Genomic DNA, 120,141 nt, shown 5'->3' with positions numbered 1-120,141 from the left:
AGAGGCTGAAGGCCCGACCACCGATGGTAGGGCGGTTGGGGCGGGGGATGTGGAGCAGACCGGAGCCAGAGGAACGGAGGGTACGGGCAGGTAGGTAGGGGGATAGTAGGTCGGAGAGGTAGGAGGGAGCGAGGCCGTGAATGGCCTTGTAGGTGAGGATGAGGATCTTGAATTCGATCCTCTGGGGGATGGGGAGCCAGTGGAGGCGAGCGAGGGTGGGAGTGATGTGGTCGCGGAGGGAGGTGGCGGGAAGGCCGGCGAGGAGAGAGTTCCCATAGTCCAGCCTTGAGGTGATAAAGGCGTGGACCAGGGTTTCAGCCGCGTGAGGGGTGAGGTAGTGCCGTAGTCTGGCGATGTTTCGGAGGTGATGGAAGGCGGTGCCAGTTGTGGTGCGGATGTGAGGGAGAAAGGACAGCTCAGGGTCGAACAGAACCCGAGGTTCCTGACTGGCTTTGAGAGGTGGAGAGTGCAGCCTTGGATGCTGATGCTGTCAGCGCCTGAGGTGCGGAGGCGCTGACGTGAGCCAATCAGGAGGGCCTCAGTTTTTCGCACGTTGAGCTGAAGAAAGTTGTCTCTCGTCCAGGACTCGATGTCGGACAGGCAGCTGTCAGGACATCGGTGGTCGTGGAGTTGAGGGTAGAGGAGGAAAGGTAGAGTTGGGTGTCATCCGCATACATGTGGAAGTTAACCCCATGTCTGCGGATGATGTCACCACAAGGGGAGCATATAGAGGGTGAAGAGGAGGGGACCGAGGACAGAGCCCTGAGGGACACCGCACGAGACAGTACGGGGGGTGGAGGAGAAGCCGTTTGTGGAGACAAAGTGAAGACGGTGGGAGAGGTACGACCTAAACCATTCAAGGACAGTGCCTTGAAGGTTGAGGTGGGAGGACAAGCGATGGAGGAGGATAGCGTGGTCGACCGTATCGAATGCTGCCGATAGGTCGAGGAGGACGAGGAGGCAGAGGGAGCCCTGGTCACAGATGGTCAGGATGTCATTGGTGACCTTGACCAGGGCAGTTTCTGTGCTATGGGCAGCACGGAAACCCGACTGAAGGGGTTCAAATAGTGAATGGGTGGAGAGGAAAGAGCGCAGCTGGGAGGCGACAACTCGTTCCAGGACCTTGGACAGGAAGGGGAGGTTGGAGATGGGCCGGTAGCTTGATAGCTGCGACGCATCAAGGGAGGGTTTTTTCAAGGTGGGAGTGATGGTGGCAGTTTTTAAGGGAATGGGAACAGAGCCAGAGGAGAGGGACAGGTTGACGATGTCTGTGATATGTGGGGCAAGGAGGTGGAGCTGGGAGATAAGGAGTGGAGTGGGGATGGGGTCAAGAGAGCAGGTGGTGGGTTTCAGGGACAGGATGAGGTTGGTGACAGAGGGTGGGGAAACGGGTACGAACGTGTGTAGGGGAGGATGGGTAGGAGTCGGAGTGTGGGAGGGAGGGGGTGGGGGGTGGGTGGAGGTTGGAGGGGAAGTGACCGCGGAGCGAATTCCCTTGATTTTGGATTCAAAGTGCCTGTCCCTGCCATCCAGTGCCTGACCCTGCCACTCAGTGCCTGTCCCTGCCCCTGCCACCCAGTGCCTGCCCCTGCCACCCAGTGCCTGCCCCTGCCACCCAGTGCCTGTCCCTGCCACCCAGTGCCTGTCCCTGCCACCGCCACCTAGTGCCTGTCCCTGCCACTGCCACCGCCACCCAGTGCCTGTCCCTGCCACCCAGTGCCTGTCCCTGCCACTGCCACCCAGTGCCTGTCCCTGCCCCCGCCACCCAGTGCCTGTCCCTGCCACCGCCACCCAGTGCCTGCCACTGCCACCCAGTGCCTGCCACTGCCACCCAGTGCCTGTCCCTGCCACCCAGTGCCTGTCCCTGCCACCGCCACCCAGTGCCTGCCACTGCCATGCAGTGCCTGCCCCTGCCACCCAGTGCCTGTCCCTGCCACCCAGTGCCTGTCCCTGCCACTGCCACCCAGTGCCTGTCCCTGCACCCGCCACCCAGTGCCTGTCCCTGCCACCGCCACCCAGTGCCTGCCACTGCCACCCAGTGCCTGCCACTGCCACCCAGTGCCTGTCCCTGCCACCCAGTGCCTGTCCCTGCCACCGCCACCCAGTGCCTGCCACTGCCATGCAGTGCCTGTTCCTGCCACCCAGGGCCTGCCATTGCCACCCAGGGCCCACCACCACCACCCAGTGCCTGTCCCTGTCACCCAGTGCCTGTCCCGGCCACCCAGTGCCTGTCCCTGCCACCGCCACCCAGAGCCTGTCCCTGCCACAGCCACCCAGTGCCTGCCACTGCCATCGTCACCCAGTGCCTGTCCCTGCCACCCAGTGCTTGCCCCTGCCACTCAGTGACTGTCCCTGCCACTGCCACTCAGTGCCTGTCTCTGCCACTGCATCCCAGTGCCTGTCACTGCCACTAACTACCAGTGCCTGCCACTGCCTCCCAGTGCCTGCCACTGCCTCCCAGTGCCTGTCCCTGCCACCACCACCCAGTGCCTGCCACTGCCACCGCCACCCAGTGCTTGTCCCTGCCACTCAGTGCCTGTCTCTGCCACTGCATCCCAGTGCCTGTCACTGCCACTAAAAACCAGTGCCTGTCACTGCCACTGCCTCCCAGCGTCTTCCACTGCCACCGCATCACTGCGCCTGTCGCTGTCACTGTCACTGCCTCACTGCGTCTGTCATTGCCACTGCCTCCCTGTGACGGTCACTGCCTTGCTGCGCCTGTCACTGCCACCACCTCCCTGCATCTGGCACTGACACCGCTGCCCTGCAACTGGAACTGACACTGCCTCGCTGTGACTGTCACTGGCACCCTGCGCCTATCACTGCTACTGTGCCTCACACGGTACTCTCGCTGAGACCTAACCAGTGTTCTATAAAGTTTCATCATAACTTCCTGACTCCCCTGTTTGTAAAGCCTAGTATCCCGTAAGCTTTTTTAACAGCTTTATCTGCCTGTCCTGCCACCTTCAAAGATTTACCTATATGAACCCCCAGGTCTCTCTGTTCCTTCACCTCCTTTATGATTGTACCATCAGCTTATATTGCCTCTCCTTATTCTTCCTCCAAAATGCATCGCTTCGCATTTCTCCACATTAAACGTCATCTGTCACGTGTCTGCCCATTTTACCAGTCTGCCTATGTCCATATTTGTCTAGTTTGCTACTGCCTCACTGTGCCTGTCACTACTACTGTCTCACTGTGCCTGTGACTGTCACTGCCTCACTGGGCCTGTCACTGTCACTGCTCCCGTCTCCCGCCCGACCCGCCCTACCATCAGTGGCCGGGTTTTCAGCCTCTCTGCCCCCACACTTTGGAACTACATCCCACGGTCCCTTCGCCTCGCTTCCTCCCTTCCCCCCTTCAAGGCCGGTCGCAAGACCCTTCTCTTCGATTGTGCCTTTGGTCGCCTTCCCACCTCTCTGCCTTCCCTCACCCCTACATCATCCCTCCCCCATGCTCGGGCCCCAACACCTGACTGTCCAGCGCTTTGGGACGTCCTCCCGACATGAAATGCATCACTTCGCATTTCTCCACATTAAACTTCATCTGCCCTTTTTACCAGTCTGTCTATGGCCATATTGATTGTCTAGTTTGCATACATTTTTACAGAATATCACCTTTTCAACTCGTAATTCCTCTGATTATTTTTGTGTTACATTAGTTTGTATTGTTCTTTTGCTGTAGGTGGAGTGCCATTTAAAGCATAGATCCATCTCCATTTTTAACTCCAGTATAAAAATGGACAAATGCTGCGTACCAAGTCTTCTGGTCTCATACCAGCATAGATAGGCATTGACTGGAATAAAAAATACCCTTCCAAAGGCCTATGCTCAATGTTGCTTAAGGTAGTGATCTTATAAAATGAAAAACTACTGTACTACAGTTTGCATCTTAATGATTGCAAAGAACTAATTGTTTCACCAGTTGTTTTAAATTAGAGTAGTTCAACATTCTGGCTGCCTGTGGCATGGGCCAGATTCCCTATTTCAGAAAAGCCCACAGGCTGCATAAGCAATATCTTGTTTCCCTTCCGAAAACAATAACAACAACAAGATTACATACATATAGCGCCTTTCACATCGGGAGGACATCCCAAGGCGCTGGACAGTGTACAGCATTTCAGACTCGAGCTGGGGTCAGAGGGGGAAGAAGGGAGGGGAAACGGGGTGGCCGATGGCATGGTCAAAGAGGCGGGACTTGAAGGAGGCTAAGGAGGGGGTGAGGCGGAATGATTGGGGGATGGAATTCCAGAGGTTGGGGGCAGAGTGGCTGACGGCTCTCCCGCCAATGGTGGGGCGGGTGGGTCGGGGGATGTGGAGCAGCCCAGAGCCGGCTGAGTGGTAAAACATAACATTTACACAACGCCTTGGCTTGACGCTGCGGCTTGGCACCTGAGCTGGGGGTGGGAGTCGAGGGAGGTCGGTTGGGGAGGGAAAAATATGAGTAAAAGCGTGGTTAAAGAATTAGGTCTTGATGTTCCTTGAATGAGGGGAGGGAGGGAGCAAATTGAGGGACTCCTGGAATGGAACTCCAGAGAGTGGAATCATAATGGTGATGGTGGGGCAGATGGGGTCGGGGACATGAAGCACAAAAACAGAAGTCGCTGGGAACACTCAGCAGGTCAGGCAGCATCTATGGAGAAAGGAAAGTGAGTTTCGAGTCCACGACCCTTCGTCAGAACTGACACTTAGGCAAGTTTCCTTGCTCTGCACACCTTTTACCGAGCAGTATGTAGGAACCTGGTTGTTCGTTGATTGTCGTATTGCTGTCTGGGTTAATAATCCCTCAAAAAAAATGTCACTGATTCCATAACTGTTTGTAGGACACTGCTGTATGTAATTGGCTACTGTGTTTCGCCCACAAAATACACAGTCAATTCACTTTATAATATATTCTGTAAAGCACGTTAAGACATCTCAATGATGTGGTAAGGTGCCATATCAAATGCAAGGATTATTACTATTATTATGTCATCAGGCTGTCAATATTCCCAGCCATGTTTATGTGCAATAGAAGCCTCTTTAGCCAGACACCGGTTAACCCCAGACACCGGGTAAATCAGACAAAAAGACTGGCCCCGATTCATTTGTATTACCCATTTTAATTAGGACAACAATCTGGTTAATCTGGACAAAATGCTGCACGTGCTCACTTGTGCCTTCTCTTTCTCGAGCGGCTCCAGGATGGAGATAGGAGGATTGAGACGTTTCGAAGACGTGATAAGGAGCTATATCAAATGCAAGGATTATTATTATTCAAATTACTACAACAACAACAAGATTCCATTTATTCCATTTACTAATTGACTAATTTACAGCAGATTCCAGCCATTCCCAAGCGACTCCTGGCTGTCAATCACCTGGGAGCTGCTCCTAATTGGTTCCCTTCTCGTCCGATGGCAACTACAACGGGAGGGAAGAAGTGCAGCCACCAGTCCTCTGTTGGGGGGAAGAGGTAAAGGAACTTCAGTTAGTCTCGTAATTGTGACAAAAAGTCCGGCCCCAGTTTGGTTTGGATACTCTTAAGCATGGCATGTGTCACACACCCGTCCATATATTCCTGGATTTCGAATCCATTTTGATTTGGTAAGCAGCTGCTCCGCATCTCCAACTGGTGGAACCATTGCTCAATTGGTAGGGATATGAGCCTGTCTATGGGCAGGACGATCGTGGCAATGCTCTTACCCATTTCATTCTGTGCTGTGTTGTTCACCAGGAAGCTCACAGGGAGTTGCTTGTACCCGCCTTCCACCTTGTGAGGGCTCAAACCTGTGCTTGTCGGATGTCAAATGACGAGCGACTGTCTATTTTTGGGGTTGGTGGAGGAGTGAGATAAGCAAGGACTGCTTGGCTCTAAAGTGGCATGTTTGGCGACAAAATGTTAGAATCAAGTCAACCCTGTGGTGGTTTCCTGAACCAGGCCAGTCCGCAGTATTCCAGGGCATTGCTGAGGAATGTCCAGCCAGCCTGGCTCATCGGCAGGACTTGGAGGGGCAAAGCACGAACAGGGATTCTTCCCACTCAGTTATTGTTAACCTGCAAGCCAGAGCCCCAGGGAGCAGGGTGGTCCTATCTTGCATGACAGTGGTTTTAGCTGGTTAAACTTCAGCAGTACCCCAATGCACACTCTGGGTCCCCAAGCTTGAGCTCTTGCCATCCTGTGCCCAATAGCCTCTGGATTTAGCTAAACAGGATGCATCCCTCCAGGTTCATTCTATTCCAGATACAATGCAGGTGGAATACATATTGGGAACGTTTAGTATGGTTTGGATACTCTTAAGCATGTGATGGGTTTCCACTGTGTCATTATAACCGGATGACCAAAAAACATTCTCCTGTCACAGCCATCGTCTTTACTGTATGTCTGCCAGCTTCTATATTACAATGTGTCGGCCTGGCAGTGATAGGACACTCATCTTTGGGTCAGAAGGATCAAACCCCAAATTGGGACTTCGAACATATTGTGCAGAGTGTTGAATTGCTTGGGGCATGGTGCATTGGTAGAGATGCGTCCTTCAGATGAGATGATAAACCGTCTGCCTCTTCAGATGGACATTAAAGATCCCATGGCACTACTCAAAAAGAGAAGGGAGTTTCTCCTGGTGCCCTGACCAACAATCCCCCAAATAAAATTGGTTACTCACTCCATGGCTGTTTGTGGGACATTGCTGCTTGCAAAATTGACACCGCGTTTTTCCCACAGAGACACTGCACTTCAAAGTAAATCCTGTGAGACGTCCTCTTGGTGTAACAAGCACTGTACCGAATGCAAGGATCATGTGGAGTCTTGTAGCTTTGTGGTTAGAGCACTCGACTCACAAGTGAGAGGTTGGATTCCAGGCAGGGCAAAACTTTTTTTTTCACATAGAATATATAATACAGAAACTGGGCATTTGGCCCAACTGGTCAATGCCAGTATTTATGCTCCACATGAGCCTCCTCCTGCCCTTCCTCAATTAAGCCTATCAGCATAACCTTCTCTTCCTTTCTCCCTCATGTACTATCTAGCTTCCCCTTAAATGCATCTATGCTACTCGCCTCAACTACACCTTGTGGTAGTTGAGGCATTCCTCAAAAAAAGTTCCACGTTCCCACCACAAACGTTTCTCCTGACTTTACCTATTTGATTTATTGGTGACTATTTTAGATTTATGGTCTTGGTTTTGGTCTTCCCCACAAGTGGAAACACCTTCTCTGTCTACCCCATCAAAACCTTTCATAATTTTAAAGACCTCTATCAGGTCACCCCTTAAACTTCTCTTTTCAAGAGAAGATTCCAAGCTTGTTCAGCCTTTCCTGATAGGTATAACCTTGCAGTTCCGGTATCAACCTTGTAAGTCTCCTCTGGCGCTACCCCCTTTTCTAATGAATTATTATATATATGCAATAGTGCCTCTGCTATCTCTTCCATAGATTCTTCCCTGGATGTTCCCCTACTCTTACTTCTCTTACTTCTCTTATCTCTTATCATTTCCCATTACTAAATTTCAGTTTGTAAATAAGGAATTTCCATTCTCACCCAATTCCTCTCACTCTGTCCTCACCTCACTCAGTTCCCACCTCGCTGTTGTGCTCTCTGCTCGAGTTTACTTAGTCAAGTTTACTTATTCCGCATACCTCCACACACTTACCTAGTAGGAAACTTTAAGAGAGGAGTAGATAATTATTTGGGGAGGACAAGTTTGCAGGGCTATGGGGAGGGAGCGGGGGAATTGGATTGATTTTGAAAGGTCTTTTAAAAGAGCCGGCACAGACCCAATGGGTCGAATGGCCTCCTTCTGTACTGCATAATTCTATGATTCAATGAAGTAGAAACCCGGTTGTTAGTCGATTGGCGGATTGCTTTTCTGGGGGTAATAATCCCTTCAAAACAATAGTAATAATGATAATAATTTGATCACTCAATCCACGACTGTTTGTGGCACTCTGCTGAGTGCAATTGGCTGCCACGTTTCATCCACAAAATATACAGTCAATTCACTCAATGTATTCCGTGAAGCACTTTGAGTCATCTTCTCTCCTGCGGGTCTGAACTCCTGAAGCTCCTCGGGCTCTCCCTTAGACTCTCTGAACCCGTGTGCAATTTAGGCATCAGCTTTCCTTTTTACCACATCCGTTCCCTGACCAGGACTACTTTTTTCCACCTCCGTACCTCAAAACTGACACAGCTCGTCCACGCCTTTGTCACTTTGCGGCTGGACTAACCCAACGCCCTCTTCGCTGGTCTCCCCAACTCCACCATCGCAAAATCCAATGAATTCAAAACTCTGCTGCCCAAATACTCACCCGCACGAAACGCCGCACCCCCATCACACCAGTCCTTGCCGGGCCCCACTGGCTCCCAGTCACCGAACAGAGTGACTTCAAGACCCTCTCCCTCGTTTTCAAATCAATTCACTCCCTCGCTGCCTATCGGATTTGCTGACCCCCCCCCCCACCGCCCCCCCTCACTTCAACCACCGTCAAGTCCCCGCCTGAAGACCGTTTTGTGATGGGAGTTCAGGGTCACCTCCCCCCTCCCCCCCCCCCCCGGCCCCCTGGGCTCGGGGTCAGACTCCGCGCCGTCATGCGCTGCAGGACGCCACCCCGCGTGGACGGGCCGTGTAACACACAAGTAGTTGCTACCCTGGAAGACGTGACAAGGAGCTCTGTCATCATCATTATTATCATTATTATTTTTATGATGGTGATGATGATGACAGCTCAGAGAGCCTCAGGCACAGGGCGGGAGGGGGGGGAGGGGGGGGGAGGTGCTGCCCGACGCTCCTCCCTCAACAGCTCCTCTCGGCCTCGTGCCCGCATGCGCACCGCCCTCCCCGCGCACGCGCATCTCGCACCCTCCCCCCCCCCCCTCCCCATCAGGCGCATGTGTGATTGGCGCCAACTGAAGACGTCACGAACAAAGGATTGTGGGGGGGGGGTTGCCGCTGCGGTGACGTCACCGCCCTCAGCGCCCTCCCCTCCCTCAATGAGTCCTCCGCATCCCTGGCCGCCAGCAACGCGAAAGCAAGTAAGTCAAGCGGGGCCTGCAGCCGCCCCCCGCCCCCCGCTCCCTCTCCCCTCCCCGCGGGCACTGGTGGGGTGTGCACGGAGCCCGGCCGCCGCGCGGTGCAGGGGCCGGGGCGCTGGGGGGGGCGGGCAGTGCGGCCACGGGTTGCCCCGGGTAACTCACTGGTGCTCGGGTCGCTGTGAGTGAGTGAGTGAGGCTCAGCCCGGAGAGAGAGAGAGAGAGAGCAGCCGAGCCGAGCCGAGATCAACTGCTCCCAACTTACAGGCAGCAGCAGCAGCAGCAGCCCGGGCCCACAGTTGACTGCTGCTGACACTTGTCTGTGTTTGCAGCTCCCACAGCCGCTCTGTGCCTGATGCCGGCAGGAGAGCCTCTGACTGCCTGTTCCTGGTGTGTGATCCTTTGTGTCAGACGGAAGGATCTGTGTTGGGTATTTGCTGCTGTTCACTATTCTGGCACGGATTGCCCCGAGTTTGTTAGACTTCCCATTGAGGCACATCATGTGCCATTGATGTCTGATCATTTTGGGATGCCTTACTGTGAGGTCTTCTTCATTTGAATGTGGACATCCGTCAAAAGTGTGTTTGGTGGTTGCCTTTCCCAAACAGCATTCCAATAAACTCGACTATTTCAGTCTATAATTATTCTGGAGCTGAAGATGTTTACACATATACTGTAGCAAAATCACGACACAGTTTTTCTCCTTTGAAGAGGTGCAGCGATTTCTAATTCCATTTTCCTTCATGGCAACCAATTTTGAGATTCAAGGTTTCCATGAGTTAGTGAGGAAACTAATTGTGTCTCGTGACAGTTTATATTAAGTCTGAATGCTTTACTAAGACAATATTCAATATTTATCTACTTTTTTGTTGCTCTTTGATGTTCATGCAAGGAATGTAAATGCGTTTCCTTTCAATTCCCATTGAGGTAATGTGTGAAATGTAACTTATTGAGAAATCTTATAGTCACAGTCCTTGCATTTTTTTTCTTGCTTTTTTTTTGATATAGCGCTTTTCACGTCTTCTAGACGTCCCAAAGCGCTTCACAGAATATACTGTAAAGTGAATTGACTGTATATTTGTGGGCGAACGCGGCAGCCAATTGCGCACAGCAATGTCCCACAAACAGTCGTAGATTGAAAATGACCAATTTATTATTGTTTGATCAATCCCATGGTCTCAAACCTTTTAACGTGTGTGAATTATGGTGTCTAACTTAAACAAGTATTGCACATTATACTGTGGTTACATCTGTGTCTTATGGTAAATTGTACCATGTTGCTAAGGAAAGTATGTGTCAGATGGTGTTCCTTTTGAATTGTGAGATCGTAATGAGCTAGAAACCAATGTAAATTTGATTTTTACATTTCAAAAATTTACAGCTTAGTGAGGTTTGATAATGTAGTTATAAAATTTTGACTATTGACATAAAATATTCACAATGGACAAATAAAATTTTGACTATTGTCTGAGAAGCTGATTTATACACTAGCTAACCAAGTATTTTAACAGTGAGTTCTTTTAGCTTTTACAACAAGTGATTTGGTTTGAAGCAAACTTTTAAGTGGATTTCTTGTCAGAGCCTACTTTTTTGTTTTGTATTTGGAATTGGATGTTGTAAACTATTTGTGTAACTCATATTTGTCAACACTGATTCCACCCCCTGCCCCCCACCCCCAAAAGCTGGGAGAGGTGGGGTTGAAAATACTTTGAGCTATGTGAGTTTCGGTTAAAAGTCTAAAACACAGAAGTATCTTACAGCTGCAGCTCATCTGCTCCAGTTCATGGAATGTACCCCTTTTCTAATACATTAAAATTATTACTTGTATGCTAAGACAACTGAAGGAACAACAGCAGTGCTACAAGCCTGTTGGAACCAGCTTTATATTAAGTCTTGAAATTGTTGTCTTGGCTATACTGAACCAGTAACATACCAGTATGTGACATAATGTGGAGTCTTGTAGCTCAGTGGTTAGAGCACTCATCTCGCAAGTGAGAGACCTGGGTTCGATTCCTGACAGGGTGAAACGTTGGGCAACTTTCCTTACTCCACACGCCTCTGTTTACCTAGCAGTAAGTAGGAACCTGGATGTTAGTCGATTGGCGGATTCCTTCAACAAAAATATTGTCACTGCTGTGTGCAATTAGCTGCCACGTTTCACCTTCAAAATATATAGTCAATTTACTTAACAGTATATTCTGTGAAGCGCTTTGAGACGTCTCGAAGATGTGATAAGGAGCTATATCAAATGCGAGGATTATATTACTTATATATAATAAAACTCCAAAGTGCCATTTCTCCTTTGGATGCTTCTTGTGTGCTGATATTCAAATCCTCTCTTGGTTTGCCTCCTTACTCCTCCGGATCTTTCTCCTCCTTTGAATACCTCACTCCACCATCTCATTTGCCTCTCCTTTAAGATCTTCATTGTCTGACAGCCCTCCCAAACCTTCCAGTGCCTTTCTTATTAAAATCTCTCCCCTTTCTTCTCTCAATACTTCCTCATCATGAGCAACTTTAACCTTCACTTTACCTCTCCTTTCCTTCCTCAACTTCATCCTTCCTATAATTTCCCTATGCAAATCCTTTCAACATTGTTATCATCCAGTGTTTCTTCATTTCTGACAAAGCTATTTAAAAACATTCCCCCACCTCTCATATTCCCTTCACTGAGCCTTCCACTATCTAAGCCTAAGCCTTCCACTATCTCCTTCTTCCCTTGGAGAAAACTACCTCCAAATACCAATGTGTCCTCCAAACACTTGGGTCTTTGCTTGTTTGACTTCAACACATTTATTGAGCTGTTCAACTAAACCCTTGCCCCTAATAAAATTTCAAACTGCTTCCCATCCCTGCAAATCCTTTAGAACAATATTCACAGCCATTCGATTAGGTCCAAAGTCTGTGTGTCAGAGAGCAACTGGCTCAGATCTAGCTGCACCCCAGCAAAAATTATTGTCTCTCCCTTTCCTCGGCTAAATCTCCTCCTAATCCAGAAGCATCCTGAAGGGCAATGATAACCTCAGGCTTATCTTCTTCACCTTCAGTTATCTTCTCTGCTCACATTATTTGCATCCTTACCTACCACGCCAAATGCAAGGAAATGATGGACTTCTTGGGATCCACAATTGACAATATCTGCTTAGCTGCTTCATCCTTTCCCTTTTCACTCTTCCCTCCTTCCAAGCCCTGCACCCTTCAGATCTTTGACCCTGTCTCCCCGTATCCATCTCCTTCCTCATTTCTCACATTAAATCCATCACCCTTGACCCAGTTTCCACACACCCTCTGCCCACCCAGCTGGCTATTTCCTTCCCTTTTGTTAGCTGACATTTTCAACGTCTCACTTTTAAAACTGCTGTTATTAACCCGCCCACACCCCATTTCTTAAAACAACTACGTGAATCCCCCCCAAACTTCCAGCTGTAACTCAATTGCCAAACTATCCTTCCCTCCAAAATGCTGGAAAGCATTGTTCTTTTTCCTATTCCACCAGTCCCTGTATGAGTCTCTCCAATTTGGCTGCTGTCCCCCCCGAAAGACGGTCTGAGCCACAAACAATGTTCCCTGTCTGTATGCCAGGGCTCCCTATGCTTCTTTGTTCTTGATTTTTCTGCCAGTTTCAACTGTTGAGGACTCTATCCTTATCCACCATCTTCCCAGAGCATCTACATGATGTGCATTCCTGGTTTCCCTCCAATTTATCCCAGTGTTTTCCCAATGGCTTATTGTCCTGCCCCCACATGGGTACATTCGGTGTTCCTAAGGGCTGTATTCTCAATTCTGTCCCTTGCATACAAACTGCTCCTTGATGACATTGTGTGCATGCATTTGATCTACTTCCATATGTACACAGATGACACCCATTCTGTCTCCACCTTGGATGCCAGGACAGATTACTTGTTCAACATCAGCTTTTTCCAACTAAACAGAACGAAAGCAGAGTGGGCAGGGTAGGCGGAAAAGAGGACTGCATGAAATCAGAGATAGGGTGGGTCAAGGCCATGGAGGCATCTGAAGGATAAGGACCTTAATGTGAAGCTGGTGAAAACAGTGATGATTGTGCAGGATGTGGGAGTGATTGTGAACTTTGGAGTTCTAGATAATCAGAAGGATTGGAGGGTAGAGTTGAGGTGACTGATGAACAAGACTTTGGAAATGTCAGGTTTGGACGTAACAAAGACATGGATGAGTGTTTCAGCTTGTTGGGAGTGAGGTTATGACCGAGACGGATTTTGCTGATTAGAGCTTGGATGAAAGGCTTAAAAAAGAGTTGACAAAAGAGAGTCAGACAAAGTACCAAGGTTCAGTGCATGTTTCCTGAGCTGGAGTGAGCGACATCTAATTCTTCTACAAGTAGTGTCAACAATTAATGTGTATTTTTACTTTTTCAGTGCGGCTGTTTTGGTTATATGTCAACTAAGACTGTATGTGTACTCTTAGTCAAGACAATGATTTGGAAAGGGACAAAGGGAGGGAGCTCCATTTTCTAGAGACATGTGAAGGTGAGGAGGTTTTGGAAAGTATCATCCTCTGAGCTCTATTTTAAAATTGCTTTGCCTCAACTCTCTCCAGTTCCTACTTTCTGGCATCTTCCACCCTCTGTCATCCCCCTTTTTTGGGGGGCTCGCATTCTGTCTTTAGGCATTTGTGTAGGTGCAAATTAGCAATAATGTGAAGCAAAAGTATGACATCTCATCTGATTTTTTTTATTTATAAGTATGTTTTTGTGACTGTTTGATGCTGTACATTTTTTTTCTATTTACTTTTCCTATTAATTTCCCAGTTTTTCCTACGCTGGAGTCTTTTTCCTCAGAACACTATGGTTCTGTGACATTCATTTTATGTGTTATTCGGTGGTCTTTGTTATATGTAACACAAGCAGAATAATCAAAATTAATCAGAATATTGTATACAAACTTTGATTTCCATATGTAGAGCATGCAAATTTAAAATAATATTTTTTTCTTATCTATTTTGAGGAATATCTTTGAAAGATAACTTATTTATGTTAATACATTGTACTTAAATACACCCAGAGTGTGAAATAATTAGTGTTAACAAATCAATTGTGTTTGTAATGAATAAGCAAATATGTATTAGGTATGAATTGCATTTTATATATTTCCTTAAAATCCATAATTTCTGCTCAAATAATGGATTCTATATGTAGAATTTTAAAACTTCTTATATAGATTAAGTTTTTCTTGAACCATAGTATTCAATCATAAAGACCAGAAGCTCAGAAGGTCATGGATTCGAATTGCAGTATGTGCTGAGATAGATAGTTGTGCTGAGTTAGTTGATCAGAGCCAGGGAACAATTGTTGATCTGAACCGGGGGAACAGTGCCAAAATTGGCTTCAGTGCTTCTAGACCTGGAAGGGGAAGAATCAGCCCGATTCTGATCCTGATCTTTGTCAAGGTACCCCTCCTGTTTCACAACTTCAGGTGAGAACATTATTGCTAATTTGCACCTACACAAATTGTTGTCGTTGTTGATTTGGCTATGATTGTCAAATCATTTTCTCCCATTGTCAAATAGTCTGCTAGCGCTCACCATTAGAGTCACACACAAAGAATGAGCAACCAACCACTTGAACGAAGTAATCCTAAGGGTGTTTGTGAAACTGCACTTGGCATGAATTAACCTCTTCAGGAGAGGCGGGGAGAAAATTTACAAAATAAATGAAATTGGAGCTCCAACATCTTGCATGCTGATCTTTGATGGTTTGATCTGATATATGGTTTAGTTTGTTGCTGGATTGACGTGTTACTGTGGTTGCGATACCAGATGTTGCGCCTAAATTTAATACTAATCACTCAGTATAATCTTTATATGTAAACTATGTGAAGGATGTAACTGATAGAATTGCTACAGATATTTGTTTCGGATGCAAATAGTGTCAAAAATTAATGTGTATTGCTACTTTTTCAATAAGGCATTTTTGGTTATATGTCAACTTAGACTCTATGTTCTTAGTCAAGACAGTAGTTTTGGAAAAAGACGAGGTATGGGAATTGTAAGCAGCTCCATATACTCTGAGTAACTGGCACCAACAATTCAAAATGCAAAATACTGCAGATGCTGGAAATCTGAAATAAAAACAGAAGTCGCTGGCAACACTCAGCAGGTCAGGCAGCATCTATGGAGAAAGGAAAGTGAGTCAATGTTTTGGGTCCATGGCCCTTCCTCAGAACTGGGGCATGTTGGGAGGGAGAGGCTTTTAAAGGCTAACAGAGAGGGGAGAGGCAGGGGGAGGAAGACCAGGGAGAAAATGGGGTAGAGGACAGGGGATGATGGGTTAAAGAGGTGTTAATAATACAAAACAAAGGGTGGGGGGGTGGAAATTGCAACAAAAAGATCAGAGAGAAAAGGTCTTCCTCGCTCTGCTTTGTCTTCCCAACATGCCCCAGTTCTGATGAAGAGTCGTGGACCCAAAATGTTGATACACCAACAATTCAGTTTGGTTTGTTCTGGAGTCTTGAGAAAGCTATTAGTGGTAGTAGTCATTCCATTTCCTTATATTTTTTGAATTTATTAAAATAAATCAAGCCCTACTTTGGTCAAATAGATTGTACATGTGGTCATTCAGAAATGAAAGCCATTTTTGCATCCTATTTGTGGGGGGCTGATCACCAGCAATGAAGTTGAGGTTCAATAGAGATAAATGGAAGAATTGATTTATTCATTTTAAGTCCTGTAAAGTCCTGTCTGTCTTGTGGTTCAGATGGTATTGAAGAGACACCTCCCACTACCATTTTTAAGAGAATTGGTTTTCCTCCCAGTTTTTTGGGTTATGCTTCTTCCTCATCCTAAAAATTTAAATTTAATTGGCACTCATCTCATTTCTATTTGTTGGATATTTCTGGTGCAAATTACCTGCCATGGTGGTGGCCTCGATAGCAATATTGGTTTAATTTCTAATTAATCTCATCTAAGCACTTTGAGACATATCTTTTACATAAAAGTTATTTATTATAGAAATGTATAGAAATAGAAACTTGCATCCCGACATGAAAGGCACTTTAAAATGTAATATTGTAATGTATAGCACGTTTCACATAGGATGAATGTTTCAAAATCCTTCAAAGTGTCGAGTAGGGAGGAGGGAAAGAATCCATAAGAACATAAGAATTAGGAGCAGGAGTAGGCCATTCGGCCCCTCGAGCCTGTGCCCCGTCATTCGATAAGATCATGGCTGATCTTCAGACCTAACTCTAATTACCTGCCCTATCCCCATATCCCCTAATCCCTCTATTTTTTAAAAATCTATCAGTCTCAGCCTTGAAGATGTTCAAGGACTGAGCATCTACAGCCTTCTGGGTGTAGTGAATTCCATAAATTCACTACCCTCTGAGTGAAGAAATGTTTCCTCAACTCTGTTCTAAAAGGCTGACCCTTAATTTTAAGACTGTGACCCCTGGTTATAGATTCTCCTACCAGGGGAAACAGACCCTCAGTGTCTACTTTATCAGCACTTTAAGAATCTTATATGTTTCAATAAGATCCCCCCTAATTCTTCTGTCCTCTAGAGGATATAGCCCTAGTTTATTCAGCCTATCCTCATAGGTCAGTCCCCTCATCCCAGGAACTAACCGAGTGAATCTACACTGCACCCCCTCTAGGGCAAGTATGTCCTTTTTTAAATAAGGACCAAAACTGCACACAATACTCCAGGTGCGGTCTCACCAAGGCCCTATACAGTTGCAGCAAGACTTCCCTACTCTTGTACTCTAAACCTTTTGCAATGAACGCTAACATGCCGTTCGCCTTCTTAGTTGCTTGCTGCACCTGCAAACTAACTTTTTGAGACTGGTGTACAAGGACACCCAAATCCCTCTGAACACTAACACTATCTAAGCTCTCCCCCTCTAGAAAATAATCTGTTTTTCTATTTTTTCTACCTAGATGAATAACTTCACACTTCCCCACATTAAATTCCATCTGCCACCTACTCGCCCACTCCCCAAGCCTATCTATATCCCATTGCAATCTTTTTGCATCATCCTCAGAGCTTACTCTCCCACCTAGTTTAGTGTCATCCATGAATTTAGATACGTTACATTCAATGTCCTCGTCTAGATCATTGATGTAAATTGTAAATAGCTGAGGCCCAAGCACTGATCCTTGTGGCATCCTGCCAATTTGAGAATGACCCGTTTATCCCTACTCTCTGTTTTCTACCCGTTAGCCACTCTTCAATCCATGCTAATTCAAGAGTGTTGTTTGGTCAAAGAGAAATCGGAGAGAGAGGAGCAAGGCGACAGAGTGGAATTATAAGAGGGGAGGCACAGGTGGGAGAAAGCTGGAAGAGAGGAGGCTGAATGGATTTGAAGCAGTTTAAGGATCTTGAAGTTGATCTGCTGGGGTACTGGTAACCAGTGTTGTTTGATATAGTGCCTTATCACGTCTTTGAGAAGTCTCAAAGCGCTTCACAGAATATACTGTAAAGTAAATTGACTGCATATTTTGTGGGCGAAACGGGTCAGCCAATTGCACACAGCAGTGTCCCACAAACAGTCAGTTGGATTGAAGTGACTAATTTTTTTTAAGGAATTATTACCCCCCGGAAAAACGATCTGCCAATCGACTAACAACCCTGTTCTTACTTACTGCTAGGTAAACAGAGGCTCGTGTAGTAAGGAAACTTGCCCAACATTTCATCGTGCCGGGAATCAAACCCAGGTCTCTCGCTTGTGAGGCGAGTGCTCTAACCACTGAGTTTAAAGTCTTCTGTCTGGGAGGTGAAAGTGCTCACAACTGAACTAGGCTGACACCTATACTTAAGTGAGATATGGGCATGATTGTTTTAAAGGGTTCATTTTTTATGATGAGCGGTGATGACAACAGTTTTGAAAGAAAGAGGTATAGTTCCAGATGATGGAAGAGGTTTATGGTATTAGCTGATGAGAGAAGGGGTAATTGGTTGTTAATTGTTGGAAACTAAAAAATATTTGCCAAATGTTGTCATTTTGTGAACAGTTTTGTCGTTGTTGTTTTGTAGTTTTTTTTCACAATTGGTGACCTAGTTTTACTCTTTGCTGCTGCAGTCATGTTTTTAATCTGATTCAGTCCAGTTGATTGCAATGGCTTAAAAACATTCCATCTTTTATATTAATCTTTATTCAAGCTTCTTCACTGTGGAACAGTTTCTCCTTCTGCAACCACACAGTCTCTTGTAGTGTCAGAACTGTATCATTCATCCCCTCTTTTTCTTATCTACATGTTCTCTCTTGGGTACATCGTCCACAGACGTGGGTCCACTTCCAGAATGATGTGGATAATCTCCATCTTTCTGCCTTTACCCTCAACAACAATAGCAACAACAAAATTACATTTATAGAGCGCCTTTCACGTCGGGAGGATGGCCCAAGGCACTGGATAGTCAGGGGTCAGGACCCAAGCATGGGGGAGGGGTGGGGTAGGGGTGAGGGAAGTCAGAGAGGTGGGAGGGCAATTGAAGGCACGATCGAAGAGGAGGGTCTTGAGATCAGCCTTGAAAAAGGCAGAGAGGAAGTGAGGTGAAGGGACTGTGGGATGGAGTTCCAGAGTGTGGCGGCAGAGAGGCTGAAAGTCCGGCCATCGATGGTAGGGCGGGAGACATGGAGCAGACTGGAGCCCACTGAACAGAGGGAGGGGGCAGATTGGTAGGGAGTCAGCAGGTCAGAGAGGTAGGAGGGGGCAAGGCCATAGATGGCCTTGAACGTGAGGACAAGGATCTTGAATTTGATCTTCTGAAGGATGGAGAGCCAGTGGAGTCAGGCGAGGGTGGGAGTGATGGGGTCATGGAGCCTGGTGCGCGAGAGTACACGAGGTGCAGAGTTTTGGATGATTTGCAAAGGGAAGAGTTGGGAAGGCCGATGAGGAGGGAGTTCTCGTAATCAAGTCTTGCTGTGACGAATGCATGGGTGAGGGTTTCGGTAGCCTGAGGGGTGAGGCAGTGGCGGAGTCTGGCAATGTTATGGAGGTGGTGGTAGGCAGTGCCAGTCATGGATTGGATGTGGGGGAGAAAGGACAGTTCAGGGCCAAACAAGACACCCAGGTTCCTGACTGGCTTAGTGAGGTTGAGGGTGCAGCCGTGGAGGCTGATGCTGCCAGCGCCTGAGGTGCGGAGGCGCTGGCGCGAGCCAATCAGGAGGAGAAAGTTGTCCCTCATCCAGGACGTGATGTCGGACAGGCAGTCAGTCAGGATGCCAGTAGTCCTGGAGTTGAGGATGGAGGCAGAGAGGTAAAGTTGGGTGTTATCCGCATACATGTGAAAATTTACCCCATGTCTGCGGATGGGGTCACCAAGTGGGAGCATATAGAGGGTGAAGAAGAGGGGACCAAGGACAGAGCCCTGAGGAACACCGCACGAGGCGGTGCGGGGGCTGGAGGAGAAGCCATTTGGAGAGATGAAGTGGAGGTGGTGTGAAAGGTAGGACCTGAACCAGTCAAGGACAGAACCTTGAAGGTTGAGGTGGGAAGAATCCCTCCTGTTCTGCGAAACTGCCTGGGGATGTTAATATTACTGTATGTGTTTTGACCTCCCTGGCTGCTCACTTCAACTCCCACTTCTCCATTAAATCTTTCATCCAGGTTTTGACCTAATATTATGTTTTTAAAAAAATCTCTTTATCTACACCCACCTTTGCCCCCTCCAAGCTCGCAATTACCAGCCTATTTCCAACCTGCCCTTCCACGCCAAAGCTCTGGAACGCATTGTCGCTAAACAACTCACCTCTCCCTCCTCAAGCCCCTCCATTCTGGTTTCCGTCCTGCCCACAGCACAGAGACAGCGCTTGTCAAGGTCACAAACAACATCCTCTCTCTCTTTGACTAGGGTTCCCTCTGCCTCCTTGTACTCCTGGACATCTCCGCCGTGTTCGACACAGTCGACCATGCCATCCTCCTCCACCACCTCAACTCACTCATCCACCTTGGTTGGACCACACTCGCCCGGTTCGAGTCCTACCTAACACACCTCCTTCACTTTGTCTCTTCAAATGGTTTCTCCTCCCCACTGCCTGGCCAGCTGTGGTATACCCCAGGTTTCCATCCTTGGCCCTCTTCTCTTCCTCATCTATATGCTCCCTCTTGGCTATGTCATCCGCAGACACAGATGACACACAAATCCACTTCTCAAGTTGCGACTCCAGCTCCGCCAATGTTCTCTCGGAAGGTCTGGTGGACATCAGGGCCTGCATGTTGATTAACTGTTGACAAGATGGAAGCCATACTCATTGGCTCCTGTCAACGTTTTTTATTCTGTGGCTCTGACATCCTCAACCTCTCCGGCCTCTCCCTCAGACTTACCAAGCTGGTGTGCAACCTAGGCATCAGGTTCGACCGACAATTGTCCTTCCTCAAATCCAGTCCCTGACCAGGACCGCCTTCCTTCACCTCGGCCACATTACCCGTGTCCTACCGTACCTTACCTCAGACAGCCAATGTGTTCTCATCCATGCGTTCGTCACTTCCTGACTCGACTTTTCAAATGCTCCCTTTGTCGATCTCCCCAGCTCCATCATGCACAGGATCCAGCTGATCCAAAACTCTGCTACCCGCATATTCACCCGTACTAAACGTCGTACACCCATCACACCAGTTCTAGCCAGGGTCCACTGGCTCCCTATCGCCGAACAGATTGATTTTGAGATCCTCACACTCGTTTTCGCTTCATGCCCCGGCACCTCCCTACTTCTCCGACCTGCTTACCCCCTAATCCACAACCCGCTGCCTCCGCTCGACTGGCTCCCGTCTTCTGCATGTCCCTCGTGCTCTCCGTCCCACAATTGGTGGCCGCGCTTTCAGACACTGCCCTGAAACTCTGGAACATTCTTCCTCTATCCCTCCGCCTTGCCCCTTGCTTCCACATCTTCAGGTCGTGCCTGAAGACCTTCCTCTTCAACCATGATTACAGTCACTTCCCCCTCCCCCCGGCGAGGCGTCGTGCTCCGCCACTATCAAATGCTCTGGAACCCCACCCTGCGTGAGGAGCGCTATATAAATGCAAGTTGTTATTGTTGCACTTTGGCCACCTCCCCTGTACTCTTCTCTCTTCCAGCTCAGGCTACAGTAATGCCCCATAATCAGCCTTGAGGTAAATTAGTTATTTTGGTAGGAGAATTGCCAGGACACTGGGAGAATTTTTAAATATTGTGATACTTAACACCTGTTTTTTGAACATGCGATATTTAGCATCTGTTTGAGAACAGGCAGATGAGATGTGATTAATTTCTTATCCAAAGGACAGCGTTTTAAGTGCTTCTCCAGCACTGCACTTATGTGTCAACCTAGACTATTCGTGCAAGACATGGTGTTTAAACCCACAGCCTTCAGAGACAAGAATATTACCAACTGAGCCAACCTAATAATAATGAAGAAGTGGAATAAATATGTGAGGAGAGCACGTGATGTAGAATTATGTTCCCTTGAGTAGGAGCACTTCACCCCCGCTACCAAGTGATCATTTGGTAATGATCACTCTCTGTCTGGTTTAGGATCCACTATAAAACACAACTCATGAATGTTTCATTTTCTTCTCAAAACTGCTGGTGGTATTGACAGTTGTGAAAGGAGCATTGTTTTACCTTTGTGTTTGCTGTTATATTTCCCAATAATTTTCATTTGTTTTGATGGTGGGCTGAGGGAGAAGGTGGTGTTTATCTGCCGCTAGACAATTAATTAATAATATACAACTTACCTGAAGTGGAGTGAGGGAGCTACTATCATGCACACTATAATATAGTTAACTGCCAAGATTATAGTTTTAACTTTACATTTCATTTCGAGGTATTTTACAGAAGGCTGACTAGTCTATGCTTCACAAACAAATTAACTTAATCATGGTAGATTCCCAATACTGTAGTATAAATCTGAAAGCTCTGCATTGCTGAAAAATAAACCACCTCTTGTTGGTGTACATAACTCACTCTTTAGATTTGTAGGGCATGTAAATTCATGCCAGTCAGTTCATTTGAATTTGTGTTGCTGGCTCGATAGGAAAGGAGAGATGTTTGTACCTGCCACTCGATCATTAATAATGTACTTCAGTATTTACAGGTTATCAAGTCAGGGAGGTACTATGGTGTGTATTTAATTGGAATTGTGATATAGCTCAAACTCTATGTCATGCACATATCTTATACATGGGTAAACTCCGTAACCACAATCTGTCTATTTTAATTTTGATTATGAGTTGATTTACTGAATATTTGGGCATTGCTGTTTTTTGTCTGGTGACTTTCCAGTCTCAGCCGAGAGATTATGTTGCAGCATTATTTTGCTTTTTACACGTCATCGAGATGTCTCAAAGCGCTTCACAGGATGTACTGTAAAGTGGATTGACTGTGTATTTTGTGGGTGAAATGCGGTAGCCAGTTTGTGCACCACCATGTCCCACAAACAGCCATGGAGTGAGCGGCCAATTTTTTTTATTTGGGGTATTATTGGCCAGGACAACGGGAGAAGTTCACTTCTCTTTTCGAATAGTGCCATAAGATCTTTAACATACACCTGAACAGGCAGACGGGACCTCTGGTTTTAACATTTCATCTGAAGGCAACTCCGACAATGCAACCCCCCACCCCCAGCACCTCATTGAAGAGTCAGTTCAGACTGTGTGATTCCAAGCCCCACGTAGAGCTCGAACCCACAAGCTTCTGATTCAGAGGCACGATTGTAACTTCTGAATGAGGCTGACACAGAAATAGCCTGTAGCAAGTGGCCATATAAAATTGGGAAGAATCTTTTCTAAAAACTCAGATTTTTATGAGGAACAAAAACAACTTCTATTTTATTGTGCCCTTTTATGTAAGATAATCTCTTTGAGGGCTTCACAAAGACAGGTAGATTGTCTCACAGGACACACTGTAAAGTGCAGTGGCTGTTGGTGAAATGGCAGTTCATTTGTGCGAGTGCTGCACAAACACCCATGGAGTGATTGACCAATTTTTATTCGGGGGATTGTTGGCCAGGATGCAGGGAGAAATTCCCTTCTATTTTTGAATCACGCCATGGGATATTTAATGTCCACCTGAATAGGCAGACGGGATCTTGATTTAACATGTCTTCTAAAGGATGGCTTCCCCATCAATGCAGCACACCTCCAGCACCGCAGTCAACCGAGACTATATGCGTTCCAAGTCTTGACGTGGGCCTTGAACTCCTAAGCTTCAGACGCAGAAGCGAGAGTGCTATCAGCTGAGCCACATTGACATAATGTGGAGCATTATCCTCCTCAGGGGAGAGTTAAGTGGGGACTTCTTGGAGCTGAACTGGCTCCAAGGTGACCTGTTTGGCAACAAAACGTCAGAATCGAGCTAGAACTTTGTGATGGTCTCTAGTCTGGTTCCTAAGACAGGCGATCTGCCATATTCTAGGGCACTGCTGATCATAGCAGCCAGCCTGGATCATCAACAGGATCTAGAAGGGCAGACCAGTCACTTGGGACAGGAAGTCATCCCATTCAGCTCCTGTTAACCCTGTAAGCCAAAGCCCTAACGGGTTGGGTGGTCCTAGCTGGACAAGCAGTGGAAAAGCTTGCCGGACAGCGATATAAATGGCAAGCTATGTAGTTTTATCTTGTTATACTCCAACAGTACCCCAATCATACTGGCGTCCCCAATCCTCAGCTCTTGCCAACCTGTGTCTAATATGGTAAGCAGGAAGCATCCCTCAGTGAGAGAGCGCATTCCATTCTGTTAATATATCTCTGGGATTTCCATGTGTAGATGGGATACATGGAATTCTCACTGTGGTTTGGATACTCTTAAACATGGTGATGGGTTTCCGCATGTGACCTACCCAGCTGCCAAAAAAAATGCGCAGGAAGGGGAAAGCAGACCCTAAGCACAGTTGAAGACGTAGATTTTTGGAATTACTGTCCTGTTGCAGTACTGGAACTTCTTCTCAGTTTTAGTTCTCAGAGCTTCAGCAATTATGAGTTGGGAACTACAGAGAATGATTACAACTGCAGTTCAAATTTTGAATAATTTTATTGCTGCTCTTATTTGAACCTCCTCCTATGGCACTCTGACTTGCTTGTCTTTTTTTCTAGCTCAAGGCCCTCATTTCCTCTTTCTCTTTTTTGCCTTGTATATTACCATGTGCTTACCTCAATACACCCATGCATTCATGTATCTCTAATGGAATCACTTCATAAGATTACAAGAGAGGTTTGGATAAAGATCCTCCAGCCCATTTGATCTCATCCTTCTGGAATGCTAGTCCTGCTGCCTTCCCATCACAGTATCAAGCAATTTTTTGAATCAGTCCAAAATTGTAGCCTAAACTACTCTTCCTAGCAACCTGGTCCCTCTGGGTAAAGACCTGCACAAACTAGAAGGGCCAAATGGCCCGTTTCGGTGCCATTCTTTGTAAATATTTCCTAGTGTCTCCTGAAATTGCCCTTTGCAACCCTGAAACTGTGTCCTGTTCTGCTGCCATTAATTTTACGCATGCTCACAGTCCAAGTAATACAATAGATCACATATACATTAATGCCTCTTATTTTCATATCTGTTTGCTTTCAACCTTCTGCCTGATGAAAACATGTACAATTCATAATAATTTCAGAGTCTTAAGTGCCTGGATCATCCTTGTTGCTCTTCTTTGAACTCACTTCATCATCAGTAATCATCTATATAATTTTCTTGAAATCAATCAGATACATTTTTACATTTTTCACTCAATGTGCAGATCAGCCGGTCAGAGAATCTCCTGTTGTGTCTGTCACTAGGCTTCGCAGTCAGCTATCTGTAAGTCCAGACATTCAGTTTGATTCTTAGATATTGTTTTGCTAAGTTGATAACACATTTACCTCTAAGTTAGAATTGTGGGTTTAAGTCCCATGTCGGGACTTTGAGCTACTAGAACAGTCTGACAGTGTTAATAATAATAATAATAATAATCCTTGCATTTGATATAGCGCTTTTCATGTCGGGAGGAGGTCCTAAATCACTTCTCAGAACACACTGTAAAGTGAATTGACTGTATATTTGTGGGCGAACGCGGCAGCCAATTGCGCACAGCAATGTCCCACAAACAGTCGTGGATTGAAAATGACCAATTTATTATTGTTTTTTATGGTTTTGGAGGGATTATTATTAGGCTCTGTGTGGAGTAAGGAAACTTCCCCAAGGTTTCGCTCTGCCTGGAATTGAACTCGGGTCTCTCGCTTGCAAAGCGAGTGCTCTAACCACTGAGCTACAGGACTCCACGTGTTGTGCTGTGGAGGTTGTGTACTTCAGATGAGATGTTAAACCCACATGTCTGTTTAAGTAGACAGCAGCGTGAAAGGCTTTGAGACATTTTCCTGATGTGAAAGGTGCTATAAAATTCAAATTATTGTGTTTTTTGGATGTAAAGGCCCCAAGGCACCATTCAAAAAGAGAAGAGAGTTTCTCCAATTCCCAGATAATAAAAAAAAGGCCATTTGCTTTATGATTGTTTGTGGGACATTGCTATGTGAACGTTAGCTGTTGCATTTGCCTTTAAATACACATCCACTACGTTTTACAGAAAACTCTGAAATGGTTTGAGGCATGTTGATATGATAAGGTTCCACAATAGATGCAAAAATACAGTGGAAGTCACTAAAGCCAGACATTACCAGGGCCGGCTGTTTTGTCCGGTTTAAATGGCGTCCAATGCTTTCCACGGCGCCTGCTGCTGCCCGCTGCCGTTCTCATCGGACGGGAAGAGGACCAATTAGCAGTGCTCTGAGGTGTTTGATAGCCTGAAGCCGCTTGTGAATGTTTGGGCTCCAGCTGTCAATCAATCGCGATTTGACTCCTCCTATTCCTTACCTTGTTTCTGCCCCGTTCCTCTGCCCCCTCACTGATTGACAGCCCTTAGCCACCTGTGAATGGCCGGAGTCCGCTGTCAATCAGTCGCAATGTGAGTTCTCCCATCTCTATCCTGGAACCGCTTGTGGCTGAATGGAGCCACTCGAGATACAGAAGGCCCAAGTGAGTAGACGCAGCAGCGGCCAGCACGACATTTTGTCCGGAATAACCAGAATTCTATCTGGATTAACAGATATATTTAAAATAGGCATGAATACAAATGAATCCGGGCCGGGCATTTTGTCCGATTTACCTGGCATCCCAGGTTAACCAACGTCTGGCTAAAGCAACTTTCACTGTACTTCTTACATGCTGGCCTGATCCTGGAATACATGTATATTTTGCCTTCTGTCTCCCAGGAAACATTACCTTACTTTCTCAGTAGACGAAATACACAGTCAATCCACATTACAATATATTCTGTGAAGCACTTTGAAACGTCTCAACAACATGATAAGGCACTGTGTCAAATAAGTATTGTTAGTAGACACTTCAGAATTAGGTGGGAAGTACAATATGTGGAATAGACTAGGGAGGCAGTGGAGGAAATGGAGACATTTCAAGAAGGAGTAAGAGAGCAATTTGTTGATCAACTGAAAGCAGAGTGGTGCAGGATTAATTTATCTATTGTATTCTTTTCAGATTTTTAAAACCCATGTCATTTTTTTTCAAAAATTACAGTAACTGACTATGCAAATAAAGCCAGCTAAAACCAACCAATAATGTTGTGCTTATGTGGTCTATTTGCTGCCCAATTTACCATCAGTATGCATTGAGCATCAATGTTTCCAACCTGGTAGAGTATTCTTAGCCTCCACATTTCAGTGGCTGTGCTCCTTGCTTGTTCTCTTCAGTAAAACCGATGATTGTTAAAAATCCATAACAGTCAAATATCTGAAAAATAAATCCAAATTAACATAAAATTTTCAACATTTTCCTTTAAGATTTTATTTTACACACATGGCTATACTTTTGTTCTACGTCTGTTGAAAAATCTTTAACAAATTCTGTAATTTATATATTTTTCTGTTTACTTTGCTGCTCAAAAGTCTTCATATTTGAATTATCGTTAGTCTTTGTCTTGATTATGGTATCTAATCTAATTCTACAATGATCATTAGAAGCCAAATATTCTCCTTGCTCCAATTATAATGAACTGCTAAGTAGTGAACTTAAAACCATTATTACACCTGTGAGATTTGCTTCTTGCTCTCTGTCCAGCCAAATCCTCCTTGTTGTTATTGACCTTTCTTCCTCTGGTCCTCCACCCACAGCGACCTTGATGCTACCAACAGGCTGTTCAATGGCTATCTCTCCTCAATGTTCAACACACTACATACTAATGGTAAATTGGGCGGCAAATAGACCAGATAAACACAACATTATTGGTTGGTTTTATGGTTTAGAACCAAAAGACTCTCCTCAACCTGTCTTTTGTGGGCTTGTTCACTTTATTTCTCCTGCTCTGTTGCTCCCGTTTTCTTTTGCAGTTGTGTGCCTGATTCTGTTCAAAACCACATTGTGGTGAACTTGGAACTCATGAACTTAAAATCACAGAGAGTATCTGGCAATAATATAACAAAAATATCGCCAGTTGAACATAGGTTTTTGGTGAGTCACAAGTGATATTTTTGGGAGTGGTAACAAAGCAGTATAGAGCTGCATCGATCCTGATTTGTTCCTTTCTGTATATATTTGCCTCTTTCTCTCATTTTTGGCTGCTGTGTTTCGCCCACAAAATATACACAATTCATATTACGGTATATTCTTTGAAGCGCTTTGAGATGTCTCTTTGACTTGATCAGGCGGTATATCAAATGCAAGGATTATTATTTTCTGCCATTATACTTAACGTGTCCTTTTCTTTTGATCATGTATATAATGTACTTTTTTCTTATATCTCTGAATGAGTGATTATATCTTATCTTAATTATATCTCTATCCAAGGGCCCAACTTTTACTGTGCATTTGCCATCACCCCGTGAGCACTTCTGAGTATTCAGAGTCCCTGAGATTTTCTCCTGTTCTCCTTTCTTTCTGTTTTAAATGTAGCCAAAACAGCTGGTGTACACAAGTGCATGTTTGTGTGACAGAAGCCTCAGGAATGCAATTATTTCTCTCATACAACAAAAGCAACTTGCATTTATCTCGTGTCGGCGCCTTGGGACATCCTCCTGATGTGAAAGGCGCCATACAAATGTAATTTGTTGTTGTTGTGCCATTCATTTAGAGTAATTTCTGAGTGCTTTACAGCTCCTCGCCCACCTTCCCACTGAGCAGGGACGGTGGGCGAGGAGTGAGACAACTCTAGGTGGTCGAATAGGTAGGTTTTCAGATGACTTTTGAAGATTGATAAAGAGGGTGAGAAATTGAAGAGCTTGGAAGAGAGAGTTCCACAACATAGGGGCGTGGTGGCTGAAGGCTTGCCGGCTGATAATGGAGTGGAGACCATGTGGATCATGCAGCAGGCTTGTGTGCCAATTGGAAAACCAAGCAGATTGCACAAGATCATGTGCTTAGAGAAGAACGAGGGTGTGAAGGAATTTGTAGGTGAAAGTAAGAATCTTGATGTTGATTGCTGGGATCCAGGGCACCAGTGGAGCCTGACAAGTATGGATGTGATGGCATGCGAACTTATGGGGTAAGATGTGGGTGGCAGACTTTCGTATGAGCTTGAGCTTATGAATGAGGGAGCTGGGGCAAACTGGTGAGGAAAGCAATTGAATAGTTGATGCTTGAATGAGGGTTTGGGTCAATTGAACTCGACATAAGGTTAGAGGTGGGCTATGTGTCAAAGGTACTGAAACATGTTTTTGGTCAGAGACAGGATGTGAAGGACCGACAAGAGCTGAAGGTTGAAACAAATGCCAAGGTTGCATTTAGTAAGTTGGAGAAAGAGGGGCTGGTGTCTGAGGGTAGAATTAGAGGTAGATTTGGGGCATCTATGTACATGTATGCGTAAATATCGTCATTGTGGATCATGTAGATGAGGAAAAGGAGAGGCTGAGGATAAAGTCCTGAAGACCACTGCAGGCGACCACGTAAGAAGCAAAAGGAGAAGAGTTTGGAGGAAACAAAGACAGCCAGCTGATTATAACCAATGTATTATAACCAAATTATTAGTAACCAAATGGAGCTTTACAATAACAACTTTATATTTATATGGCACCCTTACTACCCTGGAGTAAGCATTTCAGAGAGGTAGGGAGGTGCCAGGCGTGAAGCGATTTGTAGACAAGATGAGAATCTTGAAGTCAATCCATTCTGGAATAGGGAACCAGTGGAGTCTGGTAAGGACTGAAGTGATAGGGGTATGGGGCTTGGTGCGGGTGAGTATATGGAGAGCAGAGTTTTTAATTAATTGTATTTTGTGGATAGTGGAGGTGGGGTAACCTGCAAGGAGGGCATTGGAATAATCGAGGCGGGAGGTGATGAAAGATTGGATTTCTACTGCGTTAGATGTGAGGTATGGTCGGACGCAGGCGATGTCGAGGAGAAGAAAAATGGTCCTGGTTAGGGACCGGATGTTGGGTAGGGAGGACAGCTGGAGATCCAACATGACCGAGGCTGAGGAGGTCAGAGCCGGGGAGGTTGAGGAGTAAAGAGTTGCAGGAGCAAAGATGTTGATGAGAGCCAACGAATATGGCTTTCATCTTGACAGCATTCAACTTCAGAAAGTTAGAGCTGACAGAGCATCAGCGGACCTGGAGTCACAGTTGGGGGAGGAAAAGTATTTTTGGGTGTCATCTGCATATATGTCGAAGTTGATCACCTGTCTGCGAATGACATTCCTGAGAGGGAGCTTGTAAATGAAGAAAAGGGGGCCAAGGATCGAGCCTTGGGATATGCTGTATGTGACTGTGCGGGGCAGAAGGAAAAAATGTTTGCGGATATGAAGTGTTGGTAGTTGGTTAAGTAGGTCTCTAATCAGAAGAGAGCAGTCCCGATGAGGAAGGAGAGGAGGTGGAGCAGGATCGATTCTGTTTCTCAACTCAGGCGCTGACAGCACCACCATCCATGGTTGCACTGAGCCAGTCTGGAACCTTGGCATCTTGTTTGACCCTCAAAATATTCTTTCTACCCCACATCTGCGCCGTGGCCCGCTCTGCCTTCCCCCACCTCCGCAACAGCTCTGCCACTGTCTCACACTGCAGGCTGCTGAAACTCTCATACACGCTTTCATTAAGTTGAGGCTTGACTATGCAAACTCATTGCTTGTCAGCTTCCCCAACTACTCCCTCCATAGGCTGCAGATCATCCAGAACTCTGAAGCCCGCGTCCTTTCCTGGACCAGACTCCGTGACCCTATCAACCCCATCCTCGCCCGACTCCACTGGCTTCCCATCACACAAGAGGATACAGTTCAAGATCCTGGTCCTCACCTTGAAATCCTTCGATGGTCTTGCTCCCCCCTACCTCTGCGACCTCCTACCCCTCTACCATCCTGCTCGCTCCCTCCGCTCAGCGGCCTCCCGCCTTTATCACGTCTCCCGCGTCGATCGCCCCACTGTTGGTGGCCAGGCCTTCTGACACTCTTCCCCCACCCTCTGAAACTCCATCCTGCAACCCTCCACCTCGCCCCTCCCTTGCCTCCTTCAAGACCCATCTCAAGACCCTCGTCTTCGACCGTGCTTTTGATCACCCTGTTTCCCCCCTCTGCCCTTCACCCTTCCCGACCCTGATCCCCAGCTCGGGTCCAAAGCTCAGTCTGTCCTCCCAACCTGAAAGACGCTATACAAATGTAATTTTGTTGTTGTTGAACTGAGGGTGCTTGAGAGGAGCGCGGAGGAGGTGATAAGTGAGAACAGCACTTTTGGATTATTTTTGGCCTCCAGAATGGCCTGGGAATAGAAAGCAGTTTTGGCCTGTGAGAGGGAGAAGCAGTAGGTTTGAAAGTGCTCGAGCCACAGCTGTGAACTGCGAGGCCTGTTTTAGTGATTATTTGCGCTTGAGCATCCAGGTTTGGGATTTAAGGGAGCAGTGGTGGGTATTATACCAGGGGAGTGGGTGGGTTTAGAGATGGTTCAGGATTTCAGCGGGCAAGGTTGAGGAGGGACAATCGTGTAGCAGCTTGATGACTGCAATGGGAACGGTGCAGATGGAAAGAATGTGAACTTGTTTCTTTGATGAGGGCTGTGAAGATGCTGTAGGGAGGATGGAAATAGATTGGAGTGGCTTGAGCAAGGAGTAAAGTAAGAGGTGAGTGAAGCAATGATGATGCATTCTTAGACTGTGGTTAGGGAAGGCAGGTTGGAGATGAGCCTATAGCTGGAGAGTTTTGAAAAGTTGAATGTGGGGGTTTTGAGGAGGTGGTGATGACTGCAGTTTCAAAGGGCGAGGTGTTAGTTTCACATTTGAATTTTTTTTAATGTATGTTTAAAAATGCAAAGTAGGTTTTTATCATGCTGTTGAATTAATTTAACTCTCAAACACTGTTTTAATATAAAAAATCAACTGTAAAAACTGTTTAAAGTAGTTTACAAACATGTTTGCCTACGTTCACCATATATGTTTGTGGATTGTATCAAGTTATCAAAGGGCCTCTGTAGTAAAGTTTCAGAAGTTTGTTCAGTGCCCAGGAAACATGAATCTCTGAATACATTCAAATGTTCTGCTTTTACTTCTGTTGCACTGTATGGCTGAAATTCTGACTTATAATAATAATTTTATTTGATATAGTGCCTAATCACGGCAAATCGTCTCGGTGTCTGAATGTTCATAGACTAACATAGCCAATTAAAGACCAATTTTATCTGGGGGGTTGTTGGGCATTAAAGTGGGAAAAATCCTCTTCTCTTTTTGAATAGTGCCATGGGAAACAGCTTGAGACCTTGGTTTAACATCACATCTGAAGGGCAGACCGCACCTTCAACTGTGTAATGCACCCCCAGGGCTGCACTGGAGTATTAGCCTGGTTTATGAGCTCAGTCTCCTGACAAGGGACTTGAACCCACAACTTTCTGACTCTTTGAGGCGAAAGTGCTATCAATGGTGGCAATTGTTGCACCACATGGCTGAGATCCTGACTATTGAGCTAGATCTTGTTATCTTTTCCCCATTTGTATTGGCCTTTTTATTGCCTACGCCAGACCAGGATAAACATTGTTAAAATTAAATGAAATATTAACTTACGCACCAAATGGATGTGGGGACCCAAATATTAAATGGATACATACACAGGTTCACATAAGCTCCTACATTATTTGGTCCTTTTTGGAAAAATATAAATGTTTAAAAACATTGAAAGATTTAATTTTCAAATCCAGTATGTGCATAAATTATAAGTTTTAGAAACTGATTTAAACTGTTTTTGTTAGTCATACATGTTACTTCTGATTTATAATTTATACTGAAAGGAGCCTCTCAAATTCTAAACTATGCACCTGAAGAGGACCGAGAAAGAGGCAGCAACCAATGTGGATGAAACCAACAAAATCATAGAAATACTGTAAATTATATATAAAAGAAAATTCTCTGAGCACACAACTGGTAAAATGCATGCATATAAGTGGAGTCTCCAGCACCTTGGGACGTCCTCCTGACGTGAAAGGCGCTGTACAAATGCAATTTTGTTGTTGTTGTTGAGTCCTGTAGTGTATTGGTTAGAGCCGTCACCTCGCAAGCGAAAGGACCGGGCGGGACTCAATCCACGACTCCCTGTGGGACACTATTGTGTGCAATTGGCTGCCTCATTTTTCTCACAAAATACACAGTCACTCCGCTTTACAATATATTCAGTGAAACGCTTTGAGACGTCTCAATGACATAAAGCGCTATGTCAAATGCAACGATTATTATTACAATAGAAAATGACTTGCCTATTTATAGCACCTTTATAAGTAATTATTACTGAGTGTAGTGACTGTCTGCAGGCAAAGTGTAACAGCACTTACACTTGCAAGGATCCATTAAAAAAAGTGAATTATTCATTCTGGAGAATTGCAGGAGAAATCACTTTCTTTTCACATGGTGCAGGGGAGTTTCAGCCTAAACCACTTTCAAGTCCTGATGTGGTGCTTGAACTCAAACTTTTGAACTGGAGACCAAAGTCCTACCAAGTGAGCGAATTCAGGGATTCCTCATTGCAACTGAGTTCAGTATCACTTGGTTAGACCCCAGCTGGACTGCTGCATTCAGTTTTGGGCACCACACCTCAGGAAGGTTATATTGGCTCTGGAGGGGGTGCAGCCCAAATTCACCAGAATGATACAGGGCTTAAAGGGTTAAATTATGAGGACAGGTTGTATCAACCTCCTCTGTATTCCAGAGTTTAGATGGTTGAGGGGTGATCTAATTGAGGGTTTTAAAATAATAAAGGGATTTAATAGGATAGATACAGAGAAATTATTTCCTCTAGTGGGGGAATCGAGAACAAGGGGCATCATATTAAAATGAGAGCTGGGCCATTTAGGAGGGAAATCAGGAGGTAGTTTTTCACCCAAAGGGTAATGGAAATCTGGAACTCTTTCCCCCAAAAGGCTGTGGATCCACTCAAATTTTCAAGACTGAGGTGGATAGATATTTGTTAGGACAGGATATGGAGTAAGGGGGGGTAATTGGAGTTGAGGTACAGATCTTAAAGATTGGCATAACAGGCTCCAGGGGCTAAATGGCCTACTCCTGTTTTGAGTCCTGCCTAACAAACCGCCTTCGCTTTACCTCCTCAAATGGTTTCTCCTCCTGCCCCTGCCCGGTCACCTGTGGCATACTCATTGGTTCCGTTAACTTCTTCTGTCCTGCAGCTCTGACCTCCTCAACCTCCCAGGCCTATCCCTCAGACTTACTGAACCAGTGCGCAACCTTGGTATCAGGTTCGACCCACAGCTGCCCTTATCCGATTTAAGTATGGGACCTTCAGGTGTGGAACATATTCCGAAGGAGTGATGCCGTGCTAACATACTGTATTTTTAAAAATCTCATAATTTATGCATGTTGTCAAAGCACATCTCAAGACCCTCCTCTTCTATAGCGCATTCGGCCACCCTCCTATCCCTACCCTTCCCTCCTTCCACCCCCCTGATCCCAACCCCCTGCTTGGGTCTAAATCCCTGACCCACTAGTGCCTCTGGAAGTCCTCCCGCCATGAAAAGCACTATACAAATGTAATTTATTATTGTTGTATAGTAAAAGTACCGTCATGTAAAGCATTACCCCCTATGTCTGAGTTATGATAAGCATAGAAAACATAGTATGAACAGAAATTATCTGAGATTCGTATGTTTCAAAGCAATTCATTTATTTCCAAAGGATTACATTTTTGGTATGCCATACAATGTCTTGAAATTATGCTGTATCTATGCTCCTGACTCTATTAATAGGCTGTGATCTAACAGTGCTTCTCAATGTCCTGACATTATTACCATCACTTGAGTTTTCAGCAGTTAGTTTATTTGTTGTTTCAAAAAAAGTAATAAATCAACTCCCGACCAGGATTGAACATGAGCAGTTTATATATTTGAGAGCAAATTCTCACTTGTTTGAATTGTAACAAGCTGATTGATTGAAAAAGATCATCAGCAGTTGCACATTTTGTTTAAAATATACCAGCTTACTGTTGCTAAAAATATCCCTCTTTTTAAAGGAGAGCATTACATAGTCTTTAGTCATCTTGGTATAATTGACAATTTGCCATTTGTAGTTTACAGAACTGGTTTAAAAGGAATACTTGAAGAATTAGCTTTATCATAGAAAAACACCCATTTAAATAAAAGATTTTTAAATTCTCCTGTTGAGAGCCATATTTCTCAGGAAACCAGGGCTTGAAGTGCAACATCTCAACATCTACTTTGTAAAGGTGGTTCTTTGAAATGTGGTTTAATGTGCAGTTCACCAGGGAAAGATTTTCCCTTTATGCTCTTAAGCAGGCTGGTCCAACCTTTTGGCTGCTGGGGGCCGGAGTCCCTATTTGAGAAACGCTCACTGGCTGCATAAGCAATATTTTGTGTTTCTCTTCCAGAAACATAACCGACATTTACACAGCACCTTTTTCAGGTCGGAAGGACGTCTCAAAGCACTCGACACTGCTGGCTGGGCAATCAAGCTGAGGGTGGGAGGTGGGATGGGGAAGGGAAAAGATGACCGAGAGTGGTCAGAGTCAGGTCTTGATGTGCCTTGAAAGAGAGGGAGCAAATCTGCGGACTCTGTGAATGGAGGTCCAGAGAGCGGGGGCAAATTGGCGATGGTGGGGCAGGTGCAGTGGGTGGGGGAGGGGGGCATAAAGCAAGCTGGTCTTTACTGGGCAAAGAGAACGACCAGGTTGGGAGTCGCAGAGGTAGGGTGAGGTGGGAGGATGAACAACTGAGAGGAGTTTCTCAGTGGGAAAATAGTTTTCTGTGAGTAAACTGCACAGCACATCCCTTGGTGTCTGTCCTCGGTCCCTCCCTCAGTGGCCAAGGGAGGCTCCAATTGTCTGTACTGACAGTGAACCACAAAACTCTGCTCCTCTTTCTCTCTCTTACTCTTTTTGTTTCTCTTTCTCTCAGTCACCTTCCCCTCTCTCTCAATCATTCTCACTTTCCTCCTCTCTCTCGTGTACTCTCTCGAACACACACACTCTCTCTCTCTCTCTCTCTCTCTCTCAATTGCTCTCTCGCCCCTCTCACTCGCTCTCTCTCACACATGCACACATGTATTCTCTCTGCTCTCTCATTCTCTCTTTCTGCTTCTCTTTCTCATTCACTCTCTTTCCCCCTCCCCTCTCTCGTTGGATGATTTCATCTGGCCCAACACCATTTCCAACTTTGGGCTGTCTGCTCCCTCCCTCCCTAATGAACCATGCTCCCATGGCAGCGGCGGGAGATGGTGGTTGGGAGGACATGTTTGGTCAGGAGACCAGCTTGCTTTCCCCTCAGCTTGGGAGGGGTTTCCTGGCAGACTGCTTCAACGGTCGGCATTATTTCCACTCCCCGTGCTGTGTCCTGCCACTGCCATGAGAGGATGGTTTATCAGGGAGGGAGTGGGCGCTGGCTCGAAGTTAGAAATGGTTTCAGGAAGGATGAAATCATCTGCCGTGCCTGATGCCGGTTGCAGACCGCCAATTGGACCACCATGCTCTGGAGAGTCATTACTTGGGTGTAGTGGGTTGTATTCACTGTTGTATCATCTTCACTTGTCTCAAGACAATAAAGCAGATCATGGGTATCCAGCAGCAGTCTGGTGGATAATAATAATCCTTGCATTTGGTATAGCGCCCGTCATATCAAGAAGATGTCCCAAAGTGCTTCACAGGATATGCTGTAAAGTGCAGTGACTGTTTTGTGGGTGAATGCTGCAGCCAGCCTGCTCTGGATACATGAAGAGATATATATGATTCACAATCTTTCTAGATTTTACAGGGTAAAATATGTAATTATCAGTTCTAAGATTCAAGCAGATTAAATGTCACGTTTGATGATCTTTGAGACAATCTCTGTCATTTTTAGTCTATTCCCAATCAGATGTTCTTCCAGACTAACTAAATTTAGTTTTCATTTGGAAGATTTAAATTCAGACTCTGAAGGCATTTTGTTCACTGATAATGAATCAACAACAAATCAAGAATAAAGCCACTCAACCCAAGATTGTTTTCCAAAATTCCAAACAATCTTAACATGTTAAGACAATAGTCTTAACATAAAAATTAGGAATTTTATGTGTTTGATTTTTTACTCTCAATGGCGATCGTAACATTTGTGTCTAGTTCTGCAGTCAATGTTCAAGTTAATAACTTGTTTATACTTGCATTCCATTAATTGTAGTATTTAAGGATCTGCATTACATACATATAGTAAGAGAGCAATAGCCCTTCGTTCCAACTAGAATGTATGAGTGTTTTTACTCCACACGAGCCATCACTCCTCCTATACCTTCTCCTTCATTTAAGCATCCTTTATGCAAAGCTCGATGACCTTGTTGTTTTTATCCTGAGTGCTTTCCAATGGGTCTCCAATACTTTGATATATTTTCTAAAAAAATTTTTTTAAAAAATAATAATTTCGCTCAATTCACGAATGTTTGTGGGACACTACTGTGTGCAATTGGCTACTGAGTTTCACCCACAAAACACACACAGTAACTACACTTTACAGTATATTCTGTAAAGCGCTTTGAGATGTCTCGAAGACATGATAAGGCGCTTTATCAAATGCAAGGATTATTATTATTTTGAAGCCCCAAACTGCTGTAACTGAATACGATTTCATTGATGTGCTTTCTAGGAGTAAAATGTATGGATGAAGAATTAGTCTTCGGTTTTTGATTTGAATTGTCCCTGAACTGTGATCATTGCCAACATTTCACTCCCACTGTCATTTGCGGGTATGACCTCTCTTCCCCCTGATCCCTCTCCCCCGCCCATCCTGGATGGATCACTTCTTTTGGTAAGAAGCTCTTTGGTAAGAAGTTTACAGTGACCAAATTATTTTAGCCTGCAACCTAAATATGTTTTTCTCACAGTTATTCTGGGTTATGTTTGTTTCTCATCCAAATTTACCCTAGATTCAAATAAATTGGCTGCTCATTTAATTGTTTATGGTAGGAATTTTCAGGCCAAATTAGCTGCCAGCTTTGCCCACATAACATCCACTTCATTTCCAATTAATCTCTGTAAAGTGCTTGAATTTATTTTTGCGCCCTATCCTCTGTAGAGCCATCTTTCTCTGATAGGGAAAAGCCAAATAAATATTTAGTATACCAAGATTGGAGTCTTTGACTGCTCTTTCTCCAAATGTTCATTAGATTTCAGTGTGCTGCTCCTGTATTGTGATTGTAATGGTGATTGAGTGAGTCAGTGCATTGCACATGTACCTCCGGGCCATATTTAAAATTTTTCCTTATACTGTTTGAAGTCATAAAGTGGTTCAATTAGTGTTAATGTTGGACTAATTTTTAATTTCTTTATGTCATTTTGTGATAAAGATTTGGTGATTTTTATTGTTGGTCAGCCGGTGTCTTAAGAGTCCCCAAACCAAGCACATATTTCCACAATGTTAGTGGTTTCTGTTTGGCTGCAATGGATTGTCAACTCTCCCCCTGGAGAGAACCATTCCAGTTATCTAAATGCAGGGAGGCATGGCTCGTGTTGGCAAGAGCCAAGGCGCTTGACCTTAGAGTGTCTGCGGCTGAAATTTAACTTGGTAAAACAATTATGAACACTGTCAAGGTTTACACTGAGGGACTTTTTAACTGGGTTTATGTAGTCTATTCTGATTGCCTCAGGGAAAAAAAGGTATCAGTTGAAAATGAATAAAGAGTTCCTGTGTTTTGAGCTGTATGTATCCAGTATTTTAAAAGAAGTAGCAGTTATTTTAAATATAATTGGAGATTTTGCAAGAAATGCAGAGATAGTAATTTTCAAGTCGGCACCTCCAGGAATGTAGATACAACAAAGAGACATCATGTTCCCTTCCCTTCCAAATTGACATTTTACTTGAATGAACGAGATGTCTCTTTCAAGTATTATTCTTTTGATTGACTATGAACATACTTTGGCTTATTTTCTTCAAAGAAGCTAATTTTAATTGTGCACCTGCCCACTTTCCTCTGATTGCCAGAAAGGCCACAATGTCTTGGTGTTTAGTTGGCTTTTCTGTGTTAGAATACTGATGGCTTTGCAACATGTTAGCAGCCGTTGCAGTCCACTTAACCTCTGTTTTAAATAGTGATGTAAATTATTTAATTTAGTATTTAACAGATTGTCAGTGGTTTCATTATACTATTAGTAATTCTATCCCCAGTATCACTAATCACTAGACAAGGATTCACATGAGTTGTGAATTAATTCAGATATGCTTTATTTGCTGCCTTAATTAATTCTTAATTACTTCCAAGTATAATGGGAGAAATTTTTTCTTTGACTTATTTATTCATTGACGAGTTGATTCAGGGGTTTTGGATCCTTGTTGAATCGGAGGATAAAGGATGTAGGTTTAAAGTTCATTGAAGCTTGTATTAAACAATCTAGTTCGCAATAGAGCTTTGATTCACCATGAAGTGTCGTTGTCTTAGTGCTAAGACTATCTGTTTGGTTTATATTCATGGCAGGTACCAGGAACTCCCTGGGAGTTTTCTGGTCGGTAACACAGCTCAGCATGAAATGCGTGAGAGCATTGGCACCATCTTCCTCGCCACAGCTCGGAAACACCCATTGAGCGATGGTTTCACCAGTTGGAGATGTGGAGTTTGAGGAGCAGCTGCTTACCTCTCTGCAAACCAGTCAAGTTGGATTCCAAGCCGCGGATATATGAATGTGTGATTATGAGGATAAGAAGTGGCTGAAACTAATTTCTGCTGACTTTAAAATCATAGATTGTTTCAATGCAGAAGGAGGTAATTTGGTCCATTTAATTTGCGCTAGCTGTCAAAGTATTCTGTCCATTGAATCCCATTGCCTCACCCTATCCCCATAACCGCACATTCATATATCCAGAGCTTGAAATCAATATTTTGAGTATAACCCCCGTCTCCTGCAAGGAACCACAGGCACAGAAAGAATTTAAGATGTACAGGAGTGGAAGAGACTGTTGCAGTCTGCCTGGTGGGTCCCAAAGTTTAAACATAATCTGTACTTGTTGTTTATCAATCGTTTGCATCACTAAATAGCTATCTAGATTTCTGTCGAGTTGCTGGCATAATCTCCCCCTGCTGCCTTTCTGGTTAGTCACATATTCATCTCTTTCTGAGCATAATAATGAAATCTGAACAGTCTGTTCACCTAGCCTCTTCTGCCCTTTAGGCTGTTCGCCATGCTAAACATATTTACAAAACAGAATATAATAAAATTACGAATGGCAAATTATAAAACCTGTTTATTAAATTCATTACTCAACTGTACTGGAGAATCACTCTGAATTCCTGCACAGGTCCAGACCTTTGTTTTCTTTCCCCTTTGAGTTTTCGAGTAATTTTTAAAGTCATAGATGTCTTCATCCATAGGATTTCACAACACATTTCCAAGTTCAACCAAGTTTCAGATTCTCTCTAAAGCTATTATTTTGAATTAATGTTTTCCAGTAATGTATTCTCCCATTGGTAGCCAGATGAGTGGGAAATGGTCTCCATATCAATTGAATTCTTTACCACTACCAAAGATCAGAATCACTCTTGTGTCAGTCTGGCTCAATTGGTAGCACTCTTGCCTCTGAGTCAGAAGGTTGTAGTTCAAGCACCAAGTTGGGACTTTGAACTCATATAGTCTAGGCTGACATTCCAGTGCAGTGCTGGGGTTGTGCTACATTGATGGAGCTGTTGAGACATTAAACCATGGTCCTGTCGGCCTATTCAAGTGGAAGTTAAAGTTAAAGATCCCATGACAAATTCAAAAAGAGAAAGGAATTTTTCCTGGTGTCCCGGTGAACATTTCCCATTAAATTTAAAAAAAAGTCTTCACTTAATGGCTGTTTGTGGAACATTACTGTGTACAAATTGGCTGCGGATTCCTGGCTGCTGCATTTCACCTACAAAATATACAATCACTGCACTTTACAATATACCTTGGGAAGTGCTTTGAGATGTGAAAGACACTATGCCTAATGTAAGGATTATTATTCTGTGAATCCACACCAGTAGTACACTTCAAGCAAATGTTCCAAGATGGATTTTTGGGGGTCTGTATTCTTGTAAATTACACTTCAATATTTATCTTCTTCAGCTCTGCAGCTCATGTACTCTCGCGCACAAGGCTCCGTGACCCCATCACTCCCACCCTCTCCCGGCTCCACTGGCTTCCCATCCTTCAGAGGATTCAGCTGACTTTGTGTTAAATCAATTGTGTTAAATCTAAATACACATTTCGACTTGTTGTTAACGTTTCACAATGATTCATAATATGCCTTTCTACTCCTCTAGCTGGGGTGTGATTCCACAATAATAATCCCTCCAAAACCACAAACAATAATAAAATTGTCATTTTCAATCTACGACTGTTTGTGGGACATTGCTGTGCGCAATTGGCTGCTGTGTTCGCCCACAAATATACAGTCAATTCACTTTACAGTGTGTTCTGTGAAGCGCTTTGGGACGTCCTCCCGACGTGAAAAGCGCTATATCAAATGCAAGGATTATTATTATTATTATAGAATTCAAAATTCTCGTCGTCACTTTCAAGGCTCTCTACGGCCTTGCCCCCTCCTACCTCTCTGACCTGCTGACTCCCTATCAACCTGTTCACTTCCTCTGCTCAGCAGGCTGTTCCATGTCTCCCATCCGACCCACCCTACTATCGGTGGCTGGGCTTTCAGCCTCTCTGCCCCCACCCTTTGGAACTTCATCCCACAATCCCTTCACCATGCTCCCTCTCTTGCCTCCTTCAAGGCGCGATTCAAGACTCCTTTTTGACTGTGCCTTCAGCCGCCCTTCTACCCCTTCTGCCCTCCCTCATCCCAACCCTGCCTCCCCACTCTCAGGTCCTGATCCCCAACTTTTCAGTGCCTTGGGACGTCCTTCTGACGTGAAAGGTGCTTTACAGATGTAATTTTGTTGTTGATGTTGTTCTAAATATCCCAATTGTGCATCTAATATTATTTTCAATTTGTCACAGTCTCAAAGTTCTAGATGCGATCAACCAAATTGTATTCCATTCAAAATCTCAAGTTCTGCTTTTGGATCACGTTGGACCTCCTACAATCCCATTCTGTTTTTATTGAATGTCAGGTTTATCTATCTGAAGCTTTTCAGCTCAATCAACAGGAAACTTGAACATTCCAAATAAATCTTTGAATACTTCCTTATGCTTCCAATGTTTATCAAATTGATTGGGAGTAGAAATTTTTGACATATTCGTTGCAGTGATTAAGTTCAGGACCAAACCGGTTTCAGCGCTCCGAGAAGCTACCTGCGTGAAGTGCGCAATATAAAACAGGGTTGCTTTAAATAACAATAATAATCCTTGCATTTATTATAGTGCCTTGTCCATTGTTGAATGTTTGAATGTTTTCACCCACAGAACACAAAGTCAAATCACTTTACAGTATATTCAGTGGAGAGTTTTGTGGTGTCTTGACATTGTGATAAGGCACTATGGAAGGAGTATCATCTTCTTATTATGTTTGAACCTCAATACATCGAAGGAACATATGAATGTAAAGCACTGAAAGACCTTTGTAGGTCTTTCATGTCAACCATCTGGTTGGTCTTTGTAGGTCAACCGTCTGGTTGGTCCCGATATTAAATATAAAATACCTAGATGAACTAACTATTTTAACTCTCACTAGAATTGTTTTGTAAGCAATTCTAATTCACTCTTGATTTTGACAACTGCTTCTCTGGGTTGTCTATTCTACTTCTACTGTTTGTTTTTACATAAATATGATGTTGCAATTTACTGTAAAAACAAACTGGTCAGAGCCCAGTAATACAAAATACTTATCAAGTAATGAGATTAATATATCAGGTTAAGCGCTCCAAAACTCTACCTGTGTGAAGGATATTATAAATGCAAGTTGTTGTTTTGTAATAATAGTAATCCTTGCGTTTACTATAGTGCTTATCACATCGTCAAATGTTTTGACGCATTTCAGATGATTTACTGTAAAGTATAGTGACCATTTTGTAAGCAAACACGGCAGCTAATTTGTACAAATCAGGATCCAACAAACAACCATGTAGTGAATGAACAATTTTATCTGGGAGACTGTTGGCCAGGACACCAGGAGAAACTCTTCTCCTTTTGAATAGTGCCTTGGGATCTTTAATGTCCACCTGAACAGGCAGACTTGGTTTAAAATCTCATCCGAAGGATAGATGGGGAATCTAAGAATTTGTTTGTGAGTTTGTTCGACTTTTCTTTTTGGCATGCTCTCAATTCCATGGTGTAGATTGCTTTTGTAATGTTTGGCAAATACAATTTTTGTTTTGTTTCGCAGACCAGATGTTCTAAAGTTTATTTAGTGTAAGATTATTAACTATTGCATTGCATTTATTTCACTTTGGGATTGGCCATATGGATAGCCATAGTCTTTCCTAATTGTTTATTTTCCTTACTTGTCTTTGGCTTTAAAGAATTCAACTTATTTATCAGCTATACTTGGTCCCTGTTATAATGCTACTTGATTTACACAAGATAAATACAAGGAAGCTTGTTGTAGTCCTTCCCCTCCTCCAGATCCCTCCCTAATTTCTACCACTGGATAATTTAGTGTTAATGTAGATTAGTTATCAACTATCACGGATATTCATCAAGGTTTCATCATCTACATACACAATACTGAAAGTTTGTAGGTAGGGGACTTCACTGCAATTTCTTGAACTGAAAGACAGCAGGACTATGTTTCTATGTTGAAGGGAAATGTAAGAATTACAATATATGGGATAAAATTGCCAGAAGTTCTGTGGTTTAGTAATATTTAGGCATAAAAAGCATAAAACTGTCATATGTTTGCATTATATGAAAGCTCTTTCAGATTCCCAGGATCACTGGTACATAATCCGTTTTTCTCATTCGTGTATTAACAAAACTCTTACATCTGCACAAAGAAATTGCTACTGGCTCAGTTTTCCCTTCCAGCTGTAACGTATCCCATAGGCTTCACAAGCTATCCTTGATGGAGAGCTACTGCTACCTACACGCTGCACAAAATGCAAGCCTTACCAAGCCAAAAAGCCCTTATGATCAGAAACCCTCTGAGTAGCCTCTAAAATGCTCAAACATTTGCGGTGGTGATTGAAAAATTACCTCTGAGTTGATAATAGCCCACACCCCTCATATTAAAAATTGAGATTGATAAATTTGCTATCTAACACTTTCAAACTCCAAAGAGCTACTCTGTACCACATCTTGTGTTGTTTTCTTCATGAAAACGTTAAGTACAAACTCCCGTGTCACCCATCACATGTTCTGTGCTCCATTAGCCATAGTACCTCCGCTGCAAAAATAATTGCACTTCTTTAATTAGCTGAAATGGACAAATTAACTTACAAAGCATATGCAAATATCACATGAGCAAATATCTCTCTTCTCTCTTCATCTCTCTCTCTCTCTCTCTTTCTCTCTCATGCAAGTTGTTGTTAGCCCCCAAATAGATTTTTCAAATGCTTTCTTCACCAATCTCCCTAGTTCCACCATCCATGTGCTCCAGACGATCAAACTCCACGACACCAAAGTCCGCGTGCCCATCATCTCAGTCCTTGCCAGATTCCTGTTTCCTAACGGATTGATTTAAAGGTCCTCAATCTCACCTATAAATCCCTTTATTCCCTAGCATATTCCCATCACTGTGATTTCCTATCCTGCTCTTGCTGTGCATGAAATGTTCTTCTGTGCAAAAGTTGGTGGCTGCGTCTTCAGCTACTACTACGAGTACAACAATAGCTTACATTTCTATAACAACTACTTGCATTTATATAGCGCCCTTCACGCAGGATAGCGACTTGGAGTGCTTAACAGTGGTGGAGCCTAACGGCAAGCCAGAGACAGGGGTAAGATAACCGTAAGCACTGTCAAAGAGGAAGGTCTTCAGGCATGATTTGAAGATGGTGAAGGAGGAGGCAAGGTGGAGGGATTGAGGGAGTGAGTTCCAAAGTTTTGAGATATAGTGGCTGAAAGCACAGCCGCCGATGGTAGAGTGGAGGGCACAAAGGAAAATATATCGCTCTTCATGCAAGTAGTATCTATACCCTTAATGTCTAAAACTCCCTCTACTACAACAACAACAACAAAATTACATTTGTATAGCGCCTTTCTTGTCAGGAGGACATCCATCTCACCCCTTCTCTCCTTAAATCCTGCCTGAAATTGTGCTTACAGTCCTAATCTTAATCTTTTAATCTTTTATTTTTGGTAGAACGCCTTTCACATTGAGAGAGTATCCCAAAGAGCTTCACTACTGTAAAGTGTAGTGACTGTGTTTTGTGGGCAATCGTGGCAGCCAACTTGCATGGGTCAATGCCCCACAAACAGCCATGAAGTGAGTGACCAATTTTATTGGACAGGACACCGGGAGAAACTCCCTTATATTTTTGAATAGTGCCATGGGATTTTTAACGTTTAGTTGAACAAGTAGATGAGACCTTGGCTTAACTCTCATCCGAAGGAATCCGTCTTCAAAACAGCAGGACACCCCTAACCTGCACTGAAGTGTAGCTTTGACTATTTGTGTTCCAAGTCCTGAGGTGGAGCTTGAACCCATAACACTTAAAACATATTCTGTGATTCAGAGGTGAGAGTGCTCCTAACTGAGCCAAGCTGACTAATTTTATTTTCCTCTTCTTTCTTTTCCCGGATCCTTGATGCTTGACCTTTCGTAAGTAGTTACCGACTGCAATAATGAAGAGAGAATAGGAAAACAAAAGCAGTCAGTAAAGATAATGCAAATGTAAGTCCTTAGGATAATAAGAATAGTCTGAACCTTAAATGAGTGTTATCTGCTCACAAAGCCTTGACTTTGCAAATAAATGCTGTAAATGCTGCAAATAATAATAATAATAATCCTTGCATTTGATATAGCACCTTATCACGTCTTCGAGCTGTCTCGAAGCGCTTCACAGAATATACTGGAAAGTGAATTGACTGTATTTTGTGGGCGAAATGCTGCAGCCAATTGTGCACAGCAGTGTCCCACAAACAGTCATGGATTGAGTGACCAAATTATTATGATTTTTTTTGAAGGGTTTATTATCCCCGGAAAAGTGATCTGCCAATCGATTAACAACCGGGTTCCTGCTTACTGCTAGGTAAATAGAGGTGTATAGAGTAAGGAAACTTGTCCAACATTTCGCCCTGCCTGGAAATCGAACCCAGGTCCTCTCGTTTGCGAGCTGAGTGCGTAACCACTACGCTACAGGACTCCACATTCCATAAATAGATGCTAACATCTGTTAAAGGAAGGCTGCTCATTGCATCAAATGTTTATGAACAGAAGGTACTTGCATATATTGCTGCTGGATTCTATGTGCCAGTTAAATGGGTGGGAGCGATTGGCTCTTGCTCATTAAATCAAAACAATAGTGAGAACTGAATTGCTGTTGGCAGACTTCTTCAAAATGTTTTATGAAGTATTTCTAATGCCCATAAGGCATGAATGCAGTGTCTCTAAATCCACTTGGTTCTGTTTATGCAACAATAAATGTGAAGGGACTAAACATTTCATTGTTTAGTGAAATTCATATTATTACCTTGTTTGACTTTCACAAGATGTGTGGGAACTGCACATTTTGAATAAAGGTTGAATAAGAGTTGCCTCCACACAGGAACTTGATTCACACTGATTCACATTGTCAGTTCATAGCATAAGAAAACTTTAGCAAAATTATCAGAGTTAGAGCATTTGGTGCTTAATAAATTCCATAAATTGGAGTGAATCAGATACATGCCAATCATTTTAAGTAGACATTATCAATCCTATGGCACTTTTCAAAAACCGAAGGGAGTTTCTCCCTGTGTCTTGACCAACAATTCCCCCCCAAATAAAATTGATCATTCAATTCATGGTTGTTTGTGGGATTTTGCTGTGTGCTAAATGACTGCCGAGTCAGCCGACAAAACGCACAGTCACTACACTTTACACTATTATCCTGTGAAGCTTTTTGGGTCATTCCTTCTGACATGAAAGGAGCTATAGCAAATGTTTTAAGGTTCCATTTGCCTCTTCGGATGAACATTAAAGATCTCATAGCACTATGCAAATTGGTCATGGTTTGTTTGTGCGACATTGTGGAGTCCTGTAGCTCAGTGGTTAGAGCACTCGCTTTGCAAGCGAGAGACCTGAGTTCAATTCCAGACAGGGCGAAACCTTGGGCAAGTTTCCTTACTCCACACACCTAATAATAATAATCCCTCCAAAACCAAAAACAATAATAAATTGGTCATTTTCAATCTACGACTGTTTGTGGGACATTGCTGTGCGCAATTGGCTGCCGCGTTCGCCCACAAATATACAGTTAATTCACTTTACAGTATGTTCTGTGAAGCGCTTTGGGACATCCTCCCGACGTGAAAAGCGCTATATCAAATGCAAGGATTATTATTATTATTATTACTGTGAGCAAATTGACAGCTGCATTCTTCTACAAATACATAATTATTACAACAACAACAAATTACACTTGTATAATGCCCTTCACATTGGAAAGACGTCCCAGCGGCTGATTTTGGACCTGAGCTGGGAATTGGGGTCAGGAGGGGTGGAGGGCAGGGGCAGTGGGGCTGGGAGGGTGGTCAAAGGCACGGTCAAAGATGAAGATCTTTAGACGGGACGTGAAGGAGGCAAGAGAGGGTGTGAGCCGAAGGGATTGTGGGATGTCAGGGCAGAAATGCTGAATGCCCAACTGCCAATGGTGGGGCGGGAAGTGTGGAGGACCTGAAGCAGGCCAGTGTCCGCTCATCAGAGGGAGCGGACAAGCTGATTTGGGTTTTGGAGGTCGCAGAGGTAGGAGAGAACAAGGGTTTTTGAATTCGATTCTCTGAAGGATGGGGTGCCAGTGAAGCCGGGGAAGGATGGGAATGATCGGTTTGAAGAGCCTAGTGTGGGAGAGGACACGAGCTGCAGAGTTCTGAATATTCCTCAGGTTGTGGAGGGAAGAGTTGGGAAGTCCAGTGAGCAGGCAGTTGGTGCAGTCAAGCCGAGATGCAATGAAAACATGGATAAGGGTCTCAGCATCTGCAGTGACACTATATAGTATAGTGGATACTATATGGCGGAGGTGGGCAATGTTGCGGAGGTGGGAAAGGTGGAACGGGTCATGGGATGATTGTGCGGTTTGAAGGATAGCTGAGGGTCGAATAGGACACCGAGGTTCCGTATTGGGCTCATTGAGGCGTAGAGTGCAACCATGAATAGTACGGGTGTCAGCGAGTGAGGTGAGGAGACGCTTGCGGGAGCCAAGCAGGAGGGCCTCTGAATGGGTTGGGGTGGGGGGTGGTGAGTTGTTTAGGGTGTCACTAAATTCCAAGTCACGGACACATGTACAGATATAATCTTACAGATATAAGCTTAATTACCCTGTTTTTGAGCCAGGAACAAATGGCCCATTTATATTTGCCTACATAATAATAATCCTAATAATAATCCTTGCATTTGATATAGCGCTTTTCACGTCGGGAGGACGTCCCAAAGCGCTTCACAGAACACACTGTAAAGTGAATTGACTGTATATTTGTGGGCGAATGCGGCAGCCAATTGCGCACAGCAATGTCCCACAAACAGTCGTAGATTGAAAATGATCAATTTATTATTGTTTTTGGTTTTGGAGGGATTATTATTAGGCTCTGTGTGGAGTAAGGAAACTTGCCCAAGGTTTCGCCCTCTGCCGGGAATTGAACTCAGGTCTCTCGCTTGCAAAGCGAGTGCTCTAACCATTGAGCTACAGGACTCCTGAGCTGGACTGCAGGAAGTAAACCCATCTGGTTTCCAGGACCGCTATGGAAAACTGGCATGCTTCTTTTTACTGGTTTCAATTAAGATTGAGAAGAGAGAGGATTAAGGTGTTTTATAATTTGAAGGGTCATGGAAAGGTAAATTGGGAGCCAGTGGAGCCTAATGAGAACTGGAGTGATGGGAATGTAGATGAGGAACTATGGAGTTCGAGTGTGGTGGAGGATGTTGAAGAGACACTGTCACTGACAAGTACTATATGTCCCACAGACCGGGTTTGTCTGATGACTGCACTAGTTTAGGGACTTGGATATTGAGGTGTAATGCTAGTATTTTAGCCAGATGTTTGGATTCCCAGATATAGATCTGTAGTAGGCACACTTCAGAGGATCATATGCTGGCTGTTGAAAAAATTGCTTGGAAATGGTTGCTTTTGCTCACATCTTAAAAATGTCAGCATTCTAATCATGCGTTTGACTGCTTTGTGCTGTAGACAGGATAATTATGGGTGGTATTTTGCATTTTAATTATGGGTGGAGCTTTTTATAGAATTGGTGAGATTCGAGAATCTAATCTGGAAGCGGTTGATTAACTAGATATTTATATATCATCAGTGGATACTATAGATTCATGCTTGTATAGATTTATATAAAATGTTCTAAATTCTATTTTTGTCTGAGGATCATCGATTACAATTCCTTTGTGGGTCCACATTGACTGGATGTTTTTGCTGATCTGTTGATGTTTATAGATGTAGTCAGTCCATGGCAACTTTCTAATTATGTCTCTGTTTCATCTCTAGACTGGTACACTGAGACATTATGTCTTAGCTTTCTGCATCGGGCTCTGAGCTCTTACTACTCACTCTAGTTCACTTTCTAAAAATAACTATTTAAAAAAAACTACAATCTGAGCCAACATTGATACCAAGACTAAAAAATCATTGCCAACATTCTGGTTTCTGCAAAAAATTATAGTATAGTAGGTTTTTTCTGATCCAAATATTCTCGATCATGCCATCTAACTTTTCAGTAGCAAGAATGTAGAGGACAGTCTTTTAATTTCCACAATATCACGGTTTGATTTGTAACTCTTTATCTCAGCATCTAAATGTCACCATTGTTTTATAAATTTTCACCTTGCTCACTGTAACCCTGAAAAGTATCAATATAACAGTGATGTATGTATTCCAGTACATAGGCTGGTTTTATTACTGTGTAGACTGAACCCAATGTAATATCCTTAACCTACTAAAATAATAAAAAAGCTTATTGTTGTATCATTTCCCTCCACCCTGCTCCCTGGCCAATTTATTTGCTACCTCTTTGGTAACTATAGTATTAATTTTCTACTTGTTTCTGAAGTTAAACGTTTTCATTCTTAATTTTGATCTGAATGGGCAGATGGAACTTTGGTTTAATACCTTATCCAAAGAACAGCACTGTAATTGAGTGTTAGCCTGGACTATACGAGTTCAAAGTCTGGATATGGGTCAAGAATCTGTAACCTTCTGACACAGAGGCAAAAAGTTCTACTAACTGAGCTCAGCCTTACACCTATTAACTGACATCTGATTGTCATGGATGTGTCTGTGGTGCAACCAAGTCTAATTCTGAGTTACTTTTATGCTAAATCAGGCCGAGGAGCCGTAAGTGAATGTATCCTTTTCAAAAATTATACTGGCTGAGAAAATACATCAGTGACTTTGTGTGTTAGAATGACTCAATCGCTAGAGCTCTCACCTCTGGGTCAGAAAGTTGTGGTTTAGGACAAGATCAGTTAGGCTTGATACTCAGTGCAGTTCTGGGAGAGCTCTGCATTGACGGAATTGCTATTTTCTAATGATATTAAACCAAAGTCCTGTCCGCTTGTTCAGGTAGATGTTAAAGATGCCATGACACCGTTCAAAAAGAAATGGGGGATTCTCGTAATATTCTGGCCAACCAGACAAATTAGTGCTTCAACTCCTTGATATCTAAATGGTTGCCTCATTTGGTTACAAATGACATTTGTCAACATTTCAAAATGCTTCAAAGGATCTGTGGCTTTAAACTGTTACTGAAGTTGCTGCTAGCAGCAACTGATATATCCCAGTCCACTCCATTATTTTTTTAAAGCTCAATTGAGCTGGGCTCTCTTGTTTGACTTTACCATAAGGACTATTAAAGTTGTTTTTAATCCATGAAATACCCCCTTTTTTGGGATAAGATCTTATATTCATTTATGTTCCTTAGTGCACGCTAAAAATTCCTTGTTATACTGTAGATGGTTTTATGTACTTTTATTATGAATGAGATTTATTCATGGGAGTTCCTCCAGGCTTAAAAATAATAAAAAAACCTATCATTTGATATAGCGCTTTATCACATCACTGAGTCAAGTGCTGTAAAGTGAATTGACTCTGTATTTTTTGGGTGAAAAGCGGCAGCCAATTGCGCACAGCAGTGTCCCACAAACAGTGACCATATTATTATTTTGGGGGATTATTATAATATTAAGCATGGGCGAATAAGGGAATGGGGAGTAGGGAAATAAAAACACTCACTTAGGGCTTTGAATTCTGGTTAAAAACAAGTTTGCAGAACACATCGAACCCTAACTGAGATTACAGTACTTAGATTAGCCTAACTCTGCAAATGTTCCCTCACTACCTAGTGACCACGACCACATCACTCCCACCCTCGCTCGCCTCCACTGGCTCCCCATCCCCCAGAGGATCGAATTCAAGATCCTCATCCTCACCTACAAGGCCATTCACGGCCTCGCTCCCTCCTACCTCTCTGACCTACTATCCCCCTACCTACCTGCCCGTACCCTCCGTTCCTCCGGCTCCGGTCTGCTCCACATTCCCCGCCCCAGCCGCCCTACCATCGGTGGTTGGGCCTTCAGCCTCTCAGCCCCGAGGCTCTGGAACTCTAACCCCCAGTGCCTTCGCCGCCTCCACCCTTTCCTCCTTCAAGGCCGGTCTCAAGACCTTTCTCTTTGACCGAGCCTTCAGCTCCCCTCTCGACTCTCTACCCCCTCCTCACTCCCTCCTTTCCCTCCCCTCACCCTGACTATTTCCCCCCTGCTCGGGTCCTGACCCAACTGTACAGCGCCTCGGGACGTCCTCCCGACGTGAAAGGCGCTCTATAAATGAAATCTTGTTGTTGTTGTTGTTGGAGTGCTAGCAGCAGCTTCAGTAATGGTCTAAAGCCACAGATCCCCTCCCCTTTCCACTTGGCCTGTTTTTTTTACAGTGAGTTCAATAGTCTTGTTCCCCACCCACCCACACTTGAACAGTTATGTCTGTCCACATACGATGGCAATGTATCAAAGTGTATGCATTATGATAGTGGTATCTTCGATGTGTATGTATATTCATTGAAAGTAAAAATAAAAAGTGTTAGAAAAAACAGCAAATGGAATGGCCTTTATCTCATTTTAATACAGAACCATGCAATATACCAGTTACATTCCATTGCAATATATTAATTTGTTTGTAATAATTCCGATGTCATTTCTTTAACAATATTAACAGGATTATTTGCCTCATGTACCGAGGACCAAAGAGATTGTGTAATACTTTTTATCCAGATTTAATGCGAGTAGACTGTGTGAACGTGGAGAGATTGATCATCAGAGTAACTTTGGTGCACGATGAGAAACATTTTGGAATTCAAAAAAAACACAAGAATATAATCTAACAATTGTCATAAATGCTTTGCCTACAATACTTTTGAGTTCGCAAATAGATTCAGAAGTCGAGTGCTGTAACATGGAAATGAACAACTCTTTTTATTCTTATTCAGGTGCTTTACGTGACTCCTCAAGCATTCAGGTCTGCACCGGCCACATCACATGACTACACTGCAGTACTCCGTGTCAGAGCAACACAGGCAAGTCCCCAATAAAACCCAAAGAAATGGATCCTTCAAAAAAAACTCTTAATGTTTTAATTTTCTTTTACTCTTATCAAGTAAACCAGACTCCTTAGCTAGCACTGAGTTTTATATGATGATATTTTCATGGGAATGCAATTAGATGATTGAATTTCCTATAATTATTCTCCTTTCTTCAAGTTGTTTTTCTTTCAACTAACCTTGTTACGGGTCACAGGCTGCCGCCACTATCTACCCAAGTGGCTCATTATTCATGAACGAGCCTTGAAGGGTGTTGGCTCGATGTATGTATGACTGAAAAAGCATAATAGATGAGCCCAAAACTGTCTTCACCTGCCATCCAAACAAATGTGTTGTCTTTTCTTCTGTTAACCAGGGTACTGAGGCCAATTGTAGCACCCAGAGTGCCACATAGATCTCATAGGTTCAACACAGAATATAGACTTTCCTGACCTGTTGAGCTATTTAATAGATAAACTTTGTGAGACATGCAACTCTGTTCATGTTTGGCATGGTCCAATTCTGTTATTGTGCAAAAGTAAATTCACACCAAACTGAACACTTTGCCTCCTTTATCGCTATTTACAGTATGACTGGGCCACTTTGTAACACATCTTATCTGATCACATCTCTGATCATTTATACTTATTCATAGTTATTTATAATTTTTATAAATGGTTTGAAACGAGTGGCAAATGATAGAGTGCACCATTAATTGGGCAGGTTCTTGCTGTTTCCATAGAGACCATGTCCGGTCTCACGAAACTGCTAACAGGAATTGGCTGTCAGGTGAAAATGCCAACTGGGTGATGGTCAGGCTGTGCAGTGGTAGACTGAGCAACTGTTTCCAACCTCAAGTATTCCTCAAAATAATTGCTGCATGCTCCATTTTAGAGGCCTATGAAATCACAGAGGACGGGTCAGCAAAACAACCTGATTTCAGTTCCAACCATCCACATGAAAAAAACATAAATGTGCACCTTCCTTGGGAAAAATTGGATTTGTTCAACTATTTCTATAGTTTTTTGAAAGAAAAACTGGAAGCTGAAACACAGCAAGTTTAAATAGTTCAGACACCAATGAAATATAAGTTTTGGGCTGTCTGGACTCCTTCCATAACATCTCTGTTTAAAACAAAAAGGGAATTATTGTGGAGTTCTGTAGCTCAGTGGTTAGAGCACTCGCTTTGCAAGCGAGAGACCTGAGTTCAATTCCAGGCACAGGGCGAAACCTTGGGCAAGTTTCCTTACTCCACACAGAGCCTAATAATAATCCCTCCAAAACCAAAAACAATAATAAATTGGTCATTTTCAATCTACGACTGTTTGTGGGACATTGCTGTGCGCAATTGGCTGCCGCGTTCGCCCACAAATATACAGTCAATTCACTTTACAGTGTGTTCTGTGAAGCGCATTGGGACGTCCTCCCGACGTGAAAAGCGCTATATCAAATGCAAGGATTATTATTATTATTGGTTTGTTTTAAGTGATCTCAACTAATGTCGTGATGGAGGCATTGCGATTGGCCTCAAGTGTTTTGGGGGAAGGAGGAACTGGAAAGCGAAACAAAATGAGGATTCTCAGTCCTGAGCAAGTGAAGTATACTAGAAAGTATTTAGAAATTTATTATTGTTTTTGCAGGGATTATTATCAGGCGTGTGGAGTAAGGAAACTTGTCCAAGGTCATTTTCAATCCACGACTGTTTGTGAGACACTGCTGTGTGCAATTGACTGCCGCGTTTCGCCCACAAATATATGGTCAATTCACTTTACAGCATATTCTGTGAAGCACTTTTGAGACATCTAGAAGACGTGAAAAGCGCTATATCAAATGCAAGGATTATTATTAAGATCATCTAGATTTGGGCAAATGGAGGCAGATGCTGTTTAATACAGAGAAATTTAATGTTGTGAGAATCAGCAGAAGAGTAGTGTTAAAAGGAAATTTGCTTAAGATCCAGGTCAATTGATGTTCTGTTCACTTGCCCGTCAGACATCGTGGTCTGGATGAGCCACGATTTTCTGTTAGTAAATACGAATAACACTGAAGCCATCCTCCTTGGCTCCCGTCAACATCTCCTTACTTCTGACTCTGACCTTCTCAACCTCCCTGGCCTCTCTCTCAAGGTCACTGAACCAATGGACAACCTTGACTTTTGGTTTGTTCCTTAGCTCTCCTTTATCTAAAGATCAAAGAAAGCTGTATGCTGAGTAACATTCATTCTCCAGTGATTGAATTCATCATTATTGACAGTGCAACACAATTAATTTTTTTTCTCCTTTCAGAAGTTGTTGCATCATCTTTGACAATCATAAAATACCACTTCATCTTAACCTACAGCAATACTGTCTCACTTACTATTTTTAAGGGTTTCTAAAACTAAAGATGTACAGGTATGTGTTTTTATTGCTTGACCCTTGTAAATGGAAAGCAAATCAGGAGAACCATTGGTTAAGCATGGCAGTTGCCATTTCAGTTCTTGCCAACTTTGGCACTCATTCTTTATCTGCTCTCCTCAGATCTATATCTTCTGTACCAACTCTTTCTCCCTCCCTGTGTTTAAAAAAAATGTGAACCTTATTAGAAAATTAGGGAAAATATTGACCTATAACATCCAAGCCGGTTTCTGAGTTATTCATTGTTTTATAATTCTACTAGAATTTTGTAACCCTTGAAAACAAATGTATGTTCATTGCTGTCTTATTTTATAGTGTAGCCAAGAATGATGACAAAGCAACATTGTTTTGAGATTCTTTACATTAAACTGATTGAACATCCAAAATTGGTAGTCGAGCTAATGATGAAATGGCAGGACTACTTTATCTAAATATTATTTTATAAAGATGGATGTGTAGAGGAAATTTCATAGAGACTTGATCTGTTTTTTTTTCATAAAGCCATGCTTGTTGATTTATAAGCAATATTTATATTAGCTGTCAGCCTGGTTCAGTTGATAGCATTATCTCCAAGTTCGAAGGTTCATGCCCCATATTAGGATTTTAAACTCACAGTTCAAGCTAACACTCAAATGCAGTGCTGGGGGAGTGCTGCATTGTTGAAGGTGTTCTCCTTTGGATGAGACACTAAACTGAGTTCAGATCTCATCTGTTTGTTCAGGTGGATATTAAAGATCCTATAACACTATTCGTAAAGAGAAGGGAGTTTCTACCCGTGTCCTGGCCAACAGCCCCTCAGGCAAAATTGGTTATTTCACTTTAATGGCTGTTTGTGGACACTTTGAAACACCCACTCAAAGTGCAAGGCGATATATCAACTGTAAGGATTATTATGATCTTTTATAGCGCTACCCACAAGAACACAATATTAAACTGGGTAAATGTCTTGAAAAGTCATCTCTTTGTACTGCTGGAAATACAATGTTTCGGTGTTTTTTAGTCTTTTGACATTATTATAGGATTGAAATGAAGGACTGTGTAAGTGAAAACTATAGTTGTGGTGTGAGCAGCAGTCAGTGATCATGGCATAAAGTAATATATTGGGGTCTTCAAAATGCACTGAAGAGGATTTGGCTGAAGTATTAAGGCTCAGTCTGGCCTTAACCTCCTTTAGATTGTAACCCATTGCAGTTTGTGTGAACAACAATCTTCTGTGCCTCAGGATTCAGTGATACAAATATTGTAAGTTTGATGTTTAAAGTCTTCAACAACAACAACAAGATTACATTTGTAGAGCGCCTTTTACGTCAGGAGGACATCCCAAGACTCTGGACAGAGTACAGCATTTCAGATCCGCGCTGGGGTTGGGAGGGGTAAGGGAGGGGAGGGGAAGGGGGGTGGCCGATGGCATGGTCGAAGAGGAAGGTCTTGAGGCGGGACTTGAAGGAGGCTAAGGAGGAGGCGAGGTGGAGTGACTGGGGGATGGAATTCCAGAGGTTGGGGGCAGAGTGGCTGAAGGCTCTCACGCCAATGGTGGGGCGGGTGGGTCGGGAGACATGGAGCAGGCCGGAGCCGGCTGAGCAAAGGGAACAGGTGGGTTGGTAGGAGGTTAGGAGGTCGCAGAGGTAGGGTGGGGCGAGGCCATGGAGGGCTTTGTATGTGAGGACCTTCAATTGGATATACTACAGACATTTACTGTTTTTGATATTGCAAAACAAATCTGTTGACTTTCTCCATCAGATATTGATTCCCTCCATCTACCCGCTAGACCTCCTCAGTGCTAAGGTGGTTGATGCTCACTAGATCAATAGAAAGAAATATTACCTATAAATGAGTGATCTCAGAAATAAGTGGCCAAACAAGTTTAAGGATCAATTTTGACGAAGAGGCATTCTGAAGGTGTCTGACCTAAATATTGTAAAGTGGTACCAATATTGAAATAAATCACCACCCTTCAAGAGCGAATTGTGACTGCAAGAAAACATAAGGCCAAGTTGCGAAAGTTATAGAAATTACTGTGTGGGCAAAAGCTATTGAGCCTGGCAAAATTCAGCTGCTATCCTTTATAGTTGAAGAGATCACAAGATTCTCTTTACAAGTATGTTTTAGATTGAAGTGTGTATGTAACTGTTCTATCTCAATGCAGATTGACAGACTAGCCCCGATTCAGTTCCATATAGGTTTGCAAAACAAATATTCTGGGACGTGCTTTGAGACGTTTCAAAGATGTGATAAGGCGCTATATCAAATGCAAGGATTATTATTATGACATGGTCCTCTAGGTCTAAAGCTCAGAAGCTACAAATGCACAGGAAGCACTGCTGACATATCACAAAGAAATTTCCATCAGTGGCATTTCTTCAAATAGTGAGCAGATGTAGCATGCAGAATATATCATTGGTGGTTCTTTCTGCATGTATTGCACAACACACATGAATTACCATCAGTAGTGTCCTAACTTTTTTAAAAAAAACTGACTGTAATGCTAGTTCTTTAAAGGTGAGTTTGGGTAAATGCATCTTGTTTTGGTAGCCAGGTATCTGACATGTGGACACCCATCATCAGCAAAAGTGAGTAACCAAATTAGACTGAGTGTTCCACTTATTTATGCCACCTACACATGGAACTTTCCCTGGGTCTGGAATGGAATGCACACTTTCCCCTGGAGGGATGCATTAGTTATTTAGAGAGGGTATTAGGCACAGGTTGATAAGGAATAGGAGGAGCCCATCAAGCATTTTCCACCAGTTTATTAAATCTTGGCAGATCTTTGAATCCCATTGCTCCACCCTTTTGCCATGCCCCTTTTTGCCTCTGCTACTTGTGATGATGCCTGTGGAAATACCTGCACATAATGTGCAGTGCATTATATCCTGTAGCTCAGTGGTTAGTGCACTTGCCTCGCAAGCGAGGGACCTGGGTTAGATTCCCGGCAGGGCGAAACCTTGGGCAAGTTTTCTTACTCCACACACCTGATAATAATCCCTCAAGATGGAAAAAAGCAATGATAAGATTGATCGCTTCAATCCACGACTGTTTGTGGGACACTGCTGTGTGCAGTTGGCTGCCGCATTTCGCCCACAAATATACAGTCAATTCACTTTACAGTATATTCTGTGAAGCGCTTTAGATGTCTAGAAGACGTGAAAAGCCCTATATCAAATGCAAGGATTATTATATTATAGTGCAGCACAGGAAATTACATTAACAATAATCTGACAAATCAGAAATCAGCCATTGCTTTCCACACTTCTGGCATTATAGATCCAAGTTCAAAATGGGCTTGTGTTTAACTGGGCGCATTCTACCAAGACTCCTATATACGTGTTCAAGACTGGCTTATGACATGTAGTCCATTTCTTAGACTTCCATTTCTAAGACTAACCATTTATATTCAGAGGGAATCTCTTTTGGTTTGAAATATATTGAAGAAATTTCTTGTATTTATGTGTTAAAAGATCACTGCTCTCAGAGTTTATGAATGTTTAAGTCTGGAAGACTAGGTAATGGCATTGTAATATACTTAGATCTCAAAACATGACTATGTTAATACTGGCAAGAGGTGTCAATGCTGTGATAGTGGACTGAATAACAGCAGGAATCTGACCTGTCTGCTGTTAGTGCAAATGTTTTCTATACAGCCACCAGCAAAATAGCCACACTCCTTTCTTCATTTGGAGACTTGCGACTTTGTACTTCTCACTGAGGCAGCAAAGATTAGTCGTAAAACAAATTTTTGCAGTCAGGACAAAAATATCTTTCAACAGTTTGTTGCTTCCTGCCTGCAGAGTCTATTTATACTACAAAGTTAGCATCGATTTGGTGCTATTTTCTCCTCAAATCACATTGAAAGTTCAGCATAAATCAGGTTTCAAGGGCATCGATTTCAATTCCAAACCCCATTTCCAAAAATATCGAGAAAGTGGTTTATAATAATAATAATCCAGGCACTTGATTTAGCACCTTATATCGTTTATATTGATGCATAGGCTTTGCAGTCTAACCAATTTTAAAATAACTTAACCTTTAAGTAAGTATGTTTAAAAATCGCTTCACTTTACAGTATATCCTAGGAAGTGTTTTGAGATGTCTTTCCTGCTGACGAGACGTGTGCTATATGAAATTATTTTCTGGGATATAGTCGGGGATGCCTGTAACTGTGTGTTATAAATCCTTTTACATTCATTGACAAATATTGAGCACCCAAAATTCCATCCAATTTTAGCCAATTTTAGCCTGATATTCCGCCCAATTAAAATGCAAGATTCTGTAGAATTGTAGAAATTTCTTGAATTTAATCTTTATTTGGAAATCAGTTTTCCACAGTTATTAAAAAGAACTATTAAAACTGAGTTATTTTGTTCCCACAATTCGCACAGTTTTCCAGCTTCTCTGGACAGTTCTATTTTCTTCCTTTTATTTAATTTACATTTAGTTAAGATGTGTAGAGCCTGTCTGTTTGATTGTTGTAATCTATATCAAAACTTCCTGGCATATATTTTTTCTACTGGATAAGAGCTGACGAAGTAGCCTAAAACACAGCTTCAGCTGTGAGCGTTTCACATTCTCAAAATGATGGAGTTACAGTACACAACAACAACAATGTCTTGCACTTATATAGCGCCCTCCACACAGGGTAGCATCTCAGAGTGTTTAACAGTGGCGGAGCCTGACGCTGGTGGAGGGTGACTGTAAGCACGGTCAAAAAGGAAGGTCTTAAGGCGGGACTTGAAAAAGGGGAGAGTCGGGGCAAGGTGGAGGGATTGAGTGAGAGCATTCCAGAGTTTCAGGGCACAGTGGCTGAATGCACAATCTCCAATGGTGGGGCGGAGGGTGCGAGAGACAAGCAGGAGGCCGGTAGCAGTCAAGTGGAGGTGGCAGGTGATGTATTGGGGAGTGAGGAGGTCGGAGGGGAAGGGAGCTGCCAGAGAGTGAAGGATTTGAAAATGCGTGTGAGGATCTATTCGGTGATGGGGAAACAGTAAAAAGTTAAATGACTGCTACACTAATTGGACATGTGCACATGAAAACAATACTGATGTTAAGTTATCATCACAAACAATATAATGTATGTTACTAACCAATAACCTCTGTCAGTAATGTATATTATCAATGAACAACCTCTGTCGGTAATGTATATTACTAACCAACAACCTGCTGTACAACACGCTGGGCCAGACCTTTCCTCTCCACACCACACTGCTTTTTTCTCTGCTTATTTCTCTGTGTTTTCTCTGGCTCTCTATGTCTCTTCATAATGTACTGTATCAGATCGTTGAATGAAGAAAAGCAACCAGTTCAAACACTTACTTGTGAAATTATAAAGATTTTCTTTGAAATAACACCCTGGCTTAATTTTTGTATTACTGTTACTGTATTTTATAATGTATGCCAGATATTTTCTCCACCTTTAATTTTGTCAATTCTGTTTGTCCGTGACACTCAGTACATTTTTCAGTAACTGATTTTCATTTAATGTTGTATATCTATTGTTACAATCTCATCATTGTGTTGGTTAGGCTAACTATGAGGTCAGCTACTAAAATGAGTGGAAAACATAAAAATGAGCACCCATATCTGCACGTAGGATAATCATATGTCCACTTAACTGTAACATGTGTTGAGGTTAGGAAGTAGTGAACTTGTGAGAATCTGTAAATGTGTACATACACATATACACATTCAACCAGCAGAGGGCTATTTTTCCTTGAGTGCACATCTAAGTGACAGCAAGAATTAGTGAACGAGATCTGATACAGAAAGAATATAGGGTTGGGGGAAGGCTGACGCTGTGAGGGAGAGGTGAGTGTGTGAAGCGCTGACACTGTTTTGTCCAATAAGGACAGTGTAACTCTTGGTGGAAGATGTTTTGGCTAATATTGTACATTGTATTTCATGTAATGAACTGGACTGTTTTCATATTTCATATCTGCATTGGGACTGGTCCCAATTTGTGTGGATATTCGGCTCTTTCCTGTGTTCTATATTGTAATAAATATTGTTGCATGTAAATATACCTGGTCAAGGAGTTCCAATTGTAATGGATTGTCGGGATGATCTGTTGAGTTTGATAGTTTAGGATGCTTGGAGAATTTGCAACTGAGTAATTGGGATAGTGTTGTATCAAACTGCATTGCCTATTATATGTCAACTTGACCTTTAGGAAACTAAATGGCTCTCAGTGTTTTCTTTTTGGAAGAAAGTTGCTATAAGCTTTTGTTTTACTGTGCCTTGACTCTATAATGCATGTTGAATAGAAGGAAGAATACCAAGACATTCCATTATAGCATTAAACTTGTTGTTTATATCCTTTATGTACACAGTCTGACCTCCAAGTACCCATAATTCTGAACCTGTGATGTTTTATGCTGCTATTACGGTTTATTTGAAAAATATTGTTCTCTTTTTTGGGTTTACTTTCGCTACTACATTTAGCATTTTATAGATCTCCCAAGGTCTCCTTGTTAACGTATGAGATTAAATAGTTCCATCTTTTACAGTCATTCCTCATAAATCATTTCTGTAACACTGGGAATGAGCTTTGTTGCTGTTCAAGCTGAGCATGATGGCTTTTGTATATTGTGTGTTGTGGCTTGGTGTGGTGACGTACCTTGTTGGAGCTCTGATGTGCTGTGGCACAGAGTTTGCAGCAAGTATGTTTGCGCCTGTGATTTCTTAAATAGTGCCTGATCTTGACTTTGTTATTGGAAGAGTTAAGAAGATTAGGGAATTGAGAATTAGATAAATAATTAGATAAAGCCAGGCTCCACTGGCTCCCTATTTAAAATAATTAAATAAGTAATTTGGTCACTCGATCCACGACTGTTTGTGGGACATTGCTGTGCGCAATTGGCTGCCGCGTTCGCCCACAAATTTACAGTCAATTCACTTTACAGTGTGTTCTGTGAAGCGCTTAGGGACGTCCTCCCGACGTGAAAAGCGCTATATCAAATGCAAGGATTATTATTATTATTATATACAAAATTATTTTNATTGTTGCAGAACAGATTAATTAAAAATTCTCACACTTACAAACCAATTCACACCTTAGCACCTCCTTACCTCTCTGACCTGCTTACACCCCTACCTCTACCCCGTTCGCTCAGCTGGCTCTGGCCTTCTTCACATGCCTCTTCTGCCCCCACTCTACCAGCGGCGGTCACACTTTCAACCATTATTCCCTGAAACTCTTGGAACTCTCTGGCTCAAACCCCTCTGTCTCGTTTCCTCTTTGCCCATCTTCAGGTAGCATGCAAAGACCTTCTTCTTCGGCCATGCCGACAGTCACTTCCCCTCTCTCTCCATAGCTCGGCTGGAACCCCCCGTCACTGTCAAGTACTCTGAGACACTACCCCGTGTGAAGGGTGCTTGTTAATACAGGGAGCAGAAATCATCTCAAACCAGTTCTTCATATCTCCTATTAGCCAACTCAACAAGCAGGTTGTCTGTCTAGTCTGTTTCTTGAAGGGAGACTTAAAACACAGGAATGAAATAGAAAGATAACACAAAAAGAAGGGACCAGATCATAGGGACCTGAAGCATTGCCACCATCTTCTTGCCTACGACTCGGACGCACATCCCTACCCATTCAGCAACAATTGAAGGTGCGGAGCTTGAGCAGCAGAAGCTTACATCTCTGCCAACCAATCATGGTCGATACCAACACTTGGTTATTTGAAGCAGTTGGTTGCTGTTCCAGCAACTCCCTCTCTTGTAGTGATATTTTTATCATTAATAATGTCCTCTGACTCAAATAATGTCCATAACTTTGAGCAAAATTCCCCAGTGTAGAGGTCTTAGTTTGTGGCTTTTGTGGAAATTTGTGGACAGTCCCAAACGCTTGTTAATTAAACGTTAAAATGTACTAACCGGGGAATTCTGTAAACTGTCATCGGATTTAGTTTGACTTTCTGCAATTACTGACATTTTATTCTGACTCGTTAGAAATACCAATTAGAAAAATGTATGCAATTTATGAGCAAAGTTGGGATAGGCTGCTGATTTCTGTATGTTAATTGCTTTTTTTCCCTCTTTAAATTTACCCTCCATTAAGTATCACTTAAAACAAATGATCTTCTACCATTGCCATTGCTACTGTAATCACTGCAAGAGTGGAATAACATAGGCTGATATTTTGATCTTCATGTGGGAAATGTTTTGCTGATTTGCTGTATAGAATCAAAGAATTATACAGCACAGAAGGAGGCCATTTGGTCTATCTTTGAAAAGAGCTATCCAATTCAATCCCACTCTCCCGCTCTCTCCCCTTAGCCCTGAAAACTTGTCCTCCCCAAATAATTATCTACTTCTGTCTTAAAAGTTGTTATTGAATCGGCTTCCACCTCCCTTTCAGGCTATACATTCGAGTTAATTAAATCTCAACAGTCTACCTGAGACTGTGAGCTTGCTGTATTGGGGATTTGTAGCCATGTACCCATATCTAATTGAAAGGCTAAGGGGAAACCCGCCTGCATTGTGTTTGTCTACTTTTACTTTCAACCAAATACTTCATGCAATGCTGATATCTACCTTGATTGATTTGCAGAGAGGTACGCAGCTGCTGCTCAAGCTCCACACCTCCAAATGGTAGAACTGTTGCTCAATAGGTAGGGACATGTGTCCGAGTTGTAAGCAGGAAGATGGTGGCAATGCTTTCACACATTTCAATGTCCTGCAAACAGCCATGAAGTGAGTGACCAATTTTATTTGGTGGATTGTTGGCCATGAAGACGAAACTCTGATCTTTCTCAAATATAACCTCATTTTCATTGTCAGCTCATGTGGATTTTTTTTTAACATTCAATATTGAATGCAGTTTTATCATCTATGTGTCCCATTCTTTGATTAGTTTCAGCTTCAGTCTACATTGTGAATCAGATTAGCATAAAGGGACCCTCCTTCCATTGCTATTTTGGAGCAGCAGTCGTTCTCCTAGTTTATAGTCTACTACAAGCTTAAAGAGGACAAAGTACCTGGCCCAGATGGATCCTTAGGGAAGCTAGGGAGGAGATAGTTGAGGCTCTGGTATATCTAATAACTCTGTAGAGAAAGGAATCATGCCAGGGGATTAGAGAATGGCCAATGTAATACCTAAATATAAAAAGGGTGATCAAACTAATCCAGACAACAATGGACCAGTCATCTTAATGTTGGTTGTGGGCAAGGTATTAGACTCTATAATAAAAGATGAACTAACTAGGCATCTGGAGAAGGAAAATATAATTAAGAACAGCCAGCATGGATTTACAAAAGGAAGGTCATGCTTGACCAACCTTATCAAATTATTTGAAGATAAATAAAATAGAGGGAAATGTGAACAATTAACATGTGGAAGAATGATGATAATTGTATTTAGAAGTACTTAATTTTATTCAGTTCAAGTGTTTAATAGTATTTAGACATCCAGATCCGTGTGAGTGAGAACCATCATTTTCATGGCAGATGATGATCTGTCGCCATGATCGATGACTAAAATAAAGGCATGTGGAATCGTGGGAGTGAGGCCATTTCTTGTCAGCCCCACAGGCCACTTCTGGCCCCAGGCCCATACATTGACCACCACTGAGTTAAGGGCATCTTCTCAAGCTTGAAAGAAATAGGAAGTGGTGTTCTGCAGGGATCCGTGTTTGGACTGCTACAGTTCACCATGTACATAAATTATTTGGATTCAGGTATGGGAGGTGTGGTGTCAACATTTGCAGATGACACCAAACTGGAGGGCATGATAAACAGTGAAGGGAATTGTAGCGAATTCTCCAGACTATAGGAAAGATATAGCAGTGATGGAGAGAGTACAGCATAAATTTACGAGAATAATACCAGGGATGGCAGGGTACTACTATTAGGATAGATTGGATAGTTTAGGCCTTTTTTCATTAAAGAGACATTTAAGGGGGAGAAGTGTTTAGAATTACAAAAGTGTTTGTCATTAAGTTATTAAGTCTACCAAACTGTTTTATTACAGATGATTTTGTGATACTATATATAACCATAAGTTGTTGCTGTATCACCGTTGATTCTACCCCTCCGTAGAATGGGAGGGAATTCACAGAACTGGCTGTCTCAGATCACTGAAGAGGATATTCTACCTGAGTACTAACACACTATATAAATCCTGTGAAGCACATTAAGACATCTTGAGAGCATGATGAGTTGCTATATCAAATGTAAGGATGATTATGTAAACACCACATCATGGTTTTCCATAATATTTTACATTTTGTAAGCTTAATCAAACGTTTTTTTAAAAGTTAGATTTGATTATTAATATCTTATACGTTTGTTCAAAGTGATTTTGCTTTTACAAAAATAACATTTTGGGAGAATTGAGAATCATTCACCAGCAGTGTTTTGTAAAGTTGCCCTCTGTTCAGTTAGTATTGGACAAAATACTATTTTGATTGGCTGAGTATTACATGTTAATGTTTTGATCAGCAGTCACCTCGCATTGCAGGTAAAACTCACTCTTGTACACATGACCATGTTAAATAATTATCCTATTCATTGTAGAAATAGCATCTCATCTCTGACTCTGTAGGTGGGAGTCTGTTTTTCATGCCCTCTCTCTCTTTCTCAGCAAATGTTTCCTTTCACATGTTACAAGCCTGTGTCTTAAAAATATTCTCATGCGGAATAAAAAAATACAGTACAATATTAGTGTAATTCTTGGATTTAGAATTACAGTTGTTCAACCAGACGTGCAGTTAATTTGTTGTTAATTTGTGAATATCTGGCACTCGCCTATATAAGAAGACAAGTGGTGTCTCAGATTTTACATTTTAAACTGATATCATTTAATGGTAATGTGCGCTACCATTCATCGTATTGGGGAATTGAAAACAGCAGGGCATTTTGAAGAACCAGACCTGCATTCTTGCCTATGAATTTAATGGACAAAATCATTTGACTTTTGGTAAAGTAAATGAGGAATACATATTGCATTGTTTTATTACTTGTTTCATTACGTATAAAACACTTGATGATTACTCGAAGCAGGACCTGTATATAATTTTTTAATGAAACACTATTTTGTATTGTGTTTAGTTACTAATAATTATAACTCCTGCATTTGCTATAGCACCTATAATGCCTCAACGTACTTCACAGGTTGTCAAGTGTAGTACTTGTAGACAGATGTAGCAGATAATTTGTGCATATTGGCGTCTCACAGCCATGAAGTAAATGACCAATTTATCTGGAGGATTGTTGGCCAAGACAACCGAAGAAATTCCCTTTCTTTGGCTTGGTATTGCATTAGGAGTGGCAATGGCATTTGGGTTTTTAATCAATGTGCCCCCGTTTGGATTTCCCAACATTGTTATTAATCCTCACGCTTGAGTGGAAATTAAATGAAAGAGAGGGAGCAAGATCAGATTTGTATCATAGCATGTTCATATTGACCAATTTTCTTTTGTTATGTGACCATGATAATCCTACCTAATAACACTTGTGCTGCACATAAACAAGCTGCTCTCATCCAGCTCATTCTAACCGTCAAGATGTTAGTCGGAAGATATATTTTGATGGAAAGATATATTGTGATGGAAACCTAAAGTAGAAAATTGCAGTGTTTATAGGAGCAAGAGTGAAATATTTGGCCTGTGAGCCTGTACACACATTAAGTCTATGGCCATTCTATCATTCCATTTTCCTTTCCCTGTTTTCCTTAATATTCTTACTTCCAAGTATCTTTGTTTGTGGAAACCTTGGGCAAGTTTCCTTACTCCACACGCCTAATAATAATCCCTCCAAAAAAACCAAAAAACAATAATTAAATTGGTCATTTTCAATCTACGACTGTTTGTGGGACATTGCTGTGCGCAATTGGCTGCCGCGTTCGCCCACAAATATACAGTCAACTCACTTTACAGTATATTCTGTGAAGCGCTTTGGGACGTCCTCCCGACGTGAAAAGCGCTATATCAAATGCAAGGATTATTATTATTATTATTATGTATGTTTCTGCCTTGAATGCCTCAAACAACAATTTTTTATATATGGCCTTCTGGGGCGGTTCATTCCATGTTTCTCTTGACCCCCCAGAAAAGAATGTTTTCTGGATTCTCCTATTATTGGCTGAGCTCCAGTTTTAATTTCATGCATTCTCGTCTTAACTCTCCAACTGAAGTGAAGCGTTTCTTTACTTGTCAATATAATTTTGATAAGTAAAGTTAATGCAGCAAATTCAAAGCATCACCTCTTCTTGAGGTTGTGAGAAATAGCAAAAATCATCTCCATCTTATTTCTATTAAGATTTTAATGTCCATTTTTATTGAGGTAATTGAGGCCATTAATTTCACCTAGTCTTATCCTGTGAGACAATTTCATCCTAAAATGTAACAATGATTGGCTGTCGAGAACTACCTCACAGAGAGTAATGTGCAGTGTCAATTGTATACTCCTCATATCTAAAGCACATTAAGCCTGAAATTCTTAACCTGTTACATTAATTTTGACCTAAAAATGTAAGATCACATAGAATTGTGGAAAATTCTTAAATTCAGTTACAATTTGGAAGACATTTTCCATAGTTCTTTCAAATCAAGGCTGAATTTGGAATTTTCCACAATTCTAAGCAATCTTACTTTTTCAGATAAGATATTCTCACAGGCTAAAGCTAGGTGGAATTATCAGGTTTAACATGCTTCAGATGTGAGAAGTATACAGTTGAATCTGCAAATTACTATCTACGCAGTAGTTCTCACCAACATGGTTATTTGCAGAGCCGTGACTTGGAGATATGTGTGACCTTAAAAGCACCTGATTGAGATTTGCTGTTATCCAAGGTAGTAATGGTGCATCCTGTACTTATTTTAAAACAATTTACTGACAGATCTTATAAACAAGAACAAATTACATTTGTATAGCACCTTTCACATTGTGAGGACGTACCAAGGCGCTGCACAGTCATGGATTTGGAACCAGCAGGGAGTTGGGAACAAGAGAGGTGGAAGGCTTTGGATTATCCCCTGCAAAGTATGCAGGTGCTGGCCAGGCATGTTTTGTTCTTTTAAATGGTATTAATTGGATTTAAAACAAATTTCTACTTCATTAGGTAAGCAGTGGGAACCTGTGGCACCTGGAGAGAATTAAAAATTGGTGCAATTATTGTGAGCCTACCAGGAATTGTTCAGGCTCCTATCTGAAACATTAGCTTGTCTCTCTTTCAACTGCTCACTAATTGTGGTATTTGCAACATTTTTCCATTTTTGTTTCAAATTTCCAGTGTCTGGAGGACTTTTGTTTTTTTTATAATACTGTGGCTCCTGTTCATTGGTTACCTAATGTTCGGCAATTAATCTAAGGTACTACCTCATTTCTGTTAGAATTGTGGCCCTTTTGTTTGCAGATGATGTGCTGTTAGCACACTCACCTTGAGATCACATGGGTTGGAGTCACTATCTTGAGCACTTAGCCACTCAGTGGGACATGATAATGGGTGCCCCAGGGACCCTGAAAATGCAACCACAAATAGAAGGAGAGCTACAAGGCAAATAAAGAGGGCCTTTAAAGTGGTTTTGGAATCTTCCTTGGACTAAGCTAAAACTGCAGTGAAGCCAATTTATGATCAAGTACAGCATGAAGCCAGGAAGGTTATTAGAGAAATTAAGTGGGATCATTGGGTTGCATCATTCCACAAAGGGGTGCAACTATAGAAGAACAATCCCAAATTTCTGATTCTTCCTTCATGAAGTCTGTTATTGGTCATGCTGAAGGCACCCCTCTGGGGTAGTGTCAGTGTTGGAGAGGACCATTATTCTACAACAGACCACTGAGGGTATCCTTGGGGTCTTGAAGAGCATTATGCAGAGTTGCCATCTGATCCAACAAGCCGTAGCAGTGATCCATCTGCATGAACAGGAAGAGCTGGCAGAAGATGTGGATGAGTTGATGAAGGTCTTAATGACCCAATCTGTTTTGGCGAGGGAGACTGCACTGTGGTGCCTTGCCAGTAACAAGGAGCAGATGCAGACAGTATTAATGCTGAGTTCCTAAAAGCTGCACTGAGGGGAGGGATGGAGAACAGCGAGGACCTTCCAGACCCAAGCCAGGAACCTCCAACTCACCTTTGAGCTGTCTACTTGGGCTGGTCAACAGAACTTTCTCTACAGCATGCACTCCATCAGTATTCTAGAATGAAATTGTGATTTATATCGACCAGAGAGGGGCCCTCGTGGGACCGAGAACTACAGATTTCATCGATTTCTGTAAGGCTTTCAACCGAATGCATCATGATGCCTTCGTGATGAAACAGGAAGCCGTGGAATACATGGCCAAATCTTGGATCTTATCCAGAATGTGTATTCCAGTTCCAAGATCCATGTCAGGGTTGATGGTGGACTCACTGAGCCTATGCCCCTTGAAAGAGGGGTAAGGCAGGGCTGCCCATTGGCACCCACCCGATTCAATGAATTAGGTAAGCAGGATGCATCTCTCCGGGGAATGAGTGTGCATTCATTCTAATAAATTTCTCTGGAATTTCCATGAAAAGGTGGGATGCATGGAATACTTGATTACAATATTATTTAAAAGAGAAGGGTGATCCATCTCAATTGTTTATTCATATTCTATGTGAGGAGCCATGGTGAACACTTTTTTGTACTTGGAAATTATTTTGGAACCATGCTGAGGAGAAATAAAGGACACACTGATTATTCTTGTTTTTTTTTTAATGACAACAAAGTCCTAACACAAATAAGCTTGTGGGGTATAAGATGCGTGTCCAAATAGAATTCCGAGCTCCTGTGCATGCAGTGGATGGATTTACTTTGGTGCATTTTCGAAGTCGAGAACTATGGAGTGCGCTAGATTTGTAGTACAAAAAGGGAAGTGGCAGCAGGGGCTCTGGCCCACACTGATCTGTGGCTGAGCATCCTTTAGCCAAAGTCAGCTTCATGGCAGGTGTGTGTATTTGCGTATGTCCGTCAGATGAGGACCTGGATTAAGCAGTCGGTGTCAAGTAAACCTCATATGCGTCATTGGATTTTGACCTGTAGAACATCAAGGTGTCTGGCATAGGTTCTCCCACCACGCTGAACGTAGATAGATGTCTTATCAAATAGCTAATGAAACTCTGAGGCTTGGGACACAGCTGCTGGAAGATGTTACCTGGAGTTAGGGTTTGTGAACATATGCTCATATATCAGGACCTTCATTTGGCTATATGGAGGTGAGGTGCTACTCAAGCTGCACACTTTCAAATGGTGGATCCATTGACTGAATGAATGCATGTTTGAGTTGTGGGCAGGAGTATGGTGGGAATGCTCTCATGCATGACATGACAAAGCTTGCAGGAAGGAAGATCCTGATATGTGATATCCACCTAATGAGGATGGATTTCAAATGACCAACTAGTGATTATCATTCTTGGGGGAGCTAAGTGGGATCTCTTTGGATTTGAGGTGGCTGTGGATTGTAGGAATTGAGTGAGTTCTCTGTGACTGTCTTGATAGGCTGTTTCCTGAAACAGACAGGAGTCCACAATATCCCAGAGCAGGACTGATGACAGATCAGACAACCAGGCTCATCGGCAAAACTTGGAAAGGCAAACTAAGGGCAACTATTGTTTCCACTGGGCTACCCCTTGGAGCCCCGCTGATGAGCGGGTCAGTCACCAGCAGTGCCCTGAATATTGTGGATCTGCCTGGCTCAGCAACCACAATACTGAGACCCCCACAGTGGATTAACTGTTTTCTGACATCCAGTTGTCAAGCCAGTTCAGCTCCACAGAAGAGTCCTGAAGCTTACGCCCACCCCTCCCCCCGTCCCATCAAACATGCTAAAGATGGCATGTGTATGTGGAACTCTGTCTTGGATACTGTTAAGCATGGGATTCCACATGTGTCAGACACCTGTTTGATCAAAAAAAAATTGTTTAGCAGAATGTTTCTTCTGATACTGTTTGAATGCACAGCAAAATGGTGGATTTTCAGGTTTGTTCTGCTTATGAGATAGACTTTAAAATTTATTTGTGGAATTTTGGTCTTTCTTCATATTAACAATACATTCCACCATCTGTTAGTGTATTGGTTTTATTCAACATGCATTACAAGTTTTTATTTAAAGAAAGTAACATTTTCTTTTGTTTTCCACTGAAGGGTTCAAAGATGCTGACTAGGAAGATTAAGCTGTGGGACATCAATGCTCACATCACATGTCGTCTGTGCAACGGATATTTGATTGATGCCACCACCGTCACAGAGTGCCTACATACCTGTATGTACTAGCATAAAATGAAAATCTGTTATATTCTATTAATTATGAGTTATGTTGGAACATTTGAACAATTCTTACAGGAATGATTTTTGATGTAAGTACAGGTACATGAATACACTTGTCATGGCAAACCTGGGATTTTAATAGTAATGTGTTTGGCTTCCAGCCAGAAATTGTGATCTTAAAAACCCATGAATATTTGTTTATTAACTCACTTTCAGTTCAATGAGTTTAATCAGTTCTCAGTCAGGCCACTAGATGGCGATGCCTTGCTCCTTTCCAGTAGGGCACACTTAGAACCACTTATTAGAACTAATGTTTTTGATCTTCATTTAAACATTTATTTTTTCATAAATTTTAGCTGAGTAATGTGTTGGTGATTAAAGGGCTATTTTTATGCTGGATTTGGGGTATCTGATGAGGGATAGTACATAGCGTGCAGTTATAACATTTGATTTGTGTTTAGTGGAATGCACACTGACTACTGAGGTTTTATTTTTAAGCGTGTAAACTGACATTACATATAGCAACATCTTATGCTTCCTCAGTAGCTTATTTGGTAATGGCATTTGTCACTGTGGAATTGAGCCATGTAGTCCATAAGATTCCATGGTCCCAGCTCTGCTCTGAATTAACTGGTCTCAGGTGGGGTAGGGGTTTGAATGCTACAATGGTATTTAACAACCCAGCATTAAAATCTGTGATTGTTCATCCTGGGAAATGCTTGTTTATCCATCCCAGCTGATGACAGGATCGGGCTCACGGTTTGCAAGCTCTCCCTGGTGGGACGTGCTCTACTTACCTAATCCCCCAAAGTATTAGGCACAGGTTGTCAAGATCCACTTTGGGGATCACAACGTTTGCATTTGGGGACTGCTATAATTTAAGCAACTAAAACGACATGGATTATTATTACGGATACTGACTGATCAGCTTCCCGCTGCTTATCTTGCCAACTTCTCAAATGCCCTCCTCACTGGACCCCCTAGCTCTACCGTGCACGAAATCCAGTTGATTCACAGTCAATTCACTTTACAGTATATTCTGTGAAGCGCTTTGGGACGTCTAGAAGACGTGAAAAGCGCTATATCAAATGCAAGGATTATTATTATTATTATTATTAATCTAAAACTCCACTGTCTGCATACTCACCTGCACTACATTCTGTACCCCCACCACACTTGTTCTTGCTAGCTCCACTTGATCGAGGTACGGTACAAAATGGCACTAGTCAATGCTTCCAAGTTCTTTAGCCACTACTGATGATGATAATAATAATAATAATTATCACATCGTTGAGATGTCTCAAAGCGCTTCACAGAATATACTGTAAAGTGAATTGACATGTATATTTTGTGGATGACATTATCTTGCATGAGATGTTCCGTGCTTGTGCACAAGAAGCCAACCAGTCAGCCCTGGAAGTCAAAAATGTAATTAATTTTCAGTACATCTCTAGTCCAAGATATGACTGCGCTATAAGCCAATCCGTGCTATCCTGAAGTGTGGTACACCTGGTTGGTTTGTACTTGTACTTGCATTTCGCTTGCTGTTCAGTAGAAATGCTGTTCAGAGGTGGGATTATTCCAGTATCCAAAGAGGAAGAAAAATAAATCTGTTAAAACTATAATACCTCTTCTTTTCTGTACATTTTCCTGGGATAAAAACTAGGATGATTGGTGCTGAGTATGACATTTACATTGGTTTTGGCATTTACATAGGTCCAGATCCTTTCATGTTTTCTTTACACTGAAATTATTAGATGTCTTATGTCTTGAAAACCCACTTGGTCTTCATCTGCAGATTGTTTTTCTTAAAATTAAGATTGCTCAGAATTGTGTAAAATCCTTCAATTTTGCCTTAATTCACAATTTGATTTTTCCACAGCTATTAAAAAGATCCATTTTACAAATTAAAGAATGAAATCAAGAATTTCTCACAATTCTACATTACCATACCTTTTTAAAACAAAATGATCTCAAGGCTCCACTGTATGTTGTCAGTGATTCAAGCTTTATTTTTGCAATTCGCAAATCAATTTTAGCGTAGCATAGAAAAGGTTAACAGTTTTTAAACGAAATTAAACCAAATGTTTTAAGATTTATAAATTTATTGTATTATTCTTACTAGTACAAAAATGGTTGCAGGAAGTAAGTTAATTTTATACTGCCTTGTGATCTCTTTAGATAATAGCTTCCTTCCTGTAGTAGAAATCTATTTTTTCTTCACCGAAGCTAAAGGATGCACAGTTCCAAATAGCTGAAATATACCGTTTTATTTAACATTATCACAACCCGGGCTGTTCAGAAGTCTAAAGGAATTGTATATAAATCTTAAAAAAATTTAGGAAACGGGGTGTGTGGATTGTCTTTCTCTCTTGATCTTTCATTAATTTAGTTACAGCGACAGATTGTAAAGAACATTAGGTGATAATTAGGCTAAATGATTTTGGTGCAGTAATCGGATTCTTGCATTTGATCTTGCGCCTGCCCTGCCCCTATCACAGACACGCACGCACACACACACACACACACACACACACCCAATAGACGTTGTGCTACAGGGGGACCAGGAACCTCTATTCTCTCCCCGTCCACTCTCCCCCCACCAACCACTTTCAGCCAATACAACCACGAGCTAATAAGATGAGCAAAAGCATTTGAATCAGTGAGTTCCTAATCTCTTCTGCAACTCTATCCACTACACCACTGGGACTTCCTCGGAATGCAGAACTATACCATGAGGGAGAAAAAATTTGGTCGCCGATAAGTAACATATTTAAGAGATTTCATCAAACATTTGTTCTGTTATATCCAATTAAATACTCTACTATGGTTTAATAAACTCGGTTATAAGTGTGTTTGTTGAAAAGCTGCCATATTCTTCCAGTAATAGCAATGAAGGATAAGTCTATAATTGGACACAGTTCAGAAAGTTGAGCACTAGCAACAAATTTTGATGTTGAATACTGGTTTGATTGAGTACTAACATCAAAGTTGACAATAGACTTTCTGCCCCCTTAAAGGTAAAAAAAAAAGCTCAGAATTTACTAAATACAATAAATTTAATTATACACTTACCATTGGAACATAGGTATTTACCCAACTTCCATGTTGTTAATCTGTTCTAATGGACTGCTAAATAATAAATCAAATCTAGCATCTACTTGAGTATCCTTATCTAGGAACCTGAAGATTATCTCTGTTAAATTCCTTCTCACTTCTCCGTTCCTGTTGTCCCTAGTATATGAATTTCCCCCACAGAGTATTGAAACCCACCATGATTCCTAAACTGCTATCTTTTTATCTGTTTCACTTGTGCTGATGTTTGCTAGCAGTTGTCAATGACTACTTTTTCCTTTGCATTGCTAATTTGCACTCCTATTGCTTTTGCCATCTCCTCTTTTATTATTATTATTTTGTTTTCGCTTTAGACACCCAACATATCATCCCTACAAATAACTGTGTTCCTCCATCTGGTCTCACAGATTCTTTTTTACAAAAAGCTTTTTGTAGGTTTCTAGCTCCATTTCTTGCCCATGGTTTGGCGATGACAGTAAGCTGAAAATTTTAATTTTCTGGATCAGCTGGGTGTCCAACACATCTGGATATTGATCATCATGTTTAAGAGTAATCAAACCAAATTGGGAGTTCCACATATGTACACATGGACATTTCTATGAGAATGGAATGCCAGGATTCACTGGAAGCATAATAAAAAATACATTATAAAATGTATTTTTAGTCAAATGTTGTCTAAAAAAATCTACTTTGGCACAGCACTGTGACCCAAACAGTTCTGTTTTTGAACTGTGCCATGGAATCCTTAACAACCACCTGGACAGACAAATGGGATCTCAGTTTAATGTCTCATCTAAAGAACAGAATCTCCAACATAGCACCTCCACCACTGCACTGGATTGTCAGCCCTAGACTGAGTTCAAAATCCGTATGTGGGGTTTGATCCCATAACTTTTGACACAAAAGCTACCAACTGAGCCAGACTGACACTGGCTAGATATGTAAACGCAATGCATATCAGGCCATCAGACTAAATACAGATACTAAACCAAATTGTCTTAATTCAGGAGTTATTTTGTTACAATCGCACTGTACTTACTACATCAGCTTTTCTCCTTATCTTTCACACTTTCTCTCCTCTCTCTCACTTATGTTCTCTTTTTGACTGTCTCTGTCTCACTACACTCTACCGATATTAGATCTCTGTACCTCATGCTCCCTGTTCAAATGGGAAAATACTCATACATATGCAATTATAGATTTTCTCTGAACAATTCTGCCCAACTTTATTTACCTATTGCTGTAAATATGCAGTCTGATGGCTATTTAGCATGTGGATATGTGATGTTTTACTATATAACTAAATACATTTTTGTTAAAAAAAATCTGATAGCAAGAGTTCTAATGTTTTGTATTATATTTATCCTTGTATTTAACCTAACAGCAACAAACACAACCCCAGACTCCAAAGGTAGATTTCTGTTTTTATCTCAAGTATCAAACCTTCGAGATAATGCAATAAATCTTTGATTATTTGTCAATTTAAATTATCCACGGGGTGGCTCCCCTCTATTATGGTAGATAATCTAGGTTTTGATGTGCATTCTGGCATCAAAAGCGGCAAAGATACATCTTTGCACAAAAATCTCCAATTAAGTAGTCATTAATTATGGTGATAGCTATGATAGATGAACAATTTGCAGTAGCCACATCAAGGAGCTGGAGAAATTGTACAAGTACAAACTCCAAACCACCATGAGCATTTTCTGATAAAGCACAATTTCAACATGTTTTGTCAAGAGCAAAGGCGAATCCCTAAACAAAGAAAGATTGATGGATGTTGTTTATTTGGGTTTTCAGAAAGCATAAGGGATTCTGTAAAACACTTTGAGACATCTCGAAGACGTGATAAGGCCTTATATCAAATACAAGGATTATTATTATTTACTATCTTAAAGTAAAGCACATGAATTTGAAGGCAATATTGGGTCATAGATAAGAAATTATTTGGGATGTAGGAAGCAGAATTGGGATATAAAGGGCATCCCCTACATAACAATGACAAGTGATGTCCTTTGGAGACTGGTGGTGGGTCTTCAGCTTTTCCCCATTTATCAAAATGACCTGGATGTAGGAATAGAGAGCAGGATTTCAAAGTTTGCTGTGAAAAAAACAGCAGCAAATTGTTACAGAATTTAGACAGATTAACTGAGAGGATAGAATTATGACAGGAGAAGTTTAACGTAGCAAAGTATGAGGTAGTAAACTTTGGACACAAAAATGGCAGATGAGAACTTTCTAAATGTAAAAGCTTTCTGAGAGATAGATAATCAGAGGGACTTAGGGTCTACATCTATAAATTATTAAATCATTAAAACATCACAGGTAAAGTAACCAAACAATGAGGTTCATGTAACACTGGGCTTTATAATAAGGGATCTGGAATATAAAAGTAAAGAATTGCTGTTCCGTTGTGTATTTAAACTGGACACATCTCATTTGAATCACTGTATTCAGTTTTGGGCAACCAATTGTATGAATGATGGACAAGCCTTGGAGGGCATCCAGCAATGATTCGCTAGATTAGAACCTGGAAGAAAATGATTTAGCTATGTGGGTAGGATGGCTAAATGAGATATATTCCCTTGAGTCAAGAAGATTTAGGGGCGATGGGATTGAGAGGCTTAAAACAATAAAAGAAATTAAAAAGTGAGCTAGTAGATAAGTTTTCCGTTTGATATATTGACTAAAGGAATGGAATATCAACTTAAAATCAGACATAAACTAATTAGAAATGAGATCAGAATTCAATTCTTCACATTCGAAGTTTGAGGTATGCCCAGGAAGACAATACAGGCAGAGACTGAACCGCACTAAGCCTGTCAGGAACATGGGTGTCTTGTGTGATCTTGAACTGTCCTTCCTCCCCCACATTCGCACCATGACCGGCACTGCCTGCCACCACCTCTGCAACATTGCCAGACTCTACCACTGCCTTACCCCTCAGGCTGTCAAAATCTCACCCACGCGTTCATCACATCAAGGCTCGATTATGGAAATTCCCTCCTCATCGGCCTTCCCAACTCCTTCACAAGCTGCAGATCATCCAAAACTCTGCAGCTCATGTACTCTCGTGCACCAGGCTCCCTCACCCCATCACTTCTACCCTTGCCTGACTCCACTGGCTCTCCATCTCCCAGAGGATCGAATTCAAGATCATCGTACTCACTTTCAAGGCCATCCATGGCCTTAGCCCCTCCTACCTCTCTGACCTGCTGACCCCCTACCAACCTGCCCGCTCCCTCCATTCAATGGGCTCTGGCCTGCTCCATCTCTCCTGCCCGACCCGCCCTACCATCGGTGACCGAGCTTTCAGCCTCTCTGCCCCCACACTCTGGAACTCCATCCCTTCACCTCGCTTCCTCCCTTGCCTCCTTCAAGGCCGGTCTCAAGACCCTCGTCTTTGATCGTGCCTTCTGTCGCTCTCCCACCTCTCTGCCTTCCCTCACCCCTACCCCACCCCTCCCCCATGCTCGGGTCCTGACCCCTGACTGTCCAGTGCCTTGGGACATCCTCCTGATGTGAAAGGCGCTCTATAAATATAATTTTGTTGTTGTTGTTGTCCTTGCGCAGTGGTAGTATTCTCGCCTCTGAGTTAGAAGGTTATGGGTTCAAGTCCCACATCGGGACTTGAAATCACATAGTCTATCTAATGCAGTGCTGGGGATATGTTGCATTGTTGGAGGTGCTGTCCTTTGGATGAGATGTTAAACCTAGGTCTTTCTGCCTGTTCAGGTGAATGTTAAAGATCCATGGCACTATTCGAAAGAGAAAGGAGCTCTGTCTCCCGGTGTCCTGGCCAATAAATAAAATTGGTCACTCAATCCAGGGTGTTTGTGGGGCATTGCTGTGTGCAACTGGCTACCATGTTTCACCCACAAATACACAGCTAATCCACTTACAGTATATCCTGTGAAGCAGTTTGAGATGCCTTGATGGCGTGATGAGGCATTATATCAAATGCAAGGATTATTATTATGTCCATTTTCCTCCTTGTTCTCCTCGACTCCTCTGCTATCTTTGACAGCATTCTATCCTTTATCTCTCCTTCACCCCCATCTCTCCTCCCATCTACACCCCCATTGTTCTGTACTTTTTTTTACGTCCTACCCAGGTCTTCCTTTTGTCTCCTCCAATGGCTTCTTTCCTTAGGCTTCTCCTTTTCACCAACTATATGCATCCCCTTCGTGTCATAGTAAGAATATGCATTTGGTATAGTGCCCTTCACATTGGGAGAATGTCTCAAAGTGCTTTACAGAATTTAGTGTAAAGTGCAGTGTTTTCATAGGAGAACAACAATAGTAATAATAATAATCCTTGCATTTGATATTGCGCCTTATCTCAGAAGGACATCTCAAAGTGCTTCAGAGGATTTACTGTGAAATGAACTAACTGTATTTGCAGACAAAAGTGGCAGCACAATTACACACAGCATTATCCCACAAACACCCTTGAAGTGGATAACCAATTTTATTTTGCCAATTGTTGGCCAGGATATCAGGAAAAACTTCCTTCTCTATTGAGAAGTGCCATGGGATCTTTAACATTCACCCACAGGCAGATGGTACCTCTGTTTAACATCTCAACCTACGACATATGTAGGTTTTTTTCTCATACAATATGTATTCTACTTCTACCTGTACGCTGAAGACACCCAACTTGTTTTATTTGTCCTTTTATTTTGTCAGCCAGCTGTCTGACACATGTGGAAATCCAGCACCATGCTTAAAAGTATCCAAACCAAACTGAGAGTTCCATGTATCCCACCTACACAAAGAAATTCAAGAGATATGTGTTGAGTTGGAATGTGCACAAATAAACACGTCATCTGTGCTCTGTCACTTGGCGTTTCTCACAGCAATAACAACAACAATTTGCATTTTATAGTGCCCTTCACACAGTGTAGCGTCTTGGAGCGTTAATCTTTGCAATGTTGCCTCCCTCTGCTTCTGCCTCTACCCCAGCTCCCAGACCCTTGTCCATACCTTCATGTCCAAACTCACTTATTCCAATGCCCTGCTTGCCGGATTTCTCAGTTCCTCCCTCCAAGCTGCAGACCATCCAGATCCCTGCAACCTGTGTCCTCTTGCACACCAGGTCTGCAAGCTCATCGCCCCACATCCTCGTTTGGTTCCACAATCAAATTCAAGGTCTTTGTTTCCTTTATTATAGTTCAGTAGCCAATGATTATACAAAGAGCAACCAACAACCCACTATCGCAAGACGCGATAACCAGGTTTCAGACAATAAGTATTGATCAATTACCTTCTCTGGGAGAGTAGTAGGCAGCTGTGAGTCGATCATCTCACTGACAATGGCTAAAACACCCTCAATTATACTCCAAAATCTGAATCCCATTTACCCATATGTCAGCAGTGTTCCCACCAAAAAAATGTTCTCGACTTTCAGACGATGAGTGAGAGTAATCCACGTTCTTGGTCCAGTTCTGTTCCTTGTACAATAACAAGATAACAATGTCTATGTAGTCAACAGATGTCCTTCAGTACTATCACATAGTTAGCATTTTATTTTAACTTTCTCTTTACAAAGGGGTAAAAATCAACAGGCAGCAAAGTGGGATTAAAAGATCTGCTATGCTGATAAATTAACTCCCAGTTCCCAATGGATTGATTTGAAGATCTTTATCCTTATTTTCACATTATTCCCGATCTTGCCCCATCCTGCCTCTGTAAATCTCTAGCTCTTATTCTGCTCACAGTGCTTCTGCAGACTCTGCATACTGCGTGTTTCCTGCACATTCCATCTCTCCACTATCTTCCGGCTCTTTGGAATTCTCTCCCTAATTCCCTCCTGCTTGAACCTCTACCTGCCTAAAATATATTTCTTATTAATTACCTTCCTGAAGGTTTTATGATTAAATTCAGAACCCACCAGGCCAAACTCCTCCTCCATCCTTGCTTGGGGAGCCACATCATTTTTGTAAAGTGCTGTGGCATTCATCTTATGCCAAAAGAGCTATATAGGTGCGTTGTTTTCCCTGCACTGGACTCGGCAGCCACCACTGTGGCACCTATGAGTGTCCCCATCACCTGTCCATTTGAGTTATTCTCTTGGAAGTCAAATGGGGTGTTAATACAGTAGAAGGTCTTTCAAATGTATTAGATGCCAACCCCACATAGAATGTATCTGAGAATATTGATTTTAGTGGTTAGAGCACTTGCCTCACAAGCGAGTGGACCTGGGCTTGATTCCTGGGCAGGGCGAAACGTTAGCCAAGTTTCCTTATTCCTCATGCCTCTCTTTACCCAGCAGTAAATAGGAACCCAGTTGTTAGTTGATTAGCGGATCACTTTTCCGGGGGTAATAATCCCTTAAAAAAAATTGTATGGGCACTCAACCCACAAATGTTTATAGAACTCTGCTGTGTGCAATTGGTTGCCTTGTTTTGCCCACAAAATATAGTCATTACTCTTTACAGTATATTCACTGAAACGTTTTGTGATGTCTTGAAGATGAGATAATGTGCTGTATCAAATGCAAGGATTATTATTGATGGGACTGAAGCTTTCATGAGACTCAAGTGGCTCAAAAATAGCTGATGTAATTCCAATTTTTCAAAAAGGTTTTTGTGCAAATGATTTTCTGGAGGAAAAGGAATTTTATAAGAAAGCAATAGGAACAAACTAGCGTGAGTGAGGTCAATTAAACTAATCCAAAGTAGGCATGTGGACAGGTTAATTATGCCCAACAAATCAGTTGGAGTTTGAGGATGTAACTCAGTTTAGTGGATGGAAAATATTTTCCTCATATGTACCTAAAATAAAAGCTCATTGGATCAAGGAGGACATTGTAAATTGCATGATAAATTACCTTGATAATAAGAAAAAAAGAGTATGGTTATTAATGGTAATTGGGTAGCTGTGACTAATAGAGTCTTCTGGGAGCACACATTATTTATCAATTAACTTTCTGAAGGTATTATGATTAAATTCAGAACCCACCAAGGCCTTTGTGTTAACTGAGATGAGGTGGAGCGTAGTAGTACCACAACTTAACTTTTGTAAAAGATTTTGTGCTTCAATTCAACCCAGCAGACTTCACCACAGACCAATTCTGATTAACCATGCAGACCTTATCTCATGCCAGACTCAGGGGCCGCCTTCAGTTGAAGTATAACAGCAGTAAAACTCACATAATTCTTATCATTCAGGACCAATTATTATTATTGATGGCATTGAAGCTTTCATGAGAGTCAAGTGGTTGAAAATTACATTTGTATGGCGCCTTTCACTTCTGGAGGATGGCCCAAAGTGCTGGACAATCAGGGATTTGGACCCGAGCAGGGGATTGGGATCAGGGAGGGTGTAGGGCAGGGGTAGGAGGGAGGCTGAAGGCGCGGTCGAAGAGGAGGGTCTTGAGACGTGCTTTGAAGGAGGCGAGGGAGAGAGAGGAAGGTACTGTGGAATGGAGTTCCAAAGGATAGGGGCAGAGAGGCTGAAGGCCGACTGCTGATGGTGGGGCGGACTTGGCGGGTGAAGTAGAGCAGGCTGGAGCCTGCTGTGCGGAGCGAGCGGACAAGTCGAATTGGTGTTAGCAGGTGACAGAGGAAGGATGGAGCAAGGCCGTGGAGGACCTTGGAGACCCCCTCAACCTGGTGATCACCCAGGGCCTCACCATCACTGATAAAGTCATCTTGTACCACTACTTCATCTCCCTTAACATCTCCGTCCCTCTTCCCCCTACTCAATCCACTTCTGACACCTACCGCCCTTGGAAAATATCTCCCCCCAATCCCTCTCCGCTGACCTAGAATCATCCGAACTCCTGCCCCTCTGACCCTCCTCTCACAATGACCTACCCTACTTAATCTCTCTTCTCCACAACTCCCTCTCCTCCATCCTTGATTCCCTTGCTTCCCTCACCTCCCGAATCGCCTCATATCGCTGTAAATCCCCTTGGTACACCAGCCATCTCCAATCCCTCAAGGCACAAGTACGCGCCGCTAAACGTACCTGAACCAAATCAAACCCAACGGTCCATTGACAGATCTGGCTTAACCACACTAGGACTCACCACTCCGCTCTCACCTCGGCCAAATCATCTTTTTACTCCCAAGATAATCCCAGGCTCCTCTTCTCCTCCACTAACCGCCTCTTCCGTCCACCTTGCCCATCCTCTCCTTCAATTCCAACTCCGAGGAGATGTTGGACTTGCTCGAATACAAAATCGAGGGGATTTATTTTGTTACCTCTCCCCCATCCACCGCTATCCCCTCGGCACATTCCCCTCATGCCCTGGGCCCACCCATCCCTCGCTATACACCTTCGACCCTTCTCCCCCTCTTCCCTCACCTCCATCATTTCAAAAATGAAGTCTACCACCTGCTCCCTCGACCCCATCCCCACCCCTCTCCTCACCTCCCAGATCCACCTCCTGGCCTCTCTTTTAACCGACATTATCAACCTCTCCTTATCCACTACCACTGTTCTCACTCCCCTAAAAACAGCTGTCATTACCCCAATCCTCAAAAAACTTCCCTGGAGCCATCCCTTCTCTCCAGTTATCGCCCTCTCTTCAACCTCCCATTCCTCTCCAAGGTCCTGGAACGAGTCGTCGCGTCCAAGCTTTGCTCTTTCCTCTCCTGCCATTCCCTCTTCAAACCCCTCCAATCGGGGTTTTCGCGCTGCCCACAGCACGGAAACATCCCTGGTCAAGTCACTAACCACACTCTGAACATCTGCAATCAGGGCTCTCTCTGCCTCCTTGTCCTCCTAGACCTCTCTGTTGCCTTCAACACTGTCGACCATTCCATCCTCATACACTTCCTCTCCTCTCATCTCAATCTTCGCAGACTTGCTGTTGCCTTATTCAAATCGTACCTCTTGCACCTTCTCCACTTTGTCGCCACTAATAGCTTTTCCGCCAGCTCTCGCACTGTTGCATGTGGCATCCCTCAGGACTCTTTCCTTGGCCCTCTCCTTTTCAACATTTATATGCTTCCGCTTGATGACATCATCCGCAGACATGGGGTCAACTGCTATATGTATGTGGATGGCACCCAACTCTATCTCTCTGCCTCCACCCTCGACTCCAGGACCACTGCTGTCCTCACAGACTGCCTGTGAAACATCAAGTCCTGGATGAGAGCAACCTTCCTGCTGTTGAATGTCAACAAGACCGAGGCCCTCCCACTTAACTCCCGTCAGCGCCTCCATGCATTGGGCATTTCCCTCCATGGATGAGCTCTACATCTCACGGAACTAATACGGATCCTCGGTGTCCTGTTTGACCCTCAACTGACCTTAATACTCCACATCCATGCGATGAACCGCTCCGCCTATCCCCACGTCCACAACATTGCTTGGCTCCGCCACTGTATCACACCACACGCTGCCGAGACCCTCATACAAGATCCTCATACACGCATTCATAACATTCAGACTTGACTACGCAAACTCCCTGCTTGTCGGCCTCCCCAACTCCTCCCTCCATAGGCTGCAGACCATCCAGAACCCTGCAGCCCGTGTCCTCTCCCACACCAGGGTACGCAACCCTATCACCCCCATCCTCATCCGGCTTCACTGGCTTCCCATCACATGAGGATACAGTTCAATATGCTGAACTGTATTGAACAGGGCATGTCTCGGGTAGGCTGTAGAGATGACGTTCTTGATCTGTGAGGCAGATGACATGTCCCACACATACTATAAATAGGTAATTGGGGAAAAAATATTTTGTGCATTTTACAAGTTATTTTCAGTTATGCAATAGGTCGAGTATTCTTTAATTTAGAAAACTGTACTGAATCCAACTGTGTTTGGTGTGTAGTTGAACATTGTCAGTTGTGGCATGTCTACTTTGAGTTGTTTTGAGGGCCACTGCAGTACATATTTTCAGACTTGTTTGTTTGCTGTGAGACACATCTCGAGATATTGTGCAAGATAAATTATCCGAGTGCTTACATATTTTGTTCTTCTGTTAGATCTTACATCATCTTTGCTTTTGTTACCTGGTTAGGTAGCAGGTTTTAATTTAAGCTTGACATCTCAGACACCCGAGACAAAATCAGCTCTTGTGACTTGCAAAGTACCTTTATTCAATTTGCTGCGACATCCGAGTCTCTTCCCTCTTGACCTTAGGGAGGGAACTAATTCTAGTTGTTTTTGCAATTCCTAGACAAGAGAAAGTTGAGATAGTTTTATAGAATGTTTGGAGGCTAGAAAATCAAGTTGCTTTGTTGTGCAGCAACAATAATTTATATGTATGTATATGTATTTATATGATGACACCTCAAAGTGCTTCACATAACTGATCGAGCTGAGTGGGGGAGTGCAGTTAGTGTTGAAGAGAGAGGTCTTAAGGTGGTTTTAAAAGCGGGGAAAGGGAGGTGGCAAGGTGAAGGAACTCTGGGTTAAGCAGAGCAGAAGCATGGTGGCTGAAGGCTCCCCAACTAATGATGGGGAACAGCGGACGAGGGCTCTGAAGCTGGTTGATTTGCTGAGAGGCGGGAGAGTTTTGGACGGGACCAACCCATCAAGGTATTTAAAAATGAGAACATGAATCTTGAATCTCATCTCCCGGGGGATTTGGAGCCAACGTAGCCGAGTGAGGAAAAGAGTGATGGGCTTACAGAGTCTGGTGCCAGAGATGGTACCACTGCTGACTAAGGTAGTCTTAGTGCTGTGGGTGTTTGGAAGCTTGATTTGAGGAACCCATGGAGGGAGTGGTGGGAGAGGAATGTTTAACATTTGTATTTGAAATATTGCCACTTAAAAATTGACAGTATAGTAGAAAGCCTGGCAACAGTGTGGATAAGCATCCAGTATGAAGAATTGCACATCACATAAAATACATATTGTCTACAATGGTAATTAAAATGATCGATCAGGAGTAATACTGTCACCTTGTTATCATACTATATTAGCCCTTCTCTCTGCCAATGACTGGGCTGTCATCAGCAGTGCCCTGGAATATTGCGGACCCACCTGGCTCACGAACTGACACCCAAGGCTACCACCAAGAATGGGCTCAAATCTGAAATTCCACTGCCAAGCATGTCAGCTTGAAGCCAATTCAGCTTCAAGGGGACCAAGCTTACTTCTCCCCCTTCCCCAAGGAGGATAGGCACTAGTTGGTCAATTGACATCCGACAAGCACAAGTTTGATGGCAGGTACTAGGAACTCCCTATGAGCTTCCTGGTGGACAAAACAGCTCAGCTTGAAATGCGTGAGAGCGTTGTCACCATCTTCCTGCCTGTAGCTCAGACACACATCCCTTCCCATTGAGTGATGGTTCCACCAGTTGAAGGTGCAGAGCTTGAGCAGATGCAAACCAATCAAGGTGGATTCCAGGCCCTGGATGTATGAACGTGCGTTCATGAACTCAGACTCCAGTAATGCCTTGCAGTTGCTGTCGTCCAAGCCTGGGCTTAATGCTGCTTGTTATAGGCCAACCTAGCCATTTTAGTAAACAGCTTTATCTGGCTCATCTTAACTCCTGCCCCCACCCACCACGGTGTAGGCATTGACTCACTAAGTACTGTTTCCTCAGAGGAAGTATTCCTGTACTCTCGACCCAGACATTTTGATTATAAGGTGGGCTCACCATTGTAACTTACATAAGATCCCAATCATGCTCTGTCAGGCCCTGAGACTTTTCCTTCTAATCCCCGGGTTTGGTGGGAAAAAACATCCAGAATTTTCTGGAGGATTATGCATCTAGTCTATGAATACTGCCTTCAATATCCACCTGAACATCTTTCTGGAAGGACGGCACTTTCATAATGAACACTCTCCAATTGGATAGGTTCTTATGTTGCTAGGGGATCAGTCCTCTCTTGGAACTCACACAACTTTTGGGAATTGTGGAGAACTGCACCAGGGTGACTTTTCTCCTGAATTGCCTTTGGTGTTCTCTGAGTATTTTTCCTCCTGTGGAGGGGTGGGAGAGGGTGGGGTGGTATCTAATAACACAAGGCAAGAATAGTTTGAGTGTTGGATGGGAGGTGGAATAGGGGCGTGTATTTACAGACCTCTTTCCTTCAAAATAAATGTATGTACCCTTAGACCTTTAGGATAAGGAATATGATTGTCGCTTATAAGGCATGTCCAATACCAATGCAGAAATCAAGGTTACTGATCTCAACCAAAAATTGTTTTTAAAAAAATGATCAACTCTTAACTTAGAACAACTTACTTTAATTGGGTTGACCTATATAAAATCTTATTTGGATAAAAGCAGATTTTTTTGATTCCAGGGAATCATTTGAGGACTTTTGTGCAAGTTATTCTTGAAATGCTTTTATGGTTTATTTTCAGAAGCATGATACCCCATAAAAATTGAGTGCTCTTATCCTGATGTACTGTTTGAATTAGATCCACTTTAAATCAGTACTTATTTGAATTTTGTTTTAAAGCAGCAGTGCTACTTATTAAGAAATATGTTTTCACAATGTTGGCTGCTACTGACAGTTTGCTTGATCATTGTGCTCGTTTAGAAATTTTAAAAGAATAAATGTGTAATAATGCACCATATTTAGCAAATATTGAGATTTTGATTGTAATATATGGATTTTAAAAATTCTTTCATGATTGTTTAGGAACCAAAAATTGCAGGCTTCAGTGATGAATGTTGGAAGATTGCTGAATGTTAAGAACAAGCTGTTGATGGTTTGTCCTTTAGTCTGTAGGAGCTGCCTGGTAAAATATCTGGAAGAGAACAACACCTGTCCCACCTGCAGGATTGTCATTCACCAGAGTCACCCACTGCAATATATAGGGTGAGTACAACAATGGAAGAGGAATGTCCTATTTGTACAAAACAAGGGAAAAGTTTAATATAGAGTTTGCAGCTGCAATAAAGTATCAAGCATATTTACAGAACTTTTGCATTCAGAATTTTTTTGTGGTAAGCTATTTTCATCTATGCATTTATCCATATTTATGGATACTGCGGTATTGTTGTACTGTGTTTATATTGTAGTTTGTGATAGAGGTAAAAAGAGAATTGGAAAAAACATTTAACCAGAATTAAAATTAACCAGAGCCCCCGAATGACAATTTTAAATGGTGGTAAACTATACCTTTTAATGTCTGTGTCTACATCAGCAACATTAACTAAAGTTGCAATTTATAAAACTGAGGTTCAACAGTAGTGTGAATGGATCATTTCTTTCCTTGTTCCCTAAATTGTTTTCAAGAAATTCAAACCAATATGTCAGCAAATGGAGATTGTAAATTTGTTTGTCAAATATTCACAATTGGTAATCTGAAAGTTTTTTTAAAATTCTACTACATACAGTAAACTTCTGTGTTGATAATCTCTGATGACAGGTCACTGATAGTGAAGAAGGAAAGCCTAGGAAGTAGTGCATTCAGCATGAAGAAGTCATTACATGACTATTTAAAAAAAGTGGGCCTATTTTGATGGAGATAACTTTAGCTATTCAACCTTTTGGAATTCTGCTATTTCGTGTCTACTTCCTCCGAATGATCAAATCCTGATCCGACTCCATGATTTAGCCAGGACTGGGGGCTGGATCTCGATCTGAACTTGGAGAATGTTGTTACTGATGGAGAGGGGTGCTGTGACGTCAAAATGACCTACATTTTTAAAAAATTGGAGAGTTTGGGAATTTCAACTGAAAATACTCTCCTATAATTTTCTTCTCTCCCATAGGAATAATAACTGATTAATTTATTTTCCATGTACAAATGACACGTTATGTACAACTCACTTTTATTTTGGATAAGCTTGAACCCACAACTTTACCTTCAACCATGTCATAAATGGACATGTACTGTAATTTAATAATAATGATAATAATAATCATTAATTTTGGTATAGTGCCTTTCACAACAGGAGGACATCCCAAAAGTGCTTCACAGGATTTAGTGTAAAGTCCATTTGTAGGTGAACACGGCAGTCAAATTTGCATTTTTTCCAAAACTATATTGTTGCACTCACGGTATTAAAGGCATATATGTTCTGTAGTTGTCACTGATTTGAAACACCATGGCATAAACATTACATTTTTACATGGGACTTGCGTTGAAACATCTCAAAAGTTTTTCACAGGAATTTACTGTCAAAAGTAAAAACTCTTTTTGTAGGCATACATTACCACTATTTCTGCCATCAAAGTTCCACAAGCAGCCATAGAATGAGTGACCAGTTTATCAGGAAGAATGATGGGTAGCATACCGGGAGAAACTGCCTTTTGTTTTCAAAATAATGTCATGGGATCTTTAACTTAAATCTGAAGAGGCAGCCATGCTATGGTTTAATATCTCATCCAAAGGGCAGCACATCCAACAATGTAGCCCTCCACCAATACTGTGCTGGAGTGTCAGCCTAGAATATGAACTAAAGTCCCAATGCGGGGTTTGAACCCATCATTGTTTAGCTGAAATTTATTATTTATTTCTGAATCTTTAGCCCTTTTTTGATTGTATCCTTAATTTAGATTCTGTTAGTAGACGAAAAGAGACAAAACCCGTCTCTTGCTCTCTGTCTCTCAGTCTACCCTTGAGGAACAAAAAATATAAATGCATGACACAACTGGGACATTGTGGGATTAGGGCTAATTGTAGGATAATTAATTCCTTCTCATAATGTTATACCACCAATAATGCAAGAGAGCGAGGGAGACTGTCATTCCATTCTGAAATCTCTTGGATATGCAAGAGACACCTGAACCCAAACTATTGAAGATTTATTTTTAATAAATAAACACAGACAGCAGAACACCTGAGAAAACTGTTCTGCCGCCTGTGTTTATTTATTAAAAACAAATCTTCAATAGTTTTGATATTTTCCAGGAGTAAAGATAAAATTCAAACATGAGCTGTTTTCACATAAACCTCCTGGATTGTGCAGCAAAACAAGTCTTACTCAAATTTGTTATTGTTTAAAGCTGAGTAAAATGCACTTGGAACATTATGTAGTTTATAATTATTGATCTGGGCAAATTTTAGTTGTGACATTGATTTCAGGATACTGCAGGACTAGATCAGTTGAAGAAACTGGGACTATTTGCAAAAAGCACCACTGGTGTCACTTCCTTTGCAAACTGATGACAGTAACGCTTCCTGTGTAATGTGCAGCGAGTGATGTTAAAGGCGTTTTCTGCACACGTGCAACATGTTGTAAGAGAAATCAGTGATGTTTCTTCCATATAGAGCACAACACACGGGAAGTGACATCACCAGTGACCTGACAACCAGGAAGTTGTTTTGTTTCAGCTAGGGAAGCATGCTGAACCAGCAGCAGTCTAATAGGGTTGTCCTGTATCAGGCCATATCCTTTGTCCATATTCAGCCTTCTAGTTTTATTGCCAGTTCTTTGGTAGCAGAGGTTGCTATAAACCTCGACGAGTTAGTAGAAAACAGGAACATTAAATGGAGAATATTTGCCTACTGATGTTCCATTCAACATCTCTCTCCTCTTCTGTGCCCATTTAATTCTTATTTAGCTCAAACATTTAATCTAATTCCATCAGAAGTGTTTCACTACGCATTATTTTCCAAATCTCTTTTAAAAAAATGTATTTGGAACCTAGTGCCGCTTTACTAAAGTATATTATGTACCACATCCACAGTGTTAAAAAAAACAATTCTTGCCTGCTGCCTTAACCCAGAGCAGACCCAGACATGTTTTCATTCTATTGTCTCTTCTATAATAATAATTATTATAATAATAATACATTTATTTGAGATAATGCCTAACATTTTGAAATACCTCAAAGTTCTTCACATGCGTCGAACACAGTGATAGGACATGAAACCAAAGTCCCAGATTTTCCTCCTGCTCCCACCATCTACTTTGGCTGTTTAGGGTCAAAAACAACAAGGCAAGCTGGTCTTGCATCCAATATAAAACCTAGCTGGGCTGGAACATAGAAGTTTCCTATCAATTTCTGACTTTTAAGTTAACCATGATTTATCTCAGTGCAATGCAAAGAGACATCGGATCCATCTCTTGGTTAGAGGAAAATTAGCAGGATTTTTCATAAGAGTATTCCTTTGCAGATATATCACAACTTCAAAGGAACAAATTCGATATTCATTGTCACAGCTGGATAGATATTGTTGGGTGGGAAGAGTGGGGGCTTCCGGATGGCCAAGTGTCCTACAGAAAATTCCATAGCATCCATAACAAATCAGCCCAACCTTTAGATACCAGCTGAGTAAATCTTTTGTGCTGTCCAGCTTGCCCACATCCAATAGGATCATCCCCATTGACGCATCCTGCAGTGCCATTCAAGGCAGTGACCTCTATTCCAAACAAAGTTTGATCCAGATCAGTTTTTACGTCAGTTGTAGCCCAAACACAACACTAGCCAGACATCAGCAATCTTCCAAGAAATGAAAAATAAGATGATAGTTGAGGAGCATTTTTTTCATATTTACTTCTTTAATATAGGCTTGAGGCATTGGGTGTTTGTTCTAAGGTTTGGTCTATTTCATATAAATGTGTGTCCATCCTTGAAGCTTGAGCAGATATCTGTTGCCATCATAGCTACTTAGTATCACTTAACACAAAGCGTGTTGAAGACTGAGGCAGTTGGTATTTTGTTGAAAGGTGAAGAATGGATTTCTCTCCCTCTTCTCAAAGAAGTTAGAAGGATAGTATGAATAATTAGACAAGAACTTTCATTTGATGAAGTTTCTCAGGCATCAGTAGGAGATATTGGACAGATGAATCCAGTGACCTGATGCATAACAGGATAGTTCTTCTACAGGTAGGGCTGAGAAAGATTGCAATGCTGCATCTAATAGACCTGGTGGTTTCTTGGTGTTTTCATTACCACAGATGACAGGCCCACACTGTTGCAATATCACTCTATTTAGGTCATCTAAAGGATTCTTGTTTGCACAACCGCCCATTGACTCTGTAGAAAATCACAGTTCAGAAAAAGGTAATTTGGGTCAAGGCTCTTTTAACAGCTACCCTCTCTATTCCATTTACCTGCCCTTTTTCCATGTCCCTATAGTTTACTCCTTTTAGGGTAATTATCTAGTTCCCTTTTGAAAGTTAACATGGATTGTGCCTCAACCACCACTTCTGGCAAGCCATTCCATATCCTAACTTCTTCTTGTGTGAAAAAATTTCTTCTAACCTCCCCATTTGCTTGTTTGCTAATTATCTTAAATTGATGCCTTCTAGTCCCAGTTTTCTGCACTTAAGTGATATACAGTAGTTCCTTGAATAGATTTTTCTTGTAAAGAGTTTAAAACACATGAATAGGTGAGGAAGCAAACAGAAATGTTGGTTGAAAATTGCTTGTTTCCAGCCTGACTCAATGAGCTTTATACACATTCACTCGAATGCTGACTTTGCCAAGTTCTAACTTTAGCCGGGAACCAGCTACCATCATAGTGAAATAATACAATTACTACACCAGTCCACAACCTATCTATGGATGCAGGACTGCCATACAGAGAGCACTGTGAAGCCCACACCAAAGGTGGGTAATTTAACATTCCAAAGTAAAGATTGAAATAAATTGAGTATCTTATATAATCCTTGCATTTTTGTCATATTCACTCTAATGTTATTGAATATTGTTGTTGAAGAATGACCACAGTGTGGCAGAGCAGCTCAGCAATCATGGTGGCCTGCCTGATATGACTTTTACTGACATTGTCATGAAAATATGGGATGCTATTAAATTTAGTTCTGTCTATAATAAAGATTTCGAAATGTTCATTTAAAAAATTGTTTGGATCTTTCTCTGCTGAATTTGGGGAATAAATCAACCATTGTATAGAACCTTAGATTTATTAGGTTACAGCGTTTATATAAGTTTACTTTACCGTGTTTTTTGCCAGACATGACCGAACAATGCAAGATATCGTCTACAAACTTGTGCCTGGTCTCCAAGAAGGTGGGTAGCAGTTTCCAATAATTTGATCTTGTAGTTTATAGTTTAATTACAGTAAAGTGTATTTGTTTGGACCCACAAAATATATGTAAAATTCTGAAATGTATTTGTTCAGTTGTACTCAAAGCAATATGAGTTTGACATATTTATTATCTCATTTAAACAAGTAGCTTTTTTTCTGTGTATAAGTGCATTCAATTTTCATATAATTTTTCCAGTCAAGCAGTCAGCCTATTACAGCTAGTCAGTGCAGATTCCAACAATATCAATGGTCATGTTTTAATTGTAAATATGTTTGAACTTCATTAATATTCACTATCTTTTACACTTCTATAATCCCCGAGAACAATCTATATATTGATCAAGTTTGTGGATAACTGGCAAAAATTTTCACTGAATGAAATGCCTATAGGAAGGATGGTGTGCATCTAACTAAATGAAGAGCTAAACTGGTGGCACAAATTATAAAAGCAGCAATTGTGTTTAATTCAAACTAGATTTGGAGGGGGAGGGGGATCATTGTGGTAAATAAAAGAGAGCTCAGGCCTGCTGATTACCAGGAAGAGACAACAAAAGTTGAAATCACCCTTCAGATGAGATGTTAAATCAAGGTCCCATCGGCCTGTTCAGGTGGGCGTTAAAGATCCTAAGGTACTATTTGAGAAAAGAATGGAGTTTCTCACCGTGTCTTGGTCAATAAACCCCCAAATAAAATTGGTCACTCACTCCATAGCTGTTTGTGGGACATTACTGTGTACAAACTGGCTGCCACATTTCGCTCACAACAAATAAGTCAATCCACTTTGCACTTTATCTTGTGAAGTGCTTTGACACATCTTGACGTGATAAGATGCTATATCAAATGAAAGGTTTAATAAATTATTATTATATCGTTATAGACCAAAAATAGGGGAAATACTTAAATCAAGAGTGTAAGAATCCCAGAAAGCATCAGATAGGGGGAGTGGGAGAAAGGAATAAGGACATGCAGAAATCAAATAACCTTAATGTAATTGGCAGAGTAGAGAGGAGAAGGTGAGCAGAATTTAAATACGGAGGGAAGAGTTGTGAGTCGAATAAAAAAAAGTAGATATTAATGAAAAATAACAAGACTGGGAAAGGTAGAAAGAAATCTGTTATAGTGTCAGCCTGGCACAGTGGGACCAACCACATGGGTTGCAATGAATCTTTGTTTTCCAGTTCTGTAGATTATCATGTTCATTGATTTTTCTTTCTTCATATCAATTAAACAAAAATACTAAGGAAAACAAGACAACCCCATTATAACACTAGTTCGGATCCCAAAACAATAGACAGGTATAATGAATCTGAGAATAAAATGGTACCAGTCCTGCCTCTGTTGAGCCTCCAGTTTTTGATGTGAACTGGCTGGTTTCCTGCACATAATACCAGCTGGTCAGCCATGAAAATACCTCAGCCGTGAAGTCTCCCTCGTAGAAGTGTCTCTCGGTGCAGTGAAGCTCATGAAAGCAGCTGCAGCTGACGTACTGGCTCTAGGTGCCCGTGTGGCACGGGATCGTGCTGGACGTGTAGCTTACTTCAGTAAACACAGACCACAGGAGAGCTGCACTATAGCGAGGGGTATAATATTGGGATCAACAACAACTTGCATTTATATAGCTCACTTCACGCATATCACCTTATCAGGCACTCCAGGTAATATGTATTGGAGAACCACAAGCAATTCTGAACTGGCAGCACTGTGGCATAGACCTGCCGAATAGACATGTTTGAAGTTGCTTGCGCTCTGAAAAGCAGCTGCCTCGTGTAGTTTTTGTCTGATCAAAGTTTGTTTCTGTTTCTGTTCCTGTTACTTTGTATAATTTCAAAGTAAGGCACTGTATGAGGTACTTACAGTGTTTTACATGACAATTAATGTAGCTGTTGCAGTGGCACCACCATAAGATCATCCAATCTCTGTAAATGCCAAGATCATTCATAACGAGTATCATTCATGATTGAAAACATGAAATTATGTTTAAGATGAAATTTAATTGGCGAATCAGAGATGATCTTTTTAATATTCAACTGGACTGGCTCTTATACTGTTTGCATGGTATTACAAGCTCGGCTCAGCATGCGGTATGTCTCTGTTTTAAATTTGCATTGCAGTGTTTTTGTTTAGGTGCCCGAACTTGGCATTTGCAAGTAAAATGTAAAACCTGGCAGACAAATGCTAAATGGTTCAATTAGACATAAGCCTCAAACCCTGGCTCAAAGTCCACAGAGATTTGTACCCTAGTCTTCAATATCTGTGAGTCTCTTGCATATATATTGCTAAATTAATTCTAATCAGTATCAAATACTCCATTCCACACATCCAGTACAATTCCCATAGATCGAGGCAGAAATCATACATTTCCATGGGAAATCGTACATTGTGTTTTTTTGTGAAACTAACTGTCCCTGATGTCAGACTGCTTCCAACTGTAAAACATTCCAGAAGTTGCCACTTTATACATCAAGTATTTTGAATGCAATGATTTGATTACATGTCCATGATTTTAAATGTTATTTTATGATCAATTTGCATTCTCATTAAACATGCAGAATTAAACAATTATAGAGAAGAAAATTCTGCAGCTCTGTGTAACCCTACTCCCCTACCACTGGATGGGATGGATTGTACTGACTTATTTTAATATTGAAAATGAAAACGAGAAATAGTAGAAATGTGTATTTAAAATGTTTTGTATGTTTTTGAGAGTAACCAGATTTAGTTGATGAACTCTCTCAACAGGCTGCAGTGTGGTTCTGCAATGATGACAGTATTACATTTGAATGATATACAGTCAAATAAGAGAATCACCAGAGACTCTTGTGCTTTGCAGGCAGGTAGTGCAGATCAGAGGTATTCTCTGGCATGATATCAAGCACTATTTATATTTGCCCTGGTTATGCTAACCTATCATGAGCAATATACTACTTGACTGTTGCATGGCCACACACACACATAGCCGGGTATACCAGTTTCCTCTGAAACTTTCAGCACATATATGATCCCTGTTATTTTTATGTGTGTGTGTGAGTAGATTGATGCTCGCGAGTACCAGATAGAGCAGGAGCACCATGATAATCTGGCTAAGTACTTGATGCATGTTCCCATGAGCACGTTGACTACTAACTCAAGGTTTTCATATTTTCTGCAGTCACTGTGTATTGGGCTAGTCATCATCTGCATTGAATTATTGAGGATTGTGTCAGCTCAAAAGTGTTTGATTGGAACTGTCCGAACATTATTTTATGACCAGTTTAACCACCGGAGACGGCTTTTTGGACAAACTACAGCCACTACAGATTCAGATTCTACACAATGGTATTTGTAGGGCAAGTGAGCACATATTTGACATCAAAATCTATCATGATATTCATGACCAATGGGGTGAGATTCTTTGGGTGGCATTCCACTCTTTTCTTTAACCTAACTGGGATTTTTACATCAACGTAAACCAAAGTAGATAAATTGAATTCTGATTCAGCTGCTGGCACCCTGCAGGATCTGCCAAGTTGTTAGCTGAGTGGTTTAGATCAACTTCCAATATAACACCTGCAGTTGACATATAATCCAAGAAACCAACATGCCCAATTCTTCAATTCTCTTAGTGTGATCCCAACAGGATTCCCCCCTCCCTGTTGTAGCCAGTAGATTCATGCAATTAGTTGTTTTATGTCTCTGCAGTTAGATGTATTAGGCAGTACATAGGATATTTTAGATTTCTTAGGAATTTGGCATCCAAAAAGTCTTTTCACTGTGGTTAAACTGGTGATAAAATAATGTAAGCAAAGTCAGAAAACGTATTTCCCAGTGCTGCTATGCATCCTCCACAATATTCAGTTTTGGAGGGAATTGGAGTGGTTCTATCCTTCGACAGTTCAACCTGTGTAATTGAAGTGTTAGTTACTCAATCCAACTTGTATCTCCATTACGAGTATTATAGATTTGTAACTTAAACCTACTGAGTGTTGAATAACCATCACAGTTGCCACATTTGTTACATTTTTGTATTCCTGGTATAATGGAGTCCTGTAGCTCAGGGTTAGAGCACTCGCCTCGCAAGCGAGAGGACCTGAATTTGATTCCCAGCAGTAAGTAGGAATCTGGTTGTTAGTTGATTGGCAGATAGCTTTTCCGAGGGTAATAATCCCTTTTCTTAAAAAAAATTGGTCACTTAATTCATGACTATTTGTGGGACACTGCTGTGCGCAATTGGCTGCCACGTTTTGCCCACAAAATATACATTCAATTCACTTTACAGCATATTCTGTGAAGCGCTTTGAGACGACTCAAAGACGTGATAAGGGGCTGAATCAAATGCAAGAATTATTATTATCATAAAATGTGTTTCTGTAATTATGTATTGGAATAGATGCAGCAAAATGCATGAAACTATGTCTGAATAAGCTATTTGGAGAGACAGATCATCTAAGAGTTTCTAAGAATAAAACATTGATTGAAATATTAACATCTACGCTTGTTCAACTACAAATTATTTGTTGTTTACAGCGGAGTTAACAAAACAAAAAGACTTTTATCAGAAACTTGGCCTTGAAATGCCTGGAGAGGTCAAAGGTGAGACCTGCACAGCTAAACAACAGTTAGATCCACTACATGACGGTTAGTTCATTTTCTGTTAGACTATTTCTGCCAACTGCTATTTTCTCTTTTAGGCCTGGTAAACTTTTATTCTTTGCTTATCCTGTATTATCCTGTTTTTAAGCTTCAGTCTATATTTGATTAACATACCTGCGTGTTTACCTATCAAAATTTAATTGGTTCATTAGTTGAACCAGCTACAACCAAAACTATATTTCACAGCATCAACATTTTCTTTTCTTTTGCACTGAAATTTTTGTGGAAATTAAATAGGCAGTGAAAATAATAAAATACATGCACAATAGAGAGTGAGATGGGATGAATGAAATTTATTTATTAAACAATTCTTAGAATTAGAATCGTAATGAGGAAACTTGATACTGATTCTTAAACCAAGGAAGCTCTCACCAGTAAAGGCAAAGTTGAAAATTATTAAGAACCACTATGTATAGCAGTTATCTTACAAATTTTCTACAAAGTTAGCTAGAAACATAAAGGACTGCTGCAACATAATTGTAAAACTACAATGTTGGCCAATTATAGAAAATGTTTCATTGTTTTTGTGTGGTCCCTGGGGTTGGAGTCCTGTAGCTCAGTGGTTAGAGCACTCACTTTGCAAGTGAGAGACCTGAGTTCAATTCCAGGCAGGGCGAAACCTTGGGCAAGTTTCCTTACTCCACACACCTAATAATAATCCCTCCAAAACCAAAAACAATAATAAATTGGTCATTTTCAATCTACGACTGTTTGTGGGACATTGCTGTGCGCAATTGGCTGCCGCGTTTGCCCACAAATATACAGTCAATTCACTTTACAGTGTGTTCTGTGAAGCGCTTTGGGACGTCCTCCCGACGTGAAAAGCGCTATATCAAATGCAAGGATTATTATTATACAGTACTTTCATGCACAATATATAACAGTTATTCTGTGAGTCAATATGATAACCAAGGTGCGATCGTCTTATGTTTCATCCTATATGAGTTTAAAGCACAAAAATAATACGAACAATATTGGTAATGAGTTAATTGTTGGCAAAAACACTGAATACCATATTGGAATTTAAACTTTTGTGACAAAAATACCACATCATAAAACACACAAATAATAATTGTTCTGCTTTATTTGATTGAATTGGAAAAGATAAAAAAATTGCTAGCTACCATGGAGTTCTCTTAAGGGATTATAACCATTGGGCAGTTGAGTTTGAATCTACAAAAAAAGACTATGAAAATCATTTCAAAAAGTCACCGTCCCATGGCTTTAACTTAATTTTCTGAGCTGTGATTTAAACCTCTGGTCAAGTAGTGCTGAATCATTTGGCCCATGCATAGTGATGATAATTAGTTATATCTTGTTTTGTATGCTCCAGTGGTTCAATATTTGTTCATGAAGTATAACAAGTGCATCTGAAAATAGATATGAAAGGCATGATTAGCTTTTTGACTTTCATTTCCTTCCAACCAAATTATATTTTAAATCCGTAAGGATTAAATTACTTTTTTTTGCTTCCATAATAATTGTATATATCTGGTGCTGCATATAAGAAATGATTATAAGATATGCTTCCTGTTTAGGCAGGCTGTAAAATAAAATAAATAAAATAAAGCTAATGGCTAAAGTAAGAAATTCTGCAGATTGCATGTTTTTTCCTCTTTCCCATGCCATTCTTAATGACAGTATCTCTGAAGTTGTGTCTGTAACATTGGACTTTCAGATCATGGCACTTAACTCTCAGTTAGCAGCATAGTCGGGTAGTGAATTTTACTAAACAGAAAACTAGAGTCACAGATACCCACTAACCAGATGAATGTTGATTTGGGAACAGGCTTCACAGATGTGACACCCGAGAACAGCGTTGCATTCAAGGACCATTCAATTTAATTTGATTGAATGAGTGTAATGAATACAATACCATTTTGTATACATATTGAACTTTTATTATTGTTGAATTACTGCACAAGCCATCTCTCTGAAGCCCTGAAAATCATATATATTTCCTTATATTAAGTTGGTTTAGACCTTATTTCTTTATTTCTCTAAGGTGAAACAAATAATGAAGATGATGCAAATAAACAGAAAACAGATGAAAAACCAGAAGAAGAAAATGATTATCACAGGAATGATGAACAGGTAACTTTACAAGCTTTCTTCACTTAGTCCACTCTAGCTTTGCTGATGAGGGGCACGACAACCGTTCATGTAGAATTCACATTACCTATGTAATCCAAATAACATTGAAAATTCTGAATAACTAAAGCAGAATGACATTGAGGTCCAATTTGTGCTGTTAATTAATAGATGTCTCAATGAGATTTGTGTAAATTTGAATTTCTACCAAAACTGAATGTGCAGAAGAAAGCATCTGATTTTGAAATTTGATCATTTTGAAACATTTAATGTGCTGAAGAATGCAGTTTAGAAATTTGAGAAGTTCTTATTAAAAAATCTATTAAATAGTACTGCAAAATACACCCCAATATCATCCTGCCTGAGCTAGATGATTTATTCAATGCTGTGTAATGCTCCCCTGGTATCAAAAGCATTGAAGTGCTGTTTTGTAGATTACAGACTTAACAAATAAAAACAAGTTAAGACAGTATTCCACTAACCAGTAGTCCAATGCCACAATCCTTATGGAATTGCAAAGCTGCAGGGCGGCTTTCAACCCAGTCACTGTGACAGAATTGGGGGTGGAGTAGGTCATGCCTGTGGACCAATGAATGACTGTAGTTATTTATTGGCTGCACATTTCGCCAACATAATAATTATCACCAGTGTCACAGTTTTCATCCCTTTATGTTCACCTTGCATGCAACCTGCTGAAAGAACTTTCTTTTGAAAAACTAATTACTAAAATGAACAATAACCAGAAGTATTTTAAAGGAAGCTGGATTTGCTTAGGAAAATTTTAATATTTTCTACATTATGGTGGTGCTACTTTGTTTTGTAGAAACCTTCTGTCATTTTTGTATCTGCCTTTTTGGAGACCAATTTAGCTATCGGAGGTAACAAAAGGATTAAACTACATGATGTCTACCTTGCACAAATCATCTAAAACGTTTGAGCAAATGATGTTATAAGGCAAAAAATGAAATTATTGCAATGAAACGGTGTCCACTTGGAATAGTAGATATTTAATTTCCTTCAGCCTGTGGTGAGCAGCTTTACCTGCTATTTTTGAGCATTATTCTGGTCCTGATCATTTTACCCAGAGCTTTTGATCGCTTGTGTTCAATGAAGCATGCTCCATAGAGACTTCGAGCCCTAGAGAAAGCTCTTGGTGGAACATAATAGATTTTTCTGCTGAAGGCATCATGAAGTGTCCAAAACTGCCAAATCTAGCACACTTTTGAATAGGATACAATAAAATATTGGTCATCTGATATGCTCCATTTGTTAACTAAAACGTAGCATGTGTAAACACAATTGTATTATGTTCAAGTGTGAATAATTAAATAATCCTTAATTTAGCATAGCGCCTTTCACATTGGGAGGCCATCCCAACATGCTTCACAGGATATACTATAAAGTGAAATGACTGACTTTTTTTGCATGCGTACAGAGGGAATGGCAGGTGTTGATTATTATGCGGTTGAAAATATGCCTCTGATGCAGTATTATGGCTATGAAAATATTTTAATTTCTTGATTTATAAATCCTTTTTACCAGTTCCTGTTCACATTGTTAAAACCATTTATAATTCCATCTTTGCACTTCCATTTACACATACAATATGCATTTATATAGTGCTGTTCACGTCGGGAAGACATCGCTTTACCATGCTGGATGGGCATCTGAGTCGGGAGTGGGATCTGAGGGGGGCAAAGAGGGAGAAAATACCTAAAAGCGTAAATATTTGCATTCACCACTTGCCTTGAATGAGGGGAGGGAGAGGATCAGAGGGACTCCAGGATGAAGAGAGGTTGTAGATAAGGGGAGTGGTTGACAGTGTAAAAGGCATTAGAGATATCAAGGAGAACAAGGAGAGAGCCCTGGTCACAGATGGAGAGAATGTCATTGGTGATATTGACCCGGGCAGTCTTGGTACAGTCTCGAGTTTATCGCGATAGTTGGTTTGTAGAGGTTCCGGGGTGCGGGGAATGCTGGGAAAGGCAAAAGCAGAGCTGGGAAGCAGTGACTCATTGCAGCACCTTGGAGAGGAAAGACACGGTGCATGATACAGCTGTTTTACTCATGGATTACACATCATTTATGAGAGATCCTATCATCTATCTGTCGTTTTTATTTTATCATTTCTCTAGACATTTTTCCTCTTAACATTCCTCTCTTCTTCCTCCCAATCTTCAAATGTTGCACTGTATCTCATTTACTTCCCCCAAACTACCCACCTTATTGCTACAATCCACAATAATAATATGAAATTCCACAAGCTTTAAAAACTCAGAATTGTCACATTTATCACATTCAGACTCAACCACGCTAACTCCTTGCTTGTCGGCCTTCCCAACTCTTTCCTCCACAAGCTGCAGATCATCCAGAACTCTGCAGCTCATGTCCTCTCCCGCAATAGACTCCATGACCCTATCACCGCATTCCTCGCCTGGCTCCACTGGCTACCCCTACCCACCCTGACCTCAATCCCTCCTGATCGCAACCCTGCTCGGGTCCAAATCTCTTGTCTGTCCAGCGCCTTGGGACGTCTTCCCAACCTGAAAGGCACTATACAAATGTAATTTGTTGTTTTGTTTTCATCAGGTAATCATTTCTTCTTGACTTATTTGGCATTTCTGCTTTCTTTAATGTTGAGGTAATGCCTTCAAATAAAAACGTTCAGCCCCACATGAGCCCCATTGTGAGTGTGCAACTGCTACCTGTTTATCTGATTTTTAATGAATCCTATTTCCCAGTTCATTCCCATAGCACAACTAGTCACTATCCTCTTTGAGTTTCCCATATGAGTCCATATGAATTTCATGAATTTCCTTGACGAGACGCCCAGGGTTTCTTGGAGGAGATGCACTTCATGCTCTGAGGCAACACTGAAGTGTTTTTTTTTATTTTCCAAGTGCTTTTTGAGCCCTGAATTTTCCTTAGAAGAGTCCTAATGACTATTTAAGACTTGGGATTATCTAGCAATAGTTTTTGCAAAGAGGAACACCAGGCAACCTAGCTGTTTCTTGACAAAGCTATTCTCTTTTCTTTGGAGCATAGGAGAATCCTTTTCTCTTTGTCCTTTTTCTCAATTTCCTCCAAATTGCCAGTATATTGTTAAAGATAAAGGTATAGAAAGTATTGAATTTTGTGGCCTTGAAAATATTAAGCATTGCCAATCAAATCACTGCAAACAGAGGCCAGGTTCAACATCTGGATCCAGGATTTTTAATGCGTTCCTGTTGAATGGGAAAGGCTACCAGTCAAGGATATATTCACCATCTGTTGTGGAAATACTGTTGGCTTTAGGGAAATTATTCACTGAAGCCTGCAATAGCCAGTGGAAGAGAATTGTTCCCTGGTGTTTGTTGACTGTTGAGCGAGATTTAAGCTATCAAGAGTACATGACAGTCTTTAATGTTTATTCTCAGAATGGTTCTCATAAAACTTATTTTGTATCATGCTTCATGAAAGGGATTTAGACAACAAACTCTTTGGGATTTGACGAGCTACCAAAGTCCTGCTTGGTGGAGACAGAAGCCCCTTGTGAAATGCTTCCACCTGATATCATGAAGAATAGCTGAGATAAGGAACTTGGGGAACTCTGTGTTTCAGTTTGTGCCATCTCCCTGAAGCTCACTGAATGAGTGTCCAGAATGTTGTCAGTCTAATTTACTGGTTTTCTTTGACGATGTGACAAAGGCGCTTGATAAGGGTAAAGGGTGTGGATGTTAAGTGGGGCTTGTATGGAGTATAAACACCGAAATGGACTGGTATCACTCTCTAACTCTACTTATCACTCTAACTCTCTAATTCTACTTGAAGTCCTGTAGCTCAGTGGTTCGAGCACTCGCCTTGCAAGCGAGACACCTGGGTTCAATTCCAGCAGGGTGAAACCTAGGGCAAGTTTTCTTATTCCACACGCCTAATAATAATCCCTCCAAAAAACAAAAACAATAATAAATTGGTCATTTTCAATCCACGACTGTTTGTGGGACACTGCTGTGCGCAATTGGCTGCCGCGTTTCGCCCACAAATGTACGGTCAATTCACTTTACAGTGTGTTCTGTGAAGCGCTTTGAGATGTCTAGAAGACGTGAAAAGTGCTATATCTCAAATGCAAGGATTATTATTTCAGTAAGGTCTTTGAGACAGTTCCTCTTGAAAGGCTGGTACTGAAAGTAAAGAGAGTAGGAATCAGTGGAAGTATATTACAATGGATACGTTGACCAGAAGAACTCAGAGGGCGGTGGTACAGGGAATGTCATCAGACTAGGAAAATGTTACCAGTGGAATTCCACAAGGGTCTGTTTTAGGACCTCTTGTTTAATATTTTTATAAATGATCTGGAACTAGGTGTCGCAAGCACAGTGGCTAAGTTTGCAGATGACACCAAACTAATGAAGGTGATAGATTGTGAAGCTGAATAAGATAGGTTACAGGAGGATTTGAACATACTTGGGAATTGGGCAGATCGGTGGCAAATTAAATTTAATGTGGAGAAATGTAAATTACTTCACATGGCAACAAAAAATCCTGGAAGGGTCTATTATTTGAACAGAAGGAAAATAATATGTATGGAAAATGAAAAGGATCTGGGGGTTCTGATTAACAGTAAATTGAAGCTCTCCCAACAATGCTCTGTGGCAGTGAGTAAAGCAAACCAGATGTTGGGATGTATCAAAAGGTCAATAGCAAGCTGAAGTAGTGGGGTAATCCTGCCACTGTATAAATCATTGGTGAGACCATACTTAGAGTACTGTGTACAGTTCTGGTTGCCACAGTACAAAAAGGATATTGGAGAAATCGAGACGATACAGAGTTGCGCAACCAAAATGATTGAGGGAATGGAGGGACTGGACTATGAAGAGCGACTAAGTAAATTGGGCATGTTCACGCTCGAAAAGAGAAGACTGAGAGACAACATGATTGCTGTCCTTAAGATTCTAAAGGGGCAAAACAATATAGATCATGACAGGCCATTTCAACTTGTCCAGAATAGTAAAACCAGAGAACAGGGCCTGCGATTCAGAACAAATCTACAGAAACACTATTTCAGTGAGCGAGTAGTGAACCTGTGGAACAGGCTCCCTGGGGAGTCGGTTGAAGCAGGAAGTATTGATTCTCTCAAACACTGATTAGATAGTTTTATTTTAGGAAATAACATTGTGGGATATAGTACATGGGTAGTTCGGGACATACGTGCATGTGACCGCCAGGAAGATGGAAGGTGAACTAGATGGACCTTGGTCTTTTTTCGTCTACCATTTCTTATGTTCTTAAGGTTATGAGGAGCGAAAGGAGTATGCGATTAGACAAGGTGGCTGTTATGAGCAACAGTGAGGAAGAAAAATTCCAGTATAGAATTGAGCGACCAAAATACCTGTTTATGTGCAGGAACATTTAATGATTCTAAAACCTGGTGTGTATTCCTTCAGGAACACCTGCAAGCTGGAAATGGACACTACAATCAATCTAAGCAGGCAAATATGAGTTCATCACATCATAAGGCAGTGTTTTGTAGAAATATTGTTGCTCATTGCGCTTTGTTGGCTTTAAAGTTGGTTGAGATATTGGCGCATAATGAACATTTGTATACCCAACTGATTAACAATATGTGTGCAATACCTCTGATCATAGCACATGGACATCCATCTAATATTAAGGTGTTGACTAATTTTTTATTGTAAATTGAAATTAAAAAATGTTTGTTTTGTAGTGCAATGATACAAAGAAGCAGTGTGTGTATTTTATTTTCTCTCAGATCAGCAGTACCCCTAAATTTGAAGACCCTTCTTGCTGAGTCAGTGCTAACTTCAAATCAGTCCATAGATTTATGTCAAATAAAGATATTGTTCCAATCCTAACATAATCATCCAGGTAAATTGGTGATTCATCCCTTAGTTGCTTATGGCATCTTGTTGCTTGCAAAATGGCTGTTATGTTTGTCTATAAGTACACAGTCACTGTCTAGTAATTACTTAACACAAATTAATATAATGCCCTTTGAGCTGTTTCAACATGATTGGGCAAGTTCGTCCTTTTCAATAATAATCTAATAATCCTTACATTTGATATAGCTCTTTTCATGTTTGGAGGACATCTATAAAGTGTAGTGACTGTACTGCATAAACTTGGTCTTTATTCTCTTGACTCCAGAAGGTTGAAGGGCGATCTATTGAGGTTTTAAAATAATGGAGGGATTTGATAGGTTAGATACAGATAAACTATTTCATCAGGTTGGGGAATCCAGAACAAGGGCGCATACTATTAAAATTAGAGCTAAGCCATCTAGGAATGAAATTAGGAGGTAGTTTTTCACCCAAAAAGCAAAGAAAATTTGGAATTCTCTCCCCCAAAAGGCTAATGATGCTGGATCCATTCACATTTTCAAGATGGAAGTAGATAAATATTTGGTAGTCAGGGTATTAAGAGTCATTGGGCAAGGACGGGTAATTGGAGTTGAGGTATAGATCAGCCATAAAATGGCGGAACAGGCTAGAGGGGCTGAATAGCATACTCTTGTTTCTATGTCTATGTTATATATATTTTGTAGATGAGTGTCTACAATTCATGCTTGACTTAATTTGAAATGAATTCATTATTTCTCACTACCCTAATCAGTCTCTCTTTTTATTTGTGTCTATTAATTTGTACTTCAAATTGTCATATGCTAGAAAAGAATATGATGTGCAATGAAGGATATTTTTGATATTCCAGTGGACTTTCCAGCATTCTGGGTAGAAATTTATGTGAATCATATTTCGAAAGAATTGAACTGTCTTTACATCATAATCCTGACTGAATCTGGCAGTATTTCTGAATATTAATTGTATATGATATATTATAATTGATTTGCTTCCTTTTTAATACCTTTGTTTGAATCTTGTGCTATTTTTACAGTTAATAAAAGTTGTAGAAAATACTGGAAAAAAAGAAAGGGAACAATAACTTGCACTTATACAGTACCTTTCATGGAGGAGAGGGTGCAGGATCCAAAATTGCTGAAAGGCAAATCATTAGGATCTAAATTACATTAATATTCTAAAACTAAATTTTAGAGCGAAATAATTTAATCATGCTAGAATTAATTTGGATTATGCACTTGTACACTTGGAAACAATTTATTATTTATATTCTCATTTGAAAACCTAACAATTGCATACGGCTTAGAATTCGGCCTTATGACTGGGTTAATGCCTTTTATTCCATTCTATTCTCAATGGTTTTATTGAGTTTATTTGTTACTTTCCATCTCTATGTGTATTCTGGCTTAAATCATCTTTAGGGGATATTGATGGGTAACCTCAGCTGTGGGTTACCTGCATTGGTGGAAGTGCCATCCTTCAGTTAGAACATTAAACCAAGAGTCCACCTGCCTCTTCAGCTGAATATTAAAAGCACTATTCGAGAAGAGAATAGATGAATTGGCCATTTGTTTCATGACTGTTTTGGGGACATTTCTGTGCACAAATTGGTTGCTTTGTTCCCCTACAAAATACAGAATTTGCTTTACAGGAAATCCTATGAAACACTGAGATGTCCTCCGAAAGTGAAAGACATACCACCAAGTCCAAGAATTATTAGTATCCAACATCAATTATTTGCCAGCAGTATAAAGTTAAATGATAACTTTGATCATGCTGTTTTCTTTATATTTTCTGAAATGATTGCAGAAAAATTACAGTCTGCTTGTGCAAAGTGGAAATGAAAGGCCAATAAAATAATTTAGTCAAATCCAATCAACACTATTGAGAAGATGCATTTTTGCATTGCCTCATCCAAGCCTAGCTGCTTTTGGCAATACAGGCTTCCATTCTCCAGTAGTGATGGACCAACCTTCAGTTTCTCAGATTTTTCATCAGAGTTATTCTTTTAAAAAGTATGATTTCTATCAATGTGTAAAATGTATAATTCTTCTTGATATAATTCTAATCTTATTGATAATTAATAGACTATATGTGATGTTTTTGGTGCACTGGAAGACTTGGTACATAACATTTCTTATAAAACGATAATTTAAACTCAACATCTATTAAAATGTTTGTGATAGTTTAATAACAATAGTTTAATAATGGGGTAAAAGATCATATTTATTCATCTTTTCTCATCCAAAACAGTGTCACAAGAAAATAAATCCAGAAGGTTGGTTACGTAGTTGACTTGTTCTATACTCCAGAAAATGTCTGATTGCCTTAGAACTTGAGAACATTAAAAAAAGGTATTTAGAATGAGTGGATAATTAATTCATCTGGGACCAGAAACTATGTGTTCTGTACTAATTAAATGTGCACCAAAAGGTGTTATAAATCCGGACCGAGCATAGCTGAGTGTCAAAAATTAATGAGTGTTGTGTTCTCCCCTACTGTATTTCCTCCCTCAACCCATTCAAAATCCACCACTGTTGACAGATCTTCACAGGACATATAGCGGGAAAGGGTTCTATTACAGTGGATTTCATATTCTAAAAATTCCTGGTTGCAGCAATAAACGAGAGAGAGAGAGAGACAGAGAGAGAGCGATTGAAGCACAGTTTCTTATTTAGATTAACCATGTACCAATTCCCTTCGCCCATTGGTCACCTCAAAGTATGCAACCATACCGCTATTCGGTGGAAAGGTTACAACCTCTGAATGTTTGCAAACCCAGAGATATGTCAGATGTAAGAATCCATCAATGAAAAATGGGAGTAATCCAACTCAAATGTTACTGAGAGTTGGTCTAAATCAGACTGATGTTTCTCATCAGTGACCTTTTCCAAAATTGCTCTTGCTGCAAGATTGTGTATGCATGAAAAGTATCTGCTTGAAGTGTTGGAAATATAAAAGATTTAAATTCAGTTGTTGAGGTTTCTGTACATTTAGAAATGTACAGTGAATGAATAATTGAATGGAAAAGAACCAAAAAAATTGCTGTCCTCCTCAGATCTGTAGACCAATGATAATGAGGGGCCAACAGAACACCCAAGCTGACCTGGAAGTTGTGGAGCTCTGTAATGATCCTGTAATGCTATTTTGATCCAGTAACTGATGGACAAATCCATAAAGAATTAGGATTCTTCCAGTTACTGCTTTTCAGTAACTGGAAGTTGTATGAAGAAATTGTTGATGATATATGAAAGAAAGACTCAGTAAGAGTTCAAAGCTTTCTGAGCTGCGTCACATGCCATTTATTTGTTGATATTCTGAAACTACTGGAAGCAGCTGCAATTTGTTAAGAACTTTACTTGATTTTATTATTGCCTTTTCAAGTGTGGGCATGAAGTGAAATGAAAATACGGTGCCCCTTTCTTTTGATTTGGAATAAATTCTCAAACATAACAAAATTGCGTCGGTCACAAAGACAATGTTATTTGGTTATTCTATTTGGGGAATTGTCAGCCAGGAAACCAGGAGAAACTTCCTTAGGTTCTTTAATGCCCCCCTGAACAGTCAGACAAAACCTTGGTTTAACTTCTCATCTGAAGGACTGCACCTCTGCGATTTCAGTACTCCCCCAGCACTGCATTGGAGTGTCAACCGAGACTCTGAGCTCAAATTCCTGACATGGGGCTTGAACACACAGCCTTCTGACTCAGAGATGAGAATGCTATGAAATAAGACAGCGGAGCACGTTTTCTCGGTAAATAAGCAGGCTCAAAGAAATGTGAAGTTAAAATAATGAGAAAAAAGTATTTACTGGTCAGAAAGTGTGAACTAAAGATGTCCAAGGAAAATTGAAAATGGCCTGTATGATTTATTAAAAATGGCATTCTGCAAGACCCGTTACCTTGGCTTAACCAGGGGCAACATAGCACCAATGAGTACATAGAGATGCCCAGGTACTGTGTAATCCGAAGTTCATCAGTGCTCAGGCCATGTCAAAGCTCTGCAAAGTCATCTCCTCATGACAAATCCTGTAGCTCAGTGGTTAGAGCATTCGCCTCTCAAGCGAGAGACCTGGGTTCGATTCCCAGCAGGGCAAAACCTTGGGCAAGTTTCCTTACTTCACACGCCTGATAATAATCCCTCAAGAAAAAAAAGCAATAATAAATTGGTCACTTGAATCCACGATTGTTTGTGGGACACTGCTGTTGGCAATTGGCTGCCATGTTTTGCCCACAAATAAACAGTCAGTTCATTTTACAGTATATTCTGTGAAGTGCTTTGAACGTCTAGAAGATGTGCAAAGCGCTATATCGAATGCATGTATTATTATATAAATGTCATTTATCTGTGCTGAATTTGCTGGTCTTAGCCAGAGCTGTCGGGAAGCTAAATTGGCCCCAGCTTTCCCAGGTACATGGAGGGGAAACCCAGCTAGGGTCCCTGCTCCTGGTATCTGCAGTGCTCTATAAAACAACAAAATTACATTTGTATAGTGCCTTTCACGTTGGGAGGACGTCCCAGGGTGCTGGACAATCAGTGTTTTGGATACGATCTGGGACCCGGGATCAGGGAGGGTGGAGGGCGGGGGGGGGGGGGAGGAAGGTGATCGAAGGCTCGGTCAAAGAGGAGGGTCTTGAGACAGGTCTTGAAAGAGGCAAGAGAGGGGACGAGATGGAGGCACTGCAGGATAGTGTTCCAGAGGGTGGGGTCATAGTGTCAGAAGGCACATGGCATTAGTGGAAAGGTAACTGCATGGATAGAAAGTTAGTAAAAAAGATAGGAATTGGAGGGTTGGAGTACAGGGTTGTTATTTGCAATGTAGAGATAAATAGTGGTGTCCCCAGGTACCATTGATAGGACTACTGCTTTCCTCCATGATTCTGGTATTCGGGGCACAATTTCTAAGTTTACAGATGACAAAAATGTAGGGATTGTAGCTAACAGTGAAGAAGATTGTAAGCAACTTCGCGGGAACATAGATTAGTTGACTGGACAGGGAAATGGCAAATGAAATTGAATGCGACGAATATGAGGGAATGCATTTTAGGAAGAATAAGAACAAGTATATTTTGGGTGCTAAAATATAAAAAGTAGTGGAATAGCAGAGGGCCTGGGGGTTTAATGTACAAAATTCTTTAAAGGTCGGACATCAGTTGGACAAAGCTGTCAAAAAGCTAAATGGAATCTTAGGTTTTATAAATAGGGTGGAGATTATTAGCAAAGAGATAATACTAAACTTATACAAATTGTTTGTTAGACTGTAGTTAAAATATTATGTCCAGTTTTGGTCACCCCACTTCAGGAGAGAGGTGACGGCAATAGTAGGGGTACAGAGGAGATTTACTCAGATGATGCTGGGGACGAGAGCTTGGCCTATGAGTGGAGACTGGAGGAACTGGGACATTTTTTGCCGGAAAAAAAATGTTGATGGGACACCTGATCGTGGTCTTTAAAATTACGAGGTGTTTTGATAGTCAATTGGGGTAATTATTTCTACTGGTCGGTGAGTCAGTAACTAGAGGGCACCAATTTAATATAGATTGTAAATGAGCAACTGGGGAGGTTAGGAGAATTTTTTTTCATACCCAGTAGTTGCAGATCATCCAAAACTCTGCAGCTCATGTACTCTGACGCACCAGGCTCTGTGACCCCATCACTCCCACCCTCGCCCGACTCCACTGGCTCCCCATCCCCCAGAGAATCGAGTTCAAGATCCTCATCCTCACCTTTAAGGCCATCTATGACCTTGCCCCTCCTACCTCTCTGACCTGCTGACTCCCTACCAACCTGCCCGCTCCCTCCGTTTATCGGGCTCCAGCCTGCTCCATGTCTTCCGCCCTACCATTGGTGGCCGGGCTTTCAGCCTCTCTGCTCCCACACTCTGGAACTCCATCCCACGGTCCCTTCGCCTCGCGTCCTCCCTTGCCTCCTTCAAGGCCGGTCTCAAGACCCTTCTCTTCGTCCATGCCTTTGGTCGCCCTCCCATCTCTCCACCTTCCCTCAACCCTACACCCCCCTCCCTCATGCTCAGGCCCCGATACCTGACTGTTCAGCGCTTTGGAAGGTCCTCCTGACATGAAAGGCGCTCTATAAATGTAATTTTGTTGTCGTTGTTATAGTTAGGATATGGAATGCTCTACAGGGAGCTGTAGTTGAGGCATAATCCATATTGGCCTTCAAAAAGGAACTAGACAAGTACATTAAAAATGGTCAGCTACAGATGAATAGTGAAAGGGCACGTAAATGGGACTGAAAGGATTGCTTTGAGGAAGCTGGCACGGACACAATGTACCACCTTCTGTGCGCTAAATTTCTATGGTTTTATGATTGTGCACTTGTGTATGGAAGCTGGATGGAAAGAGATCAGATTTGCTGTGATGCCCTCTATGCATAAGGAGCCTGCCAATGCTTTCTGCCAAGGCTCATGCTATAATGATGGCCATTTGGGTGAGCTACTGGAGGGCTACCACTGCCCAGCAAGAGGAGGCCAGACCAGGAGCAGTAAGGGCTGCAAGCTGTTTTCAAGCACCTGTCCAAATGCCGGCAAGGTTCTTTAGCTATTCTGATTACCCAGATGCAATGTGATGCTGGTGCATGAAGCATTATGTCAGAGTTTGATGTTTCTGTAGCAGATCCAGTTAAGTAGAGAACAAACTGACTTTTCCTGCCCTCAAATCTATTCCACTCTGTTGTAGAAACTGGATATAAAAAACAGTTTGTTTATATATCGTTCAAATGCAAAAGAAAAGTGTTACCACACAGACTGAGATGAATTAGAAATTGAATGTATCGTCAAAACGCAAAATACTGCAGATGCTGGAAATCTGAAGCAAAAACAGAAGTCTCTTGCAACACTCAGCGGGTCAGGCAGCATCTGTGGAGAAAAGAAAGTGAGTCAACGTTTTGGGTCCACAACCCTTTGTCAGAACTCCACTGAATGTATGGTGTTGAGCAAAGTGACAGGTAATTTGCCCGAACAACATCTTCCAAAAAACAATTCATTTGCATTTTGGATGAATTTAGATGAGGAGGGAATATAATAATAATAATCATTGCATTTGTTATGTCGTTGATATGTCACAAAGTGCATTAAAGGATTTTACTGTAAAGTGTAGTGACTGTATTTTGTAGGTGAACGTGGCAGCCAATTTGCACAGCAGTCTGCCACAAACAGCCATGAAATGAATCACCAATTTTTTATTTGTGGGATTGTTGGCCAGGATAACTCCATTCTTTTTTTGAACAATGCAATGGGGTCTTTAATATCCACCAGAACAGACAGATGGGACCTTGGTGTAACACTTCATCCCAAAGACAGCACCTCCAACAATGCAGTGCTCCACCAACACTGCACTGGAGTGTCAGCCAAGACTGTGAGTTCAAAATCCCCAAATAGGGCTTGAACCCATGTGAGGCTAAGCGTGCTACTAACAGAGCCAGGCTACTCTGGCATAAGCCTGTATAACAAGGGGAAATGGTGGAGGTGCTAGATAGGGAGAGGAGGCATGTTCTTAATGTTCACCTGAATTACAAAGCAGACTGGCCCTGAATGGCTCAACTAAAAGAGGAGGATGTGCTGGAGATAAATAACAAGCTTGGATTTAGTAGAAAATATTATGTAGGGAAATTAGCAGCCAATTTGTGACAGCAATGCCTCACAAACAACAATCAGATGAATAGTCAAATTAATTGAGTAAACCAGTTCTGCCGAAAGGTCACAGACCTGAAACGTTAACTCATTTTCCTCTCTCCATGAATGCTGCCTGACCCACTGCGTGTTCCCAGTGACTTCTGTGTTTATGTGCCTTTATGTAACATTTAAGTGCCTTTGGCAGGATAAATGTGGAAATTAGGGGGACAATGGTGTGAAGCAAATATAGCCCCAAAAGAGGCTCAGGATTAATCACGTCATGAATATGGATCAAAAGGAATGATTTCTATTCCATCTCAACTATCCATCAAATGGTAGCTTCTCTCACGTGAAAATAAAACTAAGTTAACATCCATTGACTTGAACAATATGAACATAATGGAGTAATAATCGTGAATGAAGCTAGATAAGTTACAGTATTACAATACTAACAACTTGTAAATCTTTGACCACAAGATATGGAGATATATTTTTCAGTTTGGGTAAGTGAATAGTCTGCAATATGTAGTGGCTAGCAGAGACATTTCTTAAATACAGTGTCATTCGTTTGCTTTTCCCTGAAGGTAAGCATCTGTTTGGAATGCAATAGCAGTAAGCTCCGTGGCTTGAAGAGGAAGTGGATTCGCTGTTCAGCTCAGGCTACAGTTCTGCACCTGAAGAAATTTATTGCCAAAAAACTCAACCTATCATCATTTAATGAGGTACTTATTTCATTGAAATGATAAATAACTACAATTCATAAAAGAACAAGTGTAAAGAAGTGAACACAGATTTTGGTTTATGTGCCTATCCTTTTCTTTCCTTCAACTGGAATGTATATATTTCTATGAGATACATAGCCAGGAACATCATTAGCTGTATGTTCCCAGCATCCTCAGGATATTTGACCCCATTAAACTCTACTTCTCTCTCATTGCTTATGAGCTTTTCAGCTCCTGCTGTTTCCCTTATATTATTTTCATTTTTTATCTGCTTTATCTTGATAGAAAATCAGGATCAATCTTTGGCATGGTGTCGCTTTCATTTTCTTCTCTTTTTTAAAGTGAACAGTTTATAATCTATAAGCAATGTATATTTGTGTGAGTAAACAATCTAGACTATGTAGAATGTCTCAATTTTTTTTAAAGCAAGAATTAACTGCACGTATACAAATTGTAGTATGCGTAAATAATATAACTGAGTATGAAACTCAGTCCTTAGATCTGATAAAAAAGCTACTATTTAGGGCACAACCATTCAGCAGATTTGAAACAGTAGACTCAGGATGAGCCCTTATATTGGATAGTGAGCAAACAGTATAAAATATCATAGATTATTTCTGTCCATTTATCTAACATTTTGTAATATTGCAACATTTTTCTGGGTACAATATGTTGATTTTAGTATCTGAGTGGTCTAAGGATTTTGATGTATTTGATTTAACGTACATGGTAAAATTACCTCGTAGATAGTTGCTTGCATGAGTGTGTCTGGCTAATGGAAATGCAAGTGTAAGATTGTGAATTTCTTGCTCTGGGAATCATTGCAGTTACTTTGTTGATTTAGTAGTGTTTTTCAAAACAAAAGAACAAAAGACTCTCGTCAAATGTGTTTTAACTACTCCACATTGATTGGGTCTATTATGCAAGTTGTGTAAACTATGTAAAAACACTTGCGCTCCATGTAAAGGATTTGTAAATGCAGGTTCATAGATAGATAAGATAAAGAATTATGACTACCTGCCCCCTACAACAGCGGTTTTAGATGTGGACTAACAATGAAAGGAAATTGATATTTTGCAATCCAGTCACCCAGTAGTGATTGTTTCTGTCTTTATATTTCTGTAGCTGGATATACTATGCAATGAAGAAATCCTTGGCAAGGACCACACTCTGAAATTTGTTGTTGTTACGCGATGGAGATTTAAGGTAACTAGATTGTCTTTGCCCACAACATACATTATGTGCATTATACTGGCTTTAGGAATCTACTTCTTGGGAGAAATGGATCACCTGACTCATTCATACCATGGCATAGATCTTGACTTTGAAGTTAACAGTTTCTATCATGGGAAATTATGAAGAAATTGCATTTTTAGTGCTGATAAAATAAAGAATTACCTTGCATTATAGGATATAAGGGCTAAGGATCCTAGCTTCAGGTCTTAATAATCCTAGTTTTAAATTGATCATGTATGTTAAGAAGTGGAACAAATATATTCCACCCTGAAAGATCATATACTTCCTCCTCTCATTCATCAGAATAGCTGGGGTCCACTTAAAGTGATTTATGAAAACATTACAGTACTTATTTTCTTGTGACTGCTTAAAGGGAGATGGCAATTTCAATAACCATTGAAATAATGTCCACTTACAGATTAAAAATGCAGAGAATGTGCCCAGGAGAGGTGTTACCAGAGCCAAAGACAAACTGCCTGGAGTTCTGCATATAATTCTGTTTGCCAAATTGCATCTATTACACCAGAAAAGGTGCAGTTACATTGATAAATAAAATGAGGAAATTAGGAGTTGAGAGGTTATGGAAGCTGGGAATGCTGGTACAGAGGAGATTGAAGTATTCATGATTTCAAAAGGCAATAATAGAACCCTAACAACATGTTTAGTATGGTTAAAAAAATAATAAGGGAGTATCAAATTCAGAAGAAGGAAGGAAAAGAGACTTTTTTTTTTACTTGACACTGAATAGTAAATATGTGAAATCGAATAGCCAGGGAGGCAGATTGTATTAGACAATTTGAGAAATTAGACATCTATTTAGGGTGAAATTGATTAAAGAGTATCAGAGATGGAGTTGTGTAGGATTATTCATTGATTTATTTTACTTTGGGCCTGGGCAAGATGGACTGCAATGATCGTTTCTTATCCTGACAGTCCTGTGTAAGAAACCAGATTGTTGATATGGATCCTGATAGATAACAAATATTAAAAATGGAGCTACCAACGGTATGAAGTGGTAGTTGTTGGATAACTTGTGAGAGACTTGAAACAATTGATTTTCTGAGGATTTGAAAGAACTAAGAGCATCACTTACTGTAAAAAGGCAGATGAAGATCTAATGATTCCTCCATTGCACTGAGCGAAGGGCATTGTATAGGCCGTGAGCATCAGAGCTGAAGGAAGTCGAAGATTGTGGAATGGAATTGTCAGTAATAGAATAGATAGGGTTGGATGAAGAGTGGAGAAGGTAATTGATGTGAATTAACAAGGCGGAAGAAAGAAGAGCCTTGGGGAACCTCTGATCTGATGGAAAAAGAATCAGAGGATGAACTATCAACTACTGCACAGACAGTGCAATTTCAGAGGAAGCTAGACAGCCAAGAGCATAACTATGGTGGAGTGCAAATCACAGTGGTGTCATATCTGTATAAAGTCTCAGGCCTCTGGGCATGGCTTTCATGTTAGTAAAGTACTGTATTGGCACAGTGTTGATTGAAACATGGAATGGCACTAAAGTCTATTTTTCAGGGGTAACATTTGATGATTGAAAGTGACCGTGTAAGACTTATGATTTACAATTTAATTTGTATTTACCCAACATGTTTGTTTTTTGCTTCGCAGTTAAAGGCAATCTCTCCCTGTGTTGTCACTTGCAAATGTGTTCCTGCTCTCAGCATTACACGTGCAGAATTAACCATCACGTGTTGAATCAGGATTTTTGGAGCTTACATTACATAACTGGAAAACACTAGCTTGCCCTTTAGTGGCATTCCAGTACAAATTCTCCAGGATTTTCTATGCTCCCAACAATCAGTCTCAAGTAGATGCGACATGTCTAATTGTTACAGTAGCTTCTGGTTAAAATCTTCTCTTATGCCACCTAATATTAAAAAAGCACATTTTAATATATATCATATAATTTCCTAGGTTGTAACTGGGCGAACTCTTGTTGCTATGCATCTGAACTATAAAATATGCAGCAAAGAGATGCACTTGCGTAGATTTTACAATACATAACATTAAGCTAAAATCTCAGTTAAATTCATTTGGTAGGGAATGAAATCAGATCCATGTAACTATTTCTTTAACACTGCAGTAATTCTCATTGCAGAATGTTTCAGGCTGCAAAGGGTTATTCACAAAAATATAATCATGGTCTACTGTAGAGAGGTTTTCTTATGTTGCCATTCTGAAATTCACAAAAGGTGTGGATGTATGAATGTGGTGGGTTTGCCAATATCACTGACTTTTATCCACTAATTGAAGGGATTCATCTTCCCATGCATCAGGCTTGTCAGACATCTTCGCAGAAAATATATAAGTGAACCTACCTTTTCCCATGCATGTGTCCTAATGAACATCTTAAAGTCACGTGGGGGTCAGTTGTAGCCTTTGTCTGCCCCAATACCTCCAGCTGACTCTTAATGGACACAATTAAGTTAACATCAGACTAGGAAGATTTGCTGAGTTTTTATATTAATGTATTGTCATATTGGATAAAGTACTTTTAAAAAAGCAGATTTGTTTACTATTATATTGAAAAAATGTAGTATATTTACAAAGCTGTTTTTTCCCTCTTTCTCTTTTTGAAGAAATCACCCCTCCTGCTGCATTATAGGCCTAAAATGGACCTGCTATGACATCAATTTTTAAATGACAGCAGAACTTCATAAGGTGCAACTTTTGCAGAGACTATCACCCAGCACTCAGTCAATGCATCACTGGATCTAGCATGTGGCACAAACCAGCAAACACACACCGGATCAGAAGTACTGTTCTACTGGGACTGGCACAACAAGATCTGCTTCTGTGCTGTCTTCTCAAAATTGTGTTGGAATCGCTCATGTTTAAGTGGGTTTACAGTCATAATATATTACAAAAAGGATCAAATGAAATTGCACCAAGACACTTTTATACCTGGTTTCTAAAAAATTGCAGTGTCATGAATTTGATGTGTTAGAAGGCTTTGTTATTGTGGGCACAAAAATCCTTTATAGTTTACATTTATGACTTTTGCTTTATCTTAGTAACTTGGTGAACCTACACGTAATTTTAAACCATTTTAATTATGCAGTTTATTAAGCTCTCGGTCACTTTGGCTTTCTTATTAAAAGGGCCGTTGGGATGGTTTATATGGGTGCAGTGTAACACTTAATGGTATTTTTTAAGAAAAATAAAAGCAGCTTTTTTTTTACACTACCGATTGCACAGCAAGGTGCAGTTCTGGAATAAAACGGGTAGTGTAATCACTGCTGGTTTGCACACTTTAGAAAGGTACTGGCACAGAATTCTGCCTCTCAAGAGGTGGGTTTCCTGCTACTGTTACTGTGGAGGTGCAGCACTAGTGTGACCGCTGTTTTACAGTCTCATCAGAATTGATCTAGTAGCAAAATTCAAGATTGCCTGGAAAATGGTCCCTGTTTGTATCTGCCCAATCTTATAAAAACAATCATCATTAATGAACTTCAGAAGTCTGTGTGGAGCAGAGTAAGCGGGGCAGCTCTGATAGTCATCTGTGTTTACCTCCGCAATTTTACACGAGTTACAAATGTGAACACTGCCCTTGTGAAGAACCATCCTCTAGAAATTTATCTCACTCATTCACAATTTCCTTCCCATTGTGCAAACAAAACCTTTCAAGTAAAAATCGCACATAAACAATATCAGTACAGATTTTCTTTGCTTGTATTGTATCATTTACTAGGTACAGTTATCTTCTGTCAGATCTTTCTCAATGATGGTTTTACTTAAAGAATATTCTCAGGAGAGGTGGTATACTTGTCTAAGCATAAAAATTCTAGTTAATGTGATGAAAATAATTTTGAGGGATTGAAAATAATGTTTACTGTACACATATAAATAACCAGAAATGTTAAACCCCTCTCCCCATTCCTTTGTCTATTCACCACCTAAACCACAATAGTATATTTTCATATAAAATGTTTGGTAGAAAAAGAATCATGATGTCATTAGCAATGCTTTTTCTAACCCTGTTCACATTCTGTGGGGTTGTGTCTTTATGATTGACATCTGCTGTTTGTTTTTTTGTACACGTTGAGTGCTCATTTTTTGTACACAAAATATTTTTGGGGACAGTGGATTAATATACAGGGGTTGAAATTGTGGTCATTGAAAAAATAGAAGCAAAACTGACGATTTAATGCCAGTAAAATGCTTCTTGACTTCCAGTTTGCCTTTTGCAGAGAACTCCACGTACATAACACTGACCTCGGCTGTTGACTCTGACTGAAGATCATATCCGAGTCGAGATCAGAGGATCAGCATGACGTACTGGGCTTCCCTACACAAGTCTCACTTTATATCCTAATGTGCCTTTGAGGCATAATTTTTCAATGATTGTACTTTCAACCCATTAATTCAAAGTGAATTTAGGCTCCCAATGCAAACCTGCCCACAGGATAGACCACGGGATGGCTGTTTTGGTAAATAGAACATGTCTTGCTGGTAGAAGCAATCTTCTGAAGTTGGAATCGACGCACACTGCTTGGATAAACTAGAGGGAACTGTGGACTAGTTGCATATAATTATGCTAATACCTTAATCTTAGGGTGGATGATACTCACACTAAGTGCTCAAAAATTTTTTTTAAAGTGTTAAGAAAAGTTGAGCATCAAGCATATACTAAGATAACATTTCTTGACTTTATGAATATTTAATCTGCATACAACTGCAGAATTCTTTATTTGAAATGTCTGACTTCACCTTTTGTAGAGTGGATCAAGTACTATATGTGGAAATATCCCAAGATCAGTGTTTTTAACTTCCCCTCCTCCTCACAAAATTAGAATTTGTATGAGTTTTAAATGAAATGTAATGCAACAGCTATATTTTGTTTAATGTCTCAAATTTGAAAAAGTTGCAGACAAGTATCTTTTACTGCATTCAAAGAATAAAATTCCACAAATAGAAGTTTACAATGTAAATTTTCTCTCTACTCCACCCACCCCCCAAAATAAAAATAATATTTAGGATTGGAATTTGTAGTCCCAGCTGTAAGAGGCAGTTCTTTAACAGGGCATTTGTGTCTTGGTCAATAATCCCATGGTTCATCCTTTTTTTTCACAAATGCTTTCAGCTTGTACACTAGAAGCTAATACAACTCTCAATATCACAATATTAGGAATCACTATTCATAATCTTAACCCTTTACTTATAAATACATTTTTAAAAATAAAATGTTAAAAACTACTTTTCTTTTACTCCTATTATCTCCTCTCGTTTTCCTCCCGTTCATTATTTTGTACAGTGAATAATGCCCTCTTTATTCTGAACGAGTTAAATATACTTACCTTTTTTATACTATGCTTCCTGTGTGCCAATGTCCACTGTTTCAGCTGGTTGAAGTCCAGACTCTGATTTTGGGTTTGAGTCTCATCTCATGAGAATCAATTCTTTAATGATTCTTTAATGTGATTTAGCGGGGCCTTCACAGTGAGGGAGTCACCTTATCCATGATGCTGGTAGCCTGATTTCTGTTGGACAAAAAAATTCAGCTGTGGTGCAGTAAGGGTTAATTATCTTGTCCTTATAATGGAAACCAGAATCATTATGGTCACTGCCTCTCAAGTGCTAATGGCAGTCTCATTAGAAGAACTGGACTTTGTCGGATTTTGTTTTGCCTTAACCACTCCTCTCTTCCCACTCAGAAGATGATAAATAAATTCAGCCACCAAATTTAGCTGGAGGCTTGGGAGGTTAGATGACCTAGTACATCTGCTGGCCAGATATTTTAATACCTTTGCTTGTTACTTTGAGAAGAAATCTCCTCAGTGATGAATTTTTCAGTGACAGTAAGTCCACCATTTTAATAATAATCCTTACCTTGATATGACCCCTATCATGTCAAGATGTCTCAAAGTGCTTCAAAGCGTCTTTCTTAAAGTGCAGCTCAGTGTACTTATAGGCTTATATTATACAGTGGTGGCCAACCAAATACATTTTTCTTGATTTATAGCCACACCATGAATATTGCTACTCAGTAGCTACTGGAAACAAAATATTGTTTAAGCACACACGTACCTAGACAGGTGTGAATGTTTGGTAGGCCACTTCTTCATGGATTGGCCACTACTGCAACAGCAACGGTCCCACAAACTGAATGACCAATTTTTTTTGTTGGATAATTGACCAGGACACAGAGAAATCCCCTTCTTTTAAACAAGCAGATGGTGAGAGCTTGGGTTTAACATCTCACCTGAGAGAAAACATCTCTTGACAATGCAGTGCATTGAAGTGTGATATGCACACTATCTCACGTGCAGTGCATATGAGCTCAAAATCCCACTGTGGGGCTTGACCCCACAACTTCTGACTTACCCTTTGATAACAAAAATCTATAGCTTCTGGTATCTTTCTGTGTGTGTTTGTTCTGTCACTTTTCCTAGTCTTATTATTTATTCT

General features: G+C 41.4%; 1 protein-coding gene across 1 annotated transcript; it reads left to right on the top strand.

The window, feature by feature from the left end:
- Window positions 1-8,941: 8,941 nt before the first annotated feature.
- On the top strand, window positions 8,942-117,674 carry LOC103177637 (polycomb group RING finger protein 3). The gene is made up of 10 exons (XM_042339140.1): window positions 8,942-9,009; window positions 51,913-51,999; window positions 70,496-70,613; window positions 86,337-86,433; window positions 91,487-91,542; window positions 96,065-96,175; window positions 98,196-98,284; window positions 112,348-112,485; window positions 113,611-113,691; window positions 116,313-117,674. The coding sequence occupies exons 1-10, from the start codon at window positions 8,968-8,970 to the stop codon at window positions 116,358-116,360; spliced, it is 867 nt and encodes a 288-aa protein (XP_042195074.1). The 5' UTR covers window positions 8,942-8,967; the 3' UTR covers window positions 116,361-117,674.
- The last annotated feature ends 2,467 nt before the right edge of the window (window positions 117,675-120,141 follow it).

This window comes from Callorhinchus milii, unplaced genomic scaffold (assembly GCF_018977255.1).
Source record: "Callorhinchus milii isolate IMCB2004 unplaced genomic scaffold, IMCB_Cmil_1.0 Scaffold1, whole genome shotgun sequence".
Lineage (NCBI taxonomy): Eukaryota > Metazoa > Chordata > Chondrichthyes > Chimaeriformes > Callorhinchidae > Callorhinchus > Callorhinchus milii.
The sequence above is the reverse complement of the archived record's forward strand: the minus strand, read 5'-3'. Positions and strand labels throughout refer to the sequence as shown.

Excerpts from the sequence above, each read along its gene's own strand:
- LOC103177637 (XM_042339140.1), top strand. The coding sequence starts at position 8,968 with ATGAGTCCTCCGCATCCCTGGCCGCCAGCAACGCGAAAGCAA. Across the intron at positions 91,543-96,064 it reads TGTGCCTGGTCTCCAAGAAG|CGGAGTTAACAAAACAAAAA; the intron begins GTGGGTAGCAGT and ends TGTTGTTTACAG. Across the intron at positions 96,176-98,195 it reads GTTAGATCCACTACATGACG|GTGAAACAAATAATGAAGAT; the intron begins GTTAGTTCATTT and ends TATTTCTCTAAG.